Source organism: Rhinoderma darwinii, chromosome 4 (assembly GCF_050947455.1).
Source record: "Rhinoderma darwinii isolate aRhiDar2 chromosome 4, aRhiDar2.hap1, whole genome shotgun sequence".
NCBI classification, from domain to species: domain Eukaryota; kingdom Metazoa; phylum Chordata; class Amphibia; order Anura; family Rhinodermatidae; genus Rhinoderma; species Rhinoderma darwinii.
Window position 1 is genome coordinate 42,017,502 of NC_134690.1, and position 123,021 is coordinate 42,140,522.

Genomic DNA, 123,021 nt, shown 5'->3' on the forward strand with positions numbered 1-123,021 from the left:
CCTACCCAGTGACCCAAAACGGAAGTTCAATATAGACAGTTAGAGGAACACCATCATGATGTAGACTGAACAAAGTAATATTGTAGTAAAATGAGACACAGTAGTAAAATGAGACAGGGGTTGTCCAGTCATAAGAAACTGATGGCCTATTCTTAGGATAGGACATCAATATCTGATCGGTGGGGGTCTGACTCCCGGCATCCCCGTAGATCAGCTGTTTTGAAGGTACTGCAGCGCTCTTTCCCTTTATTACTGTCACTTGCTCGTACTGTGGATCACCCTCTTCCTTGTAGCGGTGGTTCACAGTATTACAGCATTCGCCCATTGAAGTGAATGATGGGCGATGAACCACCGCTACAAGTGTGTCAGCGAGTCACAGTACGAATAGATAAGGAATGAAGGGGCTACAGAGCTCATATGAGCGCCATGGGCCCTTCAAAACAGCTGATCAGCGGGGGTGCCGGAAGTCGGACCTCGACTGATCAGATATTGATGGCCTATCCTAAACATAAGCCATCAATTTCTAATGACTGGACAACCTTTTTAAATCTAACTACTTACAGTCAATGTATTCTCTGATACCACCATAGGTTGTTAATTTTCCCTTCTATTCACCACCCACCCCAGTGCCTGCCACTATGCTGAAGGCTACTTCCGGTTATGATTTACCTCTGTAGAGTTTGTTGCATAAACGTCTTTGTCCTGCTGTCAAGCTACCCCTATAATCAGTGTCTGGCCATGCTGCCTACTATAAACAGTGCCTGCCATGCTGCCTACCATAAAGAGTGCCTGTCATGCTGCTGCTCCCTCCTCCCTTTCCTGTTCACGATCTGCCATCATCATGCTGACAACATTGCACAGTATGCCAGTGAGGGCAGGAGCACGCACTCTGTAATAATATCATTATGCACTACCGCTATGGCCCTTAATATTTGATGGTGGGTGGATCATGAGCACATTTGAGACCAGGTCCGATTTTGGCCTTTAGTCTGTTAAACAAGCGGAATACCACCCTTTAAATATGGTGCCAGGGGTGTAACTATAGGGTATGATGAGGTAGTAGACACTACTGGGATCTAGAGACTGAGAGGGCACAAAGGCGCCACTGCCACATAAGAAGACAGCAGTAATATAAATAGTCAGTGGGGGTTCTGGTACAGATTTTGCATTGGGGACCGGGAGCTTTAACCCCTTAAACCCTTAAAGGGTTATTCCCAAGTAGACTCAAATTATTATTTTTTTACATTCTAAGCAGGAAATTAATTTGAAAACATTTGGTGTTAAAAAAATTTAAAAATTCATTTCCTAAGTACCTTTTTTTTACACTTGATAACTTAGCAAGTGCTGGTTATCTTTTCAAAAAGGGGCGTGAGCGGCTCGATGTCAATCAAGCCGCTCTCCTCTGCAGTGTTCGCGCTCCCGATGTTGCTAGATACTGTAGTTCTAGCAACATCGGGAGAATGTTCATCTCAAGCGGGCATGGTAAGCCTGATTGAGACGAACTTACCGTGAATGTCATCAACCCTACACTACACTACATTCACCCCGTTTCGGCAAGCCACTTTTCCATCACTCACCCTGTCACTACATGTAATTTTTTTTATCCGCCGCACCGGTGCTGCATCAGCACCCGGCAAACAACTAAAAATATATAAAAAAAATAACCTCACCTAAGACGTTCTAACGGCGCTCTGAACGGTCCCGTCACTTGCCATCTTCCTGCTACTTGGTGCCGCTCGCATTCATAGTAACAATGCGTTGTGGCGCAGATGACGTAATCATATCAGGCACACCTGATTACGTCATCTGCGCCCACCGCTCTGTTATTGTGAATGGGAGCAGTAAGAAGAAAAGTGACGGGACCGTTCAAATCTTCGTGGGAACGTCTTAGGTGAGTTTATTTATGTATGTATGTGTATATGTGCATGTATGTATGTTGTCATGTATGTATGTATGTATGTGTATATGTGCATGTATGTTTGCATGTATGTATGTTTGCATGTATGTATGTATGTTGGCATGTATGTATGTTGTCCTGTATGTATGTATATATGTGCATGTATGTTTGCATGTATGTTGGCATGTATGTATATATGTGCATGTTTGTATGTATATTTGAATGTATATATTTGCATGTATGTATGTTTGCATGTATGTTTGCATGTATGTTGGCATGTATGTATGTTGGCATGTATGTATGTTGTCATGTATGTATCTATATATGTGCATGTATGTATGTTTGCATGTATTTATTTTTGCATGTATGTTTGCATGTATGTTTATATATATGTGCATGTATGTAATTATGTTTGCATGTATTTATGTTTGCATGTATATATTTGCATTTATGCATGTATGTATGTTTGCATGTATGTATGTTTGCATGTATGAATGTTGGCATGTATGTATGTTGGCATGTATGTATGTTGGCATGTATGTATGTATATATGTGCATGTTTGTATGTTTGCAGGTATTTATTTTTGCATGTATGTTTGCATGTATGTTTATATGTATGTGCATGTATGTATTTATGTTTGCATGTATTTATGTTTGCATGTATATATTTGCATGTATGTATGTATGTATGTTTGCATGTATGTATGTTTGCATGTATGTATGTTGGCATGTATGTATGTTGGCATGTATGTATGTATATATGTGCATGTATGTATGTTTGCATGTATTTATTTTTGCATGTATGTTTGCATGTATGTTTATATATATGTGCATGTATGTAATTATGTTTGCATGTATGTATGTTTGCATGTATGTATGTTTGCATGTATGTATGTTTGAATGTATGTATGTTTGAATGTATGTATGTTTGCATGTATGTATGTTTGCATGTATTTATTTTTGCATGTATGTTTGCATGTATGTTTGCATGTATGTTTATATATATGTGCATGTATGTAATTATGTTTGCATGTATATTTGTGCATTCTTGTATATATGTATGTATGTATCTTTGCATGTTTGTATGTATGTATGTATGTTTTCATGTGTGTATGCATGTATGTATGTATGATAGTTTGCATGTATGTATGTATATATGTGTGTATGTTTACATGCATGTATATTTGCATGTATATATGTGCATGCTTGTATGTATGTATGTATGCATGTATGCATGTATGTATGCATGTATGCATGCATGCTTGTATGCATGTATGCATGCATGCATGTATGGCCATGTATGATATTGTCTGCTGGCGCCCTGTATCTAAGTCAACTTCACGGCAGGCTTCTATACATGGTATAACAGTCAGTATCACACATTAAACTGAATCTAAGCCTACGACATGTTTTATTTAATTTTTTTTTTTTTTTTTACAGGTTTGGTGTTTGGACTACGTCGGTTTCGAGGACTACTTAGATGACGTTTTTTTTTCTACAATAAAATGGTTAATGAGGGTTGTGTTGGGGGTGCTTTATTTCAATAAAATATTTTATCTATAGCTTTGTCTTTTCTTTTCAAATTTTATTACTACCACTTTAGTAATGGCCGCTGTCTGAGTGACAACATCCATTACTAAGGCGAGGCTTAGTGTTAGCCGGTGCAGAGGCTAACACTAACCACCATTATTACCCCGGTACCCACCACCACCAGGGGTGCCGGGAAGAGCCAGGTACGATCCAGTACCCGACCATCTGTTGTGATGGTCGGGCTCTGGGGTGGCCGCAGGCTGGTATTATGAGGCTGGGAAGGGCCAAAAACAGTGGACCTTCCCACCCTTGTAATACTAGGCTGCTGCTGCTGTGTTGTATCTGGCTGGTTATAAAAGTGGGGGGGACCCCACGTCATTTTTTTTATTATTTATTTATTAATTTTTAATTTTTTTTAAAAAAGACATGGGGTTCCACCCAATTCATCATAACCAGCCACATACAACACAGTTTTATTAGCCTGGGAATGGACAAAACCAGTGGCCCTTCCCACCCATGTAATGCCAGACTGCTGCGGCCTTGTATATGGCTGGTTATTAAAAATGTGGGTGACCCGTCTATTGTTAAAATTGTTAAATTCAAAAAAAAAAACGACGTGGGGGTCCCCCCCATTTTTATAACCAGCCCGATACAACACAGCAGCAGCAGCCTAGCATTACAAGGGTGGGAAGGTCCACTGTTTTTGGCCCTTCCCAGCCTCATAATACCAGCCTACGGCCGCCCCAGTACCCGACCATCACAACAGATGGTCGGGTACTGGATCGTACCAAGCTCTTCCCGACACCCCTGGTGGTGGTGGGTACCGGGGTAATAATGGGTGGTTAGTGCTAGCCTCTGCACCGGCTAACACTAAGTACCGCCTTAATAATGGACGCTGTCAATCAGCCAACTGCCATTATCTAGGCACTAATAAAGTTTAAAAAAAAACACAAAGACAATTCTTTTTTATTGAAATAAGAAATCCCCAACAAAACCCTCGTTAACCATTTTATTAAAATTTGAAAAAACTTAGATCTATGCAGTAGTCCAACGAATCGAAGATGTAGTCCAATCGGTACATCAAAATCTGCAACAACATAAAAAAACAGTTATCAATGTGAACAATACCAATACTTCTACTCACCTACACACATATATACACGCACACACAAACAAACAACCATACACAAACACACACATATATACACAAACACAACAAGATATACACACACACACACATACACACACACACATAAACAGACAAACACACACACATATACACGAACTCACACATATACAAACAAAAACACACATACCCAAACACACACATATAAATGAACACACACATATACACAAACACACACACATATACACAGTTATACACAAACACAACAAGATATACACAAACACACACACATAAAGAGACAAACACACACACATATACACACATACACGAACTAACACATATACACAAACACATATACAAACAAAAACACACATACCCAAACACACACATATACACAAACACAAACACACTTATACACAAACACAACAAGATATACACAAACACACACACACATAAAGAGACAAACACACACACATATACACACAGATACACAAACTAACACATATACACAAACACACATATACAAACAAAAACACATACCCAAACACACACATATACCCAAACACACACATATACACAAACACACACATACACAAAAACATGTACAAAAACAGACCCATATATATACAAACACACACATATACACACAAACACACACACACACAAACATATACACAAACACATATACACAACCACACCCATATATACATAAACACACACACATAAACACACAAACACACACCCATATACACACATATACACAAACACACACATATACACAAACACACATATACACAAACACATGTACACAAACAGACCCATATATACACAAACACACACATATACACACAAACACACACAAACATACACAAACACATATACACAAACACACACACATAAACACACTAACACACACCCATATACACACATATACGCAAACACACATATACAAAAACACACACACAAACATCTACACACAAACATATGCACAAACACATATGCACAAACAAACCCATATATACACACACACATAAACACAAACACACACATATACACAAACACACACATATACAAAAACACACACACACACACAAACATCTACACACAAACATATACACAAATACACCCATATATACACACATATACACAAACATATACACAAACACATATACACAAACACACCCATATATACATACACACATAAACACACAAACACATATACACAAACACACATATAAAAACATAAACAGACAAAGACACATACCCAAACACACATATATACACAAACACACACATACACAAACATACACACATATATATATATATATACATACCGTGCGACTGGTGTCTCGCCTGGTGTCTCGCCTGGTGTCTCGCCTGGTGTGTCGCCGTGCATCTACGGCGCATGCGCCGAGATGCGCCGAGATGCGCGTTCACAAGATAAATTACATCCTCTCCTCAGGAAGGAGAGGATGTCATTACGCATGCGCGGCCACCGCTAAAGGTAAATAGCGGTGGCCGGGAACCTAGACAACGCGCAAGATACAAAGAGGGACCGACCTGGACTTCAATCAAGAATCGCAGGAAAACGACATCGCTGGGCGACGGAAAGGTAATTAGAAAAGTTTTTATTTTTACATGGGGGACCTCAATAGCTACATTTATCAACTTGGGAATAACCCTTTAAGGACGCAGCCTGTTTTGGCCTTCAGGACACAGCCAATTTTTTCAAATCTGATATGTTTCACTTTATGTGGTAATAACTTCGGAATGCTTTTACCTATCCAAGCGATTCTGAGATTGTTTTCTCGTGACACATTGGACTTTATGTTGCTGGCAAAATTTGCTTGATACATTCAGTATTTAATTGTGAAAAACACCAAAATTTAGCGAAAAATGGCAAAAATTTGCATTTTTCTAAATTTATATGTATCTGCTTGTAAGACAGATAGTAATACCACACAAAATTGTTGCTAATTAACATCACCCATATGTCTACTTTAGATTGGCACTGTTTTTTGAACATCCTTTTATTTTCTAGGACGTTACAAGGCTTAGAACTTTAGCAGCAATTTCTCACATTTTCATGAAAATTTCAAAAGGCTATTTTTACAGGGACCAGTTCAGTTGTGAAGCGGATTTTAGGGCCTTATATATTAGAAACCCCCAATAAGTCACACCATTTTAAAAACTTTACCCTTCAAAGTATTCAAAACATTATTTAGAAAGTTTCTTAACCCTTTAGACATCTCACAGGAATTAAGGCAAAGTAGATGTGACATTTTCAAATTTCAAATTTTTTTTGTAACACAGAAAGTTTTAAAACTAAATATCTATTGGCCCCACATGTGGCCCTAGTGCACTTATTGACTGAAGCACAGGCCTCAGAAGCAAAGGAGCACCTAGAGGATTTTGGAGCCTCTTTTTTATTAGAAAATTATCTAGGGGTATAGTGAGCATTTTGACCCCACAGGTTTTTTGCAGAAATTAGGCCGTGAAAATGAAAATCGACATTCTTTCAAAGAAAATGTAGGTTTAGCTAATTTTTTCTAATTTCCACAAGGACTAAAGGAGAAAATGCACCACTACATTTGTAAAGCAATTTGTCCCGAGTAAAACAATACCCCACATGTGGTCATAAACGGCTGTTTGGACACACGGCAGGGCTTAGAAGGGAAAGAGCGCCATTTGGCTTTTGGAGCTCATATTTAGCAGGAATGGTTTGCGGAGACCATGTCGCATTTGCAAAGCCCCTAAGGGACCAAAACAGTGAAAACACCAAAAAAGTGACTCCATTTAGGAAACTACACCCTTGAAGAATCCATCTAGGGGTGTAGTGAGCATTTTGAACCCACAGGGGTTTCATCGATTTTATTAGAATTATGGCAGTGAAAAAAAAATCCTTTTTTTCCAATAAGACGTAGCTTTAGCTCAAAATTTTTCATTTTTTTAACAAATAAAGGAATAAAAGAACACCAACATTTGTAAAGCAACTTCTCTGGATTACGGCAATACCCCATTTGTGGTCATAAACTGCTGTTTGGGCACACGGCAAGGATCAGAAAAGAAGGAGCGCCATTTGGCTCTTGGAGCACAGATTTTGCTGGATTGGTTTCTTGACACCATGTCACTTTTGCAAAGCTCCTAAGGTACCAGTACAGTGGAAACTCCCCAAAAGTGACTCGATTCACGAAACTACACCCCTTGAGGAATTCATCTAGGGGTGTAGTGAGCATTTTGACTCCACAGGTGATTCATAGATTTTATTAGAATTGGGCTGAAACATTTTTCATTTTTTCAACAAATAAATGAAAAAAAAGCACCCAAACACTTGTAAAGCAACTTCTCATGTGTACGGCAATACCCCATATGTGGTCATAAACTGCTGTTTTGGCACAGAGTAGGGCTCTGAAGGGAAGGAGCGCCATTTGGCTTTTGGAGTACAGATTTTGCTGGATTGGTTTCTGGGCGCTATGTGGCATTTGCAAAGTCCCTGTGGGACCAAAACAGTGAATTCCCCCCAGAAGTGACCCCATTTTGGAAACTACACCCCTCAAGGTATTCACCTAGGGGTGTAGTAAGCATATTAACCCCACAGGTGATTGGCAGAAATTGGTGTGCACTCGATGTTGCACAGTGAAAATGGGATTTTTTCCATAGATATGCCAATATGTTGTGCCCAGCTTGTGCCACCATAACAAGACAGCTCTCTAATTATTATGCTGTGTTTCCCGGTTTTAGAAACACCCTACGTGTGGCCCGAATCTGTTGCCTGGACATTCGACCAGGCTCAGGAGTGAAAGAGTACCATGTAAAATTAAGGCCTAATTTGGCAATTTATAAAGTATTGGATCACAATTGCAGGGCTCTGATGTGAAATAATAAAAGAAACTGCTGAGAAGTGACCCCATTTTGGAAACTGCATCCCTCAAGGCATTTATTAAGGGGTGTAATGAGCATTTTCACCACACAGGCCTTTTCCATGGATTATTGCACTGCGGAAGGTGCAAAGTAAAAATTTCAATTTTTCCCTAGATATGCTATTTCAGTGGTAAATATGTCGTGCCCAGCTTGTGCCACTGGAGACACACACCCCAAAAATTGTTAAAAGGGTTCTCCCGGGTATGGTGATGCCATTTATGTGGAAGTAAACTGCTGTTTGGGCACACTGTAGAGTTCAGAAGGGAGGTAGCGCCATTTGGCTTTTGGAGCGTGGATTTTGCTTGGTAGTAGTTTTGTTTGGAGTCTTACTGGTGTTTCCGTTTATAATGTGGTGGTACATGTAAGCCGGGCGGAGTATATAAGGGGCATAGTCAGGTGGTATAATAATGGGGTAAAAAAAAACAATCAAATAATCCATAGATATTTGTTACGCTGTGACACAATCCTTTCTGCACAGGCCGGTGTCGCACTAATAAATGGTCCTTATTTATTCCCCTTTTGGTCCACACTCGGCATCTTTGCAGTTTGTGGAATTTTGCTGGGAAGTGTTGTCCTGGTACAATACGGGCACCCTCACTTCCAGCAGATATGTTTGGGCCCTACCCTTCCTGGTTCCCTAATTTTAGGGGCCTTGATAATTCGCCACTTGAAATAGAAGAAGATTCACTGAAAAATTGATAATGAATGTCGTTCCAATATTGTTAAATATAGTTCACCGCCTGAAAGAACGATTAAAATGTAAAGTTTATTAATAGTATTTATAAAATTGTGGCTCAACCAGCCACTGATACCAGACCAGGCATAAGCAAGCGATTAGCGACAAGAGAAAATGGTTCAGAGTGAATGATGTATCTCACACCTAAATAGCACTTCCCCTGCTAATAGTATAAATTCCGCTAAATCCTTGCCAAAAATCACTATCTATACAGATCCTACGCGTTTCCTCATCACACTTAAGGTGATGTTTCCTCAGGGATTCATAGATATAAATTATAGTTAAATTCTAAAGTGTTTCAATGGTTGCAATGTTAAAGCACTGGATAGCACTGTTCATGTGCTGATTATTAGCCTCCAGGCGCATGCACGGCTCTAATACACTGTCCGTACACGCGCCGAAAAGACCCATGGTTTAAAAGGCTGAGAGCCCACCCTCAAAAGGTCGTCCCCGGGGGAAGCCACCAATCCGCGTCCTACACGACAGCCTGTGACGTGCCGGAGGCGGCTCCCCCGGACCTAGCAACCAGTGAGGGTTCCTGAACGCCGAACGCGTCCATAGTAACTAGGGGACGCTAGACGCGGCTCCTGAACTGTCAGTCGACAGCAATACACATACGAATACAGTTAATGTAATACACGGCAGTGTAAAAGAACCAGGCCGTGTAAGTACATTGGGAGAGGTGAGTCCTCATGAGAGCCGTCTTAGTAGGAGACAACGCTCTCGAACGTGACACAGTTAGTGTCCTATTATCCCAGACGTCAGCCAGGGATCACAGATACATCCAGACAGCGTATATAGCATCGCCGAAAAGGTATGCTAGGTACAAGTTATGGGGGATCCACAATGTTAATCATCCCATCCCAGTTTACCTTAGAAGATCGCACGCACAGGCACAACTCGCGCCCACTGACCAGTGGTACACAGGAAGAATCAACTGGTAGCATACTCAAGTGGTATCAAAATCAGAAGTAGGAGTATACTGGGTCAGAAGAGCCGGGAGAGCTAGAACATGTGAGAAACGCGGAAAAACGCGTTCAAAAACGCATGGTGTGCATGGAGGACAAGGGCCGATTGATCCCCAAATACCCAGGAGTGGCATATATTGTAAATATGGAAGACTCCCTACATGACCCAGCAAGCCATAGGGTCACATAATGTGATTAAAGGAAACAAGAATAAGAGATTTGTTCGTTAATGCCATGAGGGTTAATTGTCTGCATTCTAAAAATCCATTCTGCCTCTTTTTGTAATATCTTCTTATCCAGGTCCCCACCTCTCAGGAGGGGTCTCACATGTTCTATTCCCTGGAAGACAAGGGCAGTAGCATCCCCATCATGGCAGGACCACACGTGTCTTGATACCGGGGTGTCCACTTTCCTTCTGACATCCCCAATGTGGTCCCGAATCCTTCTCCTAAATTCCCTTTTGGTCTTACCCACATATTGTAGGCCACACTTACAGGTAATCAAGTAAACAATGCCCTTTGTTTTGCAGTTTATGAATGACCTGTTGTCAAAGGTTTTACCAGTTTGGGTGCTCGTGAAGTTCTTGCTACATAATATGAACACACAGGCTTTGCATGTTCCACATCTGTATGTCCCTTTGGTACTGTTAACCAGCCAGGTACTACACGGTGTCATCGGTTGTAAATGGCTATGGACCAGTCGGTCCCTGAGATTACGTCCCCTTCTATAGGTAATGAGCGGGGCATCCCCAACAATGGCCCCCACATCTGGATCTGCCTTAAGAATGCCCCAGAAGCGTTTGAGCACTTCCCTGACCTCTCTGTTGGCCGAGTCAAAAGTACCAATGACCCTGATTTGTTCTTCATTTGTTTCCCTCGGTTTTGGGTTAAGCAGGTCCTCTCTATTGCACCCAAGTGCATTCTGATATGCCCCTCTCAACACATCCCTGGGGTATCCCCTATGTCTAAATCTGTTCTCTAGATCACGTGCGGATATCCTAAAATCGGTAATAGTAGAGCAATTCCTCCGTGCCCTGAGGTATTGGCCCTTTGGTATCCCTCTCTTTAGGTTAGAAGGGTGCCAGCTTTCCCACCGTAGTAGGCTATTGGTCGCCGTCTCCTTGCGATACATATTGGTCTCCAGAATCCCCATGTCCGTCTTAGAGATCGTAATATCCAGAAAGGTGATCCTAGTGTCTTGAATCTCAGATGTAAAGAAAAGACCTAATTCATTGGCATTCAAGATCTCCACAAATTCCTTAAATTCCTCCCTGGTCCCTGTCCAAAGGATAAGGACATCATCTATAAATCTCAGCCAGAGCAAGATAGATGATGACCATTTGTCCATCAACTCACTGAACACAACCTCTTTTTCCCACCAACCCAGATATAGGTTGGCAAAGGTGGGTGCACATGGACTACCCATAGCTACTCCTCTGAGTTGATGGTAGATCTTCTGATCAAATAAAAAGAAGTTGTGTTCTAGGACAAACCTGAGTAGTTCAATCACAAATTTATTGTGGGCCTGGTATTGTATCCCTTTATCCATCAGGAAGTGTTCAATAGCTCTACACCCCTGATTATGTGGAATGGAGCTATAGAGTGACTCAACGTCAAGAGATGCCAATAGAGTCTCACCATCGCAGCGTATACCCTCAAGCTTTCTCAGCACATCCATTGTGTCCCTCACATAAGATGGCAGGGACACAACGAACGGCCTAAGCACCTGATCAAGGTACAGGCTAGCGTTTTGTGTGAGGCTCTCAATCCCCGATACAATGGGACGACCCTTCAACGGGTTCACCCCCTTATGTACCTTAGGTAAGCTATAAAACGTTGCCGTTTGTGGGTACTCTGTTAGAATGAATTTCATTTCCCTATCATTGATAAGGTTATCCGATTTCGCCGGACCAAGGATGTCCTATAATTTCTCTTTGAAGGTGGTCATCGGGTTACTGGTAAGGACCCCATAGCAGTTATGATCATCCAAAATATCGTGGCACATCCTGCTATATTGTGATCGATTCATCACCACTATATTCCCCCCTTTGTCAGAGGGTTTTATAATGATATTGTCATCCCTCTCTAGAGATAACAGAGCTGCCATCTCTCTAGTGGAAAAGTTAGAGCCATGCTCCTTTTGATTGATTAATTTAAGTTGGTCCTCCACTACCTTAACAAAAACATCAATGGGGGTGTTGTCACTAAGGGGTGCATATTTGGTTGACGGGACCCTTAGCTCTGTAAATGGGCCCTTGCCCTCCTCCCTGTGACCCTCCTCCCATAGATCCTCCAGCAGTCTAAAATGTGGGAGATCTTCTTCCATGATTCCTAATTCAAGGCATTGCCGTTTATTATGCATCTTGAAAAACTTTTTCCACTTAAGTTTCCTGGCAAAGAGGTTGAGGTCCTTAACCCACGTAAAAAGATTGAATTTATTGGTTGGGACAAATGAGAGGCCCTTGCTGAGTACCTCCACCTCCTCTCCTGTGAGATTACGTGTGGAGAGGTTCACTATCTGGAGTCTATCACTGTTCCCTACTGAAGTTCCTATAGCTCCCTTCTGTCTCGCAAAAGGTAGTCTGAGATCGGGTGGTTCTTGGCTAAAAAACCACCACGATGCTGACTCTTTCCTCTGCCTCTGCCTCTAAAGTTTTGACGGGTCTGGTATCTACCAGTTTCGTTCCCTCCCTGACCTCTTCTGGGTGGATTTCTACCAAACTCTGAGTCCGATTGTTCCTGCTCAGATGAGGAAGGATCGGTATCAGGCTCATGCGACAAACCAGTCCTAGCACTATAGTCAAAGATTCTTCCTTCTTTGAAGTCCACAGTGTCACGTACAAATTGGAAATGTTTCCTTTCTTTAATGTGACACGTGAACTTCTCAACTGTTTGTTGTAGAACAGCCTCCTTTCTTTCGTATTCTGAGTTGTTGTTAAATTTATTAACTGCAGTAATACACTCTTTTAGTTCTTGACTACTACGTGCCAGGCTGATATGTTCCTCCTCTAACAAAATTCCCATAAACCTCAATGAGGATTCGATCGATTCTTTCTCCCACTTTTTTAAAAGCTCAGGGGAGCGAACCCTCACTGCAGGGATAAGGGAAATTCTCAGGCCCCTTGGAACAATTTTGTTTTTAATGTACGTTTCTAGAGTTTGAATTTCCCACCAGGATCTAATGTGGTCTTTATATACTTTAGTTAGTTGTCGAAAAGAAGCAGTAATGCTTAAATTATGAGACTGCGGTATCAGTTCTTTGTCTGAGAAAACCTCCCTCGCATCTGTAAACCATTTGTCGGTATTGATGTCACTCGTCAGGAATCCTGCCATCCCCACTAAATGATATCGTTAAATAGTAGATTCACTGAAAAATTGATAATGAATGTCGTTCCAATATTGTTAAATATAGTTCACCGCCTGAAAGAACGATTAAAATGTAAAGTTTATTAATAGTATTTATAAAATTGTGGCTCAACCAGCCACTGATACCAGACCAGGCATAAGCAAGCGATTAGCGACAAGAGAAAATGGTTCAGAGTGAATGATGTATCTCACACCTAAATAGCACTTCCCCTGCTAATAGTATAAATTCCGCTAAATCCTTGCCAAAAATCACTATCTATACAGATCCTACGCGTTTCCTCATCACACTTAAGGTGATGTTTCCTCAGGGATTCATAGATATAAATTATAGTTAAATTCTAAAGTGTTTCAATGGTTGCAATGTTAAAGCACTGGATAGCACTGTTCATGTGCTGATTATTAGCCTCCAGGCGCATGCACGGCTCTAATACACTGTCCGTACACGCGCCGAAAAGACCCATGGTTTAAAAGGCTGAGAGCCCACCCTCAAAAGGTCGTCCCCGGGGGAAGCCACCAATCCGCGTCCTACACGACAGCCTGTGACGTGCCGGAGGCGGCTCCCCCGGACCTAGCAACCAGTGAGGGTTCCTGAACGCCGAACGCGTCCATAGTAACTAGGGGACGCTAGACGCGGCTCCTGAACTGTCAGTCGACAGCAATACACATACGAATACAGTTAATGTAATACACGGCAGTGTAAAAGAACCAGGCCGTGTAAGTACATTGGGAGAGGTGAGTCCTCATGAGAGCCGTCTTAGTAGGAGACAACGCTCTCGAACGTGACACAGTTAGTGTCCTATTATCCCAGACGTCAGCCAGGGATCACAGATACATCCAGACAGCGTATATAGCATCGCCGAAAAGGTATGCTAGGTACAAGTTATGGGGGATCCACAATGTTAATCATCCCATCCCAGTTTACCTTAGAAGATCGCACGCACAGGCACAACTCGCGCCCACTGACCAGTGGTACACAGGAAGAATCAACTGGTAGCATACTCAAGTGGTATCAAAATCAGAAGTAGGAGTATACTGGGTCAGAAGAGCCGGGAGAGCTAGAACATGTGAGAAACGCGGAAAAACGCGTTCAAAAACGCATGGTGTGCATGGAGGACAAGGGCCGATTGATCCCCAAATACCCAGGAGTGGCATATATTGTAAATATGGAAGACTCCCTACATGACCCAGCAAGCCATAGGGTCACATAATGTGATTAAAGGAAACAAGAATAAGAGATTTGTTCGTTAATGCCATGAGGGTTAATTGTCTGCATTCTAAAAATCCATTCTGCCTCTTTTTGTAATATCTTCTTATCCAGGTCCCCACCTCTCAGGAGGGGTCTCACATGTTCTATTCCCTGGAAGACAAGGGCAGTAGCATCCCCATCATGGCAGGACCACACGTGTCTTGATACCGGGGTGTCCACTTTCCTTCTGACATCCCCAATGTGGTCCCGAATCCTTCTCCTAAATTCCCTTTTGGTGTTACCCACATATTGTAGGCCACACTTACAGGTAATCAAGTAAACAATGCCCTTTGTTTTGCAGTTTATGAATGACCTGTTGTCAAAGGTTTTACCAGTTTGGGTGCTCGTGAAGTTCTTGCTACATAATATGGACACACAGGCTTTGCATGTTCCACATCTGTATGTCCCTTTGGTACTGTTAACCAGCCAGGTACTACACGGTGTCATCGGTTGTAAATGGCTATGGACCAGTCGGTCCCTGAGATTACGTCCCCTTCTATAGGTAATGAGCGGGGCATCCCCAACAATGGCCCCCACATCTGGATCTGCCTTAAGAATGCCCCAGAAGCGTTTGAGCACTTCCCTGACCTCTCTGTTGGCCGAGTCAAAAGTACCAATGACCCTGATTTGTTCTTCATTTGTTTCCCTCGGTTTTGGGTTAAGCAGGTCCTCTCTATTGCACCCAAGTGCATTCTGATATGCCCCTCTCAACACATCCCTGGGGTATCCCCTATGTCTAAATCTGTTCTCTAGATCACGTGCGGATATCCTAAAATCGGTAATAGTAGAGCAATTCCTCCGTGCCCTGAGGTATTGGCCCTTTGGTATCCCTCTCTTTAGGTTAGAAGGGTGCCAGCTTTCCCACCGTAGTAGGCTATTGGTCGCCGTCTCCTTGCGATACATATTGGTCTCCAGAATCCCCATGTCCGTCTTAGAGATCGTAATATCCAGAAAGGTGATCCTAGTGTCTTGAATCTCAGATGTAAAGAAAAGACCTAATTCATTGGCATTCAAGATCTCCACAAATTCCTTAAATTCCTCCCTGGTCCCTGTCCAAAGGATAAGGACATCATCTATAAATCTCAGCCAGAGCAAGATAGATGATGACCATTTGTCCATCAACTCACTGAACACAACCTCTTTTTCCCACCAACCCAGATATAGGTTGGCAAAGGTGGGTGCACATGGACTACCCATAGCTACTCCTCTGAGTTGATGGTAGATCTTCTGATCAAATAAAAAGAAGTTGTGTTCTAGGACAAACCTGAGTAGTTCAATCACAAATTTATTGTGGGCCTGGTATTGTATCCCTTTATCCATCAGGACGACCTTTTGAGGGTGGGCTCTCAGCCTTTTAAACCATGGGTCTTTTCGTCGCGTGTACGGACAGTGTATTAGAGCCGTGCATGCGCCTGGAGGCTAATAATCAGCACATGAACAGTGCTATCCAGTGCTTTAACATTGCAACCATTGAAACACTTTAGAATTTAACTATAATTTATATCTATGAATCCCTGAGGAAACATCACCTTAAGTGTGATGAGGAAACGCGTAGGATCTGTATAGATAGTGATTTTTGGCAAGGATTTAGCGGAATTTATACTATTAGCAGGGGAAGTGCTATTTAGGTGTGAGATACATCATTCACTCTGAACCATTTTCTCTTGTCGCTAATCGCTTGCTTATGCCTGGTCTGGTATCAGTGGCTGGTTGAGCCACAATTTTATAAATACTATTAATAAACTTTACATTTTAATCGTTCTTTCAGGCGGTGAACTATATTGAAATAGAAGAACTGTTCCCCTCGGATCGGCACAACTGCATATTTTTTCTTTCCTGACTCATTGGAGCCTTAACTAATTTTATTTTTTTCATGGACATAGTGGTTTGAGGGCTGTTTTTTTTTTTTTGCAGGACGAGCTGAAGTTTTCATTGGTACCATTTTGGGGTACATACGACTTTTTGATCACTTGTTATCCTTTTTTTTTTGGGAGGCAAGGTGACCAAAAAACAGCAATTCTGGTATATTTCTTTAGTTCTTTTTATACAGCGTTCACCACGCGTTATAAATTACATGTTACCTTTATTCTGCGGGTCAGTCCGATTCCGGTGATACCTAATTTAGAGCACTTTTTTATGTTTTTGCACAATAAAATAACTTTTGTAAGGAGAATTGATTTTTTCTGTTGCCAAGTTGTGAGAGCCATAACGGTTTTAATTTTTTCGTCGACGGAGCTGTGTGAAGGCTTGTTTTTAGCGAGACGAGTTATAGTTTTTATAGGTACGATTTTTGGGTACATGTGACTTTTTGATCACTTTTTATTTCAATTTTTGGAAGACAAAGTGACCAAAAAATAGCAATTATGTCAGTATTTTTTCGTTGTTTTTTTTACAGCGTTCACTGTGCGGAATAAAAACCAGAATATTTTTATAGTTCAGGTCGTTACGGTCGCAGCGATACCAAATATGTATGGCTTTATTATTTTTTTCAATAATAAATGACTTGATAAGGGAAAAAGGGCGATTGTGTTTTATTTTATTACTTGAAACTTTTATTATATTTTTTACAACTTTTATTTTTACTTTTTTTACACTTTTTTTTACACTATTCTTTAATCCCACTAGAGGACTTGAAGCTCCAACTGTTTGTTTGATGTTCTAATACATTGCACTACCTATGTAGTGGCAGATAGGAAGCCATTGTTAGGCCTCCTGTTGCCATGATAGCAGTCGCGAGCCTTGCCATCGCATGGCAGGCTGCCGATTTCATACAAACCACTTTGATGCAGCAATTGCATTGGATCGCTGCATTGAAGGGGTTAATGGCAGGAATCGGAGCTAGCCTTTACAGTGGGATGTCCGCTGTAACATACAGCGGACACCCACTGCTGATGACGCCGGCTCAGCTTCTGAGCCGGAAGCTGAGCCGGCGCCTTCTTGCCGATGGCAACGGAAGCCTTTTGGGCCCCGCTGATGACGGGGCATAGGAGGATTCCGTTACTGGCAGACCGGGAGGTAAGTATTAGGCCTCAGATCGCCTTTGCAGCCACCGGCAACCCAGCGATCACGTTGCTGGGGTGCCGGTGGCTATAAACTCCTCACATGCTGCGATCTCTATTGAACGCAGCATGTGAGGGGTTAATCGGTCGGATCGGAGACTAGCTCCGGTCCTGGCCGATACCTCAGGGTGCCGGCTGTAACATACAGCTGTCACCCGGCGGTGATGTTGCTGGCTCAGCTCCTGAGCCAGCTCCATCTCTTTCACGTACAGTTATGTGGAATTGCGGGAAAACACCAGCTCCCATCACGTAACTGTAAGTGAAAATGCGGGAAGGTGTTAATGACCAAGCTTGTTTGGACCTTAATGACCAAGCCAGATTTCTCAAATCTTGTATGTCTGACTTTATCAGAGAATAAGTTTTTTGTCACATGTTGTACTTTATTTTAGTGGTAAAAGTAGACTGATATGATTTGCGGAAATTAATAAAAAAATAGAAAATGTAAGAAATTTTGTAAAAAATTTAAATGTTTCCCTATTTTTAACTGCAATATGTACATATGTACATACATACTGTACAATTTTTTTCAATTAAATATATACACTACCATTCAAAAGTTTAGGGTCACTTAGAAATTTCCTTATTTTTGCAAGAAAAGCACAGTTTTTTTCAATGAAGATAACATTAAATTAATCAGAAATACACTCTATACATTGTTAATGTGCGAAATGACTATTCTAGCTGCAAACGTCTGGTTTTTAATTCAATATCTACATAGGTGTATAGAGGCCCATTTCCAGCAACCATCACTCCAGTGTTCTAATGGTACATTGTGTTTGCTAACTGTGTTAGAAGGCTAATGGATGATTAGAAAACACTTTAAAACCCTTGTGCAATTAAGTTAGCACCGCTGTAAGCAGTTTTGCTGTTTAGAGAAGCTATAAAACTGACCTTCGTTTGAGCTAGTTGAGAATCTGGAGCATTACATTTGTGGGTTTGATTAAACTCTCAAAATGGCTAGAAAAAGAGAGCTTTCATGTGAAACTCGAAAGTCTATTCTTGTTCTTAGAAATGAAGGCTATTCCATGCGAGAAATTGCCAAGAAACTGAAGATTTCCTACAACGGTGTGTACTACTCCCTTCAGAGGACAGCACAAACAGGCTCTAACCAGAGTAGAAAGAGAAGTGGGAGGCCCCGCTGCACAACTGAGCAACAAGACAAGTACATTAGAGTCTCCAGTTTGAGAAATAGACGCCTCACAGGTCCTCAACTGGCAGCTTCATTAAATAGTACCCGCAAAACGCCAGTGTCAACGTCTACAGTGAAGAGGCGACTCCGGGATGCTGGCCTTCAGGGCAGAGTGGCAAAGAAAAAGCCATATCTGAGAATGGCTAATAAAAGGAAAAGATTAATATGGGCAAAAGCACACAGACATTGGACAGAGGAAGATTGGAAAAAAGTGTTATGGACAGACGAATCGAAGTTTGAGGTGTTTGGATCACACAGAAGAACATTTGTGAGATGCAGAACTGAAAAGATGCTGGAAGAGTGCCTGACACCATCTGTCAAGCATGCTGGAGGTAATGTGATGGTCTGGGGTTGCTTTGGTGCTGGTAAAGTGGGAGATTTGTACAAGGTAAAAGGGATTTTGAATAAGGAAGGCTATCACTCCATTTTGCAACGCCATGCCATACCCTGTGGACAGCGCTTGATTGGAGCCAATTTCATCCTACAACAGGACAATGACCCAAAGCACACCTCCAAATTATGCAAGAACTATTTAGGGAAGAAGCAGGCAGCTGGTATTCTATCTGTAATGGAGTGGCCAGCGCAATGACCAGATCTCAACCCCATAGAGCAGTTGTGGGAGCAGCTTGACCGTATGCTACGCAAGAAGTGCCCATCAAGCCAATCCATCTTGTGGGAGGGGCTTCTGGAAACATGGGGTGAAATTTCTCCCGATTACCTCAGCAAATTAACAGCTAGAATGCCAAAGGTCTGCAATGCTGTAATTGCTGCAAATGGAGCATTCTTTGACGAAAGCAAAGTTTGAAGGAGAAAATTATTATTTCAAATAAAAATCATTATTTCTAACATTGTCAATGTCTTGACTATATTTTCTAATCATTTTGCAACTCATTTGATAAATATATGTGTGAGTTTTCATGGAAAACACAAAATTGTCTGTGTGACCCCAAACTTTTGAACGGTAGTGTATTTTCACCTCTTTACTCTATTTTGGCAGCACTTTTGAAAAACGTACAAATTTAATAATAATTTTATACATTTTGAAGTACATTTTGTTTTCCTGCACCAAGCCAGGTTTTCAGAGGCTCATAGGTGTCAGAATGATGGAAACCCCCACAAATGACCCCATTTAGAAAACTAGACCCTTAGGGCTGATTCAGACGAACGTTGCGTTTTTGCGCGCGCAAAAAACGCGGCGTTTTGCGCGCGCAAAAACCACTTGACAGCTGCGTGTGTCATCCGTGTATGATGCGCGGCTGCGTGATTTTCACGCAGCTGCCATCATAGAGATGAGTCTAGTCGACGTCAGTCACTGTCCAGGGTGCTGAAAGAGTTAACTGATCGGCAGTAACTCTTTCAGCACCCTCGACAGTGAATGCCGATCACAATATCGAGAAACCTGTTAAAAAAAAAGAAAAAGTTCGTACTTACCGAGAACTTCCTTCCCGGCCGTTGCCTTGGTGACGCGCCTCTCTTGACATCGGGCCCCACCTCCCTGGATGACGCCGCAGTCCATCTGACCGCTGCAGCCTGTGCTTGGCCTGTGATTGGCTGGAGCTGTCACTTGGACTGAATTGTCATCCCGGGAGGTCAGACTGGAGGAAGAAGCCGGGAGTTATCGGTAAGTCAGAACTTCTTTTTTTTTTTACACGTTCATGTATATTGGGATCGGAAGTCACTGTCCAGGGTGCTGAAACAGTTTAACTCTTTCAGCACCCTGGACAGTGACTATCTCCTGACGTCGCGTACCGGAAATATTTTTGCCGGGTTCGGCCAAAACGAGTTCGGCCGAACCCGGTGAAGTTCGGTTCGGTTGTCCGGGTTCGCTCATCTCAAAGACACTCCGTTTGGATGTTTGGAAACAGAAAAGCACGGGGTGCTTTTCTGTTTACATTCATCCTTTTGACAGCTGGTGCGCTGTTTCAGTCGGTTCGCACGGAAGTGCTTCCGTGCGACCTGCGTGGTTTTCACGCACCCATTGACTTCAATGGGTGCGTGATGCGCGAAATACGTTGAGATATTGAGCATGTCGCGCTTTTTGCGCAGCGGACAAACGCTGCGCAAAAAGCACGGACTGTCTGTACTGCCCCATAGACTTGTATTGGTCTGTGCGTGGCGCGTGAAAACGACGCGGCCCGCACGGACCCAATACACGTTCGTGTGAATCCCCCCTTATGGTATTTATCTAGGGGTATAGTAAGTATTTTGACCCCACAGTTTTTTGCTAAATTTAATGCATAGCAGGTGAGAAAAAATTACATTTCACTTTTTTTATCTAAGTATGTATCACTTTGAAGACCAATCTCTTTGTAAGGCGAGCATGAGAATGAAGAAACACACCCCAAAATCTATCACCCTGTTTCTCCTGTTTTCAAAAATACCGCCATTGTTGCCCCAATCTGCTTATTAGATGTGTGGCTGGGCCAAAAAGGGAGGGAGCACCGTTTGGCTTTCAGGGCACAATTGAATATATTCTAGGCCCCATATCATGCATTTAGAGGCATTGAGCTGCCTGAACAATACAAAAAAAACACCCAGAAATGACCCCATTTTAAAAACTAAACCCCTAAAGGTATTCATCTAGTGGTGTAGTGAGCATGCGGACCAAAAAAAATTTAAAGGAGGAAATAATGGGTACTATTTCAGACACTATGGGTATATAATGTTTTCTTCAAATTCTTATTACATTTCCAGATGAAATAGAGGAGACGTGGTAGAAGGTTATTTTGTTAGAAATATGCCACATTAATAAATTTGTGCGGCATACAGAAGAGAAGTGAAGCCGTGTATTCATAACGGATACATGTTGCTATAGACGTATTTGCCTGTACTTATGACTATGTCTTGCTGAAGAAGCAGTTGTCCCGCATCTGTGCCATTATGATGTCAATGGACAATGTGGACAGAATTCTGTTCGAATATAAAATCAGTCAAATAAACTGTACTGGAGTGACGGGCAATATCTTCAAACAAATGGAGTAAAATATATCCAGCTATGTTGCAAACTCGAGTCTGTTCACTAGATAGAAGAACACCTGCTGGGCTGCCATGACAAGCTCTTTTTTTTTTCAGTGACTGTTTGTACAACGTCTCTTTGGCTCCATCAATCCCTATATGAGGGACGAACGTGCCAAGTGACGCAGTACACCATAACAGGCCCCTGCCCGGCAAGGTAGGAACCGCTATGTGCACAAAATAACCAATCACCTACAGAATATATAGAGGGGCAGTGTCCAAACCAATCTATATGATGTCAGAATTTCCAGAAGAATTGTCGGGTGTACTACGTCCAGTAAGAACCCGAACAAAACTGTAACAAAGCCCATGGCGTGTTGATAAAAAACAGTTCGATTATTAGAGATCATCCAAAAAAAAATATCATGCCCGTATCACGGTACAGAAATGAGAATGTAACAGCTGTATGTGGCAGGACACAGTCATAAGAAAAAGGAAATACATCCCCAATTTATTCTTGTAACCATTGCTAAAATGCACGACTTCCACTAATTCAGGGGCGGCACGGGCCGCAGGTGTTGGATTTATCTACTAATAAATGCAATGCCCACATTTATTTTTTATTTCAAGAACACTTGTGGGGGTCCATGTTCTGAATAGACAGATGTGGGCTCCTGTACAATAAACAGTATTCATTTGTGAGTGATCATGTCCAGGATTTAATTGTCCAAGAAATGTATAAAAAAATTAAAAAGGGGAAAATTAGTTTTACAGTCTGAAATAAATACAATTTACTTCGCCCCCATTAGAATCCCTCCCTCTCTTGGAAAGCCCAGAAAATAAACAAAAAATATGAATAAATTAAATTGACTCCCTAAAATGAATCCCCCCACCCCACCCTTTTTGGTGTTCCCTAAATTGTATATAAAATTAATAATTAGAAACGGTGTGATAGGTCTCAAAACAGGGGAAGTTGCACAAGCCTGGATTTGAAGGGCACATGGGGCAGTAAAACCGGGTATCTCTCTTCCTTCCATGTTTACTACACACCCGGAATCTCTTTTGGGGGTATTGCTTATTCTCAGTGGCAGGGACGAGGTGAAGGAAGTGGCGCTCAGTAAGCCTTTTGACATCCTCTGACTCAAAGGATTCTCCAGATGCGGTGGAGTCAAACAGGAGGTGCTCTATAATGTTCTACTCAAATTGGAGGAAACTGAGTGCTCCTTGGGTCTTGTAGAGCACATAGCTGTTATACGTAGCCACCTGGATGAGGTAGATCTCTACCTTTTATACCAAGCCCTAGTTTTGCGCTTGACCATGTACGGTTGTAGGACCTGGTCAGATAGATCGACTTCACCCATGAATTTATTATAGTCCACCACGCAGACCGGTTTCCTCTTATCAGAGGTAGCTCCCCTCTCTCTCACTGCCACTGTGGTGTCCCCATGCACGGTGGTCAGCATGTACACCTCCTTTTTGTCACTCCATTTGACAGCGAGCAACTGGTCGCTTGCAAATGAGAGTGATGCACCCCTTTCTATTCCCATGGACACCAGTTGTTGAGGGAAGCCGGCTCTAATTTTTCGCACCATCCCACAGGCCCCTGTATTAGAAGCATGGAGGGACATGTTAGGTAATTGTTGATTTACACAATGTACCCTTTCTGTAGGAATGGCACCATGAGTTCCCAGACAATTTTCCCACTAATGCCAACATCCTCTGGGTCATCCTGGGAGGTTAAGGTGGCGGTCCCTGCCCTCATAAATGAAAAAGCCACAGGTGTAGCCCGTTGTGCTCTCGCACACCTTATAAAGCTTCACACCGTATTGGGCTCTTTTGGAGGGGATGTATTGGCGAAACGATAGACGGCCTTTGAAGGACATAAGGGACTCGTCTACCGCTATTTTTTGGCCTGGGGTGTATAAATTTATAAATGACTCAGATAGGAGGGAGATGAGGGGTCTCAACTTGTTGAGGCGATCATGGCCTGGGTCACTTCTTGGGGGGATTTAGGAGTTGTCTGAGAAGTGATTGAAACGCATTATAGTCTCATAGCGCGTTCGGGCCATGACAGCAGCAAATACAGGGGTGCTGTGGATAGCGCTGGTAGCCAAGTAAGAGCGGATAGTTATTTTTTCCTATTTAGGGTAATTCCCCCAAAAAATTTAATCTCACAGTCGCTTGTGGGGATCCATCCTCTGGCATAGTGAAATCTTGGATTTTGGGTGGCAAATTGCATGGCGTATAAATTTGTCGGCTGGACAATTAGTTCCAGGACCTGATCGCCTATAAACAAATTAAAAAAATTATAGGGGGTAAAATTTGCGACATCAGTGTTGATGCCTGGAGTCGCTGTAAATGGTGGAATTTGGGGGGAGAAAGAAACTGCAGGATCCCACATTGCGGGAGGGACTGCATTACTAGGCCCTGCTCCTGACCCTTCATCGGTGACAGCTGCGTCCAGCACCATAGGGCTGGGGGGTTCAGTGGCAGAAGCAAAACTTGTGTCGCTTTCTGAGTGAAGTTCTGCTTCTGACGCAGTATCCGTACCGCTGCCGGAACTGCTAGAGCAAAGCATGGTGTACGCCTGCTCTGCAGTGAACATTCTGCAGCTTCTGCGATTCATTGTTTCGCTACACTAAACGAACAAACTTTTAAAAAAAATTGTATTAATTTTTTTTTATCATTTTTATATACACCGCGTTCCAAATTATTATGCAAATATTATTTTTCGCTGATTTTCCTAAATAGTCGATGCAAATGACAGTCAGTATAATCTTCAAGCCATCAACCGTTGGAGTATAATGCAAATTTTATTGAACAAAACTCCTAATGATAACAGATTTGTTTTTAGAAGTAAAAAACTCAAAATGCACTGTTTCACATTATTATGCACAACAGAGATCAAAACATTTTCAATGTTGTAAAGAGAACTAAAATGGTAATTTGTTGAATTTGAAGCATCAGGAGGTCATATTTACAGAAATGAAAAGCTCTTTCAATCAAAAAAAAACTAAACAGGCCAAGTTACATGTTAACATAGGACCCTTTCTTTGATATCACCTTCACAATTCTTGCATCCATTGAATTTGTGAGTATTTGGACAATTTCTGCTTGAATATCTTTGCAGGATGTCAGAATAGCCTCCCAGAGCTTCTGTTTTGATGTGAACTGCCTCCAACCCTCATAAATATTTTGCTTGATGATGCTCCAAAGGTTCTCAATAGGGTTGAGGTCAGGGGAACATGGGGGCCACACCATGAGTTTCTGTCCTTTTATGCCCATAGCAGCCAATGATACAGAGGTAGTCTTTGCAGCATGAGATGGTGCATTGTCATGCATGAAGATAATATTGCTACGGAAGGCACGGTCCTTCTTTTTGTACCACGGAAGAAAGTGGTCAGTCATAAACTCTACATACTTTGCAGAGGTCATTTTCACACCGTCAGGGACCCTAAAGGGGCCCACCAGCTCTCTCCCCATGACTCCAGCCCAAAACATGACTCCGGCCACCTCCTTGCTGACGTCGCAGCCTTGTTGGGACATGGTGGCCATTCACCAACCATCCACTACTCCATCCACCTGGACCATCCAGGGTTGCACGGCACTCATCAGTAAACAACACGGTTTGAAAATTAGTCTTCATGTATTTCTGAGCCCACTGCAACCGTTTCTGCTTGTGAGCATTGTTTAGGGGTGGCCGAATAATAGCTTTATGCACACTTGCAAACCTCTGGAGGATCCTACACCTTGAGGTTCACGGGACTCCAGAGGCACCAGCGGCTTCAAATAACTGTTTGCTGCTTTGCAATGGCATTTTAGCAGCTGCTCTCCTAATCCTATTAATTTGTCTGGCAGAAACCTTCCTCATTATGCCTTTATCTGAACGAACCCGTCTGTGCTCTGAATCAGCTACAAATCTTTTCACAGTACAATGATCACGCTTAAGTTTTTTTGAAATATCCAATCTTTTCATACCTTGATCAAAAGTATGGCACTATTTCACGCTTTTCGGCAGAAGAGAGATCCTTTTTCTTTCCCATATTGCTTGAAACCTGTGGCCTGCTTAATAATGTGGAACGTCCTTCTTAAGTAGTTTTCCTTTGATTGGGCACACCTGGCAAACTAATTATAACAGGTGTCTGAGATTGATTACAATGATCCAAAGAGCCCTAAGACACAATACCATCCATGAGTTTAATTGAAAAACTAATAATTAAATGTTTATGACACTTAAATCCAATGTGCATAATAATTTGGAACACGGTGTGTGTATATATATATATATATATATATATACATATATATATATATATATATATATATATATATATATATATATATATATATATAAATAAAAAAAAAAATATATATATATATATATATATACACTACCGTTCAAAAGTTTGGGGTCACCCAGACAATTTTGTGTTTTCCATGAAAACTCACACTTATATTTGTCAAATGAGTTGCAAAATGACTAGAAAATATAGTCAAGACATTGACAAGGTTAGAAATAATGATTTTTATTTGAAATAATAATTTTCTCCTTCAAACTTTGCTGTCGTCAAAGAAGGCTCCATTTGCAGCAATTACAGCATTGCAGGCCTTTGGCATTCTAGCTGTTCATTTGCTGAGGTAATCGGGAGAAATTTCACCCCATGCTTCCAGAAGGCCCTCCCACAAGTTGGATTGGCTTGATGGGCACTTCTTGCGTACCATACGGTCAAGCTGCTCCCACAACAGCTCTATGGGGTTGAGATCTGGTGACTGCGCTGGCCACTCCATTACAGATAGAATACCAGCTGCCTACTTCTTCCCTAAATAGTTCTTGCATAATTTGGAGGTGTGCTTTGGGTCATTGTCCTGTTGTAGGATGAAATTGGCTCCAATCAAGCGCTGTCCACAGGGTATGGCATGGCATTGCAAAATGGAGTGATAGCCTTCCTTATTCAAAATCCCTTTTACCTTGTACAAATCTCCCACTTTACCAGCACCAAAGCAACCCCAGACCATCACATTACCTCCACCATGCTTGACAGATGGCGTCAGGCACTCTTCCAGCATCTTTTCAGTTGTTCTGCGTCTCACAAATGTTCTTCTGTGTGATCCAAACACCTCAAACTTCGATTCGTCTGTCCATAACACTTTTTTCCAATTTTCCTCTGTCCAATGTCTGTGTGCTTTTGCCCATATTAATCTTTTCCTTTTATTAGCCAGTCTCAGATATGGCTTTTTCTTTGCCACTCTGCCCTGAAGGCCAGCATCCCGGAGTCGGCTCTTCACTGTAGACGTTGACACTGGCGTTTTGCGGGTACTATTTAATGAAGCTGCCAGTTGAGGACCTGTGAGGTGTCTATTTCTCAAACTAGAGACTCTAATGTAATTGTCTTGCTGCTCAGTTGTGCAGCGGGGCCTCCCACTTCTCTTTCTACTCTGTTTAGAGCCTGTGTGTGCTGTCCTCTGAAGGGAGTAGTACACACCGTTGTAGAAAATCTTCAGTTTCTTGGCAATTTCTCGCATTGAATAGCCTTCATTTCTAAGAACAAGAATAGACTGTCGAGTTTCACATGAAAGCTCTCTTTTTCTAGCCATTTTGAGAGTTTAATCGAACCCACAAATATAATGCTCCAGATTCTCAACTAGCTCAAACGAAGGTCAGTTTTATAGCTTCTCTAAACAGCAAAACTGCTTACAGCGGTGCTAACTTAATTGCACAAGGGTTTTAAAGTGTTTTCTAATCATCCATTAGCCTTCTAACACAGTTAGCAAACACAATGTACCATTAGAACACTGGAGTGATGGTTGCTGGAAATGGGCCTCTATACACCTATGTAGATATTGCATTAAAAACCAGACGTTTGCAGCTAGAATAGTCATTTAGCACATTAACAATGTATAGAGTGTATTTCTGATTAATCTAATGTTATCTTCATTGAAAAAAACTGTGCTTTTCTATAAAAAATAAGGAAATTTCTAAGTGACCCTAAACTTTTGAACGGTAGTATATATATATATATATATATATATATATATATATATATATATATAACACTAACAAAAAATATATATATATATGGTAAACCGCAGCTAATAACAGCAATTAAAACAGGGATGTCAGCGGGGGAAAAAGGATTACGGAGATCACGGGTAATTACGGGTAATCTGGGGTGATTACTGGTAATCTGGGGTGATTACGGGTAACTTGGGATGCGATTACGGGTAAGGCCTCGTGCACACTTCCGACAGTTCTCACGGCCGTTTGTGACGGATCCGTGTGACCGTTTTAGCGGCCGTGTGCACTCCCGTGTGCACTCCGTGTTTCCGTTTCCGAGCGCCGAGTATGGTACTGTCCAGGGTGCTGAAAAAGTTAATGGGCTGCACTGATTGGCGGTAACTCTTTCAGCACCCTGGACAGTACCGTGCTCGGCGCTCGGAAAATGTAATTTTAATGTAATAAAAAAAAAAGTTCATACTTACATTCCTCCTGTCCGGCCTCCAGCGATGACATTTCATCCATGTCGCCACAGCAGCCAATCACAGGCTGTAGTGGCGGTCACGCACGTCAGGATGACTTCAGAAGGCCGGCCTCCAGGGATGACGCTTCATCCCACGTGACCGCCTCTGCAGCCAATCACAGGCTGCAGCGGCCTCTGCAGCCAATCACAGGCTGCCGCATCAGAAAGGAAGGTCGGACTGGAGGAAGAAGAGGGACTCGTCACCAAGACAACGACCGGGTACCTATGAACTGCTTTTTATTTTATTTTTAATCAGCAGCCTCTTTTCTCTATCAGTGATTGATAGAGACAAGTGCCTGCCGATTAGTGTAAAATTTCTGTAATGTTTTTCTGCCCGCCCGGCCGTTGCTAGGCAACGGCTCCGTCACACACGGACGGCACAAGGATGCCTTCCGTGTGCCTTCAGTTTTTTTGACGGCCCCATTGACTTGCATGGGCCTCACGGTCACGGAATCTCGGACCAAAGTAGGACATGCTCTACTTTAGATCGGAACGGAGCAACGGGACCGTCAAAAAAACTGAAGTGTGCATGGCCCCATTGAAATGAATGGGTCAGTGTGCTAGCCGTCAGAAAAATGGCTAGCACCCTGAAGGAAAAAACTGAAGTGGGCATGGGGCCTAATATAGGAACGTGAATATCTGGTGTGTTTTTCACAGTAAAACAGCACAAGATTTGTATACTATCTCTCTCTCTCCTCTCGCAGATCAACTACCATGAGAGGAGGAAGGGAAACAGCACAAATCCTCTCCTGTATATTGTAAATATGGGACTATGGTCACTGTGATAGGTATATCACAGTGCCCATATGATCAGGGACCAATTATAAGGGTCCCTGATCAGTTTCTATTTACAGGCAGAAAAGCTGCCTTAGACTGATAGCGCATGCGCGCGCCATTTTCTTTTTTTTCCCGACAGTTAGGGGTGAGGGGTGACGGGAGGGCACGATTGGTGGCAGCGGGGGCCTAACAAGTAGTCTTTTTTATCTCCTCTCACCAAACATACACCTCCAGTAGCTGAGAGCAGGGAGCAAACCCTCCTCCCTGCGTCTCTACATTATTCCGAAGCAACGCCGTAAAAAGGCAATTGCTTCGGAATAAAGACCGTTAGTGACCGCCGTAAAAACACTATGGGGCGGTCACTAACGGGTTAAGTTACTGCTCTGCATGGCGTATAACAGGCCTCATCATTTCTAATATGTAAAATAAATGTCAATAGAGAATTTCCTTGGCTGTTTTCCAGACATTTGCAGATCACATGAGGCAGATGTTTGCACTTCTTCCAAGATGTAGTTTTCCAAGAAGATATATTTTAACAGTTATCTAGAGTTTTCCTCTTTTCCGAGTTAAAATGTGTATGTGTTAATGCTTGTAACTTATGAATGTAAATACATTTGTAATATACTTACATTTTCAAAATTGGCCAGATGCTGCCGTGGGGTACTTGACGGGTGATGTCACTCTCTGGCCGCTGTTTTGATCTTCAATTTTCTTTCGGGTATACGACACGTCACTAGTGACGTGCCGTGTATGGGCTGTTCTGTTGCATGCGCTGTCCCTGCTGTTCTCTCATCGGCAAGAGAGTGACGTCACCCGTCAAGTACCCCACGGCAGCATCTGGAAACGGGGCCAATTTTGAAAATGTAAGTACATTACAAATGAATTTACATTCATAAGTTACAAGCATTAACACACACACATTTTAACTCTGAAAACCCCTTTAAGTACGCCATCTCATTGCCGATGCCACCGCCTACTACTGAGACTCATGAATGACAAAAATTTCAACTTGATCAGATTTTTGCAGTTTACAAAACCTTGTTAACCATTTAAAAAAAGCAATATTTGTGAAATACTTGTATTCTATTATAGTGATAATCTACAGATTTATTGTATTTAGAGACTATTATAATTACATGCCAAACATAAATGTTACATGATAAAACCAGATGCAGGCTCAAAAGGGTAAATATGCATAAAAACACTTTTATCTGTGGTATGGTCGATCGGTTTTGCCCTCCGGCTTCCTCAGGGATCCTCAGGGGACATCTCTGAGGAAGCCAGAAGGTGAAACCGGTCAGCCATACTACAGATGTTTTTTTGCATTTAAACCCTTTTTGGTCTTCTGGCTTTCATGTTATGTGAGTATAACATGAAATTAGTGAATTTTAAAATCCATGAGGTTTTGTTCAGTGTTTCTCTCTTTTTGTCCATAGACCTGGGTGCAACACATCCAGCAAGGTGCTAGGAGGACTTGGGAAAGGGCAAGCACGAATATAAGGAAAAGGATACAACACCTTGATCTTCCTAGCATTGGTCCCATTAGTATCGACTGAGGATGGCCCACATATTGTCCAGACTGAGACTTGCCCCCATAGTGTGCAGACTGAGTTGCCCCCATAATGTCCAGACTGAGTGGTCCCAATAGTATCCAGACTGATAGTGGCCCCCGTAGTGTCCAGACTGAAAGTGACCCCAATAGTTTCTAGACTGAGAGAGCCCCCCAAAGTGTCCAGACTGAGAGTGGACCCAATAGTGTCCAGACTGAGAGTGGCCCCTGTTACGGTTTGTGGGTATGTGGACCCACTAGGCCGCACTGCCGTAGCAGGGAGGCAGCTGGCCAAACATCAGGGAACCCCAGAAATACAATGTCCCACATAAGGGTACCTGGATAGTCCAGACAGTGGGCCGCAGCTCTGGCACGGATGGAGGTGGGTGCAGCAGGTAACGCCAGACGTGGCGGATGACAGCAGGTGCCGCAGGTTGCGCCAGTCATGGCAAATCCCACAGGTTATGGCAGATGACATAGGACGTGGCGGATGACACAGATGCCGCAGGTTGCGTCCCTGAGTAGTCTCCGATACCAACAGCTAACTGCAAGTGGATAGGGATTCTGAAGCGTGGTACATATGATAGGCAGAAGTGACGTCATGTAAAACTGAGGATAGGACTGGCGGAGTACTTGCAATATGGGAAATAGATAAACAAAAATGGTGACATTTTAGTTCATCGATCTTTAACATATGTCACTACTCCTTGCATAAATCCTAACCAATTACCAAAAATAAAAGAGGTTTAAAATATAACATAACAAAAACTGAAAAAATACACATAAAAATGTGTTCTTAAATTACTATAAATATGTAAAATATTTCCGAGTTCCCATGAGTTACCACTATTACCATTCTATCCCTCCATTTCTTCTTAGTATTCCCTTCTTTAAAAGTAGTGTGCTCGCATCTAGTGTGCTCGCCCTACACTTCAACCATACCCTGCTTAACCCTAAACTTGCCCCTATACTCACTAATTGCTACACGATTCCTCAGGGGAGATAGAGATTGGGGCTCAGGTTATAATATATCCAGGGTTTTAAACTGTCCCAAAATGAATTCTGAGTCTGGGATTCTCAAGCACACAGCACTCTGCACACTTGGAGAGTAGAGAATCAACAAAGTTAATGGCGATAAGCATCCTGAAAATTAAAAATATGGTTGGATAAGGGGTCAATTTTCCCATATACACTTCCGCTTGGAAGCCCGGCATACGCAGTCTGACTCTTTTGCCTGACACATTGTATTACGGCTTCTTGTAAGCTTGTAAGAATTTCTACAGAGAGGAAAGTAAAATGAATGACTCAGACCAGCAGCATCTATAAACAATGAAGCCGATCTGATGGATGAATAAACTGGTCGGGCAGCTTTTATATAGGTAACAAAAAACATGGGCAGAAATGTTAGATCAAAGTCTATAGACATAAAACATGTAAGGCCTGTGTGCATGGAACCTGTATGGTGACATACCGACAGTTCTGTATTAGGGAGGCGAAGACTGTGAGGTGCCGTCTTCCCCCTAGAAGCAATGATCCTAGAAGAGAATAGGCTCCTGTGCCTACCTGTGCGGACAAAGTCTTTCTACTTGTCCCACCATAGCCGTTTCTCCATTGCGGCAACCCAAGCGACATCTTAGGCTATGTTCACACCCTTAGCAAAAAACGTCTGAAAATACGGAGCTGTTTCAAGGGAAAACATCTCCTGATTTTCATACGTTTTTTATTCAAACTCGCGTTTTTCGCTGCCTTTTTTACAGCCGTTTTTGGAGCTATTTTTCTATAGAGTCAATGAAAAACGGCTCCAAAAACGGCTCAAGATGTGACATGCACTTCTTTTTCGCAGGCATCTTTTTATACGCCGTTTTTCAAAAACGAGGCATAAAAAAAAAACCCCAGCCGGAACAGAACGCCGTATTTCCCATTTAAATCAATGGGCAGATGTTTGGAGGTGTTCTGCTTCCGATTTTTCAGCCGTTTTTCGGGACGTTTACGGCCCAAAAAACAGTCGAAAACAGGTCGTGTGCACATATCCTTAAAGTGACAGGCACATCTAATTATTTAATTCTGATTAGAACTTTTACCTGGATTTTTTCCTAAATTATCATGTTGCATAAACTCTGCCAGTCCTGACCTCAGATTTGTATGACCACGCTTCTGTCTATTGACTCTGGTAGCACACTTTATAAATACCATCTGCAAGCTGCCAGTGGTTGTTATTAGAGACTTCTGCCTGGATACGAGCTGGGAATTCTCTCCAACTTAGCCCTAAGCCAAATCGTATAGTGACACAGTAGGTCCACATGTATGTCCTGAAGCCTGGCTGTGACGATACTTCTGCAATCTGTGAGAAAAAAACCTCTGGGCGCTTTCTGTAAAAAAAATCATTGGCACACAGAGGTACAGTATGGGCCCATAGTGGTCTATCCCTATATATATATATATAAATGCAAAATAAATCAAAGAAGGAGCAGCACTGAAAATTAACCAAAGAATGGTCGGTGCTATGCTTCAAAAATAAGGAGTGACTTCTCCCTATATGATGAATATCCAAAAAATAAAGAGCACGGAAGCAGCGCTCAGAACACCCCCTGTAGATAACGCCATACAGAGTCCCCCTGTAGATATCGCCATACAGAGTCCCCCCTGTAGATAACGCCATACAGAGTCCCCCCTGTATATATCGCCATACAGAGTCCCCCCTGTAGATAACGCCATACAGAGTCCCCCCTGTAGATAACGCCATACAGACCCCCCTGTAGATAACACCATACAGAACGCCCCCTGTAGATAACGCCATATAGCCCCCCCTACAAAAGACATGCATCCCCTATTCACAGGATAGGGGATACATGTGTGATTGCTCGCAGCGATAAGGAGAACGGGGGACCGAAAGTCCCACGAAGTTCTCCATGACAAACCTCGGACTTCCAGCGTCTGCGCAGTTCAATAAAAATGAAAGGAGCGCTGGTCACGCATGCGCACAAGCGCGACCGGTGCGCAAGTTATTTCTATGGAGCTGCAGACAGACCCCGGAAGTCCGAGGATTGTCATGTAGAACTTCAGGGGACTTTCGGTTCTCCTTATCGCTGCCAGCGATCACACATGTATCCCCTATCATGTGAATAGGGGATGCATGTCTTTTGTAGGAACAACACCTTCAGTGGCGTCGCGCTGTAGCAGCCATAGCAGCTGCTAGCGGAGCCTCCGGCCATGAGGGGGTACCGTGCCAGCGGGTGGCACGGGCCCACTCATGCTGCGGACCCCGTAGCAGCCGCTACGGCTGCTATAGTGGTAGTTACGCCACTGCTGCCAAGCTTACATGTACTCCCACATTAAAAACTGAAATACCAGTAAAACTCCAAACAAAACTACTACTAAGCAAAATCCACGCTCCCTCCCTTCTGAACCCTAAAGCGTGCCCAAACAGCTGTTTACTTACACATATATGGCATCACCATACCCGGGAGTATCCTTTCAACAATTTTTGGGGGGGTGTGTCTCCAGTGGCACAAGCTGGGCATGACATATTTGCCACTGAAATAAGCATTTCTAGGGAAAAAAAATTACTTTGCACCATCCGCAGCACAATCATTTATGAAAAAGACCTGTGGGATGAAAATGCTCACTACACCCCTTAAAGGGATTGTTCACCTTTTGACAATTGACATCAGTATGTCATAGGTACGGGTCCGACACCTGGAACCCGCACCGATAACCCGCTCCGGTGGCCTGCGGGAACCAGATGTTGTGGCACATAATGATATGTACAGAGCCCGGAAGCAGTTGGCTCCGTACATAGCATAGCGGCCATGCTGCTGAACTGCAGGTCTGCTCATATTCACTTGAATAGGAGCAGAGCTGCGGTACTTCAGTTCGGCCGCTATTCCGTGACCGGAGTTAACTGCTTCCGGCTTGTACGCACAGTGCACGGAGGCACCGGACCAGCTGATCTGTGTGGGGCCCGGGTGTCGGACCCCCACAGATCATGTACTGATGACTTATCCGGTGGATAGGTCATCAGTTGTCAGAAGCTGGAAAATCCCTTTAATAAATGCATTGATGGTGCAGTTTTCAAAATGGGGTCACTTCTCAGGGGTTTCTTTTATTATCTCACATCAGAGCTCTGCAATTGTGAACCAATACATTGTGAATCGCCAAATTAGGCCTCAACTTCACATGGTACTCTTTCAATCCTGAGCCTGGTCGAATGTCCAGGCAAAAGATTAGGGCCACATGTAGGGTGATTCTAAAACAGGGAAACACAGCATAATAATTAGAGAGTTGTCTAGTTATGGTGGCACCACATATTGGCATATCTATGTGAAAAATCCCATTTTCACTCTGCAATATCAAATGCACACTAATTTCTGCAAAACACTTGCGGGGTTAACATGCTTACTACACCCCTAGGTATATACACTACCGTTCAAAAGTTTAGGGTCACTTAGAAATTTCCTTATTTTTGAAAGAAAAGCAGTTTTTTTCACTGAAGATAACATTAAATTAATCAGAAATACACTCTATACATTGTTAATGTGCTAAATGACTATTCTAGCTGCAAACGTCTGGTTTTTAATGCAATATCTACATAGGTGTATAGAGGCCCATTTCCAGCAACCATCACTCCAGTGTTCTAATGGTACATTGTGTTTGCTAACTGTGTTAGAAGGCTAATGGATGATTAGAAAATACTTGAAAACCCTTGTGCAATTATGTTAGCACCGCTGTAAACAGTTTTGCTGTTTAGAGGAGCTATAAAACTGACCTTCCTTTGAGCTAGTTGAGAATCTGGAGCATTACATTTGTGGGTTCGATGAAACTCTCAAAATGGCTAGAAAAAGAGAGCTTTCATGTGAAACTCAACGGTCTATTCTTGTTCTTAGAAATGAAGGCTATTCCATGCGAGAAATTGCCAAGAAACTGAAGATTTCCTACAATGGTGTGTACTACTCCCTTCAGAGGACAGCACACACAGGCTCTAACCAGAGTAGAAAGAGAAGTGGGAGGCCCCGCTGCACAACTGAGCAACAAGACAAGTACATTAGAGTCTCTTAGTTTGAGAAATAGACGCCTCACAGGTCCTCAACTGGCAGCTTCATTAAATAGTACCCGGAAAATGCCAGTGTAAACGTCTACAGTGAAGAGGCGACTCCGGGATGCTGGCCTTCAGGGCAGAGTGGCAAAGAAAAAGCCATATCTGAGACTGGCTAATAAAAGGAAAAGATTAATATGGCCAAAAGCACACAGACATTGGACAGAGGAAGATTGGAAAAAAGTGTTATGGACAGACGAATCGTAGTTTGAGTTCTTTGCATCACATGGAAGAACATTTGTGAGACGCAGAACAACTGAAAAGATGCCAGAAGAGTGCCTGACGCCATCTGTCAAGCATGGTGGAGGTAATGTGATGGTCTGGGGTTGCTATGGTGCTGGTAAAGTGGGAGATTTGTACAAGGTAAAAGGGATTTTGAATAAGGAAGGCTATCACTCCATTTTGCAACGCTATGCCATACCCTGTGGACAGCGCTTGATTGGAGCCAATTTCATCCTACAACAGGACAATGACCCAAAGCACACCTCCAAATTATGCAAGAACTATTTAGGGAAGAAGCAGGCAGCTGGTATTCTATCTGTAATGGAGTGACCAGTGAGGTCACCAGATCTCAACCCCATAGAGCTGTTGTGGGAGCAGCTTGACCGTATGGTACGCAAGAAGTGCCCATCAAGAAAATCCAACTTGTGGGAGGGGCTTCTGGAAGCATGGGGTGAAATTTCTCCCGATTACCTCAGCAAATTAACAGCTAGAATGCCAAAGGTCTGCAATGCTGTAATTGTTGCAAATGGAGCATTCTTTGACGAAAGCAAAGTTTGAAGGAGAAAATTATTATTTCAAATAAAAATCATTATTTCTAACCTTGTCAATGTCTTGACTATATTTTCTAGTAATTTTGCAACTCATTTGATAAATATAAGTGTGAGTTTTCATGGAATACACAAAATTGTCTCGGTGACCCCAAACTTTTGAACGGTAGTGTACCTTGAGGGTTGTAGTTTCCGAAATGGGGTCACTTCTGGGGTTTCCACTGTTTTGGTCCCACAGGGACTTTGCAAATGCGACATAATGGCCAGAAACCAATCAAGCAAAATCTGCACTCCAAAAGCCAAATGGCGCTCCTTCCTTTCTGAGCCCTACTGTGTGCCCAAACAGCAGTTTATGACCACAAATAGGGTATTGCCGTACTTGGGAGAAATTGCTTTACAAATGTTGGGGTTCTTTTTATCCTTTATTTGTTAAGAAAAAGAACAATTTTGAGCTAAATCTGTCTTATTGAAGAAAAAGGTTTTTTTTCATTTTCACTGCCCAATTCTAACAAAATCTATGAAACACCTGTGGGGTCAAAATGCTCACTACACCCCTAGATTAATTCTTCAAGGGGTGTAGTTTCGTGAATTGATTCACTTTTGGGTAGTTTCCACTGTACTGGTACCTTAGGGGCTTTGCAAATGTGACATGGTGTCCAAAAGCCAAATGGCGCTCCATCCCTTCTAAGCCCTGCCCTGTGTCCAAACAGCCATTTATGACCACATGTGGGGTATTGTTTTACTCAGGAGAAATTGCTTTAGAAATGTTGCAGTGATATTTCTTCTTTAGTACTTGTGGAAATGAGAAAAAATTAGCTAAACCTACATTTTCTTTGAAAAAATGTAGTTTAGAATTTTCTTGGCCTACTTCCTATAATTTCTGCAATAAACCTGTGGGGTCAAAATGCTAAATATACCTCTAGGTAATTTACTTGAGGGGTATAGTTTCCCAAGTCGTGTCACTTTTCGGGGATTTCCCCTGTTTTGGCACCGCAAGAGCCCTTCAAACCTGACATGTTGCCGAAAATATATTCTAATAAAAAGGAGGCCCAAAATCCTCTAGGTGCTCCTTTGCTTCTGAGGCCAGTGCTTCAGTCCATTACCACACTAGGGCCATTTGGGATATTTCCTTAAACTGCAGAACCTGGGCAATAAATATTGAGTTGCATTTCTCTGGAAAAACTTTCTGTGTTACAAAAAAAAATGGATTAAAAAATAATTTCTGCAACAAAAAAAAATACATTTTCAAATTTTACCTCTACATTGCTTTAACCCCTTCCCTCTTTGGCCACTTTTGACCTTCCTGACAGAGCCTCATTTTTCAAATCTGACATGTTTCACTTTATGTGGTAATAACTCCGGAATGCTTTCACCTATCCAAGCAATTCTGAGATTGTTTACTCGTGACACATTGGACTTTAAGTTACTGGCAAAATTTGCTCGATATGTTCAGTATTTAATTGTGAAAAACACCAAAATTTAGCGAAATTTTTTTCTCAATTTAAATGTATCTGCTTGTAAGACAGGCAGTTATAACACACAAAATTGTTCCTAATTAACATCCCCATATGTCTACTTTAGATTGGCATCATTTTTTGAACATCCTATTATTTTTCTAGGACGTTACAAGGCTTTGAACTTTAGCAGCAATTTCTCAAATTTTCAAGAAAATTTCAAAAGGCTATTTTTACAGGGGCCAGTTCAGTTGTGAAGAGGCTTTTAGGGCCTTATATATTAGAAACCCCCAAAAAGTCACCCCACTTTAAAAACTTTACCCCTCAAAGTATTCAAAACAGCATTTAGAAAATGTCTTAACCCTTTAGACTTTTCACAGGATTTAAAGCAAAGTAGAGGTGAAATTTACAAATTTCATATTTATTTGCAAAAATTCATTTTTAATACAGTTTTTTTTTATAACAAAGAAGGTTTCACCAGAGAAATGCAACTCAATATTTATTGCCCAGGTTCTGCAGTTTTTGGAAATATCCCACATTTGGCCCTAGCGTGCTACTGGAATGAAGCACTGGCCTCAGAAGCAAAGGAGTACCTAGAGGATTTTGGAGCCTTATTTTTATTAGAATATATTTTAGGCACCATGTCAGGTTTGAAGGGCTCTTGCGGTGCCAAAACAGTGAAAATCCCCCAAAAGTGACCCCATTTGGGAAACTGCACACCTCAAGGAAATTATCTAGGGGCCGTGAAAATTAAAATCGACATTTTTTCAAAGAAAATGTAGGTTTAACGATTTTTTTTCTTATTTCCACAAGCACTAAAGGAGAAAAAAGCACTGCAAAATCAGTAAAGCAATTTCTCCCGAGTAAAACAATACCCCACATGTGGTAATAAACGGCTGTTTGGACACACGACAGGGCTCAGAAGTGAAAGAGCGCTATTTAGCTTTTGGAGATCACATTTAGCAGGAATGGTTTGCGGAGGCCATGTCACATTTACAAATCCCCTGAGGGGACAAAACAGTGGAAAACCCCCACAAGTGACCCCATTTTGGAGACTACACCCATTGAGGAAATTATCTAGGGGTATAATGAGCGTTTTCACCCCACAGTTTTTTGCAGAAATTATTGGAAGTAGGCCCTGAAAATAAAAATCTACAATTTTTCAAAGAAAATGTAGGTTTAGCTAATTTTTTCTCATTTCCACAAGGACTGAAGGAGAAAAAGCGGTGGTAATAACCGGCTGTTTGGATACACGGCAGGGCTTAGAAGGGAAAGAGCGCTATTTGGCTTTTGGAGATCACATTTAGCAGGAATGGTTTGCGGAGGCCAGGTCGCATTTGCAGAGCCCCTGAGGGGACAAAACAATGAAAACGCCCAAAAAGTAACTCCATTTAGGAAACTAAACCTCTTGAGGAATTCATCTAGGGGTGTAGTAAGCATTTTGACCCCACAGATGTTACATAGAATTTATTAGAATTGAGCGGTGAAAATAAAAACAATCCTCTTTCTGCAATAAGACGTAGCTTTAGCGCAAAATTTTCTCAACACATAAAGGAGAAAAAGAATCCAACATTTGTAAAGCAATTTCTCCCGAGTACGGCAATACCCTATATGTGGTCATAAACTGCTGTTTGGGCACACGGCAGGGCTCAGAAGGGAAGGAGCGCCATTTGGAGTGCAGATGTTGCTGGATTGGTTTCTGGGCACCTGTGGGCCCAAAACAGTGGATACCCCCCAGAAGTGACCCAATTTTGGAAACTACACCCCTCAATGCATTGACCTAGGGGTGTAGTAAGAATTTTAAACCCTGCAGATGTTTCGTAGAAATTAGTGTGCAGTCGATGTTGCAGAGTGAAAATTAGATTTTTTCCATAGATATGCCAATATGTGGTGCCACCATAACTAGACAACACTCTAATTATTATGCTGTGTTTCCCGGTTTTAGAATCACCCTACATGGGGCACTAATCTTTTGCCTGGACATTCGACCAGGCTCAGGAGGGAAAGCGTACCATGTAAAATTGAGGCCTAATTTGGCGATTTACAAAGTATTGGTTCAAAACTGCAGAGGCTCAGATGTGAAATAATAAAAAGAAACCCCTGAGAAGTGACCCCATTTGGAAACTACACCCCTCAAGGCATTTATTAAGGGGTGTAGTGAGCATTTTCACCCCACAGGTGTTTTCCATAAATGATTGCACTGTGGATGGTGCAAATTAAAAATTTATATTTTTCCCTAGATATGCCATTTCAGTGGCAAATATGTCGTGCCCAGCTTATGCCACTGGAGACACACACCCCAAAAATTGTTAAAAGGGTTCTCCCGGGTATGACGATGCCATATATGTGGAAGAAAACTGCTGTTTGGGCACATTGTAGGGTTCAGAGCGGAGGGAGCGCCATTTACCTTTTGGAGATCGGATTTTGCTTGGTAGTAGATTTGTTTGAGTATTGCTGGTGTTTCCGTTTATAATGTGGGGGTAAATCAGGGGCATAGTCAGGTGGCATAATAATGGGGTAAAAAAACAATAAAATAATCCATAGATGTGTGTTACGCTGTGACACAATCCTTTCTTCACAGGTCGGTGTCGCACTGCACCTTTGCAGTTTGGGGAATTTTGCTGGGAAAGTGTTGTCCTGGTATAATACGGGCACCCTCGCTTCCAGCAGATATGTTTGGGCCCTCCCCTTCCTGGTTCCCTAATTTTAGGTCCTTGATAAATCGCCTCTTGAAACAGAAGAAATTTTCTCCTCGGGCCGGCACAACTGCATATTTTTTATTTCCTGACTTATTGGAGCCATAACTAATTTTATTTTTCATAGATGTAGTGGCATGAGGGCTGTTTTTTTGAGGGATGAGCTGTAGTTATTATTGGTACCATTTTGGGGTACATGCGACTTTTTGATCACATTTTATCCTATTTTTTGGAAGGCAAGGTGACAAAAAAAACGCAATTCTGCCATAGTTTTTTTTGTTTTTTTTATACAGCGTTCACCATGCGTTATAAACTACATGTTCACGTTATTCTGCGGGTCAGTACGATTCCGGCGATACCTAATTTATAGAACTTTTTTATGTTTTACAACTTTTTGCACAATAAAATTAGTTTTGTAAAAAGAATGTATTTTTTCTGTCGCCAAGTTGTGAGAACCATAACTTTTTAATTTTTTTGTCAACGGAGCTGTATGAGGGCTTGTTTTTTGCGAGATGAGCTATAGTTTTTATAGGTACCTTTTTGGATACGTGCAACTTTTTGATCACTTTTTATTCCAATATTTGTAGGGCAAAGTGACCAAAAAACAGAAACTCTGGTATCGTTTTTTACGTTTTTTATTTACGCTGTTCACCGCTTGTAATAAATTATATAATATTTTGATACCTCAGGTCGTTACCGTCGCGGCGATACCAAATACGTATGGTTTATTATTTTTTCAATAATAAAGGACTTGATAAGGGAAAAAGGGCGATTGTGTTTTATTTAATTACTTGAAACTTTTATTGTTTTCAAACTTTTATTTTTTTGACATTTTTTTACACTTTTTTATACTTTTTTTTACACTTTTCTTCAAGTTCCACTAGGGGACTTGAAGTTCCAACTGTCTGATGTTTTTTTTCTAATACATTGCACTACCTACGTAGTGCAATGTATTAGATCTGTCAGTCATTCACTGACAGCAAGCCGATTAGGCTTCGCCTCCCGGCGGGGCCTAATCGGCTTCTGTAATGGCAGAGCAGGAGACCATTGTGTCTCCTGTTGCCATAGCAGCAGTCGCCAGTCCTGATTGCCTGTGAGGGCTGGCGATCTGCTAGTAACCGCTACGATGCAGCAATCACTTTCGATTGCTGCATCGAAGGGGTTAATGGCAGGGATCGGAGCTAGCTCAGTTTCCTGCCGTTACAGGTGGATGTTAGCTGTAACATACAGCTGACTTCCACCGCGGATGACGCCGGATCAGCTTCTGAGCCGGCGCCATCTTGACGGCGGCTACGGAAGCCGATCAGGCTCCGCCGCCGTGCGGATCTTGACCGGCTTCCGTGCAAGGCAGACCGGGAGGCCAGTATTAGGCCTTCGGTTGCCATTGCAGCCACCGGAACCCCGGCAATTTGATTGCTGGGGTTCCGATGAGCTGCAAACAGCTTAAATGTAGCGATCACGTTTGAACGCTGCATTGAAGGGGTTAATGGCGGGGATCTAAGCTAATTTCGGTCCCCGCCATTACTGCCGGATGTCAGCTGTCAGATACAGCTGAGATCCGGCGATTATGGCACATTTGGCGTAAGTATACGACATTTTGCGGGAAGCACTGGCTTTCCATGTCGTATACTTACGACAAATGTCGGGAAGGGGTTAATTCCTGTGAAACGTCTAAAGGGTTAACAAACTTTCTAAATGCTGTTTCGAATACTTTGAGGGGTGCAGTTTTTTTAAAATGGGGTGACTTATTGGGGTTTTCTAATATATAAGGCCCTTAAAGCCGCTTCACAACTGAACTGGTCCCTGTAAAAATAGCCTTTTATAATTTTCTTGAAAATGTGAGAAATTGCTGCTAAGGTTCTAAGCCTTGTAACGTCCTAGAAAAATAAAAGGATGTTCAAAAAAATGATGCCAATCTAAAGTAGACATATGGAGGATGTTAATTAGCAACAATTTTGTGTGGTATAACTGCCTGTCTTACAAGCAGACATGTTTAAATTGATAAAAATGAAAAATTTTTACATTTTTAGATACATTTTCGTTTTTTTCACTATTAAATACTGAATGTATTGAGCAAATTTTGCCAGCAACATAAAGTCCAATGTGTCATGAGAAAACAATCTCAGAATCACTTGGATAGGTGAAAGCATTCCAAAGTTATTACCACATAAAGTGAAACATGTCAGATTTAAAAAATGAGGCTCGGTCAGGAAGGTCAAAAGTGGCCAAAGTGGGAAGGTGTTAATTTATCCGGTGGTGGTGGAGATTTAACTCTTACTGCTAGGTTTCCCCACAAATTATAGCTGATCACTGGGGGTCCCAGCAGGGAGACACCTTGTGATTAATTTATTGACCCATCTAAAAAGTAGAGATTGCCCAAAGCAATCCTTAACCACCAACCATCTTAATTACATGTTTAATGATGGCCATGCATGGTAAGATATTTTACCAATAGCTTCTTTCGTCTCCAAAAACAAAGACTTCTTGGAAAAATCTTGCTTTCGGCAAAAGGACTTTAATGTATATGGCAACCTAAAGACTTTTTATTTTGTGCCTGTTGATTGCCAAATATGCTGTTTGGAAAGTGGCTGAGGACTGATTAAGCTTTAATATGTAATGGATTACAGGGAAAAAACTTTTCTCCAATTTTCTATTTTGCAGGTGGTAAAAAAAGTGTAGAAGTAGAGAAGCCTGGCATGATGAATTTACCAGTTACCCATTTTGTAATTCAAAACCTGCTAATTCATGGTGGCCACGTTAGCTCTGTAGGGCCTTGAGTGGCAAAGAGAGTTCAAGAAAGTGCTTCTGCTCCTGCCGTCTGGTGTATTTTTTTCCCAGGCTCAGAAGTTGACCCAGCCCATGTGGGTCTGATAGGCAGAAAATGAAAAGCACATTTCTTGTCATGTTGAGAAGTCAACTTTTAGGAACAGAAAAGGGGCAGTAAAGATGGTTGTAAAATGTCTAGCGCATGGTATAATAAGGACCAGGTGAGAGGTCTCCCAAGACTTCCTTTGTAACCACCTTTATGTGTATTTTCCTTGGCTTGTACGCCACAAGAATTGTAATTAGAACCTAACATTTCAAGCCAAGCAGATCTGGACATTAATCTCTTGGTTTCCTTATTGGGGCATCTGTACTTTCTCGGCTCCTTTTTTCCTCAGCTCCAGCCTTAAGGAATTTACTGCGCTGATGTCACTCAGGAGTATGGCGGTCTGCTGATTTACGGCCTTATAGATGACCTCTTGGAAAAATGAAACCTGCGAGAGATTCATTGCTGTTTCTTGCAGAGTATAAATGAAGTGGTAAGCCCAGACCGGCATCGGGTGGCAAAGGAAATTAGAGCTACGAAAAAAAGGAACTTCAAAAAAGAAGTTTGGGGTTAGACGTCTGACTCTATATTTTTAAGAAATGTGTGTCAAGAATGATCCTTTCCTATGTGTTATGAACTACTGACTGAGCGATCAAGATCTTTGAGACTAGGTCAATTAATAAAGATGAAGGGGATTTCCAGTCACTGCAAGTGACAACATATCGCTTGGATGTGTCGTGACTTGCTGATCATTGGCAGTCTGACTGCTGGGACCCCCAAGATTGCTATAATGATGGTGCGTGGTCCATGGTGCGCAGTCGAGCACTGTGACTAATTCTGACTTTTTACCTACACAGTGCCAAAGCCGTCTAGGTGCTCTGCAGGTACTGAAACTCAGCCCCGTTTACGTGAATGGGCTTAAACCGCAGTTCTTTGCACAGGGTCTGGACAGAAATGGTGCTGTGCAAATAATATGCTGAACTTCATTTTAGTAATCAACAGTCAGATCTCCACCAGCAACTGACGACATACACTCGCAACATGCCATTACTTGTGAAGACTGGGACACCCCTTTAGGGTTAGTCCACACGTAGCGTAAATAATCCAGATTTTCATAAATTGACCTGCAGTGCGGTTTTTAATCCAGAGCATGTCAATTTATGTTGCGGAATCGCTGGTTTTCTGTCGCGGGTTTTCCACATTGAATTTAATTGGGGGGGGGGGGGGTAAAACACGCAACTAATAGCAGATGTTGCGATTTTTGCGGTGGAAAAGCTGCGATTCTGCCACATTAATCGCAACTCTATGTTTCTGGGTCGAGCCCCTGGTCTTCAGGGATGACTTTAATCCCATGTGACTGCTGCAGCCAATCACAGGCTGCAGTGGTCACATGGGATAAAACGTCATCACAGGAGGCCGCACTGCAGGACGTTAGAGAGACGCATCACCATGGCTATGGGTAAGTATAGGAATTTTTTTTTACCTGCTGTTTTCCGCAGAGGACATTCCAGCCGAAAAACTGCACCACAATTTGGTGCGTTTTTTCGGCCGTAATTCCCTGTGGGCTCCAGTACGGATATGCTGTGTACCTTTACACAACGTATCCGCCCTGTGTGAACATACCATTTTTTAAATAATCACTGTATAATGAAAAGTTCTGCAGCTTGTGCTTTGTGTTTCTAATTCTCAGAATTGTCAAGATCTCTGATAGCTGTTAGTGAATAGATGTTTCCATCAAGAAGCTGAAAACCCATCCTTGTCATGTGCTGCTCATGTTCACACGTTGTAAAATTCTTGTGTATTTTCAATGCAAATTTCGCAGAAAACAATCTGAGCAGATTTTTAAAAAAAACAATTAAGGAATATCTATCAATACTGCTGTAGGTTGCATCAGACTCAAAATGGTACATGATAAATATGGCTTGTTAGATACATTTCTCGTCTTTATGCCACTTTATAGCTGCTATCCATGTATGACGGTATGTTGCGGCCCAAAATAGTTGCCACACTTTCCGGCATTTTCTAGACAGGTTTTAAAGGTGTTTAAAAAGCATAACAAATTTGACGCACACCAAATTGGTGCAATTTTTGTCAGAATTCGGGTGTATTTCTGCTTAGTAAATATCTACAATAGGCCTCATTTATCAAAACTGTCCGGAAGAAAAACTGGTCTTGTTGCGCATAGCAACCAATCACAGTGCAGCTTTCATTTTTCCACAGCAGTTTAAGAAATGAAAGCTGAGTTCTGATTGGTTGCTATGGGCAACAAGGCCAGTTTTTCAGATGAATGAGGCCCAATTGTGCATTATCTATCATTGATTACTTGTGGAGAGGTGGCATTTATTACTTATTGACATGAATGGAGGAAAAAAAACCCACAAGAAAATCCACAAATGTTGTTTTACAATACATGAGGAAATGCATTACACAACATGCGGAGGTGGATGGGGAGACTCCCAGGCAGAGCATGACCACAAGTACTGTGAAAGTGATTAAAATAATGTTGAGATGAATCCATTTTGTGCAGCGGCCATCTTGTCTGGAGTCTCCATCTTGGTTCTTTTGTATTGAATAATAAGGTCATTGCTCCTTTAAGACAAGTTTTTATGTTTCTAAGTTTGTAATTTATCATTGACCTTGGTTCCCATACATAGTCTTGCCAAGACAGATAAGCCATTTGCAATCTCCTGATGTGTGAAGAATTATAATAATGCATTTGGAATGTATCGTGTGTCTGTAATTGGCTGAATTTGAAATATTGTCACATTGCCTCTGATTGGTTAACTTCAAGCCTACACACCTTTTGAATGATATTACTGTAATTGAGTTTGGCAATAAACCTCAGAGGAGTATTTGGCGCAAACCAGCCGCGTCTGTGTGTTATTCCTCTCCGATATATCGATAAAACATGATTTGAAACTGGATAAATCACTGGAGGGCGGGTATCGGTTGACATACCCATTACAGATTTCAGTCTAATATATTTCGGCCCAGTTGTTGCGTCAACAAGTACTACAAGTAAAGGCCCTATTACATGGGCAAAGGATCGACTGAACAAGCGCTCGTACGAATGCTCCTTCCCGATCATTGCCCTGTGTAAACACGGCAGCGATCAGCTGACAAACAAGCAAATGCCCGTTTATCGGCTGATCTCGTTATTAGTGACTAAAAAAGTGGTTGTTTTTCGGCAGCACATCTCCCTGTATAGACGGGGGATGTACTGCAGACAAGATGCAAAATGTATGGGGACGAAAGACAGTATTAATAATCATTCATTTCAATGCTAACGATAATCGCACCATGTAAATGGAGAAAACGAGCGCCGGTCAACATGCTTTTATCGACAATCAGTGATCATTACTGGGCAGAAAATCTTTTTGTAGCATTTTTTTGGGTCGTTTTTTCAAAATGCAGCATACTCTAGGTTTGGTGTTTTTACTGTCAATGTTCTCCATAGGCTTCTCTATAGGACTTAAAGGGAAGGTGTCATGAAATTTTTTTATTTTTATATAATATTGATTTTAGTATGATATTAAAATAAATTTTATTTATTTGTGTTCTTGTGTTCTACTTATTTTTTTTTTCTTACTTTTACTTCTCTATGGGGGCTGCCATTTTTTTTTTCATCTCTGTGTGTGTCGATTAACGACACATACAGAGATGGAATACGGCACATACAACCCCATAGAGAATGCGAACGGGAGCCGTTCCATTCACTGCAGTGTACGCACGCGCCGCTCCCACACGGACCAAAAGGAAGGTCTTTGGTAAAGCGACATCCGGCGTCATTTTCATGTGGACCGGAAGCTGCTGCCGGACAGTCAGATGACGACTTCCGGCTGCGGTTTCCGGCCATATGTTCAAGGAGCGAAGACGCAAGGAATAGGAACGGAGGCGGCAGCGCCGGCAGGAGCGGGTAAGTTATGTTCGTGTATGTGATGTGTGTTTTACGTTCGTGTATGTTCGTGTTATACTGTCTGCTGAGCACTGTATCTAATCCTCCTACACTGTGCAGTCGCTCAGAAAATGGCGGCACAGTGTAGGAGGTTTGACGATTCAACCTCCTCCTTCTCCTGGCACTAGCCAGAATAAGGGAGGGGGCATTGTGTGAGGACACTAGAGCAAGGGTGTCTACCCCAAATTTGCAGCATAAAGCAATGAAGTTGCTTTACCATGCTGCAATTTTGGGAACTGCTCCCTCTAGTGACCAGCACATGGAAATGTTATAAATTAGAATCTAATTTATAATATTTCCTGACTTGTGAAAAAATGTAAAAAATTAAAACAATGTGTAATCACTCAAATAATAACTGTTTAACTAACAAAAATAAAATAAAAATTCTAGCGACACATTCCCTTTAATAACACACCAGGGAAAAAATGACACAAAATTAAAAATGCCATTAAAAACGCATGATGTGTTCTAAAAACGCTGCCGTTTTTTCATCCAGTTTAAAACGCCATACAACAACCCTGTGTGATGGAGGCCTTAGGGTGGGCAACAACCATTACAATCGCTTAGACATTGCCTCTGATGTAGGCAAATTATGATGGGTCATATTTAGTCAGTACTGTATTATGGGGTAAGGCCAACTATGTGTTGAATGGTGCCCTGTGAAGTACCTCTGTCTGCACCCACCTCCACACCATGGTGCCCTGTGAAGTACCTCTGTCTGCACCCACCTCCACACCTTGGTGCCCTGTGAAGTACCTCTGTCTGCACCCACCTCCACACCTTGGTGCCCTGTGAAGTACCTCTGTCTGCAACCACCTCCACACCATGGTGTACTGTCATACATCCCTACCATACAGTGTCTGATTATAAGCTTCATGTAGTTTGGCACCTATATATCACTTCCATACATTGCCCAGTACTGTACAGTGGCGCCACCACTATACACTGCAAAAATAATATATTGTACAGTGCCTAAGTAGAAGTGCCGCACAATGCCAAAGTAAATACCGCCATACAGTATCAACATGGAGAATAACTCCATATGTAAAGGGGTATTCCCAGTATGGAAAATGATCACCTATTCACAGGTTAGGTGATAATTGTCTGACCGCTGGAACCTCCACTGACCGTGAGAAAGGGGTCCCCAACCTCCCGTTCATCCTCACTGCTCGATCGCAGTGAGGAGGACATTGACTAGAGCGGCGGTCAAGCATGCCCGCTGCTGCTCCATTTAAAGTCTATGGCAATGACAGAAACAGTCGCACCACTTAAAGAGGCTCTGTCACCAGATTTTGCAACCCCTATCTGCTATTGCAGCAGATCGGCGCTGCAATGTAGATAAGAGTAACGTTTTTATTTTTAAAAAACGAGCATTTTTGGCCAAGTTATGACCATTTTCGTATTTATGCAAATGAGGCTTGCAAAAGTACAACTGGGCGTGTATTAGGTGCGTACATCGGGGCGTGTTTACTACTTTTACTAGCTGGGCGTTGTGTATAGAAGTGTCATCCACTTCTCTTCACAACGCCCAGCTTCTGGCAGTGCAGCACTGTGACGTCACTCACAGGTCCTGCATCGTGTCGGCACCAGAGGCTACACTTGATTCTGCAGCAGCATCAGCATTTGCAGGTAAGTAGCTACATCGACTTACCTGCAAACGCCGATGCTGCTGCAGAATCATCTGTAGCCTCTGGTGCCGACACGATGCAGGACCTGTGAGTGACGTCACAGTGCTGCACTGCCAGAAGCTGGGCGTTGTGAAGAGAAGTGGATGATACTTCTATACACAACGCCCAGCTAGTAATAGTAGTAAACACACCCCGATGTACGCACCTAATACACGCCCAGTTGTACTTTTACTTTTCAACACGCCCAGTTGTACTTTTGCAAGCCTCATTTGCATAAATACGAAAATGGTCATAACTTGGCCAAAAATGCTCGTTTTTTAAAAATAAAAACGTTACTGTAATCTACATTGCAGCGCCGATCTGCTGCAATAGCAGATAGGGGTTGCAAAATCTGGTGACAGAGCCTCTTTAAGCTCCCCCTCACTGCGGGGAAGGGGGTGCAGTAAGGAGGGACAGGGGGTTTAGGGCCCCCATTCTTGTGATCAGTGGGGGTCCCAGCGGTAGGCCCCCCCCCAGCAATCTATTATAACCTATTCTCTGAGAAGGTGGTAACGGTCGATTCTGGAAATACCACTTTAATAAGAGTGCAATATAATGTCTAAATAATACTGATATACAATTACTATTAAGATTTATGGTGGTCTCAGCTGCCAAGCCACTGTGACGCCCCGGCCGATGAGCCCTGTTACCGCACAGGTCGCGCACCTCTAAGGCCGGTCCTGTACTGGGGCATCTGCACTGACACACTGTTATGGGGGCATCAGATTGTTTCAGGGGATCTGCAGGAATTTAGGGGCCATAGGATTGGAAAGTGAATGTCCTGTGGTGGCACCACTTACATGCGTTATATATGTCCTACTATGGTATGTGATGTTCTTTTTTTAATTCATAACTATTTCCCATTGGCTTGAGAGTAAACTATTGTGTATTTGTACTGAAGTATCAGTCAGTCTTTCTCCTGCCGCCATTATATTATATAAAGTTCAGTACACAAAAAAAGTTTGAAAAAACATCGTCATCAGCTGTTAGCAGACTCACAGAGCAGCGACATCTTGCGGCCAACAAGCGCCTTAAAACAACACCGGAAACAAGCTCTGATTGGACACTATATTATTTTTCCCATTTCCAAGATGGCCGCCCGTATATGAGAAGCGTTACTTGCCGTTTTTAAAAATGGCGGTTGGAGAGTTCAGGCTCCGCCCCTCAGGACCATGACTAAGGACGTTACGTATGGTGCGTTTGACGCTCCGTGCAGAGCTCGAGAAGAAGCTGTATCGGAGGACGGTGGAAGAGTTATAGGCAACATGAATCTGAAGCGGAGCCGGGACCGGCTGTACAGCACTAGGTGCTGCGGCTGCTGCCATGTCCGGACCGGAACCATCATCCTGGGCACCAAATACATGGTGAGGGCAGAGCTGACCGGTAACTCGAGGCTGACAGCATTCAACCGATGTGGAGGTGACATGTGTGACAGTGAAGGTAGAGAAAGCACGGGGGACAGGGGCAGAAGGTGAAGCTCAGCGGGGAACATGAAGGGACGAGAGGGACGCACAATCGAGGATGTGCGGGTTGCAAGAGACGGATTCAGAATACTGGAGGGGGGACACTGGAGGGGGGTGTCAGATACCGAATATTGGAGAGGGGGGGTGGTGTCAGATACCGAATATTGGAGAGGGGGGGTGGTGTCAGATACCGAATATTGGAGGAGGGGGGGTGGTGTCAGATACTGAATATTGGAGGAGGGGGGGTGGCGTCAGATACCGAATATTGGAGGAGGGGGGGTGGCGTCAGATACCGAATATTGGAGGAGGGGGGGGTGGCGTCAGATACCGAATATTGGAGGAGGGGGGGTGGCGTCAGATACCGAATATTGGAGGAGGGGGGGTGGCGTCAGATACCGAATATTGGAGGAGGGGGGGTGGCGTCAGATACCGAATATTGGAGGAGGGGGGGTGGCGTCAGATACCGAATATTGGAGGAGGGGGGGTGGCGTCAGATACCGAATATTGGAGGAGGGGGGGTGGCGTCAGATACCGAATATTGGCGGAGGGGGGGTGGTGTCAGATACCGAATATTGGCGGAGGAGGGGGGGTGGTGTCAGATACCGAATATTGGCGGAGGGGGGGGGTGGTGTCAGATACCGAATATTTGCGGAGGGGGGGTGGTGGTGTCAGATACCGAATATTGGCGGAGGGGGGGGTGGTGTCAGATACCGAACATTGGAGAGGGGGGGGGTGAGGGATACAGAATGTTGGAGGAGGGGGGCTGATACAGATTGTTAGAGAGGGTGATGGAGTGTACTGGGGGGGGGGGGATGTTGCATGGTCTATACAGTGTTGTCAGCGCTGGGCTCTGTTCCCACTGGTCGCAGCTTCTGTTTCTGCAGAATCCATGACTAATCTGATAGATCCATTACGATGAGTTAGTAGTAGACTATGGTAACCCCTCCGTGTAGCCTGCGGCTCTGCTTCTCTTGCACTACTTCCTCTTTCTCCCTGGTTTCTATTTGTACCGTCTGGTTCCAGCTTAGTTTATCTTCATGATCAGGTCTTACAGGGAGGACGTCCTCTCTCTCTCGCTACATCTTAGAGAAGCTTCACTTAGCACTAAACATTTCCGTAATATAATATCAGAAAAGCTCAAAATCGACGGAGTGGAAAATGTTAAAGGAGCACTCTGAGCAAAAGTGATGGGGGTGGTGCATGACCCAGGAATTCAAAGAATGCCCTGCCCCCGCCAGCCGGACAGACACTAAGCACGGTGTTCCTTTATTATCTGATTTCCATGTGTAGGAAAGTGATGAAGAATGAGATTAAGGCCTCATACACACGACCGTAGCCATGTGCACAGCCGTGATTTTCGGGTCGGCCGGCTCTGGACTGTCAGCCGCAAGCCGCCAGCAAATCGCAGGCCGTTGCACATGGCCGCGTCCATTATTTTCAATGAGCCCGGACCGCAGAACACGGCCGTAATAAGACATGTCCGATCTTTCTGCGGTGCGGGCTCCCGGGCCATGCACGGACCGTAAAAACTATGGTCGTGTGCATGGCCCCATAGAAATGAATGGGGCCGCAATTCTCCCGTGGATTTTCGGGGGAATTGCGGCCGCAAAAACACGTTCGTGTGAATGGGGCCTAAGGCTTAGGGGAGCTGCCTTATCATTCACAACCCCTTTCGTATTACCGAGTTGGCGTTAAACGGATGCCATGCAGTGGCATGCCTCACCCGTAGCCTACCATGTTAAAAAAAAAAAAGTATACCAAGTGGTATATTTTGCGGAATGGGATAGCGCAGTCTATTACACTATTCCATCCTTCAAAAAAAAATATACTGACCTGACGGAGGCCAAAAGGAAACTCTTTTGGCCCCGTCGGCTGATGAGGCCCTATGAACGTGTTATGTCAGGAGCTCTCCCACATAATACATGGACCCCTGGAGTCCTCCAGACTGCCCTCTTGTTTATCATAATGGGGGGGGGGGGGTCCTCGAGCGTAAGACTTCCCTTTATGACGTCCATATGCTGTAATAGGGGATATGGACAGCTTGTCTTCCTACAGGGCTTATGTTTAGGTGAAATCTTGACCACATATGTTGGTGGCAGGCTTCAGGTGTTTTTGGCTATTTGGTTGAGGACTTGCCATCATAGTGGTGATTATTGATGGTCTTTGATCAGTTTATACACAGTGGAAGCATGTGGGGCGGGGGGATGTGGCGTGGCAGGCTTCAGGTATTTTTGGCTATTTGGTTGAGGACTTGCCATCATAGTGATGATTTATAGATGGTCTTTGATCAGTTTATACACAGTGGAAGCATGTGGGGGGGGGGGAGGGGGGATTTCTATCTGCCTGTAGTTTTGCAGGACAGAATAGTATGCAGACTTTTTTTTTATTTTTGTAAATAGTCCTTTGGTGACTTTCCAATTGACTCCGTTTTTTCAATTCCTCATTATTTTCAAGATCTCCGCATCCCATCTGTGAATAGGAGCATTACATCCAGTTGCTGAAAAGACATACAGATCCTAATGCTTTGCATATAATTGACTACTACGCCACTGTGCAGTCTACATGTTACTTCCAGAAGTAGTGTATGAATACGATCTGTAGTGAGTGATGTAGTTGATCTTTATACATCATGCACTTCAGCATTGGTGGCTCCGCTCTGAGTTTGCGTGGTTTACTGCTTCATGGCTGAACTGTTACTCCTAGACACTTTCACTTTACAATAATAATGCTTACAGGTGACTGGGGCAGATCTAGAAAATAATAGCACTTACAGTTGACCGGGCAGATCTAACAGATAATAGCACAGGTGATCGGGCAGATCAAGCCGATAATAACACTTACAGGTGACTGGGGCAGATCTAGCAGATAATAGCACAGGTGATCGGGCAGATCAAGCCGATAATAACACTTACAGGTGACTGGGGCAGATCTAGCAGATAATAACACTTACAGGTGACTGGGGCAGATCTAGCAGATAATAACACTTACAGGTGACTGGGGCAGATCTAGCAGATAACACTTACAGGTGACTGGGGCAGATCTAGCAGATAACACTTACAGGTGACTGGGGCAGATCTAGCAGATAACACTTACAGGTGACTGGGGCAGATCTAGCAGATAACACTTACAGGTGACTGGGGCAGATCTAGCAGATAACACTTACAGGTGACTGGGGCAGATCTAGCAGATAACACTTACAGGTGACTGGGGCAGATCTAGCAGATAACACTTACAGATGATGTGGGCAGATCAGAAATGTGAGGAACTTGACTTGTGACAGGTGGCATCCTATGACAGTGACGTGTAGGGTCGATGAGTACTTCAGTGCGACCCGTGCTACTACCAGCGTTCATCTATGGAGATTGCATGGCTGTGTGCCTGATTTCATTCACCTGTTTGCAATAACTCAATGAGGTGAGGTGTCCACATGTTTTTGGCTTAATATGTTTCCTGAGCTCTGACATGAAGTTTTCCGGGTCGTTCATAGTATCGTGTACTTTCCTTTATGATGTAGCTTTGATGATCTGCCATATGTTTAGTAATATATTTTGGGTGGATAATGTGTCTTCATTTTGCATAGGACTGTTCTATTATATGGACTGTTCTTATTTCACATTGGATGGCAGCAGATTGTCAGATTTCCTGTAAGGAAGCTTTTTTTCGTTCTTGTGCTTTTGGCTCTGTACCAGTTCAGTGTGGAGCGGATCCATAATGCAGTGCTATTGTTATACTGCAGGGGTTTCCGTTCCTCTGTGCGACGCTATATATTATTGCACTGAGGTTTTGCATGTATGGACCCTGTACGGTGGACACACGGAGTCTTGCGGACCTGTAGGCGTTTCATGATGCACTATATATACCTCTGTATTCCGGCATGTTATACTGCATGTCATGGCACATATGGGCATATAGTAGGCATGGCTACCAAGCATGTTGAAATGGCTCTTGGAGTGATATAATAGACTCCTAAGGTCTCCAATAATCTGTACCTATAGAAACTTTTTAGTCCTTGCTTTATGTTGGTACCATGTCCCTATAGTCCCGAAGGCTTGCTTTTTGTCATCTTTTCTGTTGTGGTGTAACGACCGTCCATGCATTGTCACACAGGTAGAGTGTTATTGCTCCTGTTTACTGACGTACTCCCTGCTGTTGTAAATCCTCCAGTGACCAGCTTGGGTATAGATCTGTTTTATCCTGTTCACTTCCCATGACCTTTCAGTAGTGTCGTCATGTCCTATGCGTGGATAAATGATTGGACGTGCCTCCTTTTTCTAGAAAGCCTTTAGTGGCAGCTCTCTGTCCTTACAATCTGTGGCACGACAGTGGGAGTGTTATATAGTGCAGCACCTTGACTGAGTGGTGAAGGAACAGGCAGCATTATCCTGTATCAGAGGCACGGTTGTTTCTATCTCTACCCTCTACCCGTGCCACTGTTATAAAGCGTCGTTGCTGTACAAATGAGTGCAGTTTGTACATAAGGTGCGTTACAAATAGCAAAAACTCTTCTACAGTGAACTGCTTCCCTGTGTATGACGTATACGCCGAACGTATCCACAGGTTGCCATTCACCTGGCGTATGCACAGTGTCCTTTTGGCAAACACCAGGCCGGTCTTCCGCACTATAACTAATTTTTGCTTAGAATAATGCTGAAAACGATACTATTATATACAGTAAATATACCTTCTCGTGAGATGCTTGTACTAGTGATATGGCCCTGATTGATCTAACATTTATCTTGTATTCTGTGGGAAAACCTCCCTTTAACAAACAGTGTACCTGTGTCACCTGGATGTGAGAAGTACAGGTTTTTCAGCTTTTTGATGTAAAGTTTAATTTTTCAGTTCACGGTCAGCAAGCAGATATTTTAAAATGGTAATGAATTCTTAAACTAAGGCCTCATGCACGTGGCCATGGACACAGTCCGTAAAAAGCAAGACAGGACATGTCCTATCTTTTGTGGAGGCTTTCTGCGGTCCGGACACCTTTTTGCAAATATATGGGAAGGTGTCTGTGGTCAATAGAAATTAATTGGTCCGTAATTACGGCCAAAATTGCATGGGATCTAAAAGTATAAACCACACAAATGTTGCAATTTGCAGAATAAATAGTGAATTTTGTGCAGTTTCTACCGCTCATGGCAATTTTTTCTAAAAAGTAAGCAAGTTTAGTGGAAGGGGACGGGCATCCCTGGCCAACAAATCTGTAGTCTTCGACGGCTGAGTGCGTGGTAGATTTTGGTAAGTTGTTAAATTAGATCACTAGTAAGATGGACTATAATGGAGGGGCGGGCGCTGGATGGACTATAATGGAGGGGCGGGCGCTAGATAGACCATCCAGAGCCCGTCCCTCCATTATAGTCCATCTAGCGCCCGTCCCTCCATTATAGTTCATGATGGCGGGATGGGCGCTGGATGGACTATGATGGAGGGACGGGTCCTGGATGGACTATGATGGAGGGCTGGGCGCTGGATGGACTATGATGGAGGGACGGGCGCTGGATGGACTATGATGGAGGGACGGGCGCCGGATGGCCTATGATGGAGGGACGGGCGCCGGATGGCCTATGATGGAGGGACGGGCGCCGGATGGCCTATGATGGAGGGACGGGCGCCGGATGGCCTATGATGGAGGGACGGGCGCCGGATGGCCTATGATGGAGGGACGGGCGCCGGATGGCCTATGATGGAGGGACGGGCGCCGGATGGCCTATGATGGAGGGACGGGCGCCGGATGGCCTATGATGGAGGGACGGGCGCCGGATGGCCTATGATGGAGGGACGGGCGCCGGATGGCCTATGATGGAGGGACGGGCGCCGGATGGCCTATGATGGAGGGACGGGCGCCGGATGGCCTATGATGGAGGGACGGGCGCCGGATGGCCTATGATGGATGGTCTTTCGGCAGTTTGCAGATATAGGGGGCTCTATAGATGTTGCACTCATTTCCCCATCACCTGATAGAAGACCGGCCATTACTTGCTGTACCCTGGGGGTTTAGGAAAGGGGAAGTGAAGCGGCCGGTGTGACTCATTTGTGGCCTGATGATGCCATTTAGTCATTTTGTTTCTGTTCTGATCTCTTGTTGCTTCCTTCCTGCATGCAGTAGTCCAAAAAAAATATATGTTCCTCCCCGCACCACGCTTCTATGCGGTTGTAGTAATCGTTTAGTTTCTCCATGGTAGAGCTTCTGAGATTCAATAGTTTAATAGGGTATAATTTATATCTGGCAATTTTAGTAGTTGACGGAACTAACCTGGGGTCTCCTGTTTCATCAAGACAACCCAAGTGAAAGTGATCGTTGTGCGTCCGGCTTCTGAATCCATGGAGATATAGCGGTTGCAGTTGGCCTAATAAAGGAGATGTGCCAAAATGACATCCTTTATTCTTGCACCCTAATACTTAGGCCTAATGTACACGACCATGCAGTATTTATGGTCAGTAAATACTGCGCGGCCGGGCCGCGGTGTCACTCGCATTTTCGGACCGTGCTCAAAGTAATAAGTATAGGAGCACGGTCCATAAATGTGAAAAATAGGACGTTCTATTTTTTGTGGGTCATTTCTACGGCCTGGATACACACCCGTAAATATACGGGAAGGTGCCTGTGGCCGATAGAAAATTAATGGGTCGATATTTTATTTGCAATTACAGATCCATAATTGCGAATAAAGATTACGGTCATGCGCATGAGGCCTTAGAGTAAAATAACTGGAATACTTTATTCTCTTCAGGTTTTTGAGGCATTCAGTAGTTAAATATAAAGAGCGCCACTGTAACTCCATAACTGAGACCGGGTCCCGATATAGTAATGCCAACCGCCTTTAGGCCGCGGCTACGTGGTGACAATACACAACAGTGGGGCCGCCTTGGTTGATGATACTGCTCGTCCAACCTATGATGGTGTTGGATAATGGCCACGTTGTACTAAATCTATCTAGAGACATGAGATCCAATCTGACAATGTGACCCCCAACACTGTCAAAAAATTGTAAATTTCGCCCCTGCATTAGAGAATACATGGGGGGGGGGGGGTGTTACTGTACTTCTGAGCTCGTAGTCTTAAGACCTTGACTTCTCCCCGGAGCTGATGTTTACTTCACGTGACGACTTTTCTATGTTAAGACCTTGAGGAGAAATCCAGTCTGGGCAGTTTTTCATATAGAAACTGACAAGGAAACGATTGTGAATACCGGCTATCGTGTGCAAAGCCAGACTCATTAACCCCTCAACTTTTTATTTTATTTATTCCTCTGTCAACGTAGCCATATGAGGGCTTGGTTTTTGCGTGGCGAGTTGTAGTTTTTAATGGCACCATATAGTGTACTAAAACTGAATAAAGACTCATTGTGGAGTAGGATGGGAAATTAGCAGCCACTTCGCCATGGTTTGTTGTGATTTTGTTTTACGGCGTTCACCGTGTGGTTAGAACGACATAGTAACTGTATTCTGTAGGTTGATACGATTTCAGCGATTCCAAATTGATATTGTTTATTATTATTTTTTAAACCACTTTTCCAAGGAAACTATATAAAAGATGAAGGCCTCATGCACACGACCGTAGTGTTTTTCTGGTCCGCAAATTCCAGGACCGTGTTCCGTGAAATGTCCTCCGCAGTTCATCCGTATGTAATCCGCAAAATGCGGATGAAAAAAAAAAAAGCCTAGGTAAAACAGGATGACGACAGAACTCATTCCCGGTCGTCGCCTAGCAACACTTCTGCAAACTGCGGTTGACACACGGAGGTGTACCCGCATTTTCCACGGGCCCATTGACTTCTATGGGCATGTCCGCATCGAATTTGCGGGCCGTAATAAGACATGTCCTGAGTTTCTGCGGCACAGATTTGCGGACATGCGGAGACCCGTGAAAACACGGATAGTGTGTATGGGCCCATAGAAATGAATGGGTGCGCAATTCTCCCGGGGAATTGCGGACGCAAAAACACGTTCGTGTGCATGGGGCCGAAAAATAGTTTTCTGTGAGCCATAATTTTATTTTTCCATGCAAATTCTGTGTGAAATTAATGCCACTAGTCCTATAATCGGCTATCAACCCCCTGTTAATTATTGGCTGACCCTGTTTACAGAACAGAGGAGACAGCAGAGGGTTGGTGGGGTGTCACTTTACTGCCTGCCAATACAAGCCTATGGAGGGGAGAGGAGCAGGATGGAGCAGAGTGAGAAATACACAGGTTGCTGGTAATATTTCTGTTACCCCAGTGCTGGATTCTCAGCTGCATTTCTCAGTACTCCTGTATAATGTCCTTCATCCTGCTGCGGTATATATGTATGATAGAGCAGGATTTGCCTCTTCTATGTGTATTGAAGACATGATCGCAGTTAGATTTTGCCCACTAGCTCAGACAACAGAATTGGAGAGAGCACCTGCAGAGGGGAAAACTGCTAAATGATGCCCTATATAATGGCCAGAAATAGTTATTCCTCATGTATGCACATGTGATAGCTTATTGTGAAGTCACCTGAAAAAATTAGATAGGATTTAGGCCTCATGCACACGACCGTAAAAACTCCCGTTATTACGGGTCGTAATTACGACCCGTAATAACGGGCTCATAGACTTCTATTGGCCACGGGTACCTTCCCGTTTTCTTACGGGAAGGTGCCAGTGCCGTTGAAAAAGATAGAACATGTCCTATTTCAGGCCGTGATAACGGCACGGACAGTCCATAGAAGTCTATGGAGCTCTCGTAATGACGGGTGGCTACATGTGTGCACCCGTCATTACGGCAGCGTTGCTAAGCGACGTCAGTAAATAGTCACTGTCCAGGGAGCTGAAAGAGTTAACTGATCGGCAGTAACTCTTTCAGCACCCTGGACAGTGACTACCGATCAGAATAAAGAGCAACCTGTAAAAAATAAAAGACGTTCATACTTACCGAGAACTTCCTGCTTCCTCCAGTCCGGTCTCCCGGCCGTTGCCTTGGTGACACATCCCTCTCGACATCCGGCTCGATTTCCCTGGATGACGTTTCAGGCCATGTGACCACTGCAGCCAATCACAGGCTGCAGCGGTCACATGGACTGCCGCGTCATCCAGGGATGTCGGGCTGGATGTGAAGAGAGGGACGCGTCACCAAGACAACGGCCGGGTAAGTATGAATTTATTTAACTTTTATTACAGAAAGGGCTGTCCCTTCTCTCTATCCTGCACTGATAGAGAGAAGGGGCTGCCGATTAGTGCAGTGCTATTTTGCCACAAAAAAGGTGCCCGTAAATACGGGTGGTATACGGGTGACACCGGACCCATATTTACGGGCACAGGTCCTTAAATACTGGTGCAAAACGGGTCGAATACGTGTGACACCGGACCCGTATTTACGCCAGTATTTACGGGTGGGAAAAAATACGTACGGTCGTGTGCATGAGGCCTAAATCATAGATTCAACAAAGACTCGAGCAATAACACTGATAGAGCTCCACAGATTCACAGAGGAGATGGAAGTTTCTATCCATAGGACCACTATAAGACGCACACTACACAGAGGAGATGTAGTATCAGTATATAGGATCAGTATAAGCCGTACACTACACAGAGGAGATGTAGTATCTGTATATAGGATCACTATTAGACGTACACTACACAGAGGAGATGTAGTATCTATATATAGGATCAGTATAAGATGTACATTGCACAGAGGAGATGTAGTATCTGTATATAGGATCAGTATAAGACGTACACTACACAGAGGAGATGTAGTATCTGTATATAGGATCAGTATAAGATGTACACTACACAGAGGAGATGTAGTATCTGTATATAGGATCAGTATAAGACGCACACTACACAGAGGAGATGTAGTATCTGTATATAGGATCAGTATAAGCTGTACACTGCACAGAGGAGATGTAGTATCTGTATATAGGATCAGTATAAGACGCACACTACACAGAGGAGATGTAGTATCTGTATATAGGACCACTATAAGACGCACACTACACAGAGGAGATGTAGTATCTGTATATAGGATCACTATTAGACGTACACTACACAGAGGAGATGTAGTATCTGTATATAGGATCAGTATAAGATGTACACAGAGGAGATGTAGTATCTGTATATAGGATCAGTATAAGACGTACACTACACAGAGGAGATGTAGTATCTATATATAGGATCACTATTAGACGTACACTACACAGAGGAGATGTAGTATCTGTATATAGGATCAGTATAAGACGTACACTACACAGAGGAGATGTAGTATCTGTATATAGGATCAGTATAAGCCGTACACTACACAGAGGAGATGTAGTATCTGTATATAGGATCAGTATAAGATGTACACTACACAGAGGAGATGTAGTATCTGTATATAGGACCACTATAAGACATACACTACACAGAGGAGATGTAGTATCTGTATATAGGATCACTATTAGACGTACACTACACAGAGGAGATGTAGTATCTGTATATAGGATCAGTATAAGACGTACACTACACAGAGGAGATGTAGTATCTGTATATAGGATCAGTATAAGCTGTACACTGCACAGAGGAGATGTAGTATCTGTATATAGGATCAGTATAAGATGTACACTACACAGAGGAGATGTAGTATCTGTATATAGGATCACTATTAGACGTACACTACACAGAGGAGATGTAGTATCTATATATAGGATCAGTATAAGATGTACACTACACAGAGGAGATGTAGTATCTGTATATAGGATCAGTATAAGATGTACACTACACAGAGGAGATGTAGTATCTGTATATAGGATCAGTATAAGATGTACACTACACAGAGGAGATGTAGTATCTGTATATAGGATCAGTATAAGACGTACATTACACAGAGGAGATGTAGTATCTGTATATAGGATCAGTATAAGATGTACACTACACAGAGGAGATGTAGTATCTGTATATAGGATCACTATTAGACGTACACTACACAGAGGAGATGTAGTATCTATATATAGGATGAGTATAAGATGTACACTACACAGAGGAGATGTAGTATCTGTATATAGGATCAGTATAAGATGTACACTACACAGAGGAGATGTAGTATCTGTATATAGGATCAGTATAAGATGTACACTACACAGAGGAGATGTAGTATCTGTATATAGGATCAGTATAAGACGTACATTACACAGAGGAGATGTAGTATCTGTATATAGGATCAGTATAAGACGTACATTGCACAGAGGAGATGTAGTATCTGTATATAGGATCACTATTAGACGTACACTACACAGAGGAGATGTAGTATCTGTATATAGGATCAGTATAAGATGTACACTACACAGAGGAGATGTAGTATCTGTATATAGGATCAGTATAAGACGCACACTACACAGAGGAGATGTAGTATCTGTATATAGGATCAGTATAAGACGCACACTACACAGAGGAGATGTAGTATCTGTATATAGGATCAGTATAAGATGTACACTACACAGAGGAGATGTAGTATCTGTATATAGGATCAGTATAAGATGTACACTACACAGAGGAGATGTAGTATCTGTATATAGGATCAGTATAAGACGTACACTACACAGAGGAGATGTAGTATCTGTATATAGGATGAGTATAAGATGTACACTACACAGAGGAGATGTAGTATCTGTATATAGGATCAGTATAAGCCGTACACTACACAGAGGAGATGTAGTATCTGTATATAGGATCAGTATAAGATGTACACTACACAGAGGAGATGTAGTATCTGTATATAGGATCAGTATAAGACGCACACTACACAGAGGAGATGTAGTATCTGTATATAGGATCACTATAAGCCGTACACTACACAGAGATGTAGTATCTGTATATAGGATCAGTATAAGATGTACACTACACAGAGGAGATGTAGTATCTGTATATAGGATCAGTATAAGACGTACACTACACAGAGGAGATGTAGTATCTGTATATAGGATGAGTATAAGATGTACACTACACAGAGGAGATGTAGTATCTGTATATAGGATCAGTATAAGCCGTACACTACACAGAGGAGATGTAGTATCTGTATATAGGATCACTATTAGACGTACACTACACAGAGGAGATGTAGTATCTGTATATAGGATCAGTATAAGATGTACACTACACAGAGGAGATGTAGTATCTGTATATAGGATCAGTATAAGACGCACACTACACAGAGGAGATGTAGTATCTGTATATAGGATCAGTATAAGCTGTACACTGCACAGAGGAGATGTAGTATCTGTATATAGGATCAGTATAAGATGTACACTACACAGAGGAGATGTAGTATCTGTATATAGGATCAGTATAAGACGTACACTACACAGAGGAGATGTAGTATCTGTATATAGGATGAGTATAAGATGTACACTACACAGAGGAGATGTAGTATCTGTATATAGGATCAGTATAAGCCGTACACTACACAGAGGAGATGTAGTATCTGTATATAGGATCACTATTAGACGTACACTACACAGAGGAGATGTAGTATCTGTATATAGGATCAGTATAAGATGTACACTACACAGAGGAGATGTAGTATCTGTATATAGGATCAGTATAAGACGCACACTACACAGAGGAGATGTAGTATCTGTATATAGGATCAGTATAAGCTGTACACTGCACAGAGGAGATGTAGTATCTGTATATAGGATCAGTATAAGACGTACATTGCACAGAGGAGATGTAGTATCTGTATATAGGATCACTATTAGACGTACACTACACAGAGGAGATGTAGTATCTGTATCTAGGATCAGTATAAGATGTACACTACACAGAGGAGATGTAGTATCTGTATATAGGATCAGTATAAGACGCACACTACACAGAGGAGATGTAGTATCTGTATATAGGATCAGTATAAGATGTACACAGAGGAGATGTAGTATCTGTATATAGGATCAGTATAAGACGTACACTACACAGAGGAGATGTAGTATCTGTATATAGGATGAGTATAAGATGTACACTACACAGAGGAGATGTAGTATCTGTATATAGGATCAGTATAAGCCGTACACTACACAGAGGAGATGTAGTATCTGTATATAGGATCACTATTAGACGTACACTACACAGAGGAGATGTAGTATCTGTATATAGGATCAGTATAAGATGTACACTATACAGAGGAGATGTAGTATATAGGATCAGTATAAGATGTACACTACACAGAGGAGATGTAGTATCTGTATATAGGATCAGTATAAGATGTACACTACGCAGAGGAGATGTAGTATCTAGGATCAGTATAAGATGTACACTATACAGAGATGTAGTATCTGTATATAGGATCAGTATAAGCTGTACACTACACAGAGGAGATGTAGTATCTGTATATAGGACCACTATAAGACGCACACTACACAGAGGAGATGTAGTATCTGTATATAGGATCAGTATAAGATGTACACTACACAGAAATGTAGTATCTGTATATAGGATCAGTATAAGACGTACACTACACAGAGGAGATGTAGTATCTGTATATAGGATCAGTATAAGACGTACACTACACAGAGATGTAGTATCTGTATATAGGATCAGTATAAGACGCACACTACACAGAGGAGATGTAGTATCTGTATATAGGATCAGTATAAGATGTACACTACACAGAGGAGATGTAGTATCTGTATATAGGATCAGTATAAGATGTACACAGAGGAGATGTAGTATCTGTATATAGGATCAGTATAAGACGTACACTACACAGAGGAGATGTAGTATCTATATATAGGATCAGTTTAAGACGCACACTACACAGAGGAGATGTAGTATCTGTATATAGGATCACTATAAGCCGTACACTACACAGAGGAGATGTAGTATCTGTATATAGGATCAGTATAAGACGTACACTACACAGAGGAGATGTAGTATCTGTATATAGGATCAGTATAAGGTGTACACTACACAGAGGAGATGTATCTGTATATAGAATCAGTATAAGACGTACATTACACAGGAGATGTATCTGTATATAGGATCAGTATAAGACGTACATTACAAAGAGGAGATGTAGTATCTGTATATAGGATCAGTATAAGGTGTATACTACACAGAGGAGATGTAGTATCTGTATATAGGATCACTAAGTTTACACAGGATGGGGTTTTTTGATTGAGCACTCCAGAAAAAAAGCTGTTGCTTAAAGAGGCTCTGTCACCACATTATAAGTGTCCTGTCTCCTACATAAGATCGGCGCTATAATGTAGGTGACAGCAGTGCTTTAAATTTTAAAAAACGATCTGTTTTCACCACTTTATTAGCTATTTTAGATTTATGCTAATGAGTTGCTTAATGCCCAAGTGGGCGTGTTTTTACTTTAGACCAAGTGGGCGTTGTACAGGGGAGTGTATGACGCTGACCAATCAGCATCATGCACTCCTCTCCATTCATTTACACAGCGCATAGGGATCCTGTTAGATCCTTATGTGCTGTCTTATACTAACACATTAACAATACTGAAGTGTTTAGACCGTGAATAGACATTCCATGGGATGTCTATTCACAATCTCTGCTGTAACTACCACAGAAACAGTAATAAAGTGCAGAGGAAGCGTGATCTCGCGAGATTACGCGGTAAATGACAGGTTACAACGAGATTACGCGTCCTCTGCTGGAACTACCACAGAAACAGTAATGAAGTGCAGAGAACATCCTGGAATGGTCGCGTCAAAGTCCAGACCTCAATCCAGAAGAGAATCTGTGGCATGACATGAAGACTCATTATACCAACGCAACCATCTAACATGAAGGAGTGGCAGCCGTTTTGCCTGGAAGAATGGGCAAAATCCCAATGTCGGACGTGCTTCACCAACAGAGACAAACCCCAAGAGACTTGTATCTGTAATTGTAGGAAAGAGTGGCTCAACAAAGTATTGGCTGTCAGGGGTGAATATTTAGGACCATTACAGTTCTATGTTTTTTGTCTTTGATTTTTTTTTTTTACTGTGATCCAAACAATAAAAGTGGTAGACCTGATGTGTAAGGCTTAGTTCACATCTGCGTCAGGCTCCGGTGATCGGTTCCGTCAGACCTTTCCTTTGGAGGAACCCATGAACGGAAAGAGAAACGGACACCATAGCTTCCGTTTGCATTACCATTCATTTCAATGGTAATGCTCCGTTCCATAAGGTTTCCGGTCTTTTGGCGGAATCAATATCGTAGTCGACAGCACTATTGTTTGTGCTCAAACTAAAAAAATGCAAACCTTACGGAATGGAGACAAACGAGAAAACGTTTGCAACTCAAGTTACCATTGAAATCAATGGTAATGCAAACAGAAGCTATGGTTTCAGTTTCTTTCCATTCATGGGATCCCCTGACGCAGATGTGAATTAGGCCTAAATCAAATAGTACAAATTGCCCCAAAAATCCATTTTAATTCAAGGTTGTAATGCAACCAAACAGGAAAAACACAAGGGGGGAGGATATTTTTGCTATATGCTGTATGACTATGTAATCTATGTGGGATGAATGTAGTGTGAACAGAGACTTGTTACTGCATGTTTCTTCCTGACGTGTAGAAATGGTGACTATGTTTGTTCTTTCTTCTTATGGCCCCTTTTTTATACCTGATGTGGCCACTGAGAGATGATTTGGATTGATATTTGCTGCCTGCGATCGGTCGATCATTTCTAATATCCTGAAGCTTTTGGAAATGTAGGAGAAGATTTCATTTTGCTCAATAACAATGGTTTCCATAGTCTGCAGTGTCACTCCTGCATTCGCGGTGATTTTCTAATCTTTTAGTTTTTCGCGCTGCTATTTTGACAAATAGGTTTGCTGGGGAACATGGAGCAGGATATTCCTCATGAATCTGGCAGAACTTGTTCTGAAATTTCAGTGTTCTGTCTATAAAGCAGGAAGGTCATTCAAGTTGGGAAAACAATTGCCGGGACTTCCTGAATAGATTACGGCGATATATAGAGACGGACATGGTGCTCTGGTGTGTGATCTGGTGCCCACTACACAGGGACCTGGTGCTTTTACTCCTAGCCGCATGTTCAGAATAAAGCCAGGTTCACACGTAGAGTAAATACTGCAGATTTTCTGTGATGGATTTTGTTGCATAATACAGTAGCGGAAAAAGACGCTCCGAACTTGACATACGGTTTTTTAATCCGCAGCGTGTCGAGTGTTTTTGCGTAATTGCTGTTTTTTGTGGGTTTTCCCCATTGAATCCAATGAGAAGGTAAAACCTGCAACGAATAGCAGATGTTGCGTTTTTTGTGGTGGAAAATAGGCAATTCCTCCACAAATTCCTCAACTCAGAAAAACAAATTTACCCAGGATTCTGTGGTTCATAGTCTAGGCCAGCCTCCTGGGAGGACGTTTCATTACATGTGACCGCTGCAGCCAATCAGAGGCTGCAGCGGTCACATGGGATGACACCTCATCCCAGTAGGCCGGTCTGCAGGATGTTAGAGGAGAGGTGTGCGTTTCTTTTTTTTTTTTTTTTTTTGTATGGTAATGAATTGAAACCCAAAGCTTATTAGAAACTTGTAGAACTAATTTATTCAGACATTAACCCCTTCCCTCTTTAGCCACTTTTGACCTTCCTGACAGAGCCTCATTTTTCAAATCTGACATGTGTCACTTTATGTGGTAATAACTCCGGAATGCTTTCACCTATCCAAGCGATTCTGAGATTGTTTTCTCGTGACACATTGGACTTTATGTTACTGGCAAAATTTGCTCGATATGTTCAGTATTTAATTGTGAAAAACACCAAAATTTAGCGAAAAATTGCAAAAATTAGCATTTTTCTCAATTTAAATGTATCTGCTTGTAAGACAGGCAGTTATAATACACAAAATTGTTGCTAATTAACATCCCCCATATGTCTACTTTAGATTGGCATCGTTTTTTGAACATCCTTTTATTTTTCTATGACCTCACAAGGCTTAGAACTTTAGCAGCAATTTCTCACATTTTCAAGAAAATTTCAAAAGGCTATTTTTACAGGGGCCAGTTCAGTTGTGAAGTGGTTTTGAGGGCCTTATATATTAGAAACCCCAAAAGTCACCCCATTTTAAAAACTTCACCCCTCAAAGTATTCAAAACAGCATTTAGAAAATGTCTTAACCCTTTAAACATTTCACAGGAATTAAAGCAAAGTAGAGGTGAAATTTACAAATTTCATATTTTTCTGCAGAAATACATTTTTAATACAATTTTTTTTATAACACAGAAGGTTTTACCAGAGAAATGCAACTCAATATTTGTTGCCCAGTTTTTGCAGTTTTAGGAAATATCCCACATGTGGCCGTAGCGTGCTACTGGACTGAAACACCGGCCTCAGAAGCAAAGGAGCACCTAGTGGATTTTGGGGCCTTATTTTTGTTAGAATATATTTTAGGCACCATGTCAGGTTTGAAGGGCTCTTCCGGTGCCAAAACAGTCAAAATCCCCCAAAAGTGACCCCATCTGGGAAACTAGACACCTCAAGGAAATTATCTAGGGGTGTAGTGAGCATTTTCACCGCACAGGTTTTTTGCAGAAATTTTTGCAAGTAGGCTGTGAAAATGAAAATCTACATTTTTTCAAATAAAATGTAGGTTTAGCTAATTTTTTTCATTTCCACAAGGACTAAAGGAGAAAAATCACCATAAAATTTGTAAAGAAATTTCTCCCGAGTAAAACAGTACCCCACATGTGGTAATAAACGGCTGTTTGGACACACGGCGAGGCTGAGAAGGGAAAGAGCGCCATTTGGCTTTTGGAACTCAAATTTAGCAGGAATGGTTTGCGGAGGCCATGTTACATTTACAAAGCCCCTGAGGGGACAAAACAGTGGAAACCCCCCACAAGTGACCCCATTTTGGAAACAACACCCATTGAGGAAATTATCTAGGGGTATAGTGAGCGATTTGACACCACAGTTTTTTTGCAGAAATTATTGGAAGTAGGCCCTGAAAATAATAATCTACATTTTTTCAAAGAAAATGTAGGTTTAGCTAATTTTTTCTCATTTCCAGAAGGACTAAAGGAGAAAAAGCACCACAACATTTGTAAAGCAATTTCTCCCGAGTAAAACAATACCCCACATGTGGTAATAAACGGCTGTTTGGACACACGGCAGGGCTTAGAAGGGAAAGAGCACTATTTGACTTTTTGAGATCACATTTAGCAGGAATGATTTGCGGAGGCCAGGTCACATTTGCAAAGCCCCTGAGGGGACAAAACAATGAAAACGCCCAAAAAGGGACTCCATTTAGGAAACTACACCTCTTGAAGAATGCATCTAGGGGTGTAGTGAGCATTTTGACCCCACAGATGTTTCATAGAATTTATTAGAATTAGGCAGTGAAAATAAAAACAGTCCTTTTTCTTCAATAAGACGTAGCTTTAGCGCAAATTTTTTCATTTTCTCAACAAATAAAGGAAAAAAAGAACCCAACATTTGTAAAGCTATTTCTCCCGAGTACGGCAATACCCCATATGTGGTCATAAACTGCTGTTTGGGCAAACGGCAGGGCTCAGAAGGGAAGGACCGCCATTTGGAGTGCAGATGTTGCTGGATTGGTTTCTGGGCACCTGTGGGCCCAAAACAGTGGAAACCCCCCAGAAGTGACCCCATTTTGTAAACTACACCCCTCAATGCATTTACCAAGGGGTGTAGTAAGCATTTTAACCCTGCAGGTGTTTTGTAGAAATTAGTGTGCGCTCAATGTTGCAGAGTGAAAATGGGATTTTTTTCCATAGATATGCCAATATGTGGTGCCCGGCTTGTGCCACCATAACAAGACAGCTCTCTAATTATTATGCGGTGTTTCCCGGTTTTAGAAACACCCTACATGTGGCCCTAATCTTTTGTCTGGACATATGACAGGGCTCAGAAGTGAAGAGTACCATGCGGAGTGGAGGCCTAATTTGGCGATTTACAAAGTATTGGTTCACAACTGCAGAGGCTCAGATGTGAAATAATAAAAAGAAACCCCTGATAAGTGACCCCATTATGGAACTGCACCCCTCAAGGCATTTATTAAGGGGTGTAGTGAGCATTTTCACCCCACAGGTCTTTTCCATAAATGAATGCGCTGCGGATGGTGCAAATTAAAAATTTATATTTTTCCCTAGATATGCCATTCAGTGGCAAATATGTCATGCCCAGCTTATGACGCTGGAGACACACACCACAAAAATTGTTAAAAGGGTTCTCACGGGTATGACGGTGCCATATATGTTGAAGGAAACTGCTGTTTGGGCACGCTGTAGGGTTCAGGGCCGAGGGAGCACCATTTGGCTTTTGGAGAGCGGATTTTGCTTGGTACTATATTTGTTTGAGTATTGCTGGTGTTTTATAATGTGGGGGTACATGTAAGCGGGGCGGAGTATATAAGGGGCATAGTCAGGTGGTATAAAAAAATAAAAATAATCCATAGATGTGTGTTACGCTGTGAAGCAATCCTTTCTGCACAGGCCGGTGTCGCACTGATAAATGGTGTCATTTCTTATCCCCCTTTTGGTCCACACTCCGCGCCTTTGTAGTTTGGGGAATTTTGCTGGGAAAGTATTATCCTGGTATAATACGGGCACCGTCGCTTCCATCGGATATGATTGGGCCCTCCCTTCCTGGTTCCCCAATTTTAGGTCCTTGATAAATCGCCTCTTGAAACAGAAGAAATGTTCTCCTCGGGCACAACTGCATATTTATTTATTTCCTGACTTATTGGAGCCATAACTAATTTTATTTTTCATAGACGTAGCGGTATGAGGGCTGGTTTGTTGCGGGATGAGCTGTAGTTATTATTGGTACCATTTTGGGGTACATGTGACTTTTTGATCACCTTTTATCCTATTTTTTGGGATGCCAGGTAAACCAAAAAACGCAATTCTGGCACAGCTTTTTTTGGTTTTTTTTTTATACAGAGTTCACCACGCATTATAAACTACATGTTACCTTTATTCTGCGGGTCAGTACGATTCCGGCGATACCTCATATATAGAACTTTTTTATGTTTTACAACTTTTTGCACAATAAAATTACTTTTGTAAAAAGAATGTATTTTTTCTGTCGCCAAGTTGTGAGAACCATAACTTTTTAATTTTTTTGTCGACGGAGTTTTATGAGGGCTTGTTTTTTGCGGGACGAGCTATAGTTTTTATAGGTACCATTTTTGGATACGTGCGACTTTTTGATCACTTTTTATTGTAATATTTGTAGGGCAAAGTGACTAAAAAACAGAAACTCTGGTAACGTTTTTTACGGGTTTTTTTTACGCTGTTCACCGCGTGCAATAAATAATATAATATTTTGATACCTCCGGTCGTTACGGTCGTGGCGATACCAAATACATATGGTTTATTATTATTTTTCAATAATAAAGGACTTGATAAGAGTAAAAGGGGGATTGTGTGTTATTTGATTACTTGAAACTTTTATTGTTTTCAAACTTTTATTTTTTGCACTTTTTTTTACACTTTTTTATACTTTTTTTACACTTTTTCTCAAGTCCCACTAGGGGACTTGAAGGTCCAACGGTCAGATTTTTTTTTTTCTAATACATTGCACTACCTATGTAGTGCAATGTATTAGATCTGTCAGTCATTCACTGACAGCAAGCCGTTTAGGCTTCGCCTCCCGGCGGGGCCTAAATCGGCTTCCGTAATGGCAGAGCAGGAGACCATTGTGTCTCCTGTTGCCATAACAGCAGTCGCCAGTCCCGATTGCCTGTCAGGGCTGGCGATCTGCTTGTAACCGCTACGATACAGCAATCGCTTTCGATTGCTGCATCGAAGGGGTTAATGGCAGGGATCGGAGCTAGCTCCGGTTCCTGCCGTTACAGGTGGATGTCAGCTGTACAGTACAGCTGACTTCCACCGCTGATGACGCCGGATCAGCTCCTGACCCGGCGCCATCTTGCCGGCAGCTACGGAAGCCGATCAGGCTCCGCCGCCGGGCGGATCTTGACCGGCTTCGGTGCTAGGCAGACCGGGAGGCCAGTATTAGGCCTCCGGTTGCCATTGCAGCCACCGGAACCCCGGCAATTTCATTACTGGGGTTCCGATGAGCTGCAAACACCTTAAGTGCAGCGATCGCGTTTGAGCGCTGCACTTAAGGGGTTAATGGCGGGGATCGAAGCTAATTTCGGTCCCCGTCGTTACAGTCGGATGTCAGCTGTAAGATACAGCTGAGATCCGGTGATGATGGGACCGGCTCAGCTTCTGAGCCGGTGCCAAACGTTTGACGTACATGTACGGCAAGATGCGGGAAGTCAATACTTTCCATGACGTACATGTACGTCAAATGTCGGGAAGGGGTTAAGGTTTTTTTCATGTTTATACAGCCTATGTTTTTTTTGTGTGCATCTGTTATGCTGACCTAACTGCCCCATGGTTGTAGAATAGAACCCCTGTGTAAGCTGATGAGGACGTTACTCCATATAGATACGGCGCTGTGGTTGTCACGATACCAGTATTTGGACTTCGATACTTTGTGTAGTATTGCGATTTTCAATACCAAAACGACTCTTTGCCAACAATAATAAAATAAAAAGTTCTTCTAGTTTCTGATGAGGCACGGGGTCTGATGAATTTTGAACCTCCATGTGCCTCGCATTAATAGTAATCGTGTTTCTCATTCCTAATGGACAACATTGGGTTAATGTGTGAGGTGCGTGATTCGGTTAATTACTCGTTATTTCGGTCGCGGCCTGCGCTGCACTAATGAGCAGCTGCGCCGACACTGAAGACCGAGGAGGAGGTGTTTTGCAGTGCGCCCGCCATTTTCTCCATCTTAATTGCCGAGGCTTGTTAGTGCAGCGCCGGCCGCATCACTTCATGCTGACCACGTGCGCGCGCACACTTGTCAGAAGCAGGGCAATGGCTGCGTTACACAGCCGCAATCCTGCTCTGACTACATTCATCAGTTACAATACTAAGCTGTGCGGCCGCACAGCTTAGTATCGAAATACATGAATTAACGGTATTGAACAGGGTGCACGGCATCGAAATATTATCGCTCTTTAAATGCATTGTGCAACCCTATACGGCACCGCTTCAAACGGTCGCTGTAAAAAGTGTGACTGGTGCAGGAGTCTCCCTGGCAGTGCCAGCAATGTACCAACCACAATGCGATGATCTTATCGCAGATATGTTTGGTATACTGTCAGTGTAAAACTGACGTGAAATCTATTAGGCCATGCCACTGCTATGGCCTAATAGGCAGACCTGGGGGCCTCTTTTAGGCCCCTGGCTGCCATGGAAACCCATCGGCGCTCCGTGACCGCGTCATGGGTGCGCCGATGGGGTGACAGAGGGAGCTCCCTCTGTCAAATGCCTTTTGATGCGGTGGTTGATATAGACCACGGCATCTAAGAGATTTTGGCAGTTTAACCAAACTACTCTCCAATTCTGGCCGTTGTGGCAGGAGCCTTGCTGTGAGTAACAGTCGTGCTTTTGCCGCTGATCTTGTGGGTTTAGTGGCAGTACCCATGAGACACGTGACTGATATATGCATCACGATGCAGGAACTAGCACCTGCTTCTGACTAAGGGTATGTTCACACACGCAGTGACCAAAAACGTCTGAAAATACAGAGCTGTTTTCTGGCGAAAACCGCTCCTGATTGTCAGACGTTTTTGTAGCAACTTGCGTTTATTGTTCCGTATTTTGCGGACGTTATTGGAGCGGTTTTTCAATGGAGTCCATGAAAAACTGCTCCAAAAACGTCCCAAGACGTGACATGCACTTTTTCACGGGCGTCTTTTTACGTGCCGTATTTTGACAGCGACGCGTAAAGTTACACCTCGTTAGAACAGAACATCGTAAAACCCATTGCAAGCAATGGGCAGATGTTTGTAGGCGTAAAACGCCCGAATTACGTCTGAAAACACTGCGTGTGTGAACATACCCTAATAGATCTCTCAAGGGGTTAAAGGATCTGTTCACGTTTTTTGTATTGCTCTGATGCTTTTAACCCTTTAGGCCCCATGCACACGAACGTGCTTTTGTGGCTGCAATTTCCCCAAAAATCCACGGGAGAATTGCGGCCCCATTCATTTCTATGGGCCCATGCACAGACATGTCTTATTACGGCCATGTTCTGCGGTCCAGGCTCATAGCAAATAGACGCGGCCATGTGCACGGCCAGCGATTTGTGGGCAGTACGTGGTTGGCACTCCGCTGCCGGCCGACCCCAAAATCACGGCTGTGCATATGTGTGCTTGAGGGCTTAATGACGGGCCTAAAATGGACTTAATGACCAGCTAAATTTTTCTGTTTGTGCCTCTGCCTTTCAGCAGCCATAACTTTTTTTTTTTTTTTTATCATTGACCTGGCTGTATGAAACCTTGTTTTATGCGGGAGGAATCTAATTTATTTATTTTTTTGCACAATTTAGGTGTAGGAATTTATTTTTACGGCATGACTATAGAAAATCTATTTTCTGCATCATTTTTCTTTTTTTTTTTTTTATCTTGTTCACGGTTCACGCTAAATAACCTGTTTAAATTAATTCACCGGGTTATTATGGTCGTTTAGATACCTAATATGTGTAGGTTTTATGTAGGAGCAATAAAATATATTTTATGCAAAATAGTGACTTATTTTTGGGACTTTTTTTATTTTATTTTTAATCCCATTCAGGGATAACTTTACTTAAAACTTTATTTTTTATTTATACAGTGTTAGCATACTCCTGTATGCGAATACATTACACTTTGTCACTATGACACAGGCTGCTGTTATTGCAGGCATACTGAACAGACAGCCTTGGGGTCCATTGTAGGTCCTGAGGGCTGACTGCAGATGTATTCCCCGGTCTTTGATCACATCGGCGTGTTTCCGATGACTAGATCAAAGAGGGGAGTCCCCTTTGATCATGCAGCAGTCAGACTGCGGCAATCAAAGGGTTAAACAGCTGGGGTCGGAATGTTTTCTGACCCCAGCTGTATTTAGGAGGCTCCTCTAAGATCAGACGCTGTAAGCTACAGCTTCTGCTTAGAGGACGAGCGCTCATCTGCCTATTCTACAGCGACGCCAAAAGACGTCGCTGTAGACTAAGAACCTGTACCGCCTGCCGTCAAGACGGTGGACGGTCATTAAGGAGTTAAAATAAAAAACTAAGCGACTTTGCAAATGGTCACCTGTCCCGTACTCTTAACAATTGGTACCTAAGTAAGAAGTAGGGGACAGATGGAAGGTATCATAATAGCAGGATAATTTGCAAAGCTGATTGTTTTTGATATTTTTTAAGGGGACATTGACCATTACTGTCCAAATCTCAGAAAACCCTTTTAAGGCAGAGTTCATGCAGTTTTTGGATTCGTTTTTTTGGGCCACACCCAGAAGTGGGCACAAAAGAAAAATGCATAAAGGTGACCATACACATCAGATATATGTCGTGATTTCAGCGTGACCGGCCGACCATCTAATGTGTTTGGCGGCGTTCTGACTCTCCCCCTGATGGCAAGTTTTGGAAGAGAATGGTCAGGCATGTTGAATTTCAACATGCCCGATCCTTTGTCCCTGTCCGATTTTTTTATTTTTTTTTTATTTTTTTTTTGTAAGTCTGATATATGGCCAGCCTCAGTCTTTTCTTTATATCTTTCCTTCATTTTAAGATCCACTTCTGGCTTTGGCTCATGAAAAAATGTGCCAAAATCTTGTCCTAAGGCTTTACAGGCCCCACACACAGTTGTCTGCTGATTTTAGGATGCCTGATCCTTTATTCCCTCAGGACATGAGTGGCTGTAAGATACTTCTAGTTCCGTCCCAGGACAATAACACACACTCTTTGCCCATCTGAGGGTTTGACGGATGTTTAAATAGTTTGAACGGATACTTGGTCCTCTGCCGGTCTCTACTTCCTGGTCACATGTCCCTGGCGCAGCGATGACGTGTCCAGACAGGAAGTAGATACCAGGCGGGTGTTGGAGCGGGTGAGTGTGGCTTATTTTTTTTTATGTTGCTACGGCATTGTGAGTAGTTTCCCAAAAATATTTTTATTCGCCGGACAGCCCCTTCAATGTTTTCTGCAGAGACTCTATGTATCTGGCTATTACACGTCTATAAAAAAAAAAAAAGCTTCTTGTCCATGAATGCTACGACTTCTAATAATACTATCGGGCCCTGTTCACACAGTGTGTATTTGAAGCATTTTTTGGCACATTTTTATGTGCGCCAAAAAATACATGATTTAAGCTTCCCATTGACATCAATGGGAAAGTGCAATGTTGGTGCATTTGACGCTTTTTTTTTTTTTTTTTTTATGCAAGCGTATTTTAAAAACGCGTCGTGTTAAATAAAGTGTTAGGGCAATGCTTTGGCGCAGAAATCGTGCACAAATTGCATCAAAGCACTACGAAAAATGCGTCGCCTATTTTAAAAAGCGCTTCACAAAAATGCCAGTGTTTTTGACACAGATTTTTTTAATGCCGTGTGAACAAGGACTTGGGGGCAAACCAGATGACTCCAGGAGACTAGACTGGACGGATTAGGATAGAAGAAGCTTCAGAGACGTCGGTGGAGAGTTTGGTGCCTGCAGGAAGTTGCTTGGCGTTTGTCTGTCCGTGCCCGATCTTCTGTCCATGGTACAATAATCCCTATGGGACAGCGGAGTTACGTCGGCTCTGGTATGCAGCGTTTTTGTGTAGATGTTGGTTTGCGTTGGTGTAGAACGGGTTTTTTTTTTTACCTTGTTTAAAAATTTGTTTTGGTTACAGATATGAGGTTGTCGCCTGGAAACGGCAGGAATGTAACGCAGAATAAATAAAAAGCAGCTGCAGTGAACGCGTACAACGTGTGCCCTGATCATATCTCACTGCTACGTAGAATACATGAAAGATGGTGGATGAACTGACCGTTTACAAGCAGCATAAAAACTGCGACATTTCCATCCGGAACTCCCATTCAGAACATTTAACGTATTAGAACTGCAGCAAAGCGGATAGTACGTAAAATCTTACCCACACTGCGGAAAAAAATTCACAAAGACGTGCGGATACTGAATCTGCAGCCTGTCCACTGTCCACATTGCTGCAATATTTCAGGAGGGAAATTACGTCTGAACTTAGCCCGGAGCTGCTCCTGTCGAGGATTGCAGATGTTGCCACAAAGGGCCTTACTACTGGGGCCACGTGGCAGTCTTAGCAGAGGATTCTATCTCTCTGGAGGACCCAACATATCTGTGCAGTACATCGTGCAATGTTTAACCCCTTCGTGATCACCAATATGTCTTTTTACGTCGGTCACTAAGGGGCCTTGGCCGCTGCCTTTCCACGGCGGTCCAGCCTAAGCCCTGCACGGGTGTCCTGTTCAGGCTGGATACTAATATCGATCTCACCCGGCAGAGCAGGGACGCCCTCAGCTGCCTCTAGCAGCTGAGAGCAGGGAGATTTGACACTCCCTGCTCTGTTTACTTTATCCTGATGCAGCGCCGTGAAAAGGCATATGCATCAGAATAAAGCCCGTTAGTGGCCGCCGTTAAAAGGCGTATTGGCGGTCACTAACGGGTTAACCCGTTGAATGGCGCGGTCAATAGCGACCGCGGCATTTAACTTGTTTACAGAGGGAGTGAGCTCCCTCTGTCACCCATCGGTGGCCCGCAAATGCAATCGCGGGCCTCTGATGGGGTGCCATGGGAGCCGGGGGCCTGATAAAAGCCCCCAGGTCCGCCCTGGACATATGCCTATTAAGATATGCACAGAGGCACGTCCTAATTGGCTGTGAATTTTACACTGACCGGCAATAATGCTTTGGCATACAGAGTATTCTAAAGCATTATAGCAGCGATCTGAAGATCGCATAGTAAAGTCCCCTAGTGGGAATTAAAAAAATGACCGTAAAAAAAAAAACTCCAACCCCCATAAGTGGTTTTATTTAGTAAAAGTGTAAAAAATAAATGTACACATATATGGCATCGCCGCGACCGTAATGACTCCATTAATATAGTTAATATGTAATTTAAACCGCAAGGTGAACACCGTAAAAAAAAACACAAGAAACTGGCGAAATTGCGATTTTTCTACTGCGCCCCAAAAAGTCAAAAGTTAATCTGTCCCATGTACCCCAAAACAGTACCAATCAAAGCAAACCCAAAAAATCACTACATTGACGGAAATATTAAAAAAAAGTTACGGCTCTTGGAAAGTGACGACACAAAAACAAATTATTTTAGTTCAAAAGTGTTTTTGTGCAAAAGTCATAAAACATAAAAAACCTACATATGTGGTATCGCCGTAATCGTACCGACCCATAGAATAAAGGTAATGTGTTATTTATGCCGCACGGTGAACGGCGTCAATTTATACCGCATAGAACTATGGCAGAATTTCAGGGGGTTTTTCTATTCAAACGAAAAAAATGAATAAAAGGTAATCAAAAAATATGTTCCCCAAAAAGGTGCAATTAAAAAGTACAACTAATCCCGCAAAAAAGTCCTCCTATAACTATGTCAATGGAAAAATAAAAAAGTTATATCTCTGAATGCGACTATAGAAAAATGAAAAAAAAAAATAGCCTGGTCATTAGGGCCTAAAATAGGCCGGTCACTAAGGGGGGTAAAGGGGTTTCCCCACAAGGGACATTTCTGACATGTCCTGTGGATATGTCCTAAATTTCCTTCACGGAGACCTCTTTAGTACCTGCAGATTACAGCGGGGGGGGGGGGGGGTTCGTCTCCGCAGTGGGACACGGGGATCGGCTTGTCTTTGTGACCCTTCTAACAAAACGGGGTTGTCTAAAGTGAAAAACCCTTTAAGGGCCATGATGTTTCTGTACTTCCCGGGAACACAACCTATTGTGCGGTGCGAGTCCCCGTGTAGCCCTGATCTAACATGTGCATCTATGTGTTACTACTTTGAATGCCCAATATTCTAGGCCCCTCCATACATTACTCCTAATAGAGGTCAGAACGTGTGACCTACTGAAATAAGTGATGTCCAGATGGTGGAGCCACTCTCGCAATGAGCAGTAATGTCCTGTGTGGGGGTTGTGATCACACAATAGCGGGCGCTATACTTGTGTACTGGACGGTGTCTTTACCGTCTTACATGAACTGCCGTCTACTAGTGGTCTGCCCAGTGGTGTTGTGACAGATTTGGTCATCACGTTGCTCTGCCAGTTGTCTGTCCTTTTATATTTACACCTCCACACGGCTGTAGAATTTTGCGTATTGCTCACCAATTTGACTTTCTCTCCCCTACAGGTGGTGAACCTGCTCATGGGCATACTTCTGACTGTGAAAGTCACTCACCCTGACACGGTGCCGTCAGTGGACATTCAGTATGAAGTTATTGGAAACTACTATGCATCGGAGAAAGTGGCAGGTGAGATTGGAACGTAGAAACAAATAAAGTGAGATATACATATGACGATCCGCTATAACGTTAACCTGAGCGGTGAAGTGAATAACATTGATTATCTGGTTACAATGGCGCCTGACAAGAGGTGGATTTATTAGGCAGCAAGTTATCTGCCAGTTCTTGAAGTTGATGTGTTGGGAGAGCGTAAGGATCTGAGACACTGACCCAGTCTTCTGCCCATCACAATTTGGCCCTTGTCCGAGCATCTCTAAAATGGCGGGTCTTGTGGGGTGTTCCTGGTATGCAGTGGTTAGTACCTACCAAAAGTGGTCCAAATAACAACCGGTGAACCGGCAACAGACTCTGTGCGTGGGGAGAGAAGTCTTGTCCGATCTTACAGAAGAGCTACTGTGTAGTGCAAATTGCTGAAACAACACTGCTGGCTATGATAGAAAGGTGTCCGAACACGCAGAGCATCGCACTTTGCTGTTTGGGGCTGACCAGTCTGCAACTACACAAAGTGTCCATGCTAAACCCCTGTCCACCACAAAGTGCCTACAATGGGCCTGTGGGCATCAGTACTGGACCATGGAGCAATGGAAGAAGGTGACCTGGTCTGATGAGTCACATTTTCTTTTGCATCATATGGACGGCTGGGCGCGTGTTCGTCGCTTACCTGGGGAAGAGATGGCACCAGGATGCATTATGGGAAGACCGGCTGACGTAGGCAGTGTGAGGCTCTGGACAATGTTCTGCTGGGAAGCCTTGGGTCCTGGCATTCATGTGGATGTGACATGTACCACCTACCCAAACGTTGCTGCAGACCAAGTGCACCCCTTCATGGTAAGGCTATTCCCTAATGGTTGTGGCCTCTCAGCAGGATAACGTGCCCGGCCACATTGCAAAACATTGTTCAGGAATGGTTTAAAGCAACATGACAAAGAGTTCAAGGTGTAAACTTGGCCTCCAAGTTCCTCAATCTGTGGGATGTGCTGGAAAAACCAGTCTGATCCAAGGGAGGCCGCACATCACAACCTACAGGACTTGATCTGCTGCTAATGTCTTGGTTCCTGTTACCACATTTTGTGGACTACTTGCTTCAGCGGGTCAGAGCGGCACAAGGGACCTACACAGGCATGTGGTGCTAATGTTATGGCTGCTCGGTGTATGGCGGTTTTATATTTGTATATACAGTAAAATCTCTTTAAGACAACCAGTCAAAGTTAAGAGGTTTTAGTGTCTATATCAGCCAATAGAAGTTATTATATTCGAGTGTATGTCAATGTTATGCGGGCACTATTTGGGTGCTGCATGGCACTGTTTTCTATATGCGTTATGGCTTCTCTGGTGCTATTTTATATGCATTACAGACATTAATGGGAGTCTCGCCAGAACTGTACCTATCAAAGTAGCAACAGGGTAATCTAGAGTGGGCGAACCTGAATCTAGCGTTTACCTTTTTCACACGAGAGCCTCCAATGCAGAGCAGATAGTTTTATTCGGAATATGCAAATGAGAGTTTGAGCCACGAGGGCGTCACCGGTGCTCCAAAATTTCATTAGCATATTCTGAATAAAACGATTTTCTCTGAAAAGGGTCTCGCGAAAAAGATAATAAACGCTGGATTCAGCTTAGCCTACTCTATATTTACCCTGCTGCTAGTTTGATAGGTACATTTTTGGTGACAGACTCTCTTTAACCTATCTGTATTGCTCGTCACAGTATCGGGTCTGTGTCAGACTTTCCCCTTGATAGTGGTATTGCGATAATCTCACTCTTGTCGGGTGGGATTGTCTGAAAAAAAAACAGCCCTTGGATCAGCGCTGCTCCCTTCAAACCTGGTATTTGGCTCTAATGATGCATGGTCAAAATTGACACTGGCAGGTTCAAGCTAAGAGATCCTTTATTGATGAAGATATAGATACAGCCGCACCGGCTCCTTCCTCAGGCCGTATCGCAAGGATCTACCGGAGCTGGCGTCTTTGTAATATAGGTTCCTCTTGGGATGTTATTGTAAGTCTAAAGAGGTTGTCCAGTTCTGTAGTAGTTCTGTTGCACAACTGATAGTTTGTTACAATGTACCAGTGTAGGTTAGGCTTCGTTCACATCTGTGTGGGCTTCCGTTCATATGTTTCGTCAGACCTTTCCGTCAGGGGAACCCATGAACGGAAACCATAGCTTTCCTTTTGCATTACCATTGATTTCAGTTGCAACACTTCCGTTGCTAATTGTTTCCGTTTGTCTCCGTTCCGTAAGGTTTCAGTTTTTACAGCGGAATCAATAGCGCAGTCAACTGCGCTATTCCGCAAATTAAACGGAGACCTTACAGAATAGAGACAAATGGAAACAATTAGCAACGGAAGGGTTGCAATTTACATCAATGGTAATACAAAAGGGAAAGTCATGGGTTCCCCTGACGGAAAGGTTCGACGGAACCCATGAACGCAGATGTGAACGAAGCCTAAGGATTGTCCGCCTTGAGTCTTGACCAGGAGAGGTGTATGCTGTTGCATTCAAACTCAAACAAAAATATATCCTAGACTGATACACTGTAACAGACCCTCAATTACAATCCATGAGTTTAACCACTGGCAAAAGAATCGTAGTTTGAAAAATCGCTGCCGTAGATCCGCTGGAGATTTCTATCCGGATGATCCTTGCAGCCAGCAAAGGGGGCGTTCCTCCTGTTCAGATGACCATCATAATGGTTGCGAGTGCGGTGTATGGCCCATGTAGACGCTGCCTCAGGTGGCATTTACCGGTTTTGGCGCAGGTATTGATCTCCTTCATTCATGTTTGCTAATGATCACAAGTTCGGTTATAAGGGATCATCCAGCTAATTGGCCTTTGTAAACGAACCGTAAGTTTTAATATTTATTTTTTTTCTGGTTTCCTTTTATTAAGAAACGAAATGAAGCGTCCGGGTGTGTAATAATAATAGAGCTCTTTTTTACTTGTTTGTTACATCCTGCTGACTTGTTTTGCAGAGAGCGCCTGCGTCCTGTTTGCCATCTCCCTGCTGATGTTTACCATGAGTGCAATGATGGTCTACGGAGCGATCACTGTGAGTAAACGAGCCATCAAATCTACCAAACTGCCGAATAATCACCATGGTGACCATTAATACCACGGCTTTAATAACGTGTCCTGCTCAGCCCAGGGAAACATTCATTGGTAACCAGACCTGTAACTGCACAATAAAACCCTTGGTTATGATACATTGTGTAGGTGGAAACCTCCGCTAAATCCATGACAAATTGTTATTTATTCAAAGCACAAATTGTAACTAGGACTTTATCTGTTCAGCTATAAAACTGCAGACCTCCTACGATACCTGTGACATATCTAATCTGCAGTTTAATGCACTCTGTTACAGTGCATTGTGGGAGATGTAGAGAGGACCTATCCGCTTTACTGACACTTATTTTAGTAAATACTTGTACTCCCCAATTCATAGAATTCTGAATGGTCGTTCCTCTGCTATTCCTCCTGGAAATGTAGGTATAAATTGACCATCTGGGACGATGTCCCTTATCAACAGGCGTGTCCAAACACAGACCTGGTCCGATCAGTGCTAACAATGTCATGGTGTAGCCACACCCTATTGACTACTAGAATGTTAACACCCAATTGTAAATTTCCAGGAGGAATAGCTAAAATAATGCATCAGGGGAGCGGACAAAACCTCGAACAGTGAAAAACAGCAGACAATATCTGTACAATCATTGAGCCTGCAGAGACAAAGGAGTTTTCCCATAATGATCATTTATCGCCTATTCACAGGATAGGTGAGAAATGTCTGATCGGCGAGGTCTGACCACTGAGACTCCAGAGAACAGGGGTGCCCTATGAGTGGAGCAGTACTGTGCATGTTCTGCCACCAATCATTCACTTTTTCTATGGGGCTGCTGGAGTAAGCCCAGCTGGTGAGCAGAATTCTGAGTTCAGCTCTGGAGGAACAGACTAAAATCTAGTACATAATGTATCAGTGTGTGGAGTAACTTGGCACTGACTGTACTATGCTGTACTAATTGTAAAGTCACTCACTCCCACACATGCTGAATCTATGACGTACGGTGTGCAGCGTATTCCAACCACACGAGACACACAGATCTGATTTCTCTAACACTGTCTATTCACGCTGATACTTTTTACTTTGTTGCTTGTACTGAGGCGTGGGTGACAAGTTGTGATGTGACCTTTCTTTCTCCTGTAGCACCGTGGCGGCTGGCTGATTCCATTCTTCTGCTACCAGCTGTTTGATTTTGCCCTCACGTGCCTCCTCGCCATCAGCTCCCTCACATACCTGCCAGGAATTAAAGACTATTTAGAGCAATTGGTAAGTCAGTAATGATCCTCGTGTCGTAGTGAATGTTGAATCCTTCAGATAAATGTAGTAATAAATGAAGATCAGAATGTTTTCGGCTTACCAATGAGACAGCCATAGAGAATACGTCAATACATACTGCACAGTAGAGGCTGCCACCAAGTGACAACATTTAGCGGAGATCATCTTCCTCGCTGTTCTGATTCACATGACACTATAAAATCTAACTTATAAAAAGTTCTTTCAGATCAGTTTCAGACCCTTGTTAATTATTGCTGGAGCTGACCTCTGAACCCTCTGTGCTACAGCATTGTGACTGCGCCTCCTCTGTTCAATATGCTGAAGAAAAGGCCACAGAATAGTGTTGTAAATCCCAAATTTAATTGCTATGGTCGCTCGATGCTAGTGTTAAAAAAAAAAAAAAAAATTTTTTATATATATATATATATATATATATATATATATATATATATATATATATATATATATATATATATATATATATATATATATTTATTTTATTTATTTATTTTTTTTAATCTTTTCGTACTTAAGAATTAGCTGTCTCGTGTGTGTACTTGAGTTTTAGGACTATTTTTTTTATCACAATTATACCTGTGTAACACATTTTTTCAGACTTTTTTCCCCCTCCATCTGTAATTCAGTTTTTCCTGAGCTCCACTCATGAAGTGGTGGGCACTACCTGCTGTGCTGTTCTCCCACACTCAGTAGCACAGTGTCTGCTCAGAACCTCTCCTGGTTCGTTAGAAGCAGTGTCCTGGGTGAGCGCCCCATGTTCTCCCAATACTGTGTACAAACATTTGCTCTACATGAGATCAACTAGAAACCTGCCTGCAGACCCTCCTCCCTCCCCCCTATCACATAGACACAGCAGTAGAGTATTTATAGAACATTTTTACCAAGATTTTATACAGAAAAGTCTGAGCATTAAAGGGGTTTTCCCATGAGTGGCATTTGACATATCCACAGGATATGTCATAAATGTCAGATTCGGGTCCCACGTCTGGGACATGCACCTGTCTCTAGAACAGGATCCCCTCAACCCCGTTCTAGCTTTGTGCTCACGCTGCCTCCCGGCCACTTACTGATTTACATGGTCGGGAGTTGCGGAAACAGAGTAACTCGCTGAGCTACACGGTTTCCGTAACTCCAATAGTAGTTAATGGCAGTTACGGAAGCAGCGCAGCATGCGAGCTACACTGTTTCTGTAACTACTATTCAGTTCTATGGGGGTTATGGAAACAGCGTAGCTCAGTAAGTTACGCTGTTTCCGTAACTGTCGACCATGTAATCAGTAAGTGGCTGGGAGGCAGCGTGAGCTCAAAGCTAGAACGGGGTTGAGGGGCTCTGTTCAAGAGATAGGTGGGACCCGCATCTATCTGACCTTTGACATATCCTGTGGATATCCTAAATGTCCCTGATGGAATAGCCCCTTTAATGCTCTCAATCAAGCTCTGGTTTAATTGTATTTTACGATCTCTGTTCAGCAGATGAGACCTGTGCGTGTGTAGAGTCTCCCTCACTCTGCAGCTTAGAACGCCCCAAATCCACAAAAAGATTTACAGATGCTGGCAGTTAACCAGTTGACCCTGGATGATGGCAATACCCACATCAAGACGAGCATACTCTTGCTTGTGCCCGCACAACCACAAGGACGTGTGCCTGTGTAATCAGGAGAGGGGCAAAGGCTGTAATACACAGCTGCAGCCATGCCATCAAAAGAACCGCTGATCTCTGCCTTTCAACACTTGGAAAGCCGCGATGAACGCTGATCACGGCATTCAAACGGAGAGACTGAGGGGGGGGGGGGTCTTCCCTTTGAATGCGTCGCAGGAATTCCCTGTGACTCGATCGAGGCCCATACCTAATATGAGAATACACCCCAGTAGGGCTGGGCGATTTTTGCCAAAATCTAGATTATTTGTTGTTTTTTAACAAACCTATGGGTGATTTTTGATTTTTGAATCTCTATTTTCTTCTTACTATTAAATAAACTGAAAAAAAAATACAGAAAGATTTAATAAGATATTTTCTTTATATAACTTCACATATATTACTATAATAATTGTGTGTTATTTCACAACTTTTTTGTAACCTCTGCAAATACTTCTTTTTTTTTTTTTTTTTATCAGAAATACAATTGGAAAAATAAATATCGAATTAATAACTTATGTGTTCCCCGGCAGGGAACATGTTCACAGAATCTAAAATATATTATGCATCCCACTCTGACTGTCACCACCTCAGCCGGTCTCTGACATTGCAGACGAGAGCCGTCCAAATTGCAGCAGGGCCAGCCAGATAGCGCGGAGCTGACATTACAGTGTCTAAAGTGTGAGCAGGACCCTGTGCAGTACCGGCCCGACGATGGTGTTTTATATAAATGACATTAAGGCTGGAATCACACGGGATTGGGCTGCAAAGAACGGTCTATCAGCCGGACTTCCAATTCCGACCACGGTACATGTGAACACGACTCCTGGCATCAGTCATTTAGGCTACAATCACACTACGGAAAACACTGAGAACAAAGGAGTCATGCACTATTTAGACTAAAGTTTGCCAATGGCATAGAAAAATAAATTTTATTTAGACAAAACACTTTACATATAGTTTAAAAATAGACTACAAATCAGAGAACTGTACACCTCCTAAGTAGCATAGGAGAACAGAGGAACCACTCCTATACAGCACAACTGAAGGAAGAAAGGCCTTTCCAATAGACAGTGAGATGTGAACTGAGGCTAAGGCAAGAACAGATGCGAATGAATAATAATAAAAGCCAAGATACAAAGTCTAAATAGATTGCATCGTAAGTACAGCCAGGCTCATAGTGTATAGGGTATACCCCTTTGAAAAAGCCATCCACGCGAAACGCGCGTCGGGGTCCCTCCGTACTTGGAAAGCTACCTAACTGCAGGAACCATATGGGTTAGTAATGCTTTTGTTGTGCCCTATATTTTTGACTTGTCTATCTCCTGTGGCTATGTTTTTTGGGAAGATGTGTGCCTCATTTAGGCTTAGTTAAGCATCATTGCGGTTGCTGCTAAATGTTCATTTTACATTTGGTTTTTTACAATTTCACTGAGCCTGGCTGTACTTACGATGCAATCTATTTAGACTTTGTATCTTGGCTTTTATTATTATTCATTCGCATCTGTTCTTGCCTTAGCCTCAGTTCACATCTCACTGTCTATTGGAAAGGCCTTTCTTCCTTCAGTTGTGCTGTATAGGAGTGGTTCCTCTGTTCTCCTATGCTACTTAGGAGGTGTACAGTTCTCTGATTTGTAGTCTATTTTTAAACTATATGTAAATTGTATTGTCTAAATAAAATTTATTTTTCTATGCCATTGGCAAACTTTAGTCTAAATAGTGCATGACTCCTTTGTTCTCAGTGTTTTCCTAAATCATTTTGGAGTCTCTATTCTGACAGTAAGGGGGTCTAAATCCGCACTTGCTGGTGACCTAACCACTATAAAATTTTTCCTGTTGAGACATATGTTTATATTACAATCACACTACGTGGGAAAAAAAATGAGCATTAAAAACGGATTATCGGTCAGCTTTTCTCGGCCGTTTTGCATCGGCGTGTCTCCAAATTTTAATCCGTTTCCAGTTAGTCTGTTTTTAATGGCCGTTTGCCATCCTTTCTCCTAGCCATTGAAATTCTCTTTTTTTTTTACTAGGTTTTTTGACTCAACCCCCTGAAAACACCACAGCTCCCACTATAAATAGTGCCCACAGACCATGGCAGTGCCCACTGTAGATGGTGTCACTGTAGCTCTCTAGGAATGGAATCTCCGGCCAGAGTGTTGCCAGCGTTCTGGCCGGGGATTCCGCTCCTAGAGGGAGTTTGGTTTTTGTCCATATAGACAATGGGGTCAAGGGCTTTCCCAAGACAGGAGTCCCCGGCCACAGATCTTGTGATGCTCTGGCCAGGGACTCCGCTTCTAGAGGGAGCCCCTGACCTCACTGTCCATATATGGACCGTGACAGGAGCTCCTCCTGGAGCAGAAACCCCGGCCAGAGGTTGCCGATGCTCTGGCCTAGCAATTCCGCTCCTAGAGGAAGCTGCAGTGGTGCGATCTACAAAGGGGGGGGGGGGGAGGCGCTGTCTACAGGGCAGTGTGGCACTATACTAGGAGTCTCTTCTTTCTCGTGCAACTGCTGTTACGTACTCTGTTATTTTGTTCAGTACAGAACAGTAGTTCTGTTGGGAAGCAGGGACTCCTAGCACTATATATGACTATGATGCCAGGAGTCCCTTTCACGTATACCGTGGTCTGCCCGGGAAATCCGGCCAGCACACGGACCCTTTTTCACGGTCCGATTGCGGTCTTGTGAAACGGTAGAGGCAGAGCTGGGACAGAACGGAGCAGATGAGGTGACGGGGTGCAGCTTCTCAGACTGGGCGGACCATGCAGGTGGCGAGGCAGAGCTTCCTCCTGCAGCAGGGCATGATGTAGGGAATCTATTAAACTATTTTAAAAATCCGATAGTCAGAGGACCTAAGGGCGAATTTATCAAATTAATTTGAATCGCTCAGCCCTACACCCCTGGGTCCATTGAACGACCCTAGGGCTGTCTGACCAGATTTCCTGTTATGGCATGTTTGGGTATGTTCTCAACTGCCGGTGTTCTGTTAGTACACAGGATAATATATTGGCATATAAACATTTGGCAGTAAATTATAGTATTAAATCCCCCTATAGGGTAAAATAGCCTCATACAGCTGGTCGAGCAAAAAAGAAAAGTTATGACTGCCATAATGCAAAGAGGAAAAATGTAATTATTTTACTGGTCCTTAAGTAGTTAAAAGATGTATTAACGGTCATTGGTGTGTTAGGCCCGGTGCTACACCTAGACTTTTTGTAGCATTACTGATTGATTTTCAACTCTTGAGTGACAGCAGCAGTCCACAAGATTGCATGCAACTCAATGAGTGGGGTGGAATAATTTGGACTTCAGCTGTCACGCAATAGTTAAAATCGATCAGGATCGCTATACTACAAAGTCTAGGTCTAGCCCTGGCCTAAAGCTGTAGTTGTAGTTTCACCATTACCGGTTTCCAGCCCCTCCTTAGGGCTCATCGGCCCTGCATTGCACCATATTCTTCCCCGCTGCAGGCTATGGACATTGTATTACAGATCCGTACAACATCGATCAGCAAGGCCTCGTGCACATGACCGCACCTGCCAGAAATAAGATCCGCTATTGTAGTCATTACAATCTCAGTAGCTTGACTTCTCTCCTAGAAAATGTATTTCATTCACTCTAAGGCCTCATGCACACTTCCGTTCTTTTCTTCAGGGTGCGATCTGTTCTCTTTCAATGGATAGCACACGGACACATTTCTATGGGGCCAGGCACACCCGTTGTTTGACCAGAAGCGTGTGGCCGTTACAGCAAAAATAGAACAGGTCCTGCTCTTGTCCGTTTTTGACAGAACAGTCTCGGCCATTCCATTCATTTGGTCTGTTGAAGCCAAACGTGTGCAGTCCATGTTTCACGGATGTGTGCATGAGGCCTAAGACTTCTTGTGTACCTACACTAAATACCGATGTCATACAATATTACAAACACAAAACTCTGCGTATAACACCCTAATTTGGTGGGACGTGTTCACATTAGCGCTATTTTTCTGTTGAAGGGTTCCATCGGAGCTTTGTCAGGGGAACCGATCAACGGAAAGGCAAACTGAAACCACAGCTCCCGTTTGCATCACCATTGATCTCAATGGTGACGGATACTTTGCTAATGGCTTCCGTTTGTCACCGCTGTGAAAGGGTTCATTTTTTTTTTTTTTTACTGAATCAATAGCGCAGTTGAAAAAACTGAACCCTTTCACAACGGTGACAAACAGAAACCATTAGCAAAGTATCCGTCACCATTGAGATCAATGGTGATGCAAACGGAAGCTGTGGTTTCAGTTTGCCTTTCCCTTGAGGGGTTAACCTGATGGAACCCCTCAACGGAAACAGGCCCTTCTCTTCAGTTATGTGGATCGTAGCAGCATTCATGAAGACACGTAACCATCCATAGTAACACGCAAATGACGTTCAGTCCCCATTTATAGAGAAATAAAAGTGGCTGCTTATTAATAACATTTTTCCGCTGTTCTGATTGCCCATTTTTGGTTTTCCTCTGTTTCTGTGTGAATTTGCCATACGGTCATTTAGAGAATTGTTTTGTTCCTCTTCCAGCCGGAGTTCCCTTATAAGGATGACATGCTTGCAATGGACTCCAGCTGCCTCCTGTTTATTGTTCTAGTTGTCGGTGCATTAATAATTATTCTAAAGGTAAGAGTCGAAAGATACGTGTCCCTGTACGCGATATGTTAGGGAAAACGATGTAAAGCCACTACTCCATGTGTGACTCTCGCTTGCTGTTTTTCTTCCATGTTTGCATTATTCGGGCACAGCTACGTATGATCAGTGATCTTTTAACAAATGGATTATGTATACGTCTATATATAGTGTGTATTTACAGTCCAATTCCAGTAATACGACACCTGGTAATCTGGAAGCAGGAATAATCTGGTGTGGGATAGCAATTGTCCCATGCTGGATTATCCTAAAAATCACCTGATCGTCCGGCACTTGTGCTCTGCAGCAGGTGGGGTGGCTGGACAGTCCGTATCTGTAGCTGCATCTTATACTGATCTTATGGGCTTCTGAGCCGCATGCAACATAATTATTACAACTTGGACTTGCATTAACAATAGGCCAAAGGATTATGTACATGTAAGGGCCTGTTCACATCAGCGTTGGCTTTCCATTCCGTCAGTTTTCCGTCGGGTGAACCCCGCAACGGAAAGTCAAACAAACCACAGCTTCTGTTTTCCATCACCATTGAGATCAATGGTGACTGAAACATTGCTAATGGTTTCCGTTTGTCACCATTCCGCAGGTTTCCGTCAATAGTTGACTGCGCTATTGATTCCGTCGGAAAAACTGAAACCTGCCGGAAGCTGTGGTCTCAGTTTGACTTTCCGTTGCGGGGTTCACCTGACGGAACCCTAGAACGGAAAGCCAACGCTGATGTGAACAGGCCCTTACAGGTAAATAATCCTTTTGGCCTATTTAGTGATAATTACATTGAGGATTGCGCCATATTGCCCGTTACAGAATGCAGCTTGTGGAATCTGGCTGCCGCACAATCCCTCTGGCCACCCTGAGGTTTTTTTGGTTTTTTTCGTTACTGATAATCTGTCCTTGACATCCCCAATGAAGCTTAATTATAATTTGAGTTTTTTTTTGTTTTTTTTTATAACCTAAATGGTTAGAGAAAATCTGGTTGGTGATGTAGACTGAAATACACGTGTGTTTGTGTCATTACTGGGCTGGTGAAGGAGAAGCTGGATATGTAGCAGTGGTGATCGGTAGAGATTCTCCTGGCGTCTATCGTTCCTGCTAGTCTATCATGTGTTTCTAGAACTTTGTTTTTTTTTTTTCCATGTCCAGGCGTATCTGATCAACTGTGTGTGGAACTGCTACAAGTACATCAATAACCGGAACATGCCAGAGATTGCCGTGTATCCCGCCTTCGAGACGTCTCCGCAGGTATCTACAGATGTATGCGTCCTGTGTGTTGTATGTCATAGATGACAAGGCATGTGCGGAAAATTGCACATAGGGGCTCAATACGCAATAGGGATTTCCACTATGCAAAATTCACCAGGATTCTGGCCAACAAAGTACATGCCACGCACCAAATTTCTTGTGTGTTTTAAAAACTATGAAGGAAAACACGCAAAAGTTGTCTAGAAAAAAAGCTGTGGCTAAAGAATAATAAAATGTGCTCAATTTTATGAACGGCTTATACTAGGGCTGGGCGATTTATAATCAAAATGACAATTCGTTTATTAATATTAACCAAGGTTACATGTTCAATTATTATTTAGGTCACACCCATTTTGCATGCCACGCCCCATATTTTCGTGCTGCGCAATTACATTTATATTTATCCCCTGAGCCTGCTGTATGCTACTGTATATAGTATACCCCCTGACACAGCCACCCACACTGTATAATGCCCCCATAGCTGACTGCATACAGTATAATGCCCCCCATAACTGCCCCACACAGCCCCAATAGTGCCTAATAAAATACATACTCCCCTAACCCCATTCCAACGACGAGTGGAAGAGATAAGAGATCCCTCTTCTCCTCCATTCTGTATGGCTCGGCACAGACCCGTGCAATAACATCACCGCCTCACGCCTGTCTGGGCCGAGTCGTGATGCATAGTGAATGGTAGAGCAGGTAGCTTACGGCTCCCTGCTCTACCATTGGATTCAACTGTATCTGCATGCTGAAGATGCAAATACAGTTGAAATGTGGGTGGGGACAAAATGCGCAAGATGACGTCTGTTAATTGCGCAGTTTCTGTTAGAAGAAATGCTGCTTTTTAAAAGAAAAAATAAATCTTTTCAAATTCAAACTTCTGTGTCTGATTTTTATAATATATTTTTTTTTTCCGGGCTCTTTAAATATTCATGTGATTTTGATTGCACTGACCAAATCTTTATCTTGCAGTACATCCTGCCAACATACGAGATGGCCATGAAGATGCCAGAAAAGGAGAAAGATCCTCCCCCACCTTACATACAAACACAGAAGGACGTATAACCTTTCGGGTCTCCTCCCACGCTTTACCTAGTGTTACCCTTGTCCCTGCTCATCCATTCTGAAGAGACGCTTACATCGCCTTAACCCTTGACATGAAGATGACTTTTACATTTTAAGACAATCACTTACTGATTAACGTTTACGAGGGAAGTAGTTCTGGGGGAGATAATGATTATCGGTACTTTTTTATTATGTTTCAATTTTGTCGTGTTTTTTTTTTTTTTTGTGTTGCTTCTTGTGTCTTTTCATGCCTTAACCCTTTCACTTATGGAGAACCTTTTGACATATCGTTGACAATGCATTGGTGATCCGCTCAGCAGTGAATAAGATTAAATAAGAAATATTTTTCTTGAGTAAAATTAAAAAGAAAATCGTGACTTTTTTTTTTTTTTTTTTTTTTACTTTCGCTTCATTGAGTAGTTCTGATTTTCACACCTCCTGTACCTCCTTTTAAAAAAAATACAATAAAAAAAAAAAGTAACAAATTACATCTGGTTGGTTAGCAGGAAGTAAGGACCGCAAAGTGACTGCAGGATCAGACTACGCAGGGTTTGTTTGTAGTCTGTTACCATGGAGACACAGGTCTGTATAGTGGCTTAATACACAAAACGGTATTTGCAAAGTTGCTTAATTTCCGAAGATGGATTTACCCTTTACCTGCTAACGATGTAGGTAATGTCATGATTTTAAATGATTGCCATAACTAGACTATTAGGCCGGATTCACACGAGCGTGTGCGTTTTGCGCAGCCGCCATCATTATGACACTCCGTTTGGATGTTTGTAAACAAAAGCATGTGGTGCTTTTCTGTTTTCATTCATCCTTTTCACAGCTGTTGCGCGAATCGCGCGCGTCCCACGGAAGTGCTTCCGTGTGGCATGCGTGATTTTCACACACCCATTGACTTCAATGGGTGCGTGATGCGCCAAATACGCTCAAAGAACGGACATGTCGTGACTTTTTTGCAGCGGACTCACGCAGCGTAAAAATCACGCACCTGTCTGCACTGGCCCATAGACTAATAGGTCCGTGTTACGCGCGTGAAAATCACGCTCGGTGCACGGACGTATATCCCGTTCGTCTGAATAATCCCTTAGGGCGAGAGCTATGCATCTAGTATCCTTTTAAAACCCAGATTAATGGTGTTCAAAGCTGTTGCTCTAATACTCATCTGAGCAGCACTCCTTTGAAGTTGGGAGCAGGATCAAAAAGTTTTACTTTCTGGTCCTGTCTGTGTAGAGGGGGATGGGTGGAAGGAGATGCAAGTGCAGAAAAAATATTATGGAATTATAAACTCTACAAGGATCCCTGGGGTGTGACTCTTGAATTTATTTATTTTTTTACAATTTAGAACTCAGATTTTTATTTGTGCGTCAAGAGCGTAAAAATTTTCAACTGCTGGCAGATAAAGGGTTAAGCAATAAACCATTATTTGTTGGATGGTTTTATGATTGTCTGTAGTCAAATCAGCAGATCCCACTAAAATTAACTAGATAATATCTACTGTATGGCCAGTTTATAGGCAAGAGAAATTGACAAACGGACAGCCATAAATTAGTCACAATTTAATCTGCCATATTTGATTTCAAGATGCCCAATTTTATGAATTTTTTTTCTCCCGTGAAAAACTGCTGTCACTGGGTTGTGGCAGCAACTTAGTCCCCTTTCTCCATTGAAGTTATATGGGAGTCGTAAGAGTTGTCTGGCTCGTGTTTATGGCCAGCTTTAGGCCTCATGCACACGACCGTAAACTCCCGTTATTACGGGTCGTAATTACGACCCGTAATAACGGGCTCATAGACTTCTATTGGCCACGGGTACCTTCCCGTTTTCTTACGGGAAGGTGCCCGTGCCATTAAAAAAGATAGAACATGTCCTATTTCAGGCCGTGATAACGGCACGGACAGTCCATAGAAGTCTATGGAGCTCCCGTAATGACGGGTGGCTACATGTGTGCACCCGTCATTACGGCAGCGTTGCTAAGCGACGTCAGTAAATAGTCACTGTCCAGGGAGCTGAAAGAGTTAACTGATCGGCAGTAACTCTTTCAGCACCCTGGACAGTGACTACCGATCAGAATAAAGAGCAACCTGTAAAAAATAAAAAACTTTCATACTTACCGAGAACTTCCTGCTTCCTCCAGTTCGGTCTCCCGGCCGTTGCCTTGGTGACGCGTCCCTCTCGACATCCGGCCCGACGTCCTGGCCGGCCCTGGATGATGTTTCAGCCCATGTGACCGCTGCAGCCAATCACAGGCTGCAGCGGTCACATGGACTGCCGCGTCATCCAGGGATGTCGGGCTGGATGTGAAGAGAGGGACGCATCACCAAGACAACGGCCGGGTAAGTATGAATTTCTTTAACTTTTATTACAGAAAGGGCTGTCCCTTCTCTCTATCCTGCACTGATAGAAAGAAGGGGCTGCCGATTAGTGCAGTGCTATTTTGCCGCCAAAAACGTGCCCGTAAATACGGGTGACACCGGACCCATATTTACGGGCACGGGTCTGTAAATACTGGTGCAAAACGGGTCGAATACGTGTGACACCGGACCAGTATTTACGCCAGTATTTACGCCAGTATTTACGGGTGGGAAAAAATACGGTCGTGTGCATGAGGCCTTACTGTTGTACAAGGACCATACATGTGTATCATTGGCAAACCATTGTACATAGTAAGGCAACAAGAAAATACATCTACGATCTAACATGACCAATTAACTTTTCAGCTGATGATGATCCAGTAAAATATTTTCACTCAACCCGCAGGCCAACCAGTTGAAGTAGGCAATTTCTGCTGACTTCTATCTAATATGTATGGCCAGCTTAAAGGGGCTGTACCACCACATATATTTTGTATAGATCATAAAAAAGAAACAATGTTTTCCATTTACATGCTTTTAAAAGGAGACCGTATAGAGTTATGACATTTACTTACATAGTATTACATAGTATTGTGCCACCTGGTGTTCAAAGTGTATAGCAATATGCACATCCACCTGCGGAGTCACTCTCCCCACAACATAGTGATCCTCTGTTAACTGCAGCCAATAGAAATACCAATTGATCCGCCTTGTCAGGGAAGGAGCAGAGCCTCTGCAGTAGAATTGGTAGTACAGCTGAAGACTTCTCTTGCAGAAAAAGTAAGAATCGACTATTGTCAGCTGCTGGAGGGGAAGGAGACGGATTTTGCACAGTCTCTCCCCCCCCCCCCTCCTATATTATTAGATTAGCAAGGGGGACACATGGAAGCAAAATAAGATGACAGGTGTTTTTATATACTAGAAACACTTCAAATTACTTTTAAAAAAAAAAGTTAACCGCATTTCTGTACTTTTTGGTATGAAAATGTCTCATGAGATAACCTCTTTAACACTTGGTCCCTGTATAGTTCGGTCCATCAGTAGATTACGTGTGTTTGCGGCAGTCCACAAGATTACAAAAGAGCAGCGGCCCAGCAGAAAGTAAATTCACATTACATGTGGCAGGACCAGTTAAAAAACACAGCCAAATGTATAGACCCGGTGGTATACGAGTAGTCTACGGTGCTTTTTAATAAACTTAAGACGTTGGTCACACTAGTGTTAGGCCTCATGCACACTACCGTAGCCATGTGCACGGCTGAGATTTTCAGACGGGCGTGGAGCGTCGCCCGCAGGCCACGTGCACTCATTGCTATGAGCCTGGACCGCAAAATGTGGCTGTAATAAGACATGGCTGTTCTTTTTGCGGTCCAGGCTCCGGGGCCATGCACGGACTGTGGAAACCACGGTCGTGTGCATGAGCCTATTGAGAGGAATGGGGCCGTAGATTCGCGGGTGAATTGTGGCCGCAAAAATAAGTTAGTGTGCGTGGGGCCTTAGTGTACGTTCACCTCTTCCGTCAGAGGAAGAGCGGATCGAAAGATTAAAAGGACAGCGATGGTTCCATTAGAATTACCATTGATTTCGATGGTACTGCTTTTGTTTCAGTTGCTTTCCGGTTGTCTCTGTTCACTAGGTTTCTGTTTTTTTGTGCAGTCTGCAGAACTTTTGTTTTTGTGAAAAAGAAAAAAAAAGCTAGCGAATGGCGACTAACGATAAGTAAATGTAAAGTGCTACGTAATATGTTGGCGCTAGATCAATCAAGATTATTAAATGAAACACGAATTACCAATCAATCAATGGTAATACTAATGCAACCGGCGCTGATCATTTAATTGTTCTATCGCTCAATGGAAGAGCGGTAAACGTATACTAGCGGTAGTATGAACTTTGCCTAAGGCCGATATATGGCAAAAAGACTCTAAAATTCTATGGGTAAGATGGGCAAATGGCAGAATTGCCCCCAGAAGTGTGGACTCCTTTTGAATACTTTTGCCCAACCCAAAAAAAAAAGTAAAGACCGAGCCTCAATATTCTCTTGGTGCCACTGACCTCCCAGCCTGTGTCCCCACCGCACATCATGGTGCTGCCCCTTTTGAAAAATGTCAGCGACTTCCTTTTAACGCACCAGATCATGAGAGCCGTGTCCAGACTGGGGAACTGCAGCCTGCACCGATAGGACGTGCAGATTTTGCTGCGGGTTTCCTTATTGGGTAAAATCTGCCGCATGAAATCTTCCATTATGTCTGTGCCGACTTTACTTTCTTTGTTCTGTACATTGTTGATTTTCGGCCTGGTTGTCATATGTAGTAGTGAAAGCTCGTGGCACTCTTTTTGTACTTTCTGGGTGCTGGAGTATTTATTCCACCCCAGATCCAAGTATAAATTAACATTTCGCACTCCCCAAATCAATGCAATTTCTTTTAATAGAAGTGTTGGATAATCTAACCTACGACTCTGTTCACATGTGGAAATAAGCGGAATGCTACTCAGTTCTGTGGATGCATTTTAGAGAAGCTGAGAACGTCCCCTTGAACAACAATGTGGCTAATCCTCGTGTGGATCTTCTGCGCAGCCGTGGCTGGAATCGGAGGAGAAGCCTTAGATGGCTACTGTGGAAATAATAGTTGGATATAATGCGATGTGTGAGTGCAGCTTTATACTGTTATTTGAAGAGGATTTTTGGTGCAGTGCTGCACCAGCGTGTCTTACATGACCAGGACAGGCTTTTACCTACTGAAATAAACAAAGGAAGTACCTACTGAATGACTGCAAGCAGAGATCTTGAAAACCACAAGAAATCGATACAGAAAATATTGATAAACTGGATAACTTCATTATACAAAAAAAAAAAAATAAATCACCTTTATTTGCTGAAACCAGACAACCCCTTTAAAACCAGTTCAGGACCGGGCTATTTTGCGCCTTCAGGACCAGACACCGTTTAGCCCTTTTTAGCACCTGTAGTTAAATGGCTATAACTTTTTTATTTGTTGGGCTAACGATGTGATTTTTGCGATGTTTTTTCCGTAGACAATGCAGGTTCAACAAACTTTTTTATCGTTTTTATTCACATCCTTTTTTATGTTTCAGCTTTTTTTGGTAATAACATAGTTTTACCCTAAAATAGACCTTTTATTTGTGATCGTCTTTGTCTACCGTAAATTTTAATATATTACATGTCTATATTAGGGTAATTGGGTCCGCGTAATTGGGTATTTTATGTGTATGAGGCCCCATGCACACGACAGCAAAAAACCTCCGTTTTTACGTACCGCAATTGCGGTCCGCAAAAACGGAGCCATTCACTTTCATTGAACACTGACACCTTTCCGTAGCACTACGGAAGGGTGTCAGTGCCGTGGAAATGTTCCAGGAATTATGGAACATGTCCGTTCTTTCACATTTTGTGGGCCGTGCTCCCATACTTTGTATGGGAGCACGGCCCAAAAATGCGGCTGTCAGACAGCGGCCAGCCGTGCCCGCAATCGCGGGCCGTGATTGCGGGCACGGTCGTGTGCATGGGCCCTTATTACATTTTTTTTGCACTTTACTTTACTATTTTTTTATTACTATGGTCTGTCCCTCAAAGGTCAAAAAAGACCTTTGGGGAACTTTATATATTTTTTTTTCTTTCTTTTACACCATGCTTTTCCACTGTAGCTGGAGCTGCACAGCAGCCCCAGTTACAGGAGAAATCAGCCCTCTCATAGTGTCGATTGTCACTAATAGGGCTGTGCTGGGTTTTGTAAGACCCAGCAGCAGTCTGTCACTAACGGCACCCGGTGATCATGTGACCAGTCACATGTTCACCATGAGCAACAGAGACAGCGGCGTGGCCGCTGCCTCTATTCCTATACACAGCGTTCATTGAGCGCTGTGTAAAAGATATCGGAGAAGACAAAAGCAACGAAAGCTGCTTCTATCCTTTCCTCAGGGTCCCCGGCAGTCACTGACAGCCGGAGACCCGACATTCAGCTGCCCGATCGCTCGGACAGCAAGTTAAAACCCGAGCCGTAAAAAGTCTATGGCTCGGGTTTTAAGGACCCTGACAACTGGCCGTAAAAACACAGCCAGCGGTCGGGAACCAGTTAAAGGGTAACTAAACGTTCAACAAACTTCAGACATGTCATAGTGAGATGTCAGAAGTTTGGATTGGTGGGGGTTCGAGCACTGAGACCAATCGCTAAAACGAAGCAGCAGATGCGCTCGTGTAAGCGCAGTGCCGCTTTGTTTCTGTTTGGCCTTTTCGGAAAGCTGATCTACGGGATCATAGACTTTCTATTGAGTCCGTACACCGGAAAAAGCCGAACAAAAAACGCAGCGGTCCACACTTACACGAGCGCTTCTGCCGCTTCGTTTTAGCGATCGGTGGGGGTCTCGTGTACGAGCCGGGTGAATGATATAGACACGCATTAGGTGTCTCCCGGTCATTTCGATGTATTAATACATTATTGTGACCCCTGATGAAGCACCCTGAACAATAAGTGGTGCGGAAACGCGTAGGGACACAGCTTATTGGCACGGATCGACCAGGTGTTTATTATATAACACAGTAAGGGGGAATTATCTGTTTGCAGTGTGCGGTACACTCACTATTTAGTACCCTCATATGCCCCCCTCCTGTGCAGGTCAATCATGCTTACGCCTTTTAGTTTGGTATTTCTATAATAAAATTCTATTTTAATCGTTCATATAGGCAGTGATATATTCAATAAATTCAAGTGAACGTACATCCTTATATATTGATGCAACAATTGTTGTGTAGTGTCAAATCCTACAAGGTGGTGGGGCGGAGAGGTGAAGGGTGGGTTTTCTCCTGAGGAGTAGTGGGTGGGATTTCCAGTGGTCAGGCGGGGGTTACAGGACACCTGGCAGACCTCTCCTCTGCAGACACTATCTCATTGTAGCAGTTTGCAGGCACAGAACCTGTGTGTCCCTCAGCATGGATCCGTTCCTGAGCAGGGCTGTTCTTTACACTTTTGGCTTTTTGCTGGTCGGCGTTCATGGGACCCATTATAGGATGTACGGATACCCCATTCATAACAGCTACATCTTCCCTCCTATGGTTCATGGCAGCGCAGTATTACCAGTGCCCAGACCTGGAATACTAGCCAGCCCTCCGCACACTACAAATCTGCGCTCCAAACCCGAGACCAGGACCCTTCAACTAAACCGGCCAACAGGTAGGAGCATCACAGATTCCCGTTATCATCCATACTTATCTGTGGATATACAGAAATAAATCTAATTTATTTTACTTGATTAGATACAATTAGAGCAGCGTAGTTTTTTTTTCTTCTCCGAATCACGTTTTGCCATTTCACCAAATGGTTCCCAATTCACCACCACTGGCAAATCGATTTGCCGTGTTTGAGATTAGTTTTTGCTGCTGATTTTAAGTGCATTGATCTTTTTCCCCTGATTTACAAAAAATTGGTCACCTCTATATACACTATTGTCCCTGATATTTACATTATTTTGGAAGTACATTGTATATTTTATACATTATACTTTGGAATTGAATACGTTTTTTAGATGTTGAGATAGTTTTTTCAACCATTTATTGTAGACGTATGTACCCGTGCATTATGCTTTGATTTATTTTTCTCCCCAGTAAATGAGTAATAATCTATTCATATCATGACACATATCATTAAAAATAATGTGACAGTAAAAGAAAAGAAAAAAAGAATACAGAAAATTAGTCTATAAAGATATACTGCATGGAGGATCGACTTAGGGCTTGTCCACACGTAGCGGAATTGCGGATGGAAAATATGCAGCAGAATACAGTAGCGGCAAAGTGGGTGAGATTTAACAAATGTCATCATCATTGAAAAAAAACGCAGCAAAATCTGCACCGTTTTCTGCAGTAATTCCGTTACGTGTGAACAAGCCCTTAGGAGGAAAGCTCGTCATCTTTAATAGAAGTCCAAATCTATTCGACAGCACATACTCTGTAAAGGCTATGTACACCTTTTGAAATAGTTTTTTTTTTTTTATATATAAAAATCTATTAGTGTGATTGGTGCAACTTTCAAAATACTTTTTATTAAAAATAATTTTTACTTTGTGAGATACAGCTGCTCTGTATCCTGTATACTGCGTGCGCTAAGACCAGAATCCGTCAGGGCCGCGGGACTGACAGGTTCAGTGACAGCGGGTCCTGCGTATCTCTGAAACACAGAATCGAGCTGTTGTCGATCACATCTAAGTTTATTAAAAAATAAAGGATATGAGGATACACTAATCCCACATGGCTGCCTCCTGCTGAATGTGCTCATGCCGAGCAGATATTCGCCGCTAAAACTCTGATATCTTTTTGGCACGATAAAATCTGCAGCACGTTTATTATATGCTGCAAATATTTTTCGGAGCATGGGAATGGGGTATAGAAAACCCCATTTACATGCATTGTGGGCAGAATGTTAGCGGATTGCGACAGGATTTGAGCACGGAATTCGTGCCTAAATCTTGACAGAATCCTGACCGTGTGAACATGGCCCTAGTATAGATCCTACACTAATTCACCCCAAGATCTGATCTTAGGGACAATGGCTCTTAGGCCGAGTTCCCACATAGCGTAAACGCTGCGGAATTTCCACAACGGAACTATATGCGACAAATCCGCAGCATTTACAGTAACAGCAAAGTGGATGAGATTTTAACATATCTCATCCACCTGCTGCAAAACCATTCATGAATTGACCTGCGGTATATTTTTTTTTTAAATCCGCAGCGTGTCAATATATGCTGCAGAATCGCTGCACTTTTGTTGTAGGTTTTCCCTATTGAATTCAATGGGGAGGTAAAACCTCCAACAAAATGCAAATGTGCTATTTTAGCAGCAGAAGCTCTGAGATTCCTCAACAAAAATCGCAAATCTGAAAAAAAAACGAAAAACTTTTTGTTTAAAATTAATGAAAAAGTCTTTACTTACCTCCCTGGCATTGTCATAGCGACGGCTCCTTGTTTCCCCGGCTGTTCTCCGTGCAGCCCGATCTCGTGGGATGCCGTTTCATCCCATGTGACTGCTGCAGCCAATAAACAGGCTAGAGCAGTCACATGGGCTGCAGCGTCAACACAGGAGGCCATGCTGCGCAAAAAAATAGAGCGACGCGATGCTATCACAGTGCCAGGGAGTATTGGCTTTTTTTTTCCACATCTCTTCCACGGTGGCAATTCCAGACGAAAATCTGCACCACAATTTTGTGTGGTTTTTCAGATGGAATTACCTGCGGGTCATAGGTTGGATACGCTGCGTACTTTTACACAGCGTATCCGATCTGTTGAAACATACTTTGCAGGATCACAATGATTATTTACAGCCTCATTTATCAAAATCTCACAGAAAAAACTGCTTTGGCAAAATGGAAGCTGCGTTGTGATTGGTTGCTATGGGCAACACGGACAGTTTTACTGTTAGTTATTGAGGCCTACACCTTGGTCTCCAGTGAGACACACAATATAGTTTCCCACTTCTTATACATAAAATGTTCAACTTTATAATAATCCAATTAACCTATTAGTATGTGTAGGAGGAACAAAACCCCCACAAACCCCATGTTGCTCTGGTCAGATTGGAACCATGTGTTAGAAGAGTCCCCTGCTGAAAAACTGATTACTGTTTAGGCCCCCATCAACCAGATATGATCTGCAAGAGGGACCTGGCAGTAAGTGTACAATCCCCTACAGCACCCCCACAGGGGAAATTAAGTATTACACAGTTCTTATTAGGCTGTCTGTGTAATCCAAGGACATGCCGGTTCCTCTTGACTGAGACACATTTACGGAAGATTGATGAAAAAAAAGGTCTTTGTTGCCCATAGCAACCAATCACAGCACAGCTTTTATTTTGCATTCCACTGCATATAGAGCTGTGCGGTGATTGGTTGCTATTGGCAACAAAGACCGTTTTTGTTTTAGACAGTTTTCATAAATCTGCTCCATTCTTTGCAGCTGTTCTCTCCACCCGACTTAGGGCGGATTAACACGAGCGTGTGCGTTTTGCGCAAGCAGAAAACGCTGCGTTTTGCGTGCGCAAAAGGCACTTAACAGCTCTGTGTGTCATCACATAGGATGCGCGGCTGCGTGATTTTCGTGCAGCCGCCATCATTATGACACTCCGTTTGGATGTTTGTAAACAGAAAAGCATGTGGTGCTTTTCTGTTTTCAATCATACTTTTGACAGCTGTTACGCGAATCACGCTTGTCCCACGGTAGTGCTTCCGTGTGGTGTGCGTGATTTTCACGCACTCATTGACTTCAATGGGTGCGTGATGCGCGAAGAACGCAGAAATATAGGACCTGTCGTGAGTTTTACGCAGCGGACTCACGCTGCGCAAAAATCACTGACAGTCTGCACTGCCCCATAGACTAACATAGGTCCGTGCGATGCGCGTGAAAATCACGCGCAATGCACGGACGTATATCACGTTCGTGTAAATCCGCCCTTATAAACCAATGGGAAACCCATCTCTATTAACTTATAATATAGTTTAATAAAATATAGTTTTATATATATATATATATATATATATATATATATATATATATATATATATATATATTTTTTTTTTTTTTAAAAGACAGTTTGTGCTGTCAATGTGTGTTCAGGCATTAATATGATTATTTTTTAAAGGTACAGAACATCTTTAATAGAGGATTCTTCTATTAAAGATGTTCTGTACCTTTAAAAAAATAATAGGGTGAAGCATTCTAACATAGATGTTCATATTATATTAAAGGAGTCAGTGAGGAGTAATCTCATGGTTCACAGCGGGCGGGGTTTACACACAGGATATTATAGAATTTTTGATGTACATTGATCTCAATGTTAGTATGGAGCTACTTAATAAAAATAGTAAGTTAATAAAAAGTACAAGGAAAAGAGAACATATTATTGCCCGAACAAACATTGACAGTACAACTCCGGGATCGCCAAGTTTCCTTCACAAGGCAAATGTTTACATTGAGCACAAGAGGCAAACAGTCCTGATTGATGGAGGAGTCCTGAGGAACACCATGTGGTTAATGTAGCTCCCAGAGGTCCTTCCAATGCCCACCTTACGTGGAAGCATCGAGGTACCGGCTGCCAGCTTTACTGTTCTGCCTCTAAGCCCCGGCAAGGACTCCAGCAGTGAACGACTCCCAGTAATCTACCATGAATATCTAATGAAGCCTAATTCAATTCTATCAACTTGAATCTGAGATTTTATGTCCTTCCCTATAAGGGTATGTTCACACGGAGTGTTTTCAGCCGTTTTTCGGGACGTTGAAAAATCGGAAGCAGAACGCCTCCAAACATCTGCCTATTGATTTCAATGGGAAAAACGGTGTTCTGTTCCGACGGGCCGGTTTTTTCGCATGTCACTTCTTCAGCCGTTTTTGGAGCCGTTTTTCATAGACTCTATAGAAAAACAGCTCCAAAAACGTCCGTAAATAACACCGCGAAATACGCGAGTGGCTTAAAATACGTCTAAAAATAAGGAGCTGTTTTCCCTTGAAAACCGCTTTGTATTTTCAAACATTTTGGAGTTTGTGTGTGAACATACCCTAACAAGTACAAGTAAAAAATATCCCAGAGTGACGACTCTTTTACACAGCCCAATGATTGGGGCGAACGCGCATTTGGTTCCGGATCATTACCCAGTGTAAACAAGGCAGCGATCACCCCTGTTGGCTGATTAGATCTTTTATGCATCACAAAAAATGGTCGCTTGTTGGCAGCACATCTTCCCGTGTAATCGGGATGTGCCGCTGACAAGATGCAAAATGTATGGGGACGAACTATTGTATTATCGATCGCTCATCCCCATACATTCTGATTGTTGCTCCATTTAAATCATTGATCGACGCTCAGGTACCAGGTAAAAATCGACAGAGACAGATGTGTTTGGTAGCTGCTAATAAGGTCACGGTAAACCTACTGATCATCACAAAAAGTACGATTTAATTTCCATATGGAAATTTTGAGGTTGCAGTAATGTTGAGATTTCACAGTTAGATGATTTAAAGAAATTATTTCGGTGGATTGAATTATAAATTATACATAAAGTGTCACGCTGGAGGTCAAAACTTTATTAAATCATATTACTAAGCAGTGAAGTGTGTGACTCCAAAAGTTTGCTGGAAATTTAAAGTGGGAGGCGACCATATGATCCAGAAGTGTGGGGGGGGGGGGGTGGTAAAGGGATGGGATGTGGCAGAAATGGTTGTAGTTTTCATGGGATACAGATACAGTGCTGCTCCATTGAGCTTTTCTAAATTTCTAGACAGTTTAGTAGAATTTCCACAAACGTTTTTTTTCTCAAATATTTTGTAGCCAGCTTGGGAACAGAGTGACAAAATGCCCCCCCCCCCCCCCCCCCCCCCCCGACATCAAACAGAGATCTTGAAAATGGTCAAGAAATGAAACACAAATAAAAAGTTGCAGAACTTTTCATAATAAATAAATAACATTGTGATGTAATTAATATACTATTTATTAACATAAAATCAAGGGGGGGGGGGGCCGGGACTTTCCAAAAGTTTTATGAAGAATAACATCCTCCAGGAAAGTTCCTTGGCAACAAATGCTGCCATCACCTAAATCATTTCTTTTTCATTCGAATTGCTCCAGTTAGCTGCTACTGAAACGTCTGATCTGCACATCCCAAGCTGCAGGGGAGACACAATCTGTGCCTCTCCTGTATTCTCCAATGTACGGCCCACAATCTTCTTGCACGCATCCTGACTGGTCTTTTTATTCAGTCATTTTTCTGTGAATTTTGTTTTAGATATATTCATATGTAAAGGTATACGAATGCAAAATAGCTCTCCTCCACAAGGCTGAAAACTATCTCTACTGCCACCTACAGGTGGCTACTCTAGTAATCCTTTGTGTGCATTCAGCAAAATGCTGCCCATGCAGGAGTATTATCTAAGGCAGTGGTCTCCAACCCGTAGCTCTCCAGCTGTAGCAAAATATCAACTTATAGCATGCCTGGACAGCTAACCGACTGTTAGGGCATGCTGGGAGTTGTAGTCACATGTTGGAGACCACTGATCAAAGGTCTGGTTAGCCAAAGATGAACCTAGAACATCAGTCTTAATGCCCCTTTACACAGGTCAATGATCGGGCAAACAAGCGTTTATATGAACGTTCATTCCCGATCATTGTCCTGTGTAAACATGGCAACGATCAGCCAATGAACGAGCAAACGCTCAGTCATCAGCTGATCCTATCATTTATGCAGCACAAAATATTATCATTGTCGGCAGCAAATCTCCCTGTTAAAACAGAAAGATATGCTGCCAACATGATGGAAATGTATGGGGATGAGCGATCGCAGGAACGGTCGCTCGTCAGCATGCATAACCAATCATCGCTCCTTGTAGAAAGAGCAAACGAGGGCCGATCAACGAGCTGTCACTTGTTTTTACGGCCCGTGTAAAAGCACCCTTAGATGGAATGTATAGACTATAAATATGGCTGCATCTAACATGTATTTGTGGGCTACTATCTTTACAGACACTGCCTGTAAGAGCCGGCCCATGGACTTGGTGTTTATCATTGACAGTTCCCGCAGTGTCCGTCCTCAGGAGTTTGAAAAAGTCAAGATCTTCCTTTCAGACATGATTGATACACTAGATACCGGTGAACGTGCAACTCGTGTATCTGTGGTAAACTATGCCAGCACAGTGAAGACGGAATTCTTCTTAAAGACCCACTTTAACAAATCTGCCATGAAGAAGGCCGTCTCCTTTATTAATCCACTGGCCACTGGAACCATGACTGGACTTGCCATACAGGCAGCCGTTGAAGAAGCATTTACTCAGGAATCAGGAGCACGCCATGTGTCCTTCAAGATACCTAAAGTAGCGATCATTGTGACAGATGGCAGGCCCCAAGACAGGGTACAAGATGTAGCTGCCAGGGCGCGGGCCTCTGGTATAGAGATCTATGCGGTTGGAGTAGATAGGGCAGATATACAGTCTCTTAAGCTGATGGCCAGCGATCCCTTAGAAGATCATGTCTTTTATGTGGAAACTTATGGAGTCATTGAAAAGCTCACCTCAAAGTTTAAGGAGTCTCTTTGTGGTAAGTAATCTTCCCTCTTGTTCAAAAAAGGAGAACTACCTTCAAAAGTGGACAGTTCATAATTTTTTATTTACGTTTTTGGAGATATTATGTAGACAGAAGGAGAACATTGTGGCTTTGGCAGACACAGGCAACTGAGGGTCCCTGTGCAAAAACAGTGTATTTAGCCCCTTTCACTAGCCCATACATGTGAGAGGCAGGGCCTAAAAGGCTTCCATAGCCGCCGGCAAGATGGCGCCGGCTCAGGAGCTGAGCCGGTGTCATCAGCGAGGATGCCAGCTGTATGTAGGTTGCTGGCTCCGATTCTGGCCATTAACCCCTTAGATGCAGCAATCGTTGCATCTTAGAGGTTGGTAGCAGATCGGCAGCCCTACCATGCAATCGCAGGGCTGCCGACTGCTGCTATGGCAACTAACAATGGCCTTCTGCTCTGCCATTACAGAAGCCGATTTGGCCCCGCCCGGAGGCAAAGCCTAATCGGCTTGCTGTCAGTGAATGACTGACAGATCTAATACATTGCACTACATAGGTAGTGCAATGTATTAGAAAAAAAATCTGACTGTTGGACCTTCAAGCCCTCTAGTGGGACTAAAGAAAAGTGTAAAAAAAAAAAGTGGAAAAAAATAATTGGCAATAAGCGTAAAATAAAAACGTTAAATAAAAACGCAAAGAACAATGCCAGAATTTCTGTTTCTTTCCCTAAAAAAATTTGAATAAAAAGTGAGCAAAAAGTTGCATGTATCCAAAAATGGTACCTATAAAAACTATACGTTTTTTCTCGCAAAAAAACAAGCCCTCATACAGCTCCGTTGACAAAAAAATCAAAACGTTATGGTTCTCACAACATGGCGACAGAAAAACATTTTTACAAAAGTAATTTTATTGTGCAAAAAGGTGTAAAACATAAAAAAGTGCTATAAATTTGGTATCACCAGAATTGTACTGACCCGCAGAAAAAAGGTAACATGTAATTTAGAATGCATGGTGCATAAAAAAAAACTATGCCAGAATTGCTGTTTTTTGGTCACCTTGCCTCCGATAAAAAGTGATCAAAAAGTCGCATGTACCCCAAAATGGTATCAAAAATAACTACAGCTCGTCCCGCAAAAAAAGCTATGAAAAAATTATATTATTTAAGGCTCCAATAAGTCAGGAAACAAAAAATCTGCAGCTGTGCAGCCCGCAGGGAACATTTCTTCTGTTTCACGAGGCGATTTATCAAGGCCCTAAAATTAGAGAACCAGGAAGGGGAGGGCCCAAACATATATGCTGGAAGCGAGGGCACCCATACTATACCAGGACAACACTTTCCCGGCAGCATTTCCCAAACCGCAAAGGTGCGGAGTTTGGACCAAAAGGGGGATAAGAAAGGATGCCATATATCAGTGCGACACCGGCCTGTGCAGAAAGGATTGAGCACAGCGTGACACACATCTATGGATTATTTTACAGGTTTTTTTTACCCCATTATTATACCACCTGACTATGCCCCTGTTGTACTCTGCCCAGCTTACATGTACCCCCACATTATAAACTAAAATACCAGTAAATTCCAAACAAAACTAGCACCAAGCAAATCCACGCTCCAAAAGCCAAATGGCGCTCCCTCCCTTCTGAGCCCTACACTGTGCCCAAACAGCAGTTTGGATCCACACATATGGCATCACCATACCCGGTAGAACCCTTTTAACAATTTTTGGGGGGTGTGTCTCCAGTGGCACAAGCTGGGCACGACATATTTGCCACTGAAATGGCATATCTAGGGAATAAAAATATTTTTACTTTGCACCATCCGCAGCGCAATCATTTATGGAAAAGACCTGTGGGGTGAAAATGCTCACTACACTAAACAAAATTGATTTCACTTATCGTAAAGAAACGGCACAGAGTCAGCCGTCATATCACCTCTTCACCAAATTTTGACCAGTAGTGTATTATGTAAGTGCTGGAAATATATGTGGTATGTGTATGTATATATGTGGCATGTGTATGTATATTTGTGGAGCATGTGGATATGTATGTATATATGTGGTGTGTATAATGTGTGTATATATGTGGTGTATGTATGTGTATGTATGATGTATGTTTATATGTGGTGTGTGTATAATGTGTGCATGTAAATGTATGGTTTATGTGTGTATGTATAAATGTCGTGTATGTATATACTGTACAGTATGTGCTGCATATATATGTGGTGTGTGGGTATATGTAGTGTAATGTGTATATGTATTTATATGGTTTGGGGATGTAATTTATGTATGTATATACAGTATGGTATGTATGTATGTATGTATGTATGTATGTGTACAGTATATGTGGTGTGTGTATCTATATGTGTGGTGTATGTATATATGTGGTATGTTTTTATAATGCGTGCATGTAAATGTATTTTGAGGGGCAAGAACTGGGGTGTGCTTTGTGCCATTCTCATTATGAAATGTTGGCGGGTATGAAAATGATGAGGAAGGGGAGCTCCGTCATGAAATCTTTGCACTGGGCCCACCAACGTGTGAATGGCTGTGATTCAAACTAGTACGGAGACAAAGGGAGGGAGAAAAAATATTACACTGGTTCCATTATCACCATATAGCTTTGTGAGCAGCCCGGTCACCATATCAAAGGGTGTATAAAGATTATATTGAGGAAGAAGAACTTTTCCACATTTTTGTGATGGTGCCCTCTTGCAGTTAGGATCATTTGAGTTGCCGCAACCGTAGAATTTTTTGTGGAGTCTAAGTAAAAAAAAAAAAAGCTGAGCACTAGAGCAGGGTCCGAAGCTATCCTCTTGGAAGAAATATTGGAAATGAGATTGTTTATATATACCTTCTGTCTATATTTAGAGTGGCACTGCTACCACATATATAGAAATGTGCATTATATACACCACACTCCCTCCAGCACAGCTCCAGATAAGTGTCATCAGGTTTGGCAATTCCGGTTGGGATCATTTACCAACACAAGGCAGTCTTATGAGACACTTATGTAAAAGTCCCTCAGAGGAAAGATATATGCTTGTACTATATATTATGTCCTTTTTCGCAATGTCACATGAATGTTAGGGGGTGGACTCGAATTCAGGTTATGCGCTGAGGTCCAGGAGCTTCAAGCTATGTCTTTTGGGCGCCACATTATTAAATTGGGCTGACTAACTTCATGAAATTTCTCAATGTCTCATTGATTTAACCACTGTCCACTGGCACCATGACTGGTGTACCTATAGAGACAGCCCTTCATGAAGTATTTAGTGAAGAATACGGAGATCGACACATGTCTCCCAAAAAAGTGTACAAGATGTAGCTGCCAGGACAAGGGCATCTGGCATATATATATGTGGTGGTAGTAGAGAGGACAGGGAATAGATGGGGAAGTATTTTTTCTTTTTTACATCTTTATGTCAGACTGTTACCCTGGTATGTTTGATAACGCAACCTATCAAGTCCCGTAGCCAAATTAAAATAATTTTTTGCATATATAATATAATACGTTTAGTTTGTATTACAACAATGGGCGTGGTCAGACATGGAGTCTTCGGTCACATTACCCAAACTTTAAAATTCCCCTTTGGATATATAAATAAGTGTTTTCTAATCTCCTAAAGTATCTCTAACAAGTTTGCGTAAATTCTCTTTCACAATAAAAGAATGATAATGGTTTTATACATGAAGAAGCTGATGGTCATTATCAGCAAGAGAAATCAAAATAAAACCACTATAGGCCCAAGGCATTACCCCCACATAAAAAACAAGAACATGTACCTATCTTTATTTGATGATGTAAAGCGGTTTATGTCTCTTTATAGACACTAAGACTTTTTGGGGCAGGTGTAGGCCCCGTTACTATTCCCAAACCTGGACTACCACAATAGTAGTTTCAAAACAGACAACTAAAGTAGCTTTTGTATCTGAATCACAGTATGTCTATGTTTTACACCTAAACGATCACATTATTACAGAGTTTGGTAATTGGGGAATGATAGTACATAAGGGAGAACTATACAAGTACAATTTATTTTTGTATTCTGCAGAAATTAGAGAAAAACTAAATTTATTTATCGCCCTGGGTTAATTTTAAAAAGGTTGTGTGGTTTAGTAGGTCCCCCTGACAATGATCTGATCATGCTCGGGCACCCCCCCCCCCCCACAAGTAATCTACTGTTTTTGGCTCCCCACTTTAGTTAATAAATAAATGAGGTCCCGAGCAAGGATTCCCCTCCATTGCATCAAATTGTCCTAATAGGGCATATGGATAGAGGTTATTTAAAGTAGACTATATCTTTAAGTAATGTTTGGTTTAAGTAGATCTTAGTTCTAATGACATTAGTTCTGAATTTTCCTTTGATCCTTTTTTTTTCTAGAAACTTTGTGGTGACTACTTCAATTTTATCCTAATATAATAGATAAAAGGGGTTCTTTGGGACTTTAACGTTGATGGCTGAGCAGCAATAGCAAGCACTTCTGTATGTACGGATGAACTGCTGCACTTATGTAAACAATTAATGTAATGCGGCTCTTGCAGGGGTGCTGCAGCCTCTTTATTGTACTGTTTGGCGGGAGTCCTGGAGGTTGGACACCTAACGATCAAACAAAGATGGCCTACCCTTAAGGATAGTCCATTAACATTAAAGTCCTAGGGAACCTTGTTAAAAATGTTTCCTGTTTATGGTGACATGAAAAATATTTCCCCCAATTAAGAAACAGTATTATCTAACACCTATATCACCCATGTGGAAAAAGTAACTGCCCCCTTAATAACTAATTGACCACATTAAGAGTCAGCAGAATGAATATAGCTAGACTTGTCGAACCTAAATGTAAAATATATATGCTTGAATTTAAGTTATACTGATACTTTCGGAGGCACAGCAGGGACCGTCTGACTCTTTTCAAGGAGGAATCAGTGATACAGAGACTGACAGGGAGACCGACAGCATGGGTACCCTAAAGCTAGAAGAGTTGTTGTCAGATACAAACTGTATTTCGAGGCTATTCCTAACATTTGACATGTAGTAATCTTCTATGAAAAGATGTGTCCCTCATGGGACTAGAACTATTCTCTTCTATAGTTGTTGAAACTGTAATCCGCATATAAGCAGCCTACTATAGACTCAATGTTCCGGAGCTTCCTATTCCTGGGCAGTGCCGAAAAGAGTGAATGGAGCTGCAGTTATCTGACAGCTGCTCCTTTATAGTTTCCTAGTGTGCACTGATGTTTAGTGAGATCAAATGAAGGGCAGGCACCACCTAATGATATTTTGGGTGCAGTAGTGTCTCAAAATACAACATATGTAGTAAGAAAGGTAAAAAAAAGAATAGACACAAACTTACTGCACTCTTGAATCATGTAAAAAAATTACAACGTTTATCGGTTCTATCACGAATTGCCGCTGTTTTGTGATGCGGTTTTTGCCCGCATGGCATATACAGATGAAACAGGTTAAAACCGGATATGATGAATTCTTTTATATTTAATGTTCTCTAGGAGTTGATTTATGTGCTCCGGGGAGACACGACTGTGAACACATCTGTACAGCCACCGCTACGTCCTATCACTGCAAGTGTCGTGACGGCTACATACTAAATCCAGACAAGAAGACCTGCTCACGTAAGGATGACCATTCAGCTACGTAAATGTGATTCATATAAAGTTACACTATGGGAATTTTTAAAAGTTTTCCTTTTGTTGTATTTCCTTGACCTTCTGATCAGCATGTGAATTAATAGTAGACTTATAAACAGATGCAAGCTTTATTGGCACAAATGTTCGCCTGTCACATTTCAAGTTTTATGTCCACGATTGAACATAATTTCATTTTTTAATGCAAATATGTGCAAAATTCTGCTCTGATTAATTTCCGAATACAGTTAGGTCCAGAATTATTTGGACTGTGACACAAGTTTTGGAATTTTAGCTGTTTACGAAAACATATTGAATATACAGTCATATAATCAATATGGGTTTAAAGTGCAGACTCTCCGCTTTAATTTGAGGGTATTCACATCCTAATTTGAGGAAGGGTTTAGGAATTACAGCTGTTTTATATGTAGCTGCCTCTTTTTCAAGGGACCAAAGGTAATTGGACAATATCTCAAAAGCTATTTAATGGGCTTCATGGGCTATTCCCTCGTTAATCCATCATCAATTAAGCAGGTAAAAGGTCTGGAGTTGATTCCAGGTGTGGCATTTGCATTTTGAAGCTGTTGCTGTGAACACACAACATGAGGTCAAAGGAGCTTTCAATGCAAGTGAAACAGACCATCGTTAGGCTGAAAAAAAATGAAGAAATCCATGAGAGAGAGAGCACAAATGTTAGGAGTGGCCAAATCAACAGTTTGGTACATCCTTGAAAAAAAAGAGTGCGCTGGTGATCTCGTGAACTCCAAAAGGCCTGGACATCCACGGAAGACAACAGTGGTGGACGATCGCAGAATCCTTTCCATGGTGAAGAAAACACCCTTCACAACATCTACCCAAGTGAAGAACTCTTTTCTGGAAGTAGGTGTATCAGTATCTAAGTCTACCATAAAGAGAAGACTTTGTGAGAGCAAATACAGAGGGTTCACCACAAGGTGAAAACCATTAATCAGCCTCAAGAATAGAAAGGCCAGATTAGACTTTGCCAAACAACATGTAAAGAAGCCGCCCAGTTCTGGAACAGCATGAAACTAAGATCAACCTGTACCAGAATGATGGGAGGAAGAAAGTATGGAGAAGGCTTGGAACGGCTCATAATCCAAAGCACACCACATCCTCTGCTAAACATGGTGGAGGCAGTGTGATGGCATGGTGGGGGCAGTGTGATGGCATGGTGGAGGCAGTGTGATGGCAAGGTGGAGGCAGTGTGATAGCATGGGCATGCATGGCTGCCAAAGGCCCTGGGTCACTAGTGATTATTGATGATGTGACTGAAGACAGAAGCAGCCGGATGAATTCTGAAGTGTTCAGGGATTTACTTTCTGCTCAGATTCCACCACATGCAGCAAGGTTGATTGGACGTCGCTTTACAGGACAGATGAACAATGACCCCAAACAAACTGAGAAAGCAACCCAGGAGCTAATAAGGCAAAGAAGTGGAATATTCTGCAATGGCCGAGTCATCACCAGATCCCAAACTGATCGAACATTTCACTTGTTTACGACAAAACATAAAGCAGAAAGACCCACAAACAAGCAACAACTGAAGACAGATACAGTAAAGGCCGGCAAAGCATCACAAAGGAGGAAACCCAGCGTTTGGTGATGTCCATGGGTTCCAGACTTCAGGCAGTCATCGCCTGCAAAGGATTCTCTACAAAATATAAATAAAAAAAACATTTTATTTTTGTCCAATTAATTTTGAGCCCCTGAAATGAGGCGGTTGTGTAGAAAAATGTTGGCAACTCCTAAACGTTTCACAGTATATTTTTGTTCAACCTCTTGAATTAAACCTGAAAGTCTACACTTCAATTGCATCTCAGTTGTTTCATTTCAAACCCAATGTGGGGGAATGCAAAGCCCAAATCATGAAGACTGTGTCACTGTCCAAATAGTTATGGACCTAGCTGTATATCTTTATAATGGTTGGAACTCCCTTTTTCTGATGCAAAGCTCAGATACTGCATAGACATACGGTAGGGTTAGATGATGAAATTCTGTCTGCCTGCAGTCACCAGTAGAGAGAGCTGACTGCATATTGTTTACATAAAGAACACAAAGGTAAAACATTATGCAGTAAGCTCATATGCGCCCCCTAGCACCACTTTTGTTTTAAAACTGGCGCACAAATAAATAGGATGATACAACGCATACTGTGCTCTTGAACTGATAACGCTTACGGTAAGGAAATGATCACATATGCTTAAAGAGAAAATTAACATAAAACAGATTTCCACAAAAATAATTAAAAGGTGAATTCTCCCTAAATACATTGTATGATGACAATGGCCTTTGAGTTATAGGTCCCCAAACTGGATTGTTTGGAGATTTATGACCGTAGATTTTTCCAAATCAATGTTTGATATAGAGTGACATTAATATTTATTGTGTCCAGGCTGTCAAGGTTTGGAAGCAGATTCATCCAGTGGCTGAAACAATCAGACAGGAGGCTTGTAATAGTGAGAGCAGTCAAGTAACAGTCCAGGTTTGGTACAGAGACAAGCAGCAACAGTTTGTAGCAGAAAACAGAGACGTGGTCACAAAACAATCCAAGTTCAATACACAGATAAGTGGCAAGGATTTGTAGCATGAGGCAGAGATGTGATCAGGAAACAAATCAGTTTCGGCACACAGATAAGCAGCAACAGTTTGTAGTGTGAGGCACATACATGATCAGGAAACAATCCAAGTTCGGTACACAGATTTGAAGCAACAGGTTGTAGCGTGAGGCCGAGACGTGGTCAGACTACAAACCACGCTCGGTACACAGATAAGCAGCAACAGTTTGTAAAATAAGACAGCAATGAACTAGACTAGAAGAAGGAAGCTTAATAGTCTGGCAAGGAGGAAGGACCATGGTTATATAGGAGCCAAAAGGATGAGACTAATCAGATAATCAAGGCAAGGAATCTCAAGAGGCAAGAATTAACTAGAACCTAGACAATAGATTCAGCGGCGGAGCTGTCCAGTATAACTAAAGCTCAATGAGAAGAGATACTGCCTGCGACACAGGAGCGTCTGGGACAGAATTCTGACACTAGCAGTGCCAAAGAAGTTTGGATGCAATATAGACAGGCCCTTCGTTCAGTGAACTCATAACCAGTTCCAGTTCAGTGCAACCACCAGTGTCATCTTTCAACAAGCCTACAGTGGAGGAAATAAGTATTTGATCCCTTGCTGATTTTGTAAGTTTGCCCACTGTCAAAGTCATGAACAGTCTAGAATTTTTAGGCAATGTTAATTTTACCAGTGAGAGATAGATTATATTTAAAAAAAAAAAGAAAATCACATTGTCAAAATTATATATATTTATTTGCATTGTGCACAGAGAAATAAGTATTTGATCCCCTACCTACCATTAAGAGTTCAGCCTCCTCCAGACCAGTTACACGCTCCAAAACAACTTGATGCCTGCGTTAAAGACAGCTGTCTTACATGGTCACCTGTATAAAAGACTCCTGTCCACAGACTCAATTAATCAGTCTGACTCTAACCTCTACAACATGGGCAAGACCAAAGAGCTTTCTAAGGATGTCAGGGACAAGATCATAGACCTGCACAAGGCTGGAATGGGCTACAAAACCATAAGTAAGACGCCGGGTGAGAAGGAGACAACTGTTGGTGCAATAGTAAGAAAATGGAAGACATACAAAATGACTGTCAATCGACATCGATCTGGGGCTCCATGCAAAATCTCACCTCGTGGGGGATCCTTGATCCTGAGGAAGGTGAGAGCTCAGCTGAAAACTACACGGGGGGAACTTGTTAATGATCTCAAGGCAGCTGGGACCACAGTCACCAAGAAAACCATTGGTAACACATTACGCCATAATGGATTAAAATCCTGCAGTGCCCGCAAGGTCCCCCTGCTCAAGAAGGCACATGTACAGGCCCATCTGAAGTTTGCAAATGAACATCTGGATGATTCTGAGAGTGATTGGGAGAAGGTGCTGTGGTCAGATGAGACTAAAATTGAGCTCTTTGGCATTAACTCAACTCGCCGTGTTTGGAGGAAGAGAAATGCTGCCTATGACCCAAAGAACACCGTCCCCACTGTCAAGCATGGAGGTGGAAACATTATGTTTTTGAGGTGTTTCTCTGCTAAGGGCACAGGACTACTTCACCGCATCAATGGGAGAATGGATGGAGCCATGTACCGTCAAATCCTGAGTGACAACCTCCTTCCCTCCACCAGGACATTAAAAATGGCTTGTGGCTGGGTCTTCCAGCACGACAATTACCCGAAACATACAGCCAAGGTAACAAAGGAGTGGCTCAAAAAGAAGCACATTAAGGTCATGGAGTGGCCTAGCCAGTCTCCAGACCTTAATCCCATCGAAAACTTATGGAGGGAGCTGAAGATCCGAGATGCCAAGCGACAGCCTCGAAATCTTAATGATTTACAGATGATCTGCAAAGAGGAGTGGGCCAAAATTCCATCTAACATGTGTGCAAACCTCATCATCAACTACTAAAAATCTCTGACTGCTGTGCTTGCCAACAAGGGTTTTGCCACCAAGTATTAAGTCTTGTTTGCCAAAGGGATCAAATACTTATTTCTCTGTGCACAATGCAAATAAATATATATAATTTTGACAATGTGATTTATTTTTATTTTTTTTATATAATCTATCTCTCATTGGTAAAATTAACCTAGCGTAAAAATTTTAGACTGTTCATGTCTTTGACAGTGGGCAAACTTACAAAATCAGCAAGGGATCAAATACTTATTTCCTTCACTGTATATGACATGCCAGAGGAAGATTAAGTTAGAAATTTAAATTTCTCTCTGCTTATAGAGCTTATTAGTCATGTACAAAAATGCACTTTTGCCGCTCCTCTTTGCCATGCCACACCCACCCTGTGTGAATATATCCTTAGGTTTTGTCGCATTCACATTGTGGCACAGACCTTGTGGCTCCTGGGTCTGACTGTTTTTTTCTAAACCACAGAATGCTATACGGGTGATTGTATTTTATGAACTTTTATTCCCAATTGGTTCACACAAATTTCAATGCCAGATCTACAGTGTAAAAACCCAACCACACAACCCCTCATATCTCAGATTTTTGTACCCGTTGGAGGTATACGTTGGGACTTCCGATGTATACCCCCGAGGAAAGACTGCAACGTATCCCACTATATAGGCATACAGTGGGATACTTCGCCCGAAACCCCGGGCTGAGCACTACCTGAAGCAGTGTGTCCGGGGAAGTTCCTGGCGTCACTGTCCATATATGGACAGTGATGTCAGAAGCTTTACAATGATGGAGTCCCAGGCCAGAGCATCGGAAGCGTTCTAGCCAGGGACTCCAGTCCTGGGGTAGCTTCCCAACGCATACGTTTAACGTATATTTGTGACGGATGCCATACAGTGGCATTAGTCACCTTTAGGCTCCCATGTTAAAAAACGTATACTGCGTAGTATGCCTATTTTTTTTGCCTGATCCCTCAGGATGGGATAGTGTAGTCTACTACGCTATTCCCCCCTTCTAAAAAAAGGTATACAGACATATACCAGCCCGATGGAGGCAAAAAGGACACTCTCTTGGCCCATCGGGCTAATGGAGGCCTATGGACTTGTTCAGCATGTATGTTGGGAGCTTGCCCGACATACACGCTAAACGTAGGGTATAATTGTGATGTGATAGGGGCTCTCAAGTGACATGGGAGGATTTGGATAATTTATTTCAACCATGAATTTTCAGGTTTTGAGAAGTTATGACATCAGATGTAGATTTACATGATAAAGATGCTATGACTTTGTCTCTTTGTACAGGTATAGATGTATGTGCACTAGGGAGACACGACTGTGAGCATATCTGTCTGGCATCTGCTATGTCTTATCAATGCAAGTGTCGCAACGGCTACTCACTCAACCCAGACAAGAAGACCTGTTCACGTAAGATTCCAGCTTCTCGCTGTAAGGGGCTGTGAAAACAAAAACATTGCCTATGATTAAAAGAGCAAATCCAGTCACAATTAATATTAAAGTAAATTATATTGTAACTTCTACAAAACACCTTTTTGTTATTCTGAAGGTCACTACCCTCAGGCCTTAGTCGGGGTAAAGCATTCTTTTTCCCCCCTTCTACCAGGGAATGTTGTTTTTACTGTGCTCATTGCCGCTCCCTACGGAGAAATTAAATTTTGTATTAAGATGCTTAAAGAAGAGTGGGGGAAGGGAAGTGACAACTGCTCGCGGCGCATTTATGGTCATTGCAACGCAGATGCCTCTGAAAGCCCTGGCCGCTATAATAAATTCTTATTGCTGAAGACCAGGAGAAAGACCTTGTTAAAGGTTCTCTAACAGAAATGAAGAGGTTTCTGAATATATTTTTTTCTCCGAAAACTCCTTTGAATATCTTTTTATACATCGGGGAAGATTTATCAATATTATCATAAGATACATAATTTTACAAAACAGAGAATAGCACAAAATGCTCCAAATTTATAAAAATGTTGCACGCGGTATAATAAATTTGTCTCAACTCGTTAGACTTCTTAGACACTTTTCTCTTCCATTCGCCACCTCATGGTGGGCATACTTTACACCAATCCTTTGCACCACAAAATATGGTGCATGTTGTTAATAAATTTGTAGCATTTTACGACTCTTCTTAGCCATGTGACTTTTTCTACACACTTTAGACACAAGTCTCTAAACACATTTGCTGCATGACACATAACTCACTTTTATGGCGCAATTTGCTTAGTAAATCTCTCCCAATATCTTATAAAGGGGTTTTCCCACAATAGATATTTATCATCTATCCACAGGATAGATGACACGTGTCTAATCGCTGGGACCAACACCACTGGACCTCCCACCAATCACTGGAATGGGGGTTCCGAGCCCTCCTCACATTGAGGGAGATCATGAATAGATCAGCGATCGAGTATGCGCCTGCTACTCCATTCAAAATCTACGGAGCTGATGGAAGCAGCCAAGCGCTGTACTCTTCTGTCTCCATCAGTCCTATAGTCTATTAATGAAGCGGCACCGCACATGCTAGACTGCCGCTCCCTTGAAAGTTCTCCTCACTGTGGTTGTGCAGTTAGGAGACATTAGGAGCTTGGGACAGACCCCTATTCTCGTGATCGGTGGGGGGCCCAGTGGTGGGGTCTCCACCACTCAAAAATGTATCTGTTAGGGATCTGCCAGGTACTTCATCTAGGTATACTCCTGGGATTAATCAATCCACACCTGAGGCCAGACCTGTTCGACTGACACCATCTCCCACCAACCAGGGTGGCAGGCTCAGGAGTGGGAGAGCCTATCGCGGCCTGGTCTGTCGGAGTTAGCTCCGCCCCCTGTCCTTTATTACCTGCCCTGTTCTCTCCCTCAGCGCTTGTAATTCTTTTGGATTCCTGGCCCCACTGCTGCTTGCTCCAGCCTGCTTCTGCCGTGCTTCTGCCTTGCTGCAGTTCTGCTTGACCTGCTTTGCTTTGCCCCTGGCTTGCTTCTGTCTCCGTGCCCGCTTGGGTGTACTCACTTCGTCCTGGTCCTGACTGTTCGTTCGCCGCTCCGTTTCCTCGTGGCGTTTCGTGGCTACTGCCCCTTCCCTTGCGTGTTCCCTGTTTGTTTTCCTGTGCACTTAGACAGCGTAGGGACCGCCGCCCAGTTGTACCTCGTCGCCTAGGGCGGGTCGTTGCAAGTAGGCAGGGACAGGGCGGTGGGTAGATTAGGGCTCACTTTCCCTTCACCTCCTTCCTGCCATTACAGTATCACCTATCCTGTGGACAGGTAATAATTGTCTATTCTGAGAATACCCTTCTAACTACTGTCCCTTGTATGGAAATTAACAGGTAGGAGATTTTTTTTATACATTGATAGAATTGCTATTTTTATAATACTTCCAACTTACATAGATGATAAATAATAAGACATATTGGCCTATAAAGTGCTAAAAACTCTTTCAATGTTAGAATTGTATATAGGAGAATAGTTTTTGCATTTGCTATGGAGACCAGGACTCCTGCGCCATGAGTTTCGAGAACCTAAACAGGGCTGCACCTTTGCACTATTAGCAAACAAAAAATGAGGGATTGAGGTTCGTCACAAGCGCCAAACTTTACTTTTCTCCTACACAGATGGGTAGTAGGGAGTTGGGATGAACAAGCTTTAGACCCTTGTGTGGCAGGATGGGGGCTATGGCGCTATGCTTCTACACTAGTGTTATAGGGTCCATTCTTAAAGGGCAACAAAATGTTCAACAAACTTCTGACATGTCAGAAGTTTTGATTGGTGGGGGTCCGAGCACTGAGACCCCCACCAATCGTTTAAACGAAGTGGCAGAAGTGCTCGTGTGAGCGCTCAGCCGCTTCGTTTCTGTTCGGCTTATTCCGGAAATCGATGTAGCGGTGTACGGACTCGATAGAAAGTCTATGAGCCCGTACACCGCTGGCCCGTAGACTGTGGGGGTCTCAGTGCTCGGACCCCCACCAATCAAAACTTCTGACATGTCACTATAACATGTCAGAAGTTTGTTGAATGTTTAGTTACCGCTTAACTGTAATAAATTCTCAATGCTGCAGACAAGGAGCCTAATTTTCCAATTATTTCGAATACACTGTTCCGATCAGTAAGTCACAGTATGAAAGTTGCTGAATATTCTTTTCATTAATCACAAAATCTTCCATTTGTAAGAACGCATCTGGGCACATACCGTCGTCATTTCTTAATACTTTTGTCTCACAGTAAGAAGTTGTTAGCCTTCAGCCATAATTGCTCTTACAACAGGATTTAGCTCTACATCTACTTTAAATTACTTTGAGAACGATTAGGAAAAATAGACTAGCAAATGTTTACTGACTGTTTACGTCGTATTGTTCTGTTGTTACAGAGGAAGCGCGAAGTGTTGTTCAGATAGAAGATCCCTGCAAATGTGAAAGTCTGGTTGCCTTTCAAAGCCAAGTCCACACTTATATTGAGTCTCTGACTACAAAACATATCCTTTGTAAGGCACATGAGAGCGGTTTCTCAAAGAACATTTCTAAAGATGTAGCGTGCAAAATAGCTCTCCAGAAAGAAAAAAAAATATCTCTCTAGTGCCACCTATAGGTAACTATTCTGTAATCAATGTCTGACCCTTTATAGAACTTTGAAACACAACTGGGGTTTATAGCCAAACCAGAGATACCCATCTGTAGACAGCACTGTTTCGGAGTGGTTGCTCCTCATCAGTACAGAACCCTACTCTGTATGTAGGATTATCCAATCTGAAACAGTGCTGTCTACAGATGGGTGTCTCTGGTTTGGCTATAAGCCTGAGTCATGTTTCAAGGCTCTATAAAGGGTTGGATATTGACTTACAGGGAAGTCACCCATAGATGGCACTAGAGAGACAGTTTTCTTCCTCCTGGAGAGCTATTTTGCATACTTTTCCCAGGGAGCATTGCCCTTAAGACTCCCTGCCTGCTGGATGTCCGCAAGGAGAATCAGTATCTTCCAAGAACTACAGATGTATTAGAGATGTATTTGTCATCTGGCACAACTCATGGTGCAATTATTAGATATGGCACAATTTATGGCTAAGATCAAGTGTAGTACCTGCTCAAGCTGAGGTTAGTAATCATCCCTGCGGGTGGAAGCTTGGACCATCGTAGGGGAATGACAGAACGCCGAGGTGAGGGCAGGGAACCACATCGGTCATCGCTCTGGTGTACGCATTTGGTTTAAAGGTACCATTTGTAGGTGACCAGGTGACCGCCGGATCGAGGTCAGGTAGTTTGGAAGCCCGAGTTGCTATGTGCCCCAGGGCTGGTGACCCTGGGGTGCCCTAACTCACTGGGGGTGGGATCCCACTGAGTGAAGGCACATTTGCACGCACTCTCTTTCACACTTCTGAGCACACACTTTTGTTCTCCCGGCCTTCTGGCTGGGAGATGTCCAGGCTCTATCACAGCGCACATCCACTTATTTAATTTTGTTTTTTTGGGGTGCGGTGCCCTTTTGGGACCCTTCCAAGGTCTAGGGGGAAAATGTGTGGCCATCTGGTTCCGTTTTCCCCTGCAACCCGGCCTCCCTTCTTCGGAGGGGAGGTGCGACCTTGATGCAGGCTCCTAGGTGGACACTGGGGTGGCAGCCCAGGTAGAAGCCTAGGAGTGTGTTTGGGTCTCCCCAAGCTTTGGCGAGGGGGGATCATCGATCCTTTAGGCCTATGGTTTGGAGGGTCGGGGAATGGTTATGCGGGGCCTCTCTCTTTTAAGAGAAGGGCTGCGATAGACCGCATCCTTGTGCACTTTTTGTGTGGCACCTGTGCACTTTTTTTGCACTTTGGGTGACAGAAAGCACGACTCGGACTTTCTATAATAAACTATTTATATGTTATTTTTGCTTTCAGCTCCGGCAGACAAAAGTTACTATGTAAATTCATAATGACTCATTCATTTGAATGCGTGCCGTGTGTAATACTGCAGAGAGCTTCCACGGAGATATCAGCTGATCGCCGCGGTTTAGCAAGCATTACCAGCCCAAGGTCATGATGCCATATCTCCTACAAGGGATGGGTGCTGGAGAAAGTATTGAAGGGGGTGAGTGCGGTGCACCAAATCTGCTCCAGGAAGGACGCACATTTTGATTGCTCTTATATGGCCCCTTCCTACGTATACAGCTGTGTGCATGGATCTTTGTATATTCTCCCTTAACCTCAATGCACTAGATGAGCTTACAAAAAAATTACAAGTCTATGAAGGAAGAAGAAACTAAAGGAGAAAACTTAATACACTTTCTGTTTTGTGCAATAATCTAAGTTTTTATGCTGTATGTACTTTATGTTGCTGAATTACTATATCTTAATAATTTGCTGGTACAATTAATAGAAGAAAAACGAAAATAAGATACTTAACCTGTACAGTAGTAAGTAGAGGGTTTATTTATAGGACATTAGTTGGTTTAAATCCCAAAAATTTATCAATAGATACCAAATTGTTTAACCTAAATCTCCATCTTTTTAATATCATGTATTTTCAGGTACAACATTCTGT

At 42.8% G+C, this 123,021-nt stretch overlaps 2 protein-coding genes across 2 annotated transcripts; both read left to right on the forward strand.

Annotated features, from left to right (window-relative positions):
• The first annotated feature begins 50,436 nt into the window (after positions 1 to 50,436).
• On the forward strand, positions 50,437 to 92,333 carry LAPTM4A (lysosomal protein transmembrane 4 alpha). The gene is made up of 7 exons (XM_075861062.1): positions 50,437 to 50,643; positions 78,882 to 79,002; positions 81,966 to 82,042; positions 83,195 to 83,317; positions 89,530 to 89,625; positions 90,790 to 90,888; positions 91,864 to 92,333. The coding sequence occupies exons 1-7, from the start codon at positions 50,452 to 50,454 to the stop codon at positions 91,954 to 91,956; spliced, it is 801 nt and encodes a 266-aa protein (XP_075717177.1). The 5' UTR covers positions 50,437 to 50,451; the 3' UTR covers positions 91,957 to 92,333.
• A 6,872-nt stretch (positions 92,334 to 99,205) lies between these two features.
• On the forward strand, positions 99,206 to 121,570 carry MATN3 (matrilin 3). Its single transcript, XM_075863590.1, has 6 exons — positions 99,206 to 99,502; positions 105,832 to 106,401; positions 111,880 to 112,002; positions 117,812 to 117,934; positions 120,879 to 120,992; positions 121,425 to 121,570. The coding sequence occupies exons 1-6, from the start codon at positions 99,262 to 99,264 to the stop codon at positions 121,568 to 121,570; spliced, it is 1,317 nt and encodes a 438-aa protein (XP_075719705.1). The 5' UTR covers positions 99,206 to 99,261.
• Positions 121,571 to 123,021: the final 1,451 nt, after the last annotated feature.

Bases quoted from the DNA above. Each gene is read 5' to 3' on its own strand.
- LAPTM4A (XM_075861062.1), top strand. From the start codon at position 50,452: ATGACTAAGGACGTTACGTATGGTGCGTTTGACGCTCCGTGCAGAGCT. The intron at 79,003-81,965 runs GTGAGATTGGAA...CTTGTTTTGCAG, and splicing joins TGCATCGGAGAAAGTGGCAG to AGAGCGCCTGCGTCCTGTTT. The intron at 90,889-91,863 runs GTATCTACAGAT...TTTATCTTGCAG, and splicing joins CCTTCGAGACGTCTCCGCAG to TACATCCTGCCAACATACGA.
- MATN3 (XM_075863590.1), top strand. From the start codon at position 99,262: ATGGATCCGTTCCTGAGCAGGGCTGTTCTTTACACTTTTGGCTTTTTG. The intron at 99,503-105,831 runs GTAGGAGCATCA...CTATCTTTACAG, and splicing joins TCAACTAAACCGGCCAACAG to ACACTGCCTGTAAGAGCCGG. The intron at 120,993-121,424 runs GTAAGGCACATG...TACTTTTCCCAG, and splicing joins GACTACAAAACATATCCTTT to GGAGCATTGCCCTTAAGACT.